At 39.1% G+C, this 142,121-nt stretch overlaps 9 protein-coding genes across 31 annotated transcripts in view; 4 read left to right on the top strand and 5 right to left on the bottom strand.

Annotated features, from left to right (window-relative positions):
• The window catches only part of frmpd4 (FERM and PDZ domain containing 4), a 48,580-nt gene extending 7,929 nt beyond the window's left edge, over positions 1–40,651 (bottom strand). Inside the window, exons 1-9 of one of the 6 annotated variants that reach the window (XM_044217783.1) lie at positions 40,549–40,651; positions 36,709–36,924; positions 13,925–14,041; positions 7,858–8,018; positions 7,460–7,562; positions 3,514–3,559; positions 2,453–2,557; positions 1,208–1,315; positions 686–817 (exon numbers count right to left, since the gene is read on the bottom strand). In XM_044217783.1, coding sequence (XP_044073718.1) covers positions 686–817; positions 1,208–1,315; positions 2,453–2,557; positions 3,514–3,559; positions 7,460–7,562; positions 7,858–8,018; positions 13,925–14,041; positions 36,709–36,749 — 813 coding nt within the window. In that variant the 5' untranslated portion in view covers positions 36,750–36,924; positions 40,549–40,651. Of the gene's footprint in view, positions 1–685; positions 818–1,207; positions 1,316–2,452; positions 2,558–3,513; positions 3,560–7,459; positions 7,563–7,857; positions 8,019–13,519; positions 13,783–13,924; positions 14,042–21,127; positions 21,558–25,629; positions 25,831–29,252; positions 29,380–36,708; positions 36,925–39,958; positions 40,108–40,548 lie in introns of those variants that run through there. The other 5 variants (XM_044217782.1, XM_044217779.1, XM_044217780.1 and 2 more) reach the window with 5 other exon arrangements.
• On the top strand, positions 33,708–54,512 carry LOC122885973 (rho GTPase-activating protein 6-like). Of its 3 annotated transcripts, none has more exons than XM_044217792.1 (13): positions 33,708–34,050; positions 44,926–45,085; positions 45,388–45,459; positions 46,238–46,500; positions 46,699–46,894; positions 47,108–47,163; positions 47,269–47,416; positions 47,543–47,691; positions 49,314–49,493; positions 50,728–50,825; positions 50,955–51,217; positions 51,856–51,930; positions 52,015–54,512. In XM_044217792.1, exons 1-13 carry the CDS (start codon positions 33,904–33,906, stop codon positions 52,578–52,580), a joined length of 2,373 nt encoding a protein of 790 aa, XP_044073727.1. In that variant the 5' UTR covers positions 33,708–33,903; the 3' UTR covers positions 52,581–54,512. The 3 variants fall into 3 exon arrangements, with proteins under 3 accessions (XP_044073727.1, XP_044073725.1, XP_044073726.1); XM_044217790.1 differs by having other exon boundaries at positions 33,770–34,050; positions 50,728–50,819; XM_044217791.1 differs by lacking the exon at positions 33,708–34,050 and adding an exon at positions 40,652–40,779.
• Positions 54,513–61,815: 7,303 nt separating this feature from the next.
• mid1 (midline 1) lies at positions 61,816–89,860 on the top strand. 5 transcript variants are annotated; one of them, XM_044217145.1, is made up of 10 exons: positions 61,816–61,991; positions 76,565–77,286; positions 84,180–84,275; positions 85,014–85,121; positions 86,025–86,173; positions 86,265–86,392; positions 87,034–87,177; positions 87,778–87,939; positions 88,049–88,256; positions 88,855–89,860. In XM_044217145.1, the coding sequence occupies exons 2-10, from the start codon at positions 76,621–76,623 to the stop codon at positions 89,201–89,203; spliced, it is 2,010 nt and encodes a 669-aa protein (XP_044073080.1). In that variant the 5' UTR covers positions 61,816–61,991; positions 76,565–76,620; the 3' UTR covers positions 89,204–89,860. The 5 variants fall into 5 exon arrangements, with proteins under 5 accessions (XP_044073080.1, XP_044073078.1, XP_044073079.1 ...); XM_044217143.1 differs by lacking the exon at positions 61,816–61,991 and adding an exon at positions 65,802–65,937; XM_044217144.1 differs by lacking the exon at positions 61,816–61,991 and adding an exon at positions 68,346–68,513.
• Positions 89,861–91,734: 1,874 nt separating this feature from the next.
• On the top strand, positions 91,735–103,444 carry cog3 (component of oligomeric golgi complex 3). Of its 2 annotated transcripts, none has more exons than XM_044217406.1 (23): positions 91,735–91,967; positions 92,250–92,396; positions 92,498–92,559; positions 93,202–93,367; positions 93,886–93,960; positions 94,380–94,472; positions 94,807–94,932; positions 95,055–95,135; positions 95,230–95,273; positions 95,390–95,516; positions 96,191–96,282; positions 96,518–96,657; positions 97,605–97,765; positions 98,705–98,792; positions 98,912–99,030; positions 99,166–99,255; positions 99,880–100,000; positions 100,288–100,376; positions 100,502–100,636; positions 101,106–101,181; positions 101,321–101,448; positions 102,113–102,211; positions 102,376–103,444. In XM_044217406.1, the coding sequence occupies exons 1-23, from the start codon at positions 91,800–91,802 to the stop codon at positions 102,403–102,405; spliced, it is 2,457 nt and encodes an 818-aa protein (XP_044073341.1). In that variant the 5' UTR covers positions 91,735–91,799; the 3' UTR covers positions 102,406–103,444. The 2 variants fall into 2 exon arrangements, with proteins under 2 accessions (XP_044073341.1, XP_044073340.1); XM_044217405.1 differs by having other exon boundaries at positions 91,736–91,967; positions 98,705–98,813.
• Positions 102,742–108,293, bottom strand: LOC122885784 (glutamate-rich protein 6-like). 6 transcript variants are annotated; one of them, XM_044217415.1, is made up of 12 exons: positions 107,875–108,283; positions 107,545–107,718; positions 107,322–107,452; positions 106,760–106,897; positions 106,355–106,492; positions 105,242–105,354; positions 105,082–105,134; positions 104,825–104,970; positions 104,629–104,708; positions 104,379–104,537; positions 103,916–104,144; positions 102,742–103,786 (listed from the first exon to the last, which is right to left on the bottom strand). In XM_044217415.1, exons 3-12 carry the CDS (start codon positions 107,382–107,384, stop codon positions 103,559–103,561), a joined length of 1,347 nt encoding a protein of 448 aa, XP_044073350.1. In that variant the 5' UTR covers positions 107,385–107,452; positions 107,545–107,718; positions 107,875–108,283; the 3' UTR covers positions 102,742–103,558. The 6 variants fall into 6 exon arrangements, 5 of the variants coding, with proteins under 5 accessions (XP_044073350.1, XP_044073351.1, XP_044073347.1 ...); XM_044217416.1 differs by having other exon boundaries at positions 107,545–107,678; XM_044217412.1 differs by having other exon boundaries at positions 107,545–107,654.
• Positions 108,294–108,936: 643 nt separating this feature from the next.
• LOC122885783 (glutamate-rich protein 6-like) lies at positions 108,937–116,144 on the bottom strand. Of its 5 annotated transcripts, none has more exons than XM_044217410.1 (13): positions 116,125–116,144; positions 115,804–115,993; positions 114,297–114,418; positions 114,096–114,187; positions 113,239–113,343; positions 112,965–113,081; positions 112,642–112,802; positions 112,291–112,343; positions 112,036–112,157; positions 111,827–111,900; positions 111,545–111,700; positions 110,613–110,841; positions 108,937–110,417 (listed from the first exon to the last, which is right to left on the bottom strand). In XM_044217410.1, the coding sequence occupies exons 2-13, from the start codon at positions 115,842–115,844 to the stop codon at positions 110,181–110,183; spliced, it is 1,509 nt and encodes a 502-aa protein (XP_044073345.1). In that variant the 5' UTR covers positions 115,845–115,993; positions 116,125–116,144; the 3' UTR covers positions 108,937–110,180. The 5 variants fall into 5 exon arrangements, with proteins under 5 accessions (XP_044073345.1, XP_044073342.1, XP_044073344.1 ...); XM_044217407.1 differs by lacking the exon at positions 116,125–116,144 and adding an exon at positions 115,659–115,710 and having other exon boundaries at positions 115,804–116,109; XM_044217409.1 differs by lacking the exon at positions 116,125–116,144 and adding an exon at positions 115,659–115,710 and having other exon boundaries at positions 114,144–114,187; positions 115,804–116,109.
• A 482-nt stretch (positions 116,145–116,626) lies between these two features.
• On the top strand, positions 116,627–121,152 carry LOC122885785 (endothelin receptor type B-like). 2 transcript variants are annotated; one of them, XM_044217419.1, is made up of 9 exons: positions 116,627–116,742; positions 116,900–117,371; positions 117,523–117,635; positions 117,824–118,028; positions 118,346–118,486; positions 118,592–118,725; positions 118,828–118,936; positions 119,698–119,898; positions 120,059–121,152. In XM_044217419.1, exons 2-8 carry the CDS (start codon positions 116,937–116,939, stop codon positions 119,866–119,868), a joined length of 1,308 nt encoding a protein of 435 aa, XP_044073354.1. In that variant the 5' UTR covers positions 116,627–116,742; positions 116,900–116,936; the 3' UTR covers positions 119,869–119,898; positions 120,059–121,152. The 2 variants fall into 2 exon arrangements, with proteins under 2 accessions (XP_044073354.1, XP_044073353.1); XM_044217418.1 differs by having other exon boundaries at positions 119,698–121,152.
• Positions 121,153–126,173: 5,021 nt separating this feature from the next.
• Positions 126,174–129,555, bottom strand: LOC122886026 (leukocyte cell-derived chemotaxin 1-like; the record flags this gene model as incomplete). The annotated part of the gene is made up of 6 exons (XM_044217890.1): positions 126,174–126,888; positions 127,428–127,615; positions 128,050–128,203; positions 128,346–128,459; positions 128,577–128,717; positions 129,325–129,555. Coding segments are annotated over 6 exons (1,056 nt in total), but the record flags the coding sequence as incomplete, so codon positions are not given.
• Positions 129,556–130,840: 1,285 nt separating this feature from the next.
• si:ch211-199f5.1 (protocadherin-8) lies at positions 130,841–135,055 on the bottom strand. The gene is made up of 3 exons (XM_044217872.1): positions 132,144–135,055; positions 131,842–132,040; positions 130,841–131,526 (listed from the first exon to the last, which is right to left on the bottom strand). Exons 1-3 carry the CDS (start codon positions 134,604–134,606, stop codon positions 131,213–131,215), a joined length of 2,976 nt encoding a protein of 991 aa, XP_044073807.1. The 5' UTR covers positions 134,607–135,055; the 3' UTR covers positions 130,841–131,212.
• Positions 135,056–142,121: the final 7,066 nt, after the last annotated feature.

Here is a 142,121-nt window from a genome sequence, read left to right as displayed (position 1 = left end):
TAAGTGTTTGCATCTGCAAAATGACAAGTGCTCACACAATTTTTTTTTTTTTGCAGATGAACAGGGAACATTTGATATTAACTAAAATCATTGAGTCTGTCAGGACTAATATACAGTTTTGACAGTGATTCAAGGAATAGTTTGGCATTTTGGGAAATAAGCTTATCACTTTCTTGCAGAGAGTGAGGAAATCAATACCACTCTCATATCTGTCCATAAATATGTGGCTGGAGCCAGGAGACGCTTAGCTTAACTTAGCTTAGCTTAGCATAAAGACTGGAAACAGGGGGAAACAACTGCCTGGCTTTGTCCAAAGGTTAAAAAAAAATCTGCCTACCAGCACTTCTAAAGTTCACTAACACGTTTTCTCTTTTGTTTAATCTATACAAAAAACAAGAAGTAGTGGTTTTCTTGAGGGACTATTTCAGAGATGTACTGATCTCCTCTAACTCTTGGCAAGAAAGTGAATAAGAATATTTCCTAAACTATTCCTTTAACATTTTTCAAGTATAACCAGTCAAACGAATAAAGAGCCTGTAGTTTTGCTCCTGTTGTACTACAGTATGAATACAAAAATACTTTTATTGTATACTGAAGACAAGGCTGGTATCCTCCCTGTGTTTTGCCATCAAGTCCATTTAACTGCCTCTCTCCTGTTTAGTAGCACCCAAGAGAGCTGTCTCACCTGAGTTAGCATCTCCTGCTCATGCAGGAGCATGAGTTTGCTGGCAGATCCCTCAGCTCTTTGTTCCAGCATCAGAGAGAAGTGCTCAATGCTCTTAATGGATAGCTTTTCTTGCAGGGTCAGGATGACATCCTTTCACACAGACAGAGTCATACAATCAATATGAGATTATACAATACAATATGAGAACCATGCAGATACAGCCTGCTTGTTCTCAGCTCAGTGCCATAACCATAAATCATTTTCACGGCTGAACTCACAAAAACGTGACCACTGCTGAACATACAATCTGAATTTCAACTGCAATAGATAGAAAATGAAGGAAATGTGAATTGCTGACCAAGGTCTCCCTGCTCCACTGTTAATTAAGCTCAAAATGTTCAGATGAGGTTCTGAAGGCCATAGTGAATAGAATAGTCATGTACCGTGCAACTGTGAATAACATTCAACATTTAAACTGAACGTCACTTTAGATTAAGCAACTGCATTTCATAGTGAAGCAAGGTTCTGTCAGGCACCTACCTTAATGGATGTGTTGCTGTCAAATTTAAATGATTTAGTCTGCCCGTTCTCCAGGTACACCTTCAGAACATTTGGCATAAAAAGAAGAGAGTTGTCCTTCACTGTTTCCTGAGGATGGAATAAGAATCATTTGATCAACAAATCTCACTTTTTCTGATTGAAAGTTGTTTATATATTGTAGTTTAAGTGCATGGGAGTTGGATTTGAAAATTCTGTAATTAGAAGACCCCTGGGAGACAATTATTGCACATTCAAGAACTCATTATGGAAGTGACTCTGAGGATTAAAGTAATATTAAAGGAATAGTTCCACATTTTAGGAAATACACTTATTTTCTTTCGTGCTGGGATCAGAGGATTGATACCACTCTCATATCTGTATGGTAATTAGGAAGCAGCCAGGAGATGGTTAGCTTAGCTTAGCATAGAGACTTGTAGCAAGGGAAAACAGCTAGCCTGGCTCTTTGGGCAACACAATACGCCTACCAGCACCTCTAAAGCTCACTAATTGACACGTTATCATACCCCCCCCCCCAAGAACCATAACTTTTTACATTTCGGTTTTTCTTTGGACTAAACAAACAACATAGAGCATGATAATTAGTGAGCTTTTAAAAGTTGCTGGTAGGCAGATTTGTTTTTACCTTTGGACAGATCCAGGTAAGCCGTTTTCCCCTGCTTCCAGTGTTTATGCTAAGAAAAGCTCTCCTGACTGTAGCTTCATATTTAACAGATACAGATACTGTATGAGAGTGGTATCAGTTTTCACATCTAACTCTCAGCAAGAAAGCGAATTAGCTTCTTTTTCACATTTAATTTTATTTTCATGACATTTTTGATTGAGCCAAAATAGTAGTGAAAGTAATACAAAGTAACACAATGATGCATCTTCCTTAAAAATCATTTTCTGGTTTTATGTATGATGCTGTCTTTTTGCTCATAGGATATGACTGCCTGATAGTCTCCTTACTTTGTGGTTGCTCTCTAAAAAACCTCTTCTCTGTGTGACTCATCTGACAAACCAGGGAAGCTCTCTGTAAGCTCTCTCCCCCTTTTTCTGTCCATCATACCCACATCCCATTGATGGTAATGTGATGAAAAGAAATAAGAGGAGGTGCATACATTTAGTGATTTCTAATATTTTCACTCTGCTCTATGCCAGCTTTTAGAGTTCAGGTCTGCTGCTGTCGTCTCCTGTTCAAAACCTTGATGTGTAGAGAATGAATCAGTGTCCAGTGTGACTTACGGGGACCTGGCCATTGATGATGACCTCTTCGGCGAAGCGGACTTTAACTGGATTAGTCTTTAACTTGGCCTTTTTGGCTGCGCTGATGAATGCCGATTTGGGTGACTTTTGGAGGGAAAAAAGAAAAACAAGACAGAATCAGTTCCTCTAGAGATGAGTCATGTATTTTTTTCAGCTCCACACAATTCAAGGACATGGTCCCTTCTTGAAACACAACAACCTCCTTTCTGATGCAATTAACGTGGCTCTGTGTAACAGCATAAGAGGGGAGGACACCCTCACTGCCAGTGTGTCATTGAGGCTGCAAAGAAACGCCCGGTAAACGGAAGCAATTACAGGCTGGATTATAAAAGCTGCTCGGTCCTCTGAGTATTGTGGAATACTACACCCATGTTTTTCTGCAAATCAAATCCTTATTCAAGTTTAGTCGCTTGTTAAGCTGTTTTTAAAGACTCAACGCTCGTCATGCTGAGCCTCTATGATACTGAACAAAATGATTTACTGAAATGCACGATGAATGGATGTATTTAGACATTACATTTTTGAGTTTTAGGAAATGTTGTATGGTATAAAACACTATAATTACTGTCACCGCGTATAGAGAATTTCTTGCCACACAAGAAACAGCATATATGTTGTTTTCTGTGAGCATGCAGTGATGATTTGGTCTATTTTTGGAGGCAATTCAAGAATAATTCCATTTCCACTGTCTTATTATGCGAACTGTAAACAAAGGCCAAATATATGCTCCCAGCACTGTGTGTTCACCACCATCTGGTGCTCCGTGACTCTAGTAAATGTTGATGTGGCAGGTTCATCTGAGGTCTTGCGAGGATCTGACACTATAACATGAGAAGACTTGGATAGACTGCAGCAATTTGACTCCCTTTGAGTTAGCAGGGCTCTAACACTTAGCTAAGGCATTACTGATACAGTGCCAGCACAAACATATGGCATGATTAATGACTTGCTTTCATAGTCAACAAAATAATCAGCTCAAAACACACAAGCAGCCTATTGGAATGTATTCGATTTCACTCATAGAGGATGAAGAAACTTACTGGGTATGGCTGAATAACAGTCAACAATATGGACTCCTTGCAGCTCCTGCAAGACACACAAAAAAGAAAAAGATTAATTTGTAATAAAAGATTGAATCGAAACAAAATAAACAAAACACTGGTTAAGAGAAATCTGGAAATATTAAACTTTTCTTGGAACCAGTTATTGTTATTTTTGAGAAATCATGGTGGACAGTAGCAGGAGGAACATTGTGTCCCAGTGATGCTCCTAGCAACTCAATAGTGCAGAGTTTTACTGCAGAGACTGAGCCCATTCAAGGCCACAGGAGCTGTGAAGGAGTGGCCACATCGGCACTTTTCCCTGTACTAATGTACTATTTACAGACTGCCGCACAGGTCATACGAGGACCAAACGCTCACAGCCAGCAACTCAACGGTAATATTAATCTGACGCATGAAAAAACATCAACACCAGAAATACAGCTAAATCACGGTGTATAGAGCAGGCTTCCACAAAAATGTTCATTTCAAAATAAAATTATTACAGTGATGGACTAATTCCAGTGATTTCTTATTCTGGATAGAAAGTTGAGATATTTTTGCAAATCTGTGGCCATCTACAGTATGTCCATAAACAGTAAACTGTGATAACAAGTAGTTTAATTATTTATACAGTGCCTATATAAAGCTTTCAATTCCCTTGGGCGTTTTTATGTTTTATTGTTTTACAACATTGGATTATAGGGGATTTAATGGGCCTTTTTGACACTGAAATGTGCTTGTATCCATCCCCTGACTTGTGCTTTTCAATCACTTTTTTACTGAGTTGCTTGGAGTGGTCGTTTGTTGTCATGGTGTACTTTACAATACTGACTCACCAAAAGTTGGACCTTGCAGATACAGATATATTTATTTATTTATTTTTTTACAAGATATTATTTAGATTTCTCAAAATATACAATCTACATCATACACACTTCCCACAGCAACAAAACAAAGACTCACAATCCTAATGACAAAACACAATAAAACATATGGCGACAACACACACATTTACCCACATATAAAACAAACAAGCTCAACCTCTGTATCTTCATTTCTGATCAACTTAAATGAAGTACGTGAAATATAAATAAACATAAACAAAGTCATATATAACTATTCAAATACAGTTCATCTCTATCGAGTACACACATCTTTTATCCTTCATCAATTGAGACTTCAACAATATGATCAAGGCCTTTAGATTCTGACCACTTTATTATGTCCCAGGTGTCATTATTGTCCACCTATCTTACATTCTCAAACCAAAAAACACACAAAAAAACAAACAAAAAACTAAAACCTCAAACTAGGTTTAAATTTAAAGTCCATGTTTTTATGTACCCATTGCTTGTAATACCTCTACCGATATGATTTCAAATTGATTTAATTTGTTCTTTTCCATAGCTATTGTCTTTTCTATTTTCAAATAATAACACATTTCCTTTTTTCAGTGTAGGGTAGGAGGAGATCTGGATTTCCAGTGTTTGAGTATAAGTTTCTGAAATACAATAATGAAAAAAGAATGACCCAACTCTGCAGATACCTCACTGTATCCTGTAATATATCTTGAAGTATACAAATTGATGGATTAAAATTAAATTTCACACCCAATACCTCTGATTTTGCAACAATCCCAAAAATCATGGATCAATGGATCCGTAAATCCACATTTAAAGGTGCAATATGGCCAAAGATTTGGCCAGAATTTTAGTTTAAAACGTTCAAAAAACAAACTAACATTATCAACAGAAAGTGAATAAGTAACAGTTCTGACGTTATGTCAAAGACGTCTATGTATTGTGTTGTAGAGATATCTATTGAAATGAGCATGCTAACCAGCTAGCTCCGGCCCGTCCTGTGTTGTAATACCACTTGTGCCTCGAGAGGCAATAGTGAGTCACTGTAGCGTCCAATCTGCCCTCAGTCCAACATGAGAAGACAAAGATGTAGAGCTCCCCCGAGGGCTTGTCAATCACGTTGAAGGTACAGCCCTCGGTTAGAACACAAAGATGGCTGAAGCTCCTGGCAAGAAAGCTTTATCACCCTCCCAACCACCCGCTCCCAGCAAGAAACCACGTTCCACAGCAAAGAAAAGAAGCGATATAAAAAGAAGTAAACAAGAGTAAATATTGCCGTGGCTTTCCACCACTGGAGACAGCTCTTGGAGAGTAAAGAGATGCGGTTTGATGCTGAACTTGCAACATTTCTTTTAGAATGGTAAGTAATATCTAACGTTGACTATTACAACATAAACTGTACAGGAAAATATTTCAAATGGTGTCGCTAAATGGTTTTGATGCGGCTGTTTTCTTGCTACAATGTTCTTAGTAAAACTGAGCTAAGCAAGCTATAACGTAATGATAGTAATGTTATCTTGACTGGCTCTCAGAGTTTCAGCAGTTTGTTTGAATTTTGCGTATTCTTGGCAAAATGTTGGCTGAAATGCTGCCCCCTATTTGTTTGGAGCATGTGGCCAGGAATTACACATTCTACCTTTAAGACAGTTCCCTGATATATTTCTATTATATTTATTAACTTTATTTCCTGTACAGTAGATTCTCTACATTATTTTATATTGGATTAAACGCAAATTTTCATTGACTGTGATATCTCTTGTTAAATTCCAGCATTCCCTCCACCTTAAATTTGCATTAGTTCTCTTTATATCTTGGTTCCAAGAATGTATTCAAGATAGCAACAAAGTGTCTACAGAATATCACAGGTTTCTGTAAACTTTACCTGTTAATTTCTGATCTGTTTCTAAATCAAATATAATTTCCTCTAAATGGTGAATGTAAATCAGAAGTTTGGATTAGACTTCTGAGTTGCATATACTTGAACAATTCTGCATTAGACAGACCAAATTTGTATTGCAAATCAGTCCAAGGAATACATTTGTTTACATTCATTAAATCAGTTTCTATCCCTCTATCCCTCCATGTAAAACCAGCTTAATGGTACATTTTGAAGACCTATACAAGGATTGTTCCATAAAGAAGTATTTTTGATTGATATCGGCTCAATCAAAATACTCTATAATTTTTCTCCACGTTGCTGCTAAGTTTTTTACAATGAAGTTGACAAATTGTATGTTTTTATCCTTTGAAAATATATATGAAAAGAGGTTTTTGAACTTGAATCCATTGCTCTTGTGTTTCTACATGGCGTAGGTAAAATGCTTAATGTTGCAAGATGATATAATTCTAGATCTGGCACATTAAATCTCCCCTCCAACTTTGGAAGATGTAAAACCTTCCTTTCAATTCTATGATTTCCCCCTCCATATATAAAGTCTGTAATAATAGACTCTTTTTTTAAAAAGAATGTAAGTAATTGATATTGTAGAAAATAGAAATAAGAACTTTGTCATTTCAAATAGATTTATTCTTTCTGTAAAGTTTATGGGAAGAATCATCCATTTAATTAAGTCAGATATATTATTGAGTAACAAAATAAAATTGTCTTTATATATCTGCTGCTTATTGCCACTTATTACACATCCTAAATTTTTAATACTGGTTGTCCACTTAAATGATTGTTGTAAGTCCAGATACAGATGTATTTATACTACAATCACTTAAACCTCTTGACCAGGTGATCTCTATTTAACTATATATGTGACTATATATGTGACTTCTAAAACTAATTGGCTGCACCATTGGTGATTTATGTGGGCCCTATTAAAGTGGGTGAATACTTATGCAAACACATATTTAGTATTTTATATTTGCAATTAATTAAGATCACTTTGAAGAGTGGACATTAAGTGTTTTTTTTTTCTGTTGATCAGTGTAAAAAAATTTACTTTGATTCAATGTTGTAAGACAATAAAACATGAAAACTTCCAAGAAGGTTGAATACTTTTTATAGGCACTGTAAGATTATCAACAACAGGTTTAACAGCAGGCAAATGGCATCTCACCGTAGTGTGTCATCATACCTGACAAGGTCAATAACCCTCTCCCTGGGTGCTGAACTGACTGGCTCATCATTAATCATGATGATCTCGTCCCCTGGGATCAGCTTGCCTTCTGATGGACCCCCTGCCAACGCATGCCAAACAAGAGTTAAGTGGTAAACACTGTGCACAGTCATGCTATTTTTCTTGATTTTCTTGGTTTCTTGTCTTGCGGCTCAAGACAATAAATGCTTACTCATTGAGCGCTGTTAAAATCAATGAATCATCGACGAAAACTACAGCCTAAGTGGGTTTTCCTCTCTCCTTTCCAGCTACATATTAGGAGGATTTCATCTCCTTCGGGGAATGCGTTCATAATGGCCATGGATCGAATGAGTCACTGTTGTATTAGAGCTCACTGTGCAGCTGGGGCACTTTACCTGGTGTGACTGAGCGGACCACCACAGGTTTCTCACTGCCTGCCACAAATCCAAAGCCTAGCACTGGGTCTCGTCTCATCTCCACCTTCCGGGGCGTTGGTGTCACAAACTTGTCCCCGTCCAGACGAACCTCCTCCAGGGAGCTGCTCTGGGAGACGTGGCTGTGGGAATAATAAAATGTTGTTTTTGTCACTACTTGTTGTTTTTCTTACATTGTGAAGCACTGCTTTTGTATGCAGTGTTGTGAAACCACTGTTGTGTAGCAATGAAAACAGAAATGTCGAATTTTACATATTACTTATGTTTGCTGTATTGAAAATGTATTCAGTCATTGCACCACATGAGCCATAGAATTGATTTAAATATTGGTACAAGTAAACTGTTGGGGACATATAAAGATTTCAATTTGAATTTTGAGTATTCATGACCCTAAATATTCAATAATTTCAACTGGAGCTGAAACGATTGGTTGATTAATCGATAAGTTGACCAACAGAAATGTTTTCAGCAACTGTTTTGATATTTTTTTAAGTAAAGTTTTAAGCAAAAACTCTACTCGGATTTGCTGCTTATCTGTTTTATATATCATTGTAAATTAAATATCTTTAGGTTTTGGACTGTTTGTCGAACAAATCAAGACATTTGAAGACATCAGAATAGGCTCTGGGAACTTGGTGATGGGTATTTTTGGCAATTTTCTGAAATTTCTTTTTAGACCAAATGATTAATCGATTAATAGAGAAAGTAATGGGCAGATTAATTGAAAATTAATTAATTATTACAATTTCAAAATATTCAGGCTGAACTAATATAACCACTAAAAAGAATCGGCTACAGGAAACAATGACAGCTGCAACTCACACTGGAGAAAGCTGTTTACGGGGACAGCAATACACGTAACTACTAACTGTATAGAAAATGGTTGTTTAACTTGTGTCAAAATCCCCAAAATGTTTGTAGACAGGATGCCAGCTATTGTTTTGAAATAAGGAGCTAGTGCAATGCTGCAAAAATAGAACATGTGGGCGATGGTAATCAAGCTCCAATGCAGATATCCACTGTGTGCTTTACCAAGAGGTAGTTACAGTTTTCTGTAGTACTCACACTGTTCTGTGTGTTACAGAATAGGCTTTTGCCTTGCCACACTACTAAAGATGCAGGACAGGTATGATGGAGAGTGTCATGTTGTTGAAACCTTGTGACTGCCTGAGTTTTAGATTTGCTATCTCGATGGTTCTGGAGTCCTGATCAATGCATTTTTCTTTGTCCTTGCAACACAGTTATTATTCATTTGGCTTCTTGAGCTCAAAAGACGTGCACAAACAGAATGTAGCTTTCACATATTCTGTAATCAGAGTTTTTACAGTGTTTCTCCACTCTCTCTGGCTGCAAAAGCAGAAGCAGCAGCTCCGTATGGTGCCAACAATGTTGGTTAATTGAAGCTGTGGGCAGACAGTGTGTAATTCACAGTTATTCTTGACACGTACTATTCACCACTAAACACTAACAATTAATCTTTCATGGCACAAAGTCACAGTGAGATCTGTCAATCGCAATCCCAATACTATGAAAAAACAAGGGCAACAAGTTGTTCAAAGCGAAGTGATTGTCAACTGATATTTTGGAGGAGGATTCAACAATTATTTCCCAGAGCTATAAACTCAAAAAAAAAAAACATGTGATCTGTCACAAGAATGTAAAATGCAGCTGCTAAACAGATAACGAAAGCTGACAGGAGGTGGGAAGGATGTTTATGCCAGTTTTTTCAACCTTTATTTGTTGTGGTAATATCAGTCCTGAACCAGAAGTGAACCTCACATATAGAGAACTAAGACTTAAAATAGAGATTTTATATGTATAGATTCAATCCTAAATAATCCTAATCCCAGGGAAAGAATATAAAACAAAGTAAGATAAATATTACAACCAGTCTATAAATATTGACTTTACTAGCCAATTCTAGTAAAATGGGGCCTTTATTGTTTGGAGTGGGGTTAAAAGGTCTGCAGCACATAGCTACAGTGGGGAGCAGACTTTGCTGAGCCTTAAAATGAACCACCTAAATCTTATTCTACTATTTATGTTAAACAGTACAAAGATGCTCTAAATGAACCATATGGTTTCCTCTTTTAGCTCCAGATAAAATCCATTGCACTGCTTTCTATTCAAGCTGAACAAGAGTCTGACGTTTGATAGGCTGAGCTACAATAATCTATAGAAGATAAAACAACAACATGACTTGCCATATTCTAGGGCTGGTATTCACTTTCATTTGAAGAGCTATTACTGTACCACCTTAAAGGTTTCTCAAAATTAAGACATTTTACATAAATCCGACTGTTTCCCATTACAAGGACGATGTTCTTATCCCTCATCCCACTCCCTTGTTTTGCTCTGCATGCTTTTATTATGCAAAAGGAAGGAAGAATGAGTAAGATAACTTTATAAGAATAACAAATGGTAACTTGTAATAAGACTAAAGTTGTGTATTACATAAAAAGTATAGCAAAAACATCTGATAATATAAGCTAATATAATATGTACTGTGTTAGTATTATGCAGAGGCCATAATGTATACATTTGCAATTAAGATATTAACTTCTTTGTTTCAATTAAAAATCACATAGTCCCAAGTCTTCCAGTGGTGGGTTTGGTAATACATCTGCAGTACAGTGTAATAAAAAGATAAAAACAGCATACAAGTTTTTTGTTAAGTGGGATGGATATATTTGACTTTATGCTGTATGCTTTATACTGTATATACATACTGTTTTTTAGGCAAATGTTTCTTTAGAACCAAATTCTCAGATAAAAAAACTATTTAAAAAATGACACACTTCAGTCAGACAGTTTTTTAAGTCTGCATACATGTAAAGCAGTCTTTATGCTTATTACTGTACACCAATATTGGAAAAGTCAGTAAAGAGGGCTTTTAAAAATGGCTACCCAGAAGCTAGGGGCTATGAGAGGAAGACACATTAGTAAAATAGAGTAACAAAGAGTTACATTTCAAAGCTGTTTAAAAACAATTTTGTACATCCATTTCAAAATGAATAGTTAAAATAAACACAGAAGCCTCTAGTTTCAGCGTGGTGTGGTACAGTAGTATGGGCAGAAAGACTGGCAATGGTATGTGCAAAGCCTGCGGTAACAAGACTTAAAAGGTGGAGGTGGAATTGAAAATAATGAGCTGAGTGGGTTGTCCCTGTACCATATTTACCTGAGGCCATATAGGAGAAACACTCATTCCGTCATCTTAAAAATTAGAAAATATGTTTGTGTCAAATAAGTTCAAATAAGTTTAGTGTCCTTTGGTGACTTATTTAACAAATTCCATTTCCATGTGAAAAAATAATAATTAGCCCTGAAATTTGTTATTGTTATTATTGGAATGAAAGTGGCAGGGGATGTGTTGTATTATTGAACAGGACTGCATAAAAATGTGAGGGTGGGAAATACTATCAACATGTACAGACTCAATAAATAAATAAAAACTAAGCACTAGTTTATTAACTTTATTATTTCAGGCCCTGTATAATATTCCCATAATATTCATGGACTTAGAACACATCTGGTAGGATTTGACTTTAAAGTCTACTGTTTTTGACTTTATTACTCATATGATGTCAGTATAATATTAAAGGGACTGTTAGTCTGTGTGCAAAATATTCACAACACACCCTCAGGATTTTCCATACCCAACCCGACAATGTGTGACGGCATAAACAGGAAAACACACACCGGCCGTTACTGCCAGTTAGAAGCTAGAGGCCAGAATATCAAATGGATTATTAATTGGTGCATTTAGTAACCATTTTTTACACATTGTTTTTAATTGTATCATTTTAATGCAACAAGCATTTGAATCAACCAAAGTGTTTTCTAAATGTATCAGTTAAATATCTGGTTATAATGAACCATTCAAGTCAATAATTATTTCAGCGGCACGCTCAAGCCTCCAAAAAAAAGAGTCAGAAAGTGTTTCTTTTGTTTATTTCCCCCCAGTTTTTTTCTAATGCCTTTTAAAGTGACACATTTTGTCCTCACCCTTGTCACCCCAACAAGGAATTAGTTTCATACTGATTAAATACCATACAAGTATTTTGACAGTCATTATAAGACAACTCATAACAACAATTACTGCAGTGAACTCTATCACTTTACAATTCTGAAGGTCCTTCTAACACACATTTGTTTGGATTTGTGTCAGTTTTATCTCTCAGATGACAAACTCAGCAGATTGTGCACAAATCAAAACCATATGGACCTGTGCATTCAGGAAGAGTACTGTCTCCTCCCCTGCATGGCCACCTGCTAAACATGGCTGGATTCCCATTGTGCAGACAGCCATGCAACTAATAGTCCCTAATCATACTCATTAGCTGCGAGTGCCCACAACACTTTATACAGCAATCAGAAACTGCACTGTGAGCTATACAGTTAACAAGATGAACAGAAATGAGCAGAAAGAAATGCTGGCAAGACTGTCACTGTACAAAGACTATTTTCACTCTTGTTTTCATAAAACATAGTTTGGACTAAGTGGAGTCATTACCAAAAGCAATATCCTGCTACTCTTGCTCTGAAAAGCTGCTTTGACACGGCTCACAACTTGTTGGTTATATTTGTCCTGCGTGGAACACAACCTTTTTTAAATGACTCAATCACAGACGGTTTTTATTTGCATATTTTTTGCTGTGTCACTCCTCCTTTTAGGGGACTGACTCCTGTGAATTTTCTTCTAACCTCCCAAATGGAAATCTAGCTTTGTTTATTAAATGTGGTAAACATTTTTGATGAAGTCAATTTTAGTACTGATGGAACCACAGTTCACTTTACTTTGACATCTTTGTGTATTGTGTAAAGATATTACCATCCTGCCATCTCACGCTTGGCCTTTAACAAAAAGTCTGTAATTTTTCCAGTGATACTGATCCACTCAGTTGAACAATCCTCCAGAATATAGCCACAGCAGTCTCTAAACTACATTACATCTACAGTATGTTAAATACTGTGTGTCACACTGTAAATATTAAATGGCTACTGCTTTATTCATGTGCTCCTGTCACGCAGACTAGACATGTGTTTAATTGAGAAATACAACAATTGAGTATCAGCACCTTGTAGCTTTGACAAACTCAGATGGCCACAGAGGCAGAAACAGACAAAAACAAAAAACAAAAGCTAAAGCTAGATCCAAAACAGCCTCTACGATCTGCCTCATCCAGACACACTCTGCATCCAGCACTTTCACCGCTCCCTACTTCTTACATAACTACTCTGACATCACGCTTCTCATGCTGTAACCCATGTGTGACAAGTGCTCACCTCCTATTCTGTATACAATGCAAATATACAGATTTTTTCACATTAGAGAGATGCATCTAAAACACAGAAATTACTGTGCACATTGTTACATTACAATCAGTATTAAATGAGAAGAAGTAACAAATGAAAGGAGCATACATTTAGCAAAAACAGTCTGAATTTAGTATGCAGCAATATTTTGAGATCTAGTATGAATGCATTTTGCACATCTCGGTTGTGAAAAATTGAGGAAAGCCCAGCCCAACAGAACAGATGAAACAAGCAAACCCTCACTTGTTACGTTAGAACATGTGCACACAAACATGTAAAGAATCAGTGGAGAGTTTCTTTTTACCTGCCTGTACAGATATCCAGAAGTGCCAATTACGAAGGAACAGTTATGCTGATAACACTATAACCCGGCATTCCCCTGAGGAACGTGCAGACTCGCAGATCAAAACAAGTCCCTGCACAGGTGAATGTCTTCATCAGCAGCAAAATACACACATACTCTCAAAAGCCCTCTTCTGCATTTGGGAGACTGCATGAGGAGTATTGAGGGTGTGTGAGATTGTGAGAGAGAGAGTGGGCAGGAGCAGAGTGTGCGCAGCAGTGGAGGGAACAGAGAATCAGTATTCTGAATGCACAGATGGAGACAGTGTGGAGGCAGTGACGTGGCTGGAATAATCACAGGTTGGCAAAGCTGAAACATCTGGGACAGAGAAAGCTCCCCCTGTTTCTTTAAACACAGGGCACTTACTTGATGTAGCAGTCACGCCCCTCTCTAATGGTGCCCATGTCCCATCCATTGGGGGGTCCCTGTGAAGCACTCCAGGTCCCTGAAGGGGGGGGCCAGCCTGAGGATTTGGTCCTGTGGCTGCAGATGAAGAAAGGGAAGAGAAATTAAGCATAGATCATCTTCATATCATATAATGTGTGGGTTCAATGAAACCTACCTGCATAACACCTGTAGTATCAAGCTCTGAGGTTATATGAAAAATCAGTTGATCTAACTCCACAAGAATTTCAATATTTGAGATATTTAAATCATAATAGAAATAAATTAGTCGTGGGCTGAAGTGATTCAGCCCAAGTGATAAGAGATCCTATGTCTGATTCCAGCGTGATAAACAATGTTCCATAGCCACAGTTCACTTTGAATACAAATCAAATTAATTACGTGTGCTAGACACACAGGCGGAGTTGTCATGCTTCACTCTTGTGCTTTGAGAGGCATGAAATTGGTTTTATTTCTAGATGTCAGCACATTCTTTATAAAAGAAGCCCAGAGGAATTTTCTTTCAAAGTAGTAATTTGATTTGCTTAATGCCAAGACGATTTGATAAAGTTAATCAGAGAATACAACCAGCTATAACCACCGTTCACAAAACAATTGATTGTAGTCTATTATGAAAGACAGTGCCTGTCTAATCTAAATTTCAGCTTATTTTCTGATTTTACCAGCAAAACACAATTCTGCATAGCCTTTTTCCTGTGCTACAAGTTGGCAGAGTGCAGGTATTGAGGAGAACTGTAATTGGTTCAAATGTTTTCATCTGTCTTTTTGTCTGCACTCCCCTCCTTGTCTTCCCTTTATCTCTGTCTTTGTGTCTGCACACTGGTGATGCTATGAAAGCAGTGGCAGTAAGTTATGTCACTTCAAAGGCTTGTCTGCCGTGTAACAGGGCTCTTCGCATCCATTATTCAAAGCCCCTCTTTCTTTCCCTCTAAATGTTTCCCCAGTTACTGTACCGACAATAATAAATTGTGTGCAATGTGCTTGTATCTGTATGAGAGTGTGTGTTAGTGGGGATGTGCTGTCTGTCTGTATGGGTGCACGTGCCCATTTCATGACATATGAATAATATATTGTCAACTTAACACAATATATAAGTTGAGAGAAAGGTTAGAAATTTTGTAAAGTGATTCAGTGCAAGAGTTAGGCACTTTGTTACAAAATAATGCAACCTAAGCCGAAGTATATTCTGGGGTCACTTCAAGTCCTACTGGATGCATTAAATAAGAATTCATAAAAGAACATGTCCTGTAGCTGAAAATGGTGTTTTTGTGCACTACATTTGAAGTTGGGCTCTGAACACAGGAAGCAATGTGATTTCTTTCCCAGTACAGTGGTGTGTTTGGAGGATATTAGTGTTTCCACATCGATATGGATTTATTTGACCTACAGTACATTAGCTGGGAGCAGGCCTTGATGGTGTATATTTAGAACACATTTCCTGCAGCTCAAATGATGTGTGTGGACACAACTGGATATTGTCTGACACTGTTGGAGCCATGTTCACCTCATTGATGAGTCCTAGCTGTACCCTCCATCTCAGCTTCTGGGGTAAAGCAGCATGTTAACACAAGCAGTGCTTGATTTTCACATTTTACTCGAGAGATGTAACACATAAAAGGTAAAAAATTGTAGCATAAGAATATTATTTTATAATGATAATAATGATGATTGATTTTGCAGGATTAAACCTTTAGCAATGATATGTTTGACATTTCTCCAAAGGTCTACAACATAATAAAGCATATTGTACTTACAGTTTCAGACGCTGTGCCTTCAAAATGTTTCTGAACTGACAAATTGTTCCACAAAATCCACTTTCTGTCTCTCAGTCACAATATCTCTGTATTAACAGCACACTCATAGATACTGTGATCTTTGATTTCTTTTGTCTGCAGGCAGGAGCTGCATTTTGCCATTGAGTCGCAGCAGTCCAGCTTACAGAGGGGCTGAAAAGGTTCACCCACTGGTGGACAGTGAAACTGATCTTCCTCAGCTAGCATTAATAAATGATGCCTGCACAGTCACATCGGACTAAGTAATCAAGCGCAAAGTGGGCAAGCCATGCTGCACAATTCATGAACAGGTTACCCAAGAGTCAGAGAGAAGACAATTAGAACAAGAAATTAGAAGCAAATGTAGGTTCCCAAAGGATTTCTCTCAGGACAAATTGCACTAAAACTAAAAAATGTATAGTGACTTTTTTGTATATCTCTCTGGATTTTACTTACTTTACTATTTAGTAGCAAGCAAAAGGTAATCTATGAGAGACATTCACAACAAAAGGAAAAATTACTCATAGTTCATAAAAATCAATAAAGTGCATTGCAATTACATGAAAGCCTCAGCCTTTGCTACCACAGCAACTAACATCAGGGTTTTAGCATCTAACTTGGAAGACTACAACACAGTTTTATTTAAAGACTTCATTTTGTGCATCCATCTTGATATCTTTATTAAGATATCAGTGGCAATAGTATGTCATCCAAATTTATCAGTAACTATAATTTGGAAGATATTGTTTTAATTGTCTGAGAGATGGGGAAAAGATCACTTTTCAGCCCTTCATAAAAATTGCATGAACAATGTGATCCTTGCTTTATCACAGTAGTTCACTTTCGCTTTCATCTCACTGAATACCAGCTGGTTGGCAAGAAGCATTCTGGTGTGTTCTGAGGGCTGAAATCCTGTTAATGTAGGGAGTAACTATGCATTATAGACAAGCCACAGCTAAGAAGAGTACATTCCAACACAGACACTCAATTTAGTTTGAATAATTTACATCGACAATCTCCATGAGGGTTGGCTGTATGAAACCACACTCTAGTGTCACATGCCTGCCATTACACATATTGAGAATTAATGAAGTTTCATGAGGTATTAAGAAAGTTATTTCCTCTGAGAAGTGTTTGCATCAATGACTCTCGTTTTTCTTACGGTTCTTACGGCTTTCCCAGCATGCACTGTGCGAGATGGGGAAGTATCCCGGACAGGTCCAGAGAGCAATTTTTCTTTACATATGCCATCATCAATTAAACATCACATGATTCTCTTCCAGTGCAGTTTTAGTGTCTGTGATTGACTATGGCGATCCAGTCTCATAGGATCTACTGTATTAACAATATATTTCCTTATGTTTGAGCAACATTCAGCACAGTCTCTGCTGCATAAATACACACACTTAATACAATCACATTGTCACACCTACATTACCGGTAGTTTTAAAGACAATTAATGATAGAATATATTTGTGGTCGTCACTCCACCATCACTGAACACATATCCAACTCTTTACAAAGTCAAATAAAAATAAAAGGTATTTTTTCACTCCCTTTGTGTGACAGGGTTTCAAGTATGACTTGAGATACATGGTGAAGAGGCAGAGGAGACGTTCCTTTCTCAGTGCTCTTGAATTAAACAGAGACATTTATTCAGAGCTAGACTGCTAATGTGATTCTGTTTGGATATGAAATCTGTGGAGAGACGGCCAATGAGATGACCATCTCCTGGGAGGAGGCCGGGGACTGGAGCAGAGAAGCGGCTCAGACAGCGAGGAACCTCTCTGATTAAAAGCCTTATTCCTCTACTTTTTTTTTAGACTACCTTAATCTCGTTGAGGGCAGAAACGTACTGCCTTTTGTTTCAGAAAACAGCTGCTCTCTGCTTGACTTCTCCAACCACCACATTGGCTATAATCCATGTCGATATGGCAGCATAATAGAACATGGTCCAATCTGCTATTTATTCTTAGCTGTTTAAGTAAAAGCTATCAGTGATTTCAAAAATATTGCTGACCATGTAGTTACACATAATTACTCAATTTCATGCTGCTGTTCTTGTCCATTCTGTGACTTATACATCACAGTTTTTTATCCACTTTACATTGTGTTTATTTGACATCAGAGAAGAAAACACTGTGTTTTCCTGATATTTGCAAGAAACCACTTTCATATGAAGCAAACAATGATGAAATGACATCAACACAGCCAAATCAGACAGCCTGGGGGACTAGAATTTCATACATTATTCGGAAATACTGACATTTTCTACCCAACACTCTCTTCAGAATAAGTGTCTATTACATATATGAGTGTCTATTTTCCCTATTATTCCAACTGAATATTGTATTTCTGTGTTTGTCTTTGGAAGTACTGATATTGTTGCCATGGGCAACCGCACTATCCTGAGCAGCTCTCTGGTGTCTCTATATAGAAAGGTTTTTGGTTAGTTAATCTCTTCTGGGTGGGAATAAAACTGCATCTGGGGAACAGCCCACCCACTATGATCCTCCTGCTATTTCACAGTGAGTAAGTGAGCCTCACAGTCCCCCTGCCTCAAGTTTACCTGTTAAACAGCAGAACACCATAAGCCTTTTAAAGAGCTACTACACAGTAATTATATAGTAAATAACAAATCAGAAACTAATGTGTGTGATTGCATACACACATTACATATACACAATACATTTCTCATTAGACCACATTGACTGAACTGATCATTTTATATCCAGCTGTAAAATAAAATAGATGTAAAACTAAAGAGACATCTGTGTTTTCATTATTATTTCATCATTCCTGTGCATTTTCCCAGGGCCTCCTTTGCTCTGCAGTGCTCTATGTAAAACATTAACCAAATATAGTGATGAACTTACCCTGTGGGCACTGGACTAGACTTGGATTCTACTGCATCTCATTGTGCTACTCACTGCTTTTATGCTAAAAGCTCTAAAGGACAGAACAAAATAAATGGTTGCCTGAGACCTCGTCCACCAGCCAGCTGGCTCCCATTTCTGACCCTGAGCCATTTCTGATCTACTCTTCCCTGAGAGCTTCTGATGTGACCAGCTAAGAATGACAGATCTTTTGGTCTTTGTGTACTCTGATGAACATTCAGGCTAATCAATTTGTGTCCAGACCAGTGATTTCCTGTGTAAAAAAAGTTTGCAGTCAAAACATGTCGAACAATGGCTCACAGAATAGATTTTTTTAAGAAACACAGCCAGGAATTAAGCCACGCAGTCCAAATAAATTTGCTTTAACTGTTCTTCCATATTATTCATGTTGAGGAAAAATCTTGCCAGCGCCATCCAGAAAAAAATTTCCTCTTACACATTTAATGAAAACATCTCTCTTTTACATAAGGATGACTAAAAATAGATGCATCATCATACATTAACAAAATAATCTTTTTTAATGGATGCAATGCAAGCTTGCTCAGCAGTCACCTACACAGACACACATTTTAGCAACCCTATTGAGTCAAGCAATCACTGTGATTGAGCAATGATTGATATTTTCTATAAATATGTGATGTACATGCTCATTATCTCCACAGTGCTGTTGTCGACAAACCACAGGATGTATTAAAAGTGTAACAGCACTTCCAGCTAAGTTAAGCCCAAGTTCTACATGGAAAGATCAAACCAGAGCAGCTTAAACAAATTTGGTCAAATGGCTCAAACTTGCTTTGTTCGATACAAGAAGACAGAGGATGAGAGTAAGTTATCTTTCAGTAAAAGAACATCAACAGGTGGAAATGTTTGCTATATTGAAACACAACAAAGAATGAAGAAAATAAGGCAAGAGCATGCTTTTGTCTCTGACAGCAGACACATCTGGGGGCGTTGCGAGGCAGGAGGAAGAGACAATGAGGGAAATGTTCCCTTTCTTGTAGATCTCTAAATACATGCAGTGGGTTTGTTCTATCAACCTTAGCCAAACAGCACCCTGCTGACTTTAATTCTTGCTAGCAGCTGAGAGGGAGAAAGCAAAAAAAAGCCAGTGTAGCGGTGGTCAACTCATAATCAGGGATAGCATCGTGTGGCATTATTAACAGTGACAGGATGCAGTGACGTTGGTGGTCTACTGGGAGCCGCATAAATGCTGCCATGGAGGGATATTAACTGGAAAACAACGGTCCTCTCATCTGATGGAAAATCCCTGCTACCTGCCTGCTTTCCTGCAGGAATGTTAAAAAAAGAAAAGCAGTGATTTGCTTATAACAAAAAAAAACTAAATACTGAGGTGCAATATTATGCTTCAATGCTACAGTAAATTGCTGTAATTGTTTGCTGTCATTTTTCTGTCTATTTTAAAAAAAAAGTAATGAAAAAAATGCCAGTGCAGTCTGTTGATGACTCATAAGTGGGATGAAATGCAGTGAATGTGCATTCTTGTGACACATACAGTATCTTGATTTAATATTTCCCATTTCTGATCAGCTGTTCCCACCATCAGTTTTTTGTGTTTCTGATGGAGCCAAATCCCCTAGGAGGATTAGTGTCCACTGGGGCAGATCAACTCAATCTAGCAGACCCATGGGTGCATAAGGTGAGGTGTCTACCCTGGCAATAAATAAATTCCTCTGGACTGTCAGTTTAACGTACACTTCACATATCACATACTTGTCCTCACTTCTTGTAAAAAAAACAAACCAAATTTTCAGTTCTCTCTTATACTGAAATTTGCCAAAATGATGAACACAAGAATAAGAATGAAAACTACAATTTGGTGTTTTTCTATTTTATTGTTTTAATTGTAAAACAGCAAGGATTCTACTGCTCTACATCATCTGTAAGTGTTCATCTTCCTGTTGGCCAGGGGTATGTGAACTTGACAAAAGACAGATCACGCTCAATTATTTATGTGAAGAAGATATGTTTATATTATACTACCACAATATGATGTTTGAAAATGACTTACAACTTTACTGTGAATTGGTGGTCATTACCCATGGCCCTGTAACTGAAGTGGTATAAAATCTGAAACAAATGCAGTTAATTTTAGTAGTGTCCAAGAACATTTGTGGTTTCATGATACACATGATCACAAAACATATAAAGCAACAAACCATAACCACTGTCTGCAGTATAAGAAATGTATGAACTTAGATACAGACAGTTTAGATGCATGAACCACATCAGCTTCTGCATCCACCCCCACTCCCATCTACCTCACTTGCTCATTCATTTCACATCATACGTGACTGCACAACTTGCTCTCTTGAGATATCAATAACTCAGCATTTTTAATCATCCCCACATGTGATTCCTGTGTCACTCTCTTCTCTTCTCTCATGCCTATATGAACATACATAATACCACCTACTAGAGAACGAACAGGCACATACACAGACGGGCAAATACACGGCAGCATCCATCGGACTCACCCTGACAGCTTTGGCATCTTCACAAAGCTGAACACATCCATGTGTGCTGCAGACTGCAGTCAAGGCTACCAATTTACCATCTACTTCACTCCGGCTCCATTGTCCCACACTGTCTTTGGCACCGAGGAATAAATAATTCAGAAAAAAAAGTGGAGCTTCCACAAGTCAGGTGGAGAGATTAGTCCTGTTGTCTGGGCTTCTGCATGGTTGAGTGATTGCTGTGTCTTCGCCTCAGCAGCGCAAATCCACAGCCCATGGAAAAGGATCTGGCAGAGCAGCTTCCCCCGGTTACATCCTTCAAAGCATGCCTCTGTTAGCTGCGTTAAGCCACCTTCATTTAATTTCCATCGCGGTGGAATGATGTGCGGGAGCCGCACAGTAACAACAGCTTTGGAGAGAGGCAGAGAGAGCCAGAGCCATGGGCAGAGGGAGGGGGGGGGAGGGAGGGACAGGGGTGGCGGTAGTGGTGGGAGATAAGAGTGGAAGAGAATGTGAGAGGATGTAGTGTATGTATGGTAGTAAGGGCCACAAGAATTACTACTAAAAGGATGCAGCCAGCTTCCAAGAATTCCCCAAAGGCTAGCCTCATCAATCCTCAATCATGTGGTGCGTTTCCAGAAAGCAGGAGAAAGGGTTGAAAAAGATGAGAGATGAAATGACAGAGACACACTGCATGATGTGCACATAATGTGAGAAGCAGTGAGAGCAGCTGGAGAGACAGGAGGACCTGATGTGTCCCCTCCCCAGCTGAGGTCTCTGCCTCACAGCTGCACATTAGGATGCCCATACTGTACACTGCATTTGTTTTGACCTTTCAAAACAGTTCAGCTGCTAAATGCTTACTCTCAATGAGGCCATTCATGAGAGGCCTCCAAACATTTTAGCAGCCCACCCAACACAAACAAACACAGAGCTGATGTAGTGGTCTCAAAAGAAGATCAGGATTGTTAGATCGCCTATGCAGAATGGAATTCCATAGTAGATAATGAGAACTGGGTTTGTGTGATCAATCAATGTCCAGAGGGGAGAAGATGAGGGCTGTTGTGATTAACAGTGCTTCACGTGGTTCGGCTGCACGTTAACAGATGCTTCAAGCATCTCATTTCCTCTGTGATATTTCTTCAGATCAAAATACATCTGAATACATTTTCATATCTTTCTCCATCTAGTTCAAGATGTAGGCCAATTTCAATGTGCTTGGTACGTTCTATTTCATTTAGGGTTTCAAACCCTGATAAACTGATAAAGACATTTTGAAATTTTAAAACCACACAAATCATATTTCAGCCCCATCACCAGATGAAGAATCACCACGTGTCTATTATCCCAAAGAGGAAGAATAACCTATCATAAATCAAACACCACAGATAGGCACTTATGTCGAAAAGCACCAAGAGCCAATTAGCCTCGTCTATGGCTCAGACAGTTTTGATGAAAGGAACTTCTCACAGTAATACAGACAATTTACTCTGTTATCCTGATATGTGATGTGCCTACAGGAAACACCCAGCTAGACAAAGCTAACATCAAATATATTCTATAAAAGGCATCGCTTCCACTCAACTATGTGTTGGAACATAGCTATTTACTATCATCAATAAATATACCTCAAAAAGTCAATAAACTGTGGAAACAAACATAATATTCTACTTGTTCATTTATACCACAGTATTGTCAAAATAATACAACTTATAGGGTTAAAAGAAAATATTCCCGTACCTAGTTACATTCAGTGTGAATCTCTGGTGGGACCTTGACAGAATAATAAACACTGTAATCAATAAAAATGTCAGGTAGTAATGGATAAATAAATACAAATACAAATATTAGTTGAGGAATTTCAAGCTACGATTTGTTACTGCTTCTGCAGTCAAGTAGCAACCATCCTATATTAAAATGCCACAACTTGTAAGGCTCTGCAGGGTGAGTCAATGTGCCTTTGCTGAGAGTGATACATGCAATAAAGAATGTTGTCACTTCCACTCAGGCTCAGATTTGTTTGCTGCCATAGAAAAGATGCAGCTTGATGGGTAAAAGGGTGAGCCTCCCGATTGCCCCCGACAGATTTGAATTTTTACTTAAAATTTCTGAATCTATGAAGAGACTTTATCCAATTGTATCCAGTATAAATATAACAGATAAATCCAAAAACGTGGAGTGAATCATTATGTTAATTACATTCTGAAACACAACAGTTTGCTGATGATACATCTCTGGCAGAGAACAGGCAGTCTTTTTTTGGGGAGTACACACAAGACATCAGCGATGCACTGATGAGCGAGGAGAACATGTCTGACAATTTGCTTCAAATGCAACCACTGTGTCTTGTGGCGGGAGGTTTGAGAGACTCAGCGTATTCTGGACAGTTATATTTGTCCATTTGGGCTTGCGACCCAGAGGCCAACATGAGTGGCAGAGGATATTAAGGTCAGACAGAAGAGTGATCTAAGGAGACTATGGCTGAAGCTTTGACCGATAAAACCCTGCTGCCCTGTTGATCCCTAACTGTCCTCCCTATTAAAACAGCTGATTTCAGTCATTCTGGCACATTTGGCCACTGAAAACCCAGCAGTGCTCAAATTTAGCAAGTCCTGCCTTTGGATCACATTGCTTGCCTTTAAAAGCTAAAATAAGCTGAGCATAACCACTTTGCATAAATTGTTAACCTTGCAAAATAGCAAGGGCATAAATGTATACTCAATGCTCAAAAGCATCACAACACTAGATTTATCAGAAAATGTCTACAGAATGGGACTGTGAGATCATGTTTTCATATAAAGTGTTATACTGCAGATTGAGCAGCATTATAGACTTCAGTGTGCAGTAGAGTGATCTGAATTTGTAGCTTTTACTGCTGTCTGATCCCAACTTAGCATTAGTGGCCCTTGGCCCTCAACCAGATGTTTGACAGTGGCCACAACAGCAAACTGCCCTCAGAAACCACACTTCGGTAACTGTCTCATCCACTGTGTTTTGTTTGTTTGTGTATGTCAACATATATCTGCCTATGACACACCTCAGTACCTTAACTTTTCCAATCTGTTAGTGCGACACTAATTATGACTGTGCCGCGGTTGATTTATTCAGTGAATTAAACCGCTTTTAGGAGGGAGTTTAAAGATCTGAACGCTGTTTTGCCATGAATATTCAGTGGCGTGACTAATTGGGATAAGAAGTGAAGTGTTACCTGGCGGAGTTATGCTACACTTTGAAAAGATTATGGATTTGGTGTGCCAGTTTCACTACACCTGCTGATAAAGTTCAAAGTAATACTGGGAGGCTGTAGCCTATTCTGTGTGGAGTGAATAAAACAACATAATGGGGACACTGCCAAGATGCTCAACACATACAGTTACTGTGTGCCTGGTTAACGTGCAGGTTATCAAACATGCTTATATGGGTCATTGGCAGGTCATGCTTGGTGCATCCATCCATTTCTCTTCTGCATTCGCTTATCTTGTTCAGGGTCATTGCAGGTTGAAGCCTCTCCCAGCATGCACTGGGCAGGAGACTGTATACACCATGGACATTCGGCAGTCTATCACAGCTCTACAAACTGTTCTCATTTTGTTAAAATTCTTATGAACATTATTCTTCTTAATACTAACTTCCTACATGCCCAACTAATCTATAGCTAACTAAATGCAAACTTGGGATTTGTTGCTCTTTCAGAATACGCCCACATAGGCCTTCTTCACAGCAGACATTTTGACTTGTTATAGCAGGTGTTACTATTACTGTTATTGATTGCCCTGTTCCATTTAAGTAACCCAGTGAGCCAAGCCAGTGAGTGGTGCATGCACAATAACTGGACCCTTTACTGACACATCTAAATGGAATGCAGCCATCAACTGATTACAGTTATTAATTCCAGCTGTGCTTTTCCTAATATGACATGTCAAAATGTGGCGGTGAAAAAGGCCTATTAATCTGCTGTAAGCCTACTGTATGCCTCGTTCCATCAAGCATCTATAATCTATAGCCTTACAACACTGATGTTTTAATAGAATATAACCATACATTTGTTTCAGCACACTACTGTCACTCGGGTGCGAAAATATAAAAGGAAAAGTTCTCGTGAAAGTTGTAAACACCAATTATTTTCAAGAAGGTTGTGAATCTTGAAAAACCTTGCCAATCCCACACGGACATACAATACAGCATTACTGCGATGCAGTGGTAAAGAATAAGTTGGGTAACCCACGACCTTGTGTCAGCAATCTGTATCAAAACAACAATCACAATACAAACAAAATCAGTTGTTTTTGTTTAAAAGCATTAACTGAGTCAATCATTAATTCTCATCAAAATGGCCGATGGAAGGCTGAAGTGAAAAGTTTAACTGTCTCTGTTACCCTCTAATGCATAAATGTCTTAACAATCAAAACTCTTGGTACAAAAACCACTATCAGTGCACTCATCCTTAGAGATCTAACAGTTGTGAGTAACCAGCTCTGACTGAATTATAAAGTAAGCACACCAATCCACAGCACACTACTCACTGAATGACAGTGAAGACGCCGAGTTCATTGTCATCTGTGTCCATTGCTGATGACAAGTCTTAAATGCAGTACTTGTTTCTGTTTTTCCTGTCCAGGCCTTTCAAGCCTCTTTCACTGATGTGTGCTCCCGTCCAACCTCCTGACTCCAAAGTTTCTCCCTGCTTGAGTTGGACTTTCCATAGGCAACTGAGCTTGTCTGACTAAGCCACTCAGTTATGATTACATACAGTGCCCCTGTCCAAGTGAGTGGCCAGTGCCCTGGGGGAGGAGACCGAGCTTGTCGCTTCTGCCTCAGTAATGAAATAACATCACATTCCGGGCCAGTGCATCAGAAAACACAGAGGGATCAATGCTGAACAGCTGGACTCCAATGAGTTGTTGTGCTGGTTGTTGGTTGCCACAATGAGCACAGCTCATGAAAAACATGTTCTGTTTGGGTGAAATTCACCTGTGGTGTTTCCATATTTCAACTTGATTCTATTGGTCATAGCAGAAGAGTTAAAACATATCTGACATATTTAACCCTAACCCTTTCCAACAACTGAAACTAACATCAGTGTTTTATCTTGATGGTATTATTTACAACATTTGCAACCAAATTGCAGTATCTGAAATATTAATCTGATTGCTGTACGAGGCATTTGGAAATGGCATGTGTTTTATCATCCATGAGAGCTCAAAAATTAAGCTTCAACCATAATCCAAACTCTATCACTGCCTGCCAACTGTCACCCTTAACAGAGCCAAACCTAAATCCTATATAAACCACAGAATTAGATCTTAACCTAAATGTTATACTGTAGCATCAGGTATTATTTTATTATTCATATTTTCAATGTATTTTGCACACATCTATTGTCAAATAATGCAGCTTGTCACACTCTATTTTAATAAATACAGTATATTTAATAAGTCCACATTTTTTGATTTTTATCTCCCATAAAGCCGTGGCATTTTAACATCATCATAGTTCACGCTGGATTATGCCATGCAGACTCTCTCATGCATGAATGGCATACACAGTCTTCCATTAGTTATGAACTGAGGCACGTGTCTTTGCCTCTGCAAGCAAATAGAACTGCTTGCATAACACATCCCATGCCATGTATACACAGAAGTCTGACAACTGAAAGTCCAGCTCCCTATAGAACAACAAGACAGTGTAACAGAAAGTCTGACAATGTTTTTCATGAAAACATTTCTTGCTATATGTACAGTACCATGCTATTTCAGTAATTTGTGCACTGGGCAAATTGCTCACACACTGTTTCTCTTTATGTATATACAGTAGCTGTGCATGACCAAATGACCACAATGGAGCACTGTGTGAGGTTAAAGCAGACAAAAGCAGACCTTTCTGTGAGATAAATACTGCACATGAATCCATCCAATCATGTGGCCAAACACCAGCCCCTGGGCCACAGCACGCTGCATCAGTGGCCTGTTTTTCCGTGACACACAGGCCGCACCACTTAGAGTGGGAACAAGGGATGTTCAAAGTGCATTAACCCTGCGCAGTGTACAGAATCACATTTAGCACGTTGTCTTGGGGTCACAACAGTGATGATAGGCAGTGTGTGTTCTGAGACTCATCTGATTTAATGTGCTGTTCACTGTGCGTGGGTGGATGGCTCATTTGTTTCCTTAGAACAATGTGAAGCTGCATGCTTCTTTGCAAATTGCTCTGACAGATTATATGACGGCAAAACACAGTTCTGATGAATATCTGATTAATTAGTAAAATACAAAACATCCCAATGCTCTACAATAACTAATAAATAATGGCTAAAACAAACAAGCAAAAGCAAAAAGTGCTTCCACATACAAGAGATACAAGTAAATGTCCAGTCCATCAAAGCAGATTTGTACCTCACATAATAACAGCAAGGAAGGGACGTTTTCATTACTTTATGGAGCAGAACAAACAGTAGATGCAGTCATTTGCATAAAATGATGAGAGTCACTCCATGCAGAACAGGAAAACTCATATTAATATAAGACTACTGCTTAGCCCTCACTAAAGGTTACTGATATTTGTAAAACCGTCAACTGCATTTATTCCAATAATGTGATTTACACTATTTGGCTACAAATCTGAATTGGGATAATTATCTTTTTTGCCATCACAGAAGAATACCAAATAGGTCATTAATAATAATTAATTAAACAAGTTGGAAAGCCATTAACGGAGGTGGACAAACCCGTTGCTCTCATTAAAGTCTGAAAGGTGTTCTTGCTGTTTAAATCAAGCATTAAAGGTCCAGTGTGTAGGACTTAGTGGCATCTAGCGATGAAATTGCAGTTTGCAACCATTTGAGTACCACTCGTCTCACCCTCCCGTTCCAAGCGTGTCCAAGGAGAAACTACGGTGGCCGCGAAACTTGCGAAAAACGCGAAAGGCCCTATCTAGAGCCAGGGACTGGTTTGTCCGTTCTGGGCTACTGTAGAAACATGGTGGTGCAACATGGCAGCAGGAAGAGGACCCGCTCCCTCTGTAGATAAAAATGGCTTATTCTAAGGTAATGAAAACAAAACAATTCTTATTTTCAGGTGATTATACACTAATGAAAACATACCTAAAAATATTATATTCCATTTCTGCCAATAGCTCTTCCTAAATGTTACACACTGGACCTTTAACATTGAAGTACACTACTTAATGAAACTGCAGAATATCATTCATCATTATATTTTGTTGTGCACAATTAACTGTCAGTAACATAGAACACAAAAGCAACCCCAACAGGCAAAAAAAAAAAAGCAATTCTCCTGATAAACTGTTAAATATAATCTTACCATAGACAGGAAGTACACAAAAGTCAATTGCAGTCAATAAGATCCCAGGATATCACATTCCTCAAATCAGATTGCCACTCTCGTGTCAACAAACTACAGAAGCTCCTCCCTGCTGGCCTGGGAGGATAGGATTCACAGCATCCAGCAATTATCTGTAATGTGGGACAAAAATCAATGTGCCCATGGAAAGCTGCTAAGGTCACCAAGCCAGCGTTGTCACTTGAATCAGAAACACTGCGCTGCTGCAGGCTGGGCTCCATGCCTATCAGCCAGCATCTGTGAGAACATGCATCATTTGTAATGCCATGGATTACGATAATTATTAGCTTGACGATATGGAAGATAATTGTTTTTTGCATGTGATAATGGTAGAATGGAAAATCATCACAGATTTTCATCTATTAATACAGATGAAAACTATCATTTTAAATAGGAATCATTTCACAGAACTTTGTTAATTGTATTAGTTTTCATATCTATTTCTTTTAAACTATATTATTTTTTATAGTTATAGTTTACTTTTAGTTTATTTTTTATACCTCAGTCCCAAACAAACTAAATGTCTTTTCAATTGCATTTTTGATAGTTAGTAGGAATGACACATAACTTTTTTGAACTTTAACTTTAAGGCAGAAATCAGGGTCCACAATCTATACTGTTGCAGTTATAGATTAGATTTGTTACACCAATTCCTGTTGGATATAATACAGATGGGTGGGGGACATGTTTCCACCCTAAATATTGTAAATCGCTCATCGTTGAATGTCTCTGTTGTCAATCATTTTTAAATTTGAGAGGGGAAAAAAGTGAAACAGCCTCAGACTCACCTCTGCTGCTCTTGGTTTTTGTCCATACTGCTGCTAACACAAATTTCATTTTTGCCTGTATTGTCAATTTCCATGTCTTCACTCTAAGGTAGATATTCACAACTGGAGCTAATGAAGGGGAAGCTTCGGGTGTGCCCTCTTTGTGTGTGAGAAGATCCCGGCAGTACTGTAAGGGGAGGGGAGGCCTCCTTGAAACATTGATAGTCTGGTGTAAATTGTATTAACGGCAAGTGGATATTGAGAAGAATGAAAAATCAATACCTTGTGGCCAGTAATGTTTGGAGGATCAGGCTGAGTGGAAACATGAGATGGCATGGGCTAGCCTTGACGCAGAGAATGTTTCTGTAAGTGGTTAATCAAGTGCTTGTCTGACATCTAGATTGCATTTTCCTCTCACCATTACTCCCATTTTTCCCCTTCACTGTAAAGAAGATGTGCTATCAAATGTAAGAAATGGTAATCAGAGTAATAATAACATTAACCAATCTGATATAGCTGCACTCTAAGGAGATTGAAAATGATGTTTTGTCTTAACAGCTCAGTTTTCAAAAGACTAATGCACTGTTTTTCACTTCTGCACCAAATGCATCTACACTAGGGTGGTATACACATGTTTGATTCTCAGACAATCTCCTGGAAATGCTGGGGTGTCTGTGATGACTCACTGAGTTAAAATGTTGCATCTCTGCTGTGTTAAGTGAACCCTAGCATTTTGTTGAGACCTTAAATAAAGAAAAGGAGACATAGAACATATTTTCTACAGCTAAATACTGACAAAAGAGAAGTTCTTATTTCTACCCCACACAGCATTGTCCCAAAGGTGATGGAAAGTCTTGGCTCTTTATACTCTTCTGTTAAACCTAATCTCCGTAATCTAGGTGTTTCTTTGGGCCGGGCTTTGAGCCTTGACCAGCATGTAAATAGTTTGGATCGCTTCTGCTTCCACCAAACATTGCTAAACTCAGGCCCGTTGTGCCCATAGCTGATCAGGGTTTATTGGTTGTTCCTCGCTCCAGAAAAGCAGCTAGAGACCCATTTGTTTAGACTTTATTTTGTTTAATTTGTTTATTTTTATTTTACCTTTTGTTTTTAGTTGGTTGTCTGCTTTTAATGTCCGTTGCTCTGTCTCTTATTTGCTTTTGTGTTTCTTTGTTTTTTGTGAAGCATTTTATGACATCTGTTCTTGTTACGGAACAGACCAACCCGGAGACACAGGTAAGGTGATTTCGAGGGTTTATTGATTACAGAGATAATTAGAGAGTTTGTAAGAGCAGAGAAGATACCGTCCCTTGGATCACTGATGGGAGTGAAGTGCAGGAGCTGGATAGCTGCACACGAGGTGACGGGAACTGGAGTCACACACACTGGAGACGGAAGACACTCTGGAACCGGGTGAGCACTGTTACCCACAGGAGACTGGAATCGAGTAGAAGGTTAGTAGCTCTGGATGACTGAGAACCAGGAATAGCGTCGTAGTAGAGTCCGTGGTAAACTGAAGGTAGGAGGCGTAGCTCTGTCCTTCTGGCGAACGAGACCGGACACTGACTGAGGTGAAGAGTGGAGTTTTATAATGGAGAGGAGTGGCTAATTGCCACCAGGTGTGTGTTGAGTCACAGGTGCAGGTGTGCGATGGGTGACAGGTGCTGGGAATTAATAATCAGGTGAGGGAGTGCAGAGTGAAGGGGAGCCTGAAGTGCGAAGTGACAGGACGAGAACAAGACAGACTGTGACAGCTCTTGTAAGGTGCTATATAAATACAATTATTATTATTATTGTTATTATTATTATCTCCTGCCTACATAACAGGCATTTTAAAAATCCTCTGATATAGCTACAAGCCACTCATTTTTTAGCTTCTTAGGGTTGTTTCTCAATATCTGCACACTAATGGAAGAGAAATAGGTGTCATAAACAGAATGGTAAGTGAAACTTTTCCAAAGGTGCCGTTTCATTCTCTTTTGGTGGCCCACTAGGACAGATTCTCTCTTTAATGTGGATCATTAAAGGTTCATAACACTATGATGCCATGGGCTGCTTGCACCAAATCTTTGCTTGACAGCGCACCAGCACAGACAAGTGACATAAATGAGGCACTGCATTTGATCAGGGCTAACTGTGTGGCAATTGGTTTGTGGCAATATGATTAATTGTAATTTTGTTATATGTGGGACTATCATATGCACCACTAAAGCACAATATTCACTCGCATGAGAAGGGACTTAAGGTGGGTCTTGCTTTATTACCTGATTTTGAGGCTCTGTCTTGAAGAGGGGCCCGGTGTCTTACATTGTTGGATACATGTACTTACATGACGCATATTACTAATTTAATTTGTGTTTAATCAAATTACCAAACAGCAAACCTGGGGCTGTAATATTCTGTAATAGAAATACTGTACATGGTGCACAGGAAAGGGGTTGAATGTGGGATTAATAGCCCAGCAACTCATTTTTGCTCCGGGACCCCCAAGCAGCTTAATCTGGTCATGGCAACAGCCCAGGTAAATTAGTCATTAGTACTACACATCCCGCCTTGACTCAGTTGATGCTTCAGAAGCAATGTGGGTGTACTACTGTCACCTAGTGGTCTCTTGTCTAGTGATTGGTTTTACTTTCTCTCAGCTCATACAATGCTGACTCATACAATCATCCACAGCCTGTAAACTACACATAAAATCAGAGTTAGTGCTTCACATTTAATGTCCTTCAGAAATAAGTCCACCTCTCATACCTATAATACCCGATGTGGCCAGTCCCCAGTCAAATTTAGAAATGATTTTAAATATGTAATATTGACAATAGGGTCTCTCTCTATATATTTTCACCTAATGGCACTGCTGTAGACGAACATTGCAGTCATTACATTCTTATCACAGGTCTTAGCCCCACATAGTCATCTAAATGCTACGGTAGAGCCTGTTTTGCTTTCATCTAATATCACCCTCAAAATAATCTAATGGCACAAGAGAACCAACCTAATAAATCACAAGGAAAAATTACCTCCCACATATATCCCCAGAAACCTGTATGGTTGCAGTGAGACAGCAATCTTAACAGCATCCCTGCCAGCAGGCTGCACATTGTACTGCTCATTATATTCCTACTGTATAATTCTGCACTGTACAGTAGAGTGCCCATCGGAAAGCTTTTCAGCTGATCAAGAGAGTAATCATCATTCACGTTCAGAATTTTACAAACTTTAACTTTCCAACTTTCCATGTAAATGTCTGAAACCCAACCAAACTTTATTTCATGAGGTATTGCAAAAGCCCACATGACCTGTGTGGGCCAAACGTTTATTTTGACATAATTTACAAGGTTGGTGGATGTAAGCTCCCAAGGCTGCACTTATCCCACGGAGAAATGACATAACGGGAAGTCTGATGAGAATCTGCTAGGAGTCTTACTCCAAACCTCACCACCACCAAATAAGTGGATCAAACGCAAAGCCGCCCTCTTATCACCACTTCCCCTGTCTGTTTGGTGGACTCTGGTATCTGATTAATCCTTATCGTGGCCATACAGTGCTGGTTCACATGTCATGTTATCACACAGGTCCCTTCCCCAGGGCTCCCACAGGAAGAGTCTGCTACCAAGTATCTCAACTGCCTTACGGTGAGGAACAAAATGCAGTGTGGTCAAGAGATGACTGTGAATATTAGGCAGGTCTGTCCAATGTTTCTGTCACTACGAGGGTCTCATAAGACTCACCACAAGTGAGAGCCAAAGTAGAAGAATTAAAAGATTTGTTTGATGTACTCTGGTTCTGAAAGTCAGATGCTGTGAATCCTTGCACATCAGGAACTGCCACTACTTACAAAAATGTTAATATCAGTTTAACCCGCCCAGTTACCCTAAAACTGATAATGTCATATAATCAGGTTACAGAAAAAACAGCAGCATTAGGCTATATATACTTGGTGTCCTAGAAACAATATGCTTCTTTCTCACAATATTAACTCTTTAGTTTGCATATTGTTTTTAAGTTTGTGTAATAAATAGTTTCATTACAGTGACTGGGATATATATAGGCTAAATATGGAAAATTACATATTATATTTAAATGTCAAAACTAATTTGCAATATCGTGTTTTGAATATAAAAGGATTATTATTATTATTATTTTTGAGTGGCTAGATATCAATAACTGAATAAATACTACTGCTGTAATATTGCCTTTGTTTCTAATAGGTCATTTTTTACACCGTTTTTCACAAACAGCATGAGTCATATTTGAAAGCTTAATTACCTTTGTGTTTACACTGACTGGTGTGCATATAAATTCACCGTTTTAATTTAACAGCAGGAGTAACTTAAACACGCGCACAATACACCCACGCATAAATAAAGGACTTTTTCTCCTGATGGCTCGGTGCATGCTTCATTGTTTGTTTTGGGGAAATGAAAATACGTGTTGTCGTTATTTAAAATCGTTATTAAATTCATGAAAGGAGGAAGTACTGAGTCAGAGTACGTGGGAGGTGGAGGGGGTGACCAGGGACTCCGGGCGCGTATTTCATAATACTCAGCATGGTGACTGGCTGTGGACCTGCTGCTGCTGTGAAACGGTGCTGCTCCTTCGTTCCGTTTGGACTTGTGGCAGAGATATGAACCTTTTTTTTTAAATCACAAATTGACCAGCTAAATGAGATATGTCCGCTCAAGGACTGTTAAGCAGTGTTTTCTCATGCTCGCTAAGCCCAAAAATTATTTCCAAGCGGAGACTGAGGAAGACCAGGAGCTTGGACCCGGCGTTGATGCGAGATTATGATACCGAAGCTGAAGAGACATCGTATAAGGTCAGTGACCTGTTGTTGCCAGATTGCCTGAAATGTCAGACAGCATCCAGAAACCCTGTGTCACCAGAGATGTCTGGATTTGTCGACCTGCATCCTAATGTTTGGTATGGAGATATTAGATCGAGTCTCAGGCAGTGGTGATAAGGATTAGAGACGCTGTTGGCGTTAAATGATGTTAATGATGATGATGACAGTAATGAGGGTAATACGATTTTTCCTAAACTGAGGGGTTCCCGAGTGTCCAAAAACTTGGCTCACGATGTGATTCAGAATGTTTACTTATATTACTTTTTGGTTCTCATTGCATAGCCTACATGAAGTACCACTTACAAGAATTAAAGCTCAAGAGCGAGCAGAACTTCAGCGCGCGGCTCAACGTTGTACAAATACTGTATCCAAGTTCCGGAAGTGGCTGGAATTCCCTAAAGGATGATGTAGGGTTGTCGATATTTTCCTTCTTAAATGAACACATTTTGAAACATTACTGTATATTTGGTACATGCAATTACTATTTTATTTTCCCAAATGGGAAAGAAATCAAAAGGAAATCGTTTTCTCCCATTATTGCAACATCACCAAGTCTATGACTAATAAGACACGTTTTTAGCTTTGTGTAAACCCTTGATGTTCTACAGTTTTGTAGCTGCGTCACTAGACACCAAAAATGATTCAACTCATTCCTTTTGATGAAATGATGTCAGCAAGAAGCCTATATGCTTGTGCCAACTTGCTGATGTTTGTCGAACAAGGTGTGACTGGAAAACTTTTTCACATTTTAGTGTTTCGTTCAGATTCAAAAAGCTTATTCTCTCACATCATGATACAAACTTCGAGGTGGAGCTCTGGAAAAAGTGTGGAAGAAGCTGTGATGGGTGTAGATTTAATCATTTCCTATGCAGAAAAGCTTGACAGCCTGACAATAGTACACATGTGGCAATGAAAGTATCCTAAATTAACAAATGTGTGCATTGCCCTTAGAACAGAACCGTTACTCTTAAATAACTCCTAATGAGCCTATATCCCCAAATTTTCGAGTTCATTCCACCTTGATAAAAACAGTTTTCTCTTTAATTCTGTTTCCATATACTTCCCTTTTGTTGTTACAAAATGCAAAGAGCAAAAAAATAAAATAAAACTCTGGACTTGAAAGTGAGGAAAGCAATTTTCCAGATTTACTGATGCATTTATTCATTAGTAGCCTCAGAGATGAATGTATGACCAACACACTATGTAAAGCAGCAGTAGCAGTGCAGTAAATGCATAATTAAAAGCACTGACATTTCTGTTACAGTAGCCTTTCTATATATAAGGAAAATATATAAGCACACATTTAACGACCAATTGCATCTCTTCTTTTGTTAGAGATAAATCTATTTTAGATTTATAGTAGTAAGCAGTGTCACATGTTCAGAATTTGGGCCAATCTGTTAAATTGGTCCTCGTGGTAACACTGTTTAATATAATGGAAATGTATTACAGATGTGACATTATAATAGGCTTGTAATGAATACCAGGTATCTGGTCTCTCTTACAGTCATCAACAAGAACCCAGATCCTGCAGCCAGAGCCCTTAGAAATGTAATCACAGTAAATCTGAATGAAGCTTATTAATATTGGGGACAGCTCTGTGTCAGCAAGGATATTTAATGTGATTTATGACTTTGGGGCGTGCTTGCGTGCAGACACCATTATGCTCAGAGAGCTGTACTACAGCCTAGTTTTTGCCAAGCATTGTAAAGTTAGAAAATGTTACCTCCACTGCAACACCAACACTAACAACCTAGGACACATTGTGAAAATGTAGTTGTTATAGATTTTCTCATTAATCCCTGATGATTTTTTACCACCCCTTTTGGGGTATTTGTAGACAGTAAAGCTCTACTACTATATTCTTAGTGCTCCAACATGCCACTGAGAAGAACTCCAGCCAGTTGAGCTGAGGTCTGAGATGTGAGATCCTTCCTGGAGACTCACATGACCACGCTGTCAGCTTAAACTGACAGTAAGTAAGTGCCTCAGTCCGTAATGAAGGTCGCATTTTCTCAGTGTGCAAATATCCAACCAGCAGTTCATTCAGGGACAATAGTATCTAAGATACCGTTGCAACATTAGTGAAGTCAGGCTGAAAATGGTTCCCCCTTTGCACAAAACACTGCTGCACCTCTGCCCAACAGCCCCAGCTCTACACGACTCTCCTTTTATGAGATGTATGTGTCTTGTAACTCAGGCTGTCCAGGCCTCTTTTAAAAAAATTAAAAGTTACTGTATTTAGTTTCTTGAACGTCATCCAGTGTATATGTATTGTGCTTAGCAAAGAGTAAATCACATAGGCAACCATAGGCTTTGAACAAGACATACCTGGTGCCATGGCTTGCTAATGCTGAGTCCATAATCAATGGAAATCCATCATTGCAATGTGTTTGGTCATAGTGTATACCAATTAAGGTCTGCTGACTAGCCTAGTGTATGCTCTGTTATATGTCTGTGATTCAAATGATCACCAAGCAGTAACTTATTGTAGCATGATCCTGGCATAAAAACAAATCCGTTCCCTTGTTTAAAAAGGAGTGTCAGAGTGTCATTTTTGATCTATGGTATAAATGACCTTGTATTTTCCATAGGTTGAATATCACTATGCTCTGTTAGAGGTGTACTCACTCAGTCTCAGTAGTCTGAGCTGAGATGGAAAGCAGAGACATCTGGTTTACATGAAGAAAGCCTCAACTCTTATTTCTCACAGTAGAGCAGCATGACCTGATCCTTGGCTACAGTCCCTCAGGCACATATTTCTTCCCACAGGAGAATGTCCGTTTGCATGGCATGGAACTAAACCTGCTGGCTTGAAACTGCAGCACCATAGCATCCAGTTTGTGCCTGATAAGAGGAAAAATAAACAGTGGGTTAGATGTAAACATAGGTGGTTAATCATTGTTTCACATAAATTCAGTCAAACCTCACTTTCAAGTTGTATGGTTACATAACTAGTTTATATGGTCAGCTTCTTGTAAGTCAAAGCGCATTCCCAGCATCAATAGCGAGAGTATGTGTCTCCACTCCAGTCAGAAAGTGTTGGCATAATATGGTGTAAAAATGGGTTAGTTGGGGTTTTCAAGGTGCCAGTTAAGCTGATAGAAAGTCGTATGAACAATCTTGGGTTTAGGTATTATATAGGCAAAGTGTCTGTCTTTACTCTCTCCCACTTCTCCTCAGTGTATCACGGTCAACAGTGTAACTTGCCATGAAATGAGATCAATATGTTTACTGGAGAACATTGTTTTAGGCCCAAAATTCAATGAACATACTGGGCTGTGGGAGAGGTGACAGAACATCGGGCAGTCAAAGTTTTATGAGATTAGATCATTGTGGAGTCTTTTGGTTTTGAGAGGACAGTTACAGAAACAGACATACAAGATTCACACTGACTTTTAAGGCAGCATTAACAACATGTATATTAAAGTTAATTTTAGGTATTTCCCTAGCAACCTGCAATACCTTTGATCGGCACTGATCTCCTCTATACATCTGCCCGACATATTGCACTATAGAACTGATCTTATATATATCTCCTGACAGTAGGCATGACTGCCCCACTGCAAGTCAATTACTGTTTAATATGACTGCTGGATCCTTTCTCTGATCCACATAAGTGTCAAGCATTGGTTACAGTCATGTTTAGGATTCATTTCATTTTAACTGATTTTGCATTTAATTTTGGGCTGTTATTGGAGTAGTTTCTGGATATGAAGACCTTGTGAGATATTGGAAAATATTGCCTTTTGGTTAAATCCTTTATGTACAAATCTAACTTATTAACTGTCATTCAATGTCTTTTTCTTTTTCTACATTCTGTTTAAATAGTGTCCATGTGAAATCTTGTCTGTGGAAGATGGTGATTTTGAAAGGACCCCAGGCAGTGTGTGATATAATCTTCATTCATTTGCTATAATACACAACCCTTTAGAGAAATACCTTTGTAAGTCTCTCTAAACAGCCAGCTCAGATATGCAGCAATAAAATATATCTCCCTTCGCTGAGGTTTCTCTTAGGAAGCTAGTAAATTGCAGGAACTTACAAAGCCTTTAGAGGGAGCCATTCATTATTCTGTTGTAGTAATGTAGTGACCAAATGAGGACATTAATCACTGGGACAAAGATAAGGGTTGACAGTATGTAGTACCCAAAGATGTGTCCACTCATCTTGTATCAAGATAAATTCTTAAATTGTAAGTTATATAAAATATACATGACTATCCTGTTACTGTTGCTGTTATTTATACTAGCACTGCAGTTTTAACATTGTACATATAGCATGTTTCTTCAACATCGTGTTTTGTTTTATGCTAAAGAAGCACTAGCTTTTGGCCACATATTTCAAATGCCATTTTAATCTTATTCTCATTCCCTTTATGTCAGGCTGGAGGAGGCTGAATTTATAGTTCTGTAGTAGATGGAAAGATTGTGGTGTATTGTTTTACATGTACTCTGACAGCGTTTCTCTGGTCATCAGAATAACTCTCAACCCATGCATTTGTTGATTCTTAATGTTTATTCTCACATCATTAAAGAAATGTTGCATTGTACATTCTAATTTCAAATTCTAGTAAGCAAAGCTGCAAGCTTAATTCTGAAATAGAGATATTTACTATCAGTGGATTAATTTGATGATGCAGAGAAAGAAAAGTTTGAGTACTGTGCTGTTGGAGTGTTAAGATGGAACGTAATCTGCATTCCTCAGAGCACCATGGAGGAGAGACGGCCTGAAGGAGAAAGAGCGCGGAGGAAACTGAAAACTTTTCTCTGTTACAAAGCCATTTGAATCTCAATTAAAATCTAGCTTCTTTTCAGAAAATGTTAGATTTGGAGACTCATGAAATCTAGCAGTGTTCCCTCTTTTACTGTCCTATTCTCAATAATAATAAAGCTGGAAAAGTTAAAAAGCAGATACAGTGCTAAAATTAGAGCTCCAGTTAAAGGTTTTAATGGCAGACTCGCCAAAATGTATTCTTCAGTTTGCTCTCAAGCATTGTACTTTCAGTACCACAGAAAAGCACTTATTTTTACACATTTAACATCCTATTGTGACATGTCAACATGTCTTCCATGAAAAAAGCCTATTGATACTTTTTGGTAATGGGCCTTTTTCACAGACATTTTGACATAAAAAAATCAATGACGGCTAAATTCCATCTAGCTGCTTCAGTTTCAGGGTCCTGGTATTGTGCATGCTGGCTCACTGTCATACTGCCAAGGCATACTGGGACACTTGAATAGAATAGAGCCATCATCACTGTTATTAGTAACACCTGTGCTTTTCCTACTATGACAAGTCAAAATGTCTGCTGTGAAAAAGGCATATTTCCTCTGCCCAAAATTTTACTTGTCAGTGCTCTCTGGTGGATTAACTATACAATGGAGACACTGTTTCGAAATTTACTCAAACAAATCTTTGACAGTTCTTTCTTGTTATTTATAGGCCGACATACTGTATATGCAGTTATATGCAGATGGTAGATTTAGCGGTCTAGCAAAAGCTCTCTCAATAGTTATCTGAGTAAAAACAGCAGTTATTGTTTTAAATTAAATTTGTAAAAGAGTTAGCCTATTTGCCATCAATTTGTTCTTAGTACAGTCAATAGTCTACCAAGAGGTTTGACACCTGACCAGCTGTTATTAGTGAGCCAGTTCCCACAAATTACACAAACCAAACAATATGTTCTCTACTGGTGTCTACTAATGCCGATAGTTATGGTTTTATTTACCAGGTTTTGAGATATGTCTCCGAGATTTCTGCCACCACCCCAAAATAATGATAATGGAGGTGATCTTAGCCTGTGTGCAGAAGCCAACTAATGTTAGCTAATGTTACAAGCCCCAAGAGGCATTTATCTAGATAAGAAACATCCACTCACCAAGTTTGTGTTGCGTTAGCTAGCTAAACATTACGCTCAACAGCTCAAATACATTCAACATCTTAAATCTGTTCACTTCTAGTTTCTTGACCAATTATGGATGAATTTCACAACTGTGTTGCAGTGTAGTTCAGTAGAGTATGTTTTTGACGTTACTGCTGTAATTCGCGCCTTTGACTTGTTCTCCATAGCAACGGTGGCTGAGGCTCATGGGTATTGTAGTATTTACCCTTCCAAAAGGGTGTTTTTTTTGTTTTTTTTAGTAAACTCGATGGAGCGATCCTTCAAAACAGTCTATGCAAAATACTTACTGTACACACTAATCAGTAATTAAACACTCAGATAGGGACCATTGTTATAGCTCTACCAGCTCACTGTGCTACTCGCAGTCAAAACGTTTATTTTTGCATGACTGAACCCTACGTGTATGTAACTTAGAGTCACAGGTAAGGAGGTCCCTCTCTTTCCCTCCTCAGCTGTGTTTCTTCCGTTAACTTGTGACCTGACACGGAGAGCACTAACCCCTACCGTCAACCCCTCCCAATCCATTTATCAGTGGAAATGTTGCTCAGAGGGATTTTGTCTCTCACCGTGATGTAAATCAGTCGCTGAACTTGTTCCACTTTTAACTAACTGAACGTTGTGCGAGACCTGGATTAAGCTGCGAGCATGACTGCATTTTTGTGGGGCGTTTCGTCTGGAGTCAAATGGCGTCGGTTTATTTGGCTTTAAGTGGTGGTTTGAGGGCGGACTACTCATGCATGGCGACCCGAGTATTTGTAACGGGGGAACCCCTTCTCGAGCGAGGCATCACCTGTCTTGTGAGTAGCTGCTGTTGTTGGTTTGTCGTAGCAGCGTCAACAATACATTTGTTGGCTTTGTGAAGGCGTCCCAGAATCACAAATAGTTCACAGAAGTGGAGGAAACAATTACAGGAAGATAAAAACATAATGTCGTTTTTTTATTATTAGCAAAAGGATAACATACAAACAAGTTCCATAATGTTTTAAAAGCATAGTACTTTTTTGTGTACTAAATTGAGTGATTTAAGTAGAGAATTTAGTTCTAGGAGAAAAGGTGAGATCTTAGGTAATGATTTAGAAACTTTCTGTTTGTGAATAAAAAAACATTGCATATAAAATAATGAAATTAATTGGATATTCTAGAGCACAATCATCTGGAGCAGTATAGTAACAAATAATTAAGATGAAAAGAGTAGACAGTTAGCAGCTTCAAAAAAGTGAGACTCTAGATTTGTCCAGAAATCTTGCGTTATTTCACAACCACAAAATAGATGAAAAATTGTTTCTATATTATTATTTTTTCAAAAGGTACAAGAAAAATCAATGTCTGTAAACTTAGCAACAAGACAATTAGCAGGGCATATTTTATGTAGAATTTTGAAATGCACTTCCTTAGCCTTGTTTGAAATACACTACTTACAAGGTAAAATCCAAGCCCTTCTCCAGTCTATGTTCTCAATTTGAGACTTCCAGAAAAACTTGCCTCTAGGTACAGTGTTATTCTTTCTTTGAAAAGTTTGGCGAATATGTTTATTCTTACACTTTATATCTGTTAGTTTAATTCCATCCAACATCAGACTTTGAAAAGTATTGAAACATCCTAAGGCGTGGAAGAAGCGTTTAACCCCGTACATTTAAGTGGTGTGTTTATAATGCATATCTCTCTTTTTTCCTGTGATGCTCGTCATTTTATTGAAACCGGACTACAGTGACTGAGCTATTCTGTGTTTCTGCACACTACTGAGATTCACAATCATGCATTTCCACTTCTTCCCACTCATGCATATTATGTATCATCACCAATTGGTCAACATAAGTAGTTTATTATTAGTCCAGCCCTCCAAGTCATTTTGTTAATAATAGAGATTTGCTAATTGTTGTATGACATTACCTTGAAAACAAAGGAAAAAGTATTAGATCTTTACAATTGAATTTCAAACTGTCTGAAGTGTACTCTCTATAGCACATTTATGTATTCATTTATTTTAAGAATAACGGGATGTGAGTAATCAAAGGACTTTTTGTGTTGCTGCTGGTCATTTTCAAGTAATAAAGGACACCACAATGTTATTTTGGTTACTGTATACTGTTACATGTATACTTGTAAAAAATGACAACACTTAGAGTCAAATGTCTGCAATCGAATGCAGTTTTTAAACATCTAATGCAGAATTTAGTGTAGAACTCTAATAAAAAAAACCCAAAACAAGTGGACAGAGTGTAGAAGCTCTTGTGAAAATCTCTTCCCACAATGCCCCATTGAATGGCTTCCTGAGCACTGAGGAATATTCATCACCTCCCTGGATCTAGTTCAAGTGTGGTTGATTGGTCTAATCTGAGCTTTCAATCTCGCTATTTTGTATGAACTACCTTGCAAGTTTCCTCTCATTGTATTCCAGGGAGCACTAACAAAAGCTTTGCGTTTCAACAAGGTTCTGAATTAGAGTTAGGGACTGGACTGTCAAGGAAAGTGCACCTTGCTGTGTATTCACTGAAACAGGAGAGGGTTCAATGGGTATGCTTGCTTTATTACTGGCTTTGAAAAAAAAGAACATTTTTAAAGTCTAATCAATGAATTGATTGATCATTTATATTGGTATTAAAATTGACAAAATTTCTTTTTTATTAGCGTGTAGTTCAAATGTCAAAAGACAAACAACAACAAAAAGGCTTAAAGCACTGTTAGGCTTCTCTCTGTAAAGTCAGATGGCTCGTGGTGTTGTAGAGAGGCAGCTGGGACAAATCTAGTATTATCATTTTAAGATTATAAGTACTGGCTTCATCAGTGACCGTTGCAATCATGAGCTCAGTGTGATAAGAAACAGTAACTTCAACCAACTTTGATAATGACTGCTTCTTTAACAGCTGGGAGCAGCTGTTTGAGTCTGACTTTCTTTCTTTGTCATGTCTGGACATGATACACTCAAGCCTATGATTGTGGAATAGCTAAAGGGGTATTGTATCAAAATGCTGTACACACTTGAAATTCCACGAGCAAAGTCATTCGCTTTAATTTGAGGACATCACTTCACTGACGAAGAGAAACTGTGGGAACCTAGATGACGCTCACATCACATAGGGTGAAAGTTTCCACTCCCATATAGTCACACTAGAGGAATGTCTGAACAAAATGGTTAGATAACAGCAAACATGACTGTGTTTTGATGTTGCAATTTTTTATCTAATGATAAACTATTTTGAATATGTAATGCACCTAAAAAAGTTAAGTTAATGTAAGACTGTTTCTGCTGCCCAAGCAGAGAGGAGAGGAAAGAGGAGAAGAAATGTAGTTAATGCCTGATAAAGTTTATCTGACCGAAATGTAGCATTTATAATCATGGGAGATAATTAACAATTTTTAGTGAATTGTTTTTCTAATAAAGGACAACAGAGGGTATAGTTTTTATCTCTTGTTATTCTGAGCTGCAGTGATAGAATAAGACACTGTCAGAAATCCATTCGGAAATTAAAGAATCATTGCGCAATTAAAATGCAGCTTTAATCATCATGCATTTAATGTGGTAAACTATCCCCCCATTTGTTAGAAGCTCTGTTTTAAAACCAGAGTGGAAATATATCAAATATCTATTGCTCTTTATTACTTGTCACTTTATTATATAGTCAGTACTGTAGTCCCTGTCAGGATCGGATTGGTCAGTGGTCAGGCTGTATACAGGTTTTGATCTAATCCTCTGAAGTTAACCTGCTCTGGAGCAGGTTAGCCGTGCAGCATAGGTTACCATGGTGATCTACCCTGGATAAATGTGAGCCAGCTTCATGATGCAGGAAAACTCAAGTTAAACCCAAAGATAGCTGGCTAACCCACTAATCTCGCTTCGTGGTACAGGCATAGAAACCCATAGTTTCTTGCTTATAATGCATCATGTCTGCCTCTAAATCATTTTTTGTGCACTTAAGACATTATTCTCTTGCTAACAATACTTGCTGATTATTCCCCACTTGGTTCCCAAATACAAACTGGGTACAGGCTAGTGACCACTGCCTTTTGTACAGTAAATATATGACCAAAGAAAATATACTTGTCATATCACGTTCTCTGTACATGTTTATACTGTACTTTGTCATTCTGCATGTGTACTAGAAAATAGTATGCTACTGTAGCACAGTCCTAATTCTCATTTAATGGGAGTGAGCCACTAGTGTAAGCCTTATCCTGATAACGAGTTACTAAGCCTCTTTGGAACATGGCTCATATGATTGGCTTGACTGTACTGGATCAAAGCACTGTAATCTCCAGCACGGAGATGCTCAAAGGTTGAGGATTTCAGATCCGATTATTTGCCCCGTCATTAGTATAGTACTAAACCTTCAGAATGGCTTATCTGTAGCAGTGTCTACTATTGCAGAATTGTTTATGAAATGCTTTTGATTTATATTGATAATAGATTATTCAGAAATCAGTGGAATATGTACCCAAATTATTGAGTGGCGTAGGGACAAAATTATGATGAGGTATTTCACATTTAAGATCTTATGGTAAAGTGTGTTTGCATTATTTATAAGCATATATTTGCTAGTTGTAAAATAGGATGATCTACATAATTAGTATTCTTGCTGCTTTTTTGGTAAGAAAACTGAAACAGCTTTTTGGTTTTGCAAACTACTTTAAAAAATCCCCTACTGGGACACAGAAGTCCTACCAGACAGTGTTACTTTGTGTTAGATTACATAAAAAGTACAAATGTTGCATGCTAACATCAAGAAGTGAATACCATTTAGACATCTGACAGTGTAGCTGTCAGTTTTTGTCATGGGAAACATCAGATTAATGTTGTCAGCTCTCAAGTGAAGTAAAGGTATCAGCCAGTTCATGCAAACTGAGGGTCTGTAGAGGGTGTGATTGGTCATGAACTTTGAAAGTGACAGCAATCATGATTGTATCTGATGTGTTGTGTGAATACCTGTATGCGTGTGTGTCCTCAGGGTGACTTCACCTGGAACAGCGAGTCAGGACATAGCGTTGGCCTGAAGCCCGTTCCTCTGCAAAGCCTCTCAGAGTTGGAGAGGATTCGTCTCCAGGATGTGGCCTTCAGGCGATTGCTTCGGGATCGCGACCTGGGCTGCTACATCACCATCCCTAAATGTATTAAAACACACACGCGCTAATAGTCCCCTCCCTACCAAGTTGCTATTCTGTCCCAAGCAAATGCTTGTCACAACGTGTCGTCTGTAACACACATACACACACAAGCAAAATGTCAAAATATTTCGTATATTTTATTTTACATGCAAAGAATTATTTTCCTTTTTGTGTAGGGGTAATGAATTAAGATTCAAACTCCACATCTTTGTTTTGACTCTAAGAATATCAAGTGGAGCAAGCAATAGCAGGAGCATATTAACTAGGGTTCTTTATTTAACTGTGAAACCTCTGCCTCTTTTCAGATGGCCACAAGCACAAGAAGTCACTTAGGCGGAAGTTGGATTCATTATCTAAAGAGAAGAGTAAAGACAAAGGTAATGTGGGATATACTGAATATACTCCATACTGTAGGGGGAATGTTAGTGATCTCCCTTGCAAATTGACTTTAGATAAGAAGAAAACACACAAGTTCTTTTTTAGGTCTGTGGGAGAGCCACTGAGTCCTGTCAGACTTTTATTCCCTTCCAATTTCTAGTCTAGTCAGACACTTGAACAGATACTCTGATCCTTTTGGCTGAAGCTGTATAGACTCACTGAAGCAGACATTCTCAGCTGTTTATACCCGTGGAGCACTGAGTGATCAGAATCTACAGTACAGTAAAGAAGTCTCAGAGGGAGCTGTGATCTTCAACTGCCGCACCCGCTGCAGTAATCTGGCAGGAAAGTGATGTTCTCTGTCAGACAAGCAGTCGAGGGAAATAACAAAAACAATCTTAAGTGGTGGCTCATTCATTACATTCTATCCTCCGGCACGGCCAGCCCCCTCTTTCCTCTTTTCCCCTTTTGTTTACAAAGGCACTTCAGAAAGTATGTCCTCCCTGACTCTGAATATTGAGTGTGCACTGCAGAATACTGTTCTTGGCATTTCTCTTGTCATATTTATTTTGAGCAGCATTTATTTCAAAGTTCAAGTTTGAATATAACGAATGAATTCAAACACAACACAATTTTAGACGTTTTTAGAAGATCAAAATGTTAAAATATACAATATGCTGACATGACTGACACATCTTAAGAGTAATTAATTTCCCAGTTGACTTGTAGCCAACATGAACTTTAATACTTCCTGTCTTGCCCTTCCCCCTTACACAGAGACTATGCCCCAGGCGTTTGGCATACCGCTGTCGCAGGTCATATCCAACGACCACACACACAAGCAGCGGCATGATCCCCCACGGGGGGAGCACAGTGACCCCACTGAATTGATGCTATCCTTCCTCCACTTCACCTCCAACTTCAAAAGGGCGAACAAGGAGCTCTCCAGCAGCAACTCCTCCCTTAGCTCCACTTCTGAGACCCCTAATGAATCACCTCTGCCCAGCACACCAGATTCAGCCCCACGGGCACGCAGGAGGGTAGGCTTTTCTGTCAATAAACCTGTCCCGCTGTTGAAGAGCAACAGGAAATCTGTCTGATTACACTTGCACACTAGATCTCTCTGGGAATTTGTGACCTTTTTTGGATATTTACTCAGTGGGTGGATGATTCAGCCGTTAAATGACTACACCGCATTTTAACAGTCACTGTCTGGTTGTCACCCATCTACTTGACAGGGTGGAGTATCCGTGGATTGCATCACTGACCTTGATGATAACCAGTCTCGTCTCTTGGAGGCCCTCCAGCTGTCTCTGCCAGTAGAGGCAGCTGGCAATAGGAAGAAGCGCCATGACAAAAAGCTCAGCCTTAACCCTATTTACAGACAGGTGCCCAGGGTAGTGGATCTCTGCTGCCAGCACCTGGAAAAATATGGTACACATTATCAAACTTGAAAAGTAACACTATATAAGAATAGTGCATGTAGTGTATAGTATATGCTATAGAAATGTCCAGCATATCTCTGTGGAAACTTGTGATTCAGTAACAAATGCAGTTTGGTCATAACCTTGTGAATCACACAATGTCTTTGAGCATGAATATCAGACACAATATTGGCTCTAAGAGAGTATCTTCATCTTTGCTTAGGCCTACAGACGGTTGGAATTTTCCGTGTTGGGAGTTCCAAGAAGAGAGTACGACAGGTACAATTTCAGCTGGTTAGCGTTAACACACCTCTGCACTTAAATAAATTGTATCAACTACGAGCAACATTTTTGCTGTAATAATTGTCACAATATCTCATACAGCTTCGTGAGGAGTTTGACCAGGGATGGGAGGTACATTTGGAGGAGCACAGTGTCCATGATGTAGCTGCGCTCCTAAAAGAATTCCTCAGAGACATGCCTGACCCACTGCTGCCAAGAGAACTCTACACGGCCTTCATCAACACAATGTGTGAGGAGCACACGCACATACACACAAGCAAAAAACAACAAGTCACCATTCTCTGGTAAAATTTTCAGTTGTTTGGTGTTGATTTTTTTTTTATTGACCTCAATGTGGTGGTCTTTTTTTCTGCAGTGCTGGACTATTCAGACCAAGAGAGCGCCATCCAGCTCCTGACATTTTTGCTTCCTCCCTGTAACAGCGACACGCTGCAGCGCCTCCTCTGCTTGTTGTCCACAGTGGCTGCACATGCTGACGACAGCCTGGACAATGAGGGACAGGAGGTAAAGAAACTGTACATTCCCTGTTTTTATGGCCTGTGACTAGATGAGATTTACATACACATGAGGTAGCACAAGACAAGGCGTCGATATTTTGGTCAGAATTGGGTTTGACATTGTATTGGGATAAAACGTATGTGGACTAGCTCTGTTGGGAGTACGTCACACATTTTGACAATTTTCTTGTTGATTCCACCAGCAGGTATGAAAATATATGATAAGGAAATACAACTATCTAACAACTATCTAATAATATAATAATAATAATAATGCTGAATAACATAAATAAACAGTTTCCACACTAATGTGATTGTAATGAATCTCAACAGCCATTGGAAGGCAGTAAGACAGATGTTTGGTACATCTGCAGCCTCTAATTTGAAGAACATACTGTGCCAAAGCGCAGCGCATTATGCATGATGACCCATTGTGGGTATCTTGATTAAATGATGCACAACCAACACTAACCACCCTGCTGCACAATAACCACACAAAAACTGTGCTTCTACATTCATCATACGGTTCAGTCATAATTTATTTCTCCACTTTGTGTTTTAAACAATAAGAAGAGTAAGGAAATTGTGACATAGTGGGATAGTTGGGCCTATAGAAAACAGTATTCTTTTCTACTCCATGAAGCCAATCTGAACTCGTCTCTCCATTTGCTGAGGCATTTTTGTCATTCATCACTGGGATTGACATGCCTGATATGATATGAAAGATATGACATTAGATATGTGTTTGGCTGAAAAGATAATGATTGATCATCACACCCTCCTTTCTTAAATTCCCCCAATGCTTTTACGAATAGCGAAGTGTCTATAAGCGCACGCTTTATGAACTCATTGTCCTTATGAACATGACCTTGCACTTTGCCCTAGTCTTTGCAATTTTGTTGTTTAACATGGGCCCAAAGTCCCTTGTTGTATGATCATCCTTTTTTGTTAATCTTACTTTTTGACTACTAATCGTCACAATGGAGATTAATCGTTTCCCACAGATATAAAACCAGTTTATTCTTGGCCTCGGTCCTAGAGCATACATGCTGTAACAGTGAACAAGAGGTCTGCTTGGTCTCTTTGAACATAAGAAGGGAAAGCCAGCCTTATTGATTGTGGCAGGGCACATTCCCAACATTTCCTGGGTGCCAAGGAGTGTCTGTCTACAGCAAAAGAGTCAGACTCTTAATACAAAATGCATGTAAGAGTAGTCATTCCTGTGTGTGAGGATATGGGCAGATGAAAGGAAAATCTAGGGTCATTTAGCTCCATTGTTAACTTTCATATAAATCATTTCAGTCTAGAAAACATTTCTTGTAATTGCATGGATCAAATCTGGGTAATCGCAGATAATAATTTGGCAGTGGAGTGGGAGGTTTACTAGCAAAGCTGCTGAACAAGATTATTTTTATTATTTTAACCTAAAGATAAATAAATAAAAAATACAACACATTTTAATTAATCAAATTTTACTCATATTCTAGCATGTAGAAGGGTTGCTGGAATTCTTACATTACTGTAGCTGAAGAGCTGTCGACCATCATATCCAAATATCCAGTGAAAGTGAAAGTGTGTATGTTCAGTAGACTGTCCAAACAAATAAGTTCTGTCTTCTGTTTTGTTTAGATCACAGGAAACAAGATGACATCACTCAATTTAGCTACCATCTTTGGACCCAACCTCTTACACAAGCAAAAAAACTCAGACAAAGAGTTTGCAGTCCAAAGTTTTGCCCGTGCAGAGGAGAGCACAGCCATCATCGGCGTGGTCCAAAGAATGATCAATACATATGATACACTATTTATGGTAAGCCATCCTTACTGCAAACCAAAAGGCATTTAAACAGTTAAAGACAGCCCCAGACAATCTCAAAGTCTTGGTCAGGTCTTCTGTTGGCAAAAAAGTGTTTATGGGGAATTCTTAGGCTTAAAAGAGTGGAGCTACCTAATAAAATGTAAATATTAGCTTTATAGGTTTTGAAAAGGACTAAGGTTTTACAGTCACTTATAAAACAAAGCAGTATCACAGTAAAACACAGAAATTCATGCAGTTTGTTTTTCTCTCCTGAACCAAATGCAAAGCCTCACTGGAGAGGTTAATAAGTCATTCCAGCGTCTGTTTTGTTCAGTCGTAGTCATCTGAACACTGTTTTCAGAATCAAGACGTTTCGGCTCCCATCTGGAAGTCATTCTCAATTGTGAAAATGGTCTGAGAATTCAGAAATTCCTGAAACTGACCTTCTTTTGAGATGCAATATGACCTTCAAACTGAAAGGTCAGTTTCAGGTGAAACTAGGCAGGGTAAGCAGCAGACACTCAGGAAGACTCCTCCCTGAGGGCAGGGCCTAAGCAACACAGAGTAGCTTAAATTTCTGAGTTCTCTGACCATTTTTCACAATTGAGAATGACTTCCGGATGGGAGCCGAAACGTCTTGATTCTGAAAACAGTGTCCAGATGACTACGACTGAAACCTTTTCTACGATGGAACACTCCTGGACGAATGAGGGACTACACCGTCTTTTGTTTATAGACAATGATTGGGAACAAGGGCAAGATCCTCATCTACGTTGTTTTCTGCTTTTCACCAGAAACGTAAGAGCAGATGCACTTAATTGGAGTATCTGAAAATGATCTGTTAAGGAAGCCAGAGGGCAAAAAAAAGCCCATCAGACATTTGCTCTGCATCGTTAGTTCTGCTTTTTTAAACTGATGGTAATTATGTTTGCCTACAAACCATACACACAACATGCTGTTTTTGTTGCATATTGCATCACAGACACTATGTAAATACTGGCAACATAAAATTGTTAGTGTAAATGAGTAATTTACCAAATGTGGTAAACTTTCAAGTATTTGTATACAGAACAGAAACATTAACTAATAAATATGGAGAAGTGTATACTTTATGTCAGTTGTTTGGTTCAGTTCAAGTGTGTTTAATTATTAAGGCACAGTGAAATTAAGGTAACAAAGAATACAATTTTACAATTGTTAGCCCTTTTTATGATCTTCAGTGAAACTTGAGTTTTCATTCTCCCAGGTTCCTGCTGACCTGCAGAATGAGGTGCTGATGAGTTTGCTAGAAACTGATCCTGATGTTGTGGATTACTTACTGCGGAGGAAGGCCTCTCGGTACTCGTGAGTTTCCACCTTTTGTCTAATTTTCTGTGTGTGTGTGTGTGTGTCCCTCTGCCCAAGCCTCCAAATGATCAAAATGATCATTGTATTTATGATATACTGTATATCGTGTCTTCTTTGTTTCTGCAGAGAGCCAGGCCTTCTTAAAGCAGAAGAGTCCTTCCCGCTGACTGAAAGATGTTTATCCAATGACTCCATCAAAGCATCTAGTGGAGAGGTGTCTCCCTATGACAACAACTCCCCTGTCCTGACAGATCGACTGCTGTGTAAATACCCAGAGGACAGCAGTCCACTCTCAGACACGATCCCCAGACTTTCTGGGCATTACAAATTTAGTAGCAATTCTAAAGATGAATCTGGCAGCACCTCTCCTACACTTTCTACGGACAAAGGTGACTGAAATTCAATGCAACATATACTTAGTATTATAAAGGAATAGTTTGACATTTTGGGAAATACGCTTATTCACTTTCTTGCTGACGTTTAGATGAGAAAATTAATACCACTCTCACGTCTGTGAGTATCTAGCTAGAGCCAGCAGCTGGTTAGCTGGTTAACAAGGGGAACATTTTTTACAATAAATATGTATTATAAGCATATGTTTTATAAACATTTGCGTATATATGTACATACAACACATGCATTTATAAACATTTCCAGAGTTTGGATGCAGCCAAACTAGCTGTTTTACCCTGTTTCCAGTCTTTGTGCTAAGCTAAACTACCCAACTGCTGGCTATAGCTTCGTATTTACTGTACAGACATGAGAAAAAAGATAGATAGATAGTTGTTAGCTTTCAAAAACAGCAGCTCCTCTGTGGCTGAGACTTATTGTTGAATGCTAACAATAATAATGCTTTGTATGTATCATGTTTTAGCTTTTTAAAACAGATGTAAGAGACCTGACTGCATTGTCTAGCCAAGGGTAGGGGAACAGAAGCTATCTTAAAAATTGAGCATGACTTTTATATTAATATAATGGTTTTTTAAACCAAAGTAAGTAATCTTCTTGACGCTTTTGTTCCTGTTAGAGACCTCAATTGATCATCTTTGGGACACCTGGCATGAACTGTTCAGCAAGGATTTTACTGCCCATCATATCACTGGTAATGGAATCCTCTGTACATGTTACTGCAGATGGTCTTGATATATGTAAAGAATGCTGGATGTTAATGAATGGTTTCTCCCAGGTTCCCTTGGAGACGTGTCGGAATGTGAGTCGTATGGATCATCAGAGGGGCTGAGCAGTCACCAAGGTAACAACAAGCTGCCCGTCAGACCAACACAAACCTCATTGGGCGGGCTGGAAATCAGGCCACACCTCCCGGTGACTCGCAGCAGCAGTGGTCCTCATGACCAGAGAGGACAAAGACAACCGCAGTCATCGTTATATCAGGTATTGAGTGGCCAATCAGGAGCCCTTAGCTCGGACAACTTGGCAGAAAGGACAGGAGACCCTGCATGTCCTTTACTTAAGGTCAGGATGAATAGTTTGTCTCCCCTTCACTACTCTGGACAGCTGAGGGAGACCCACATTTCTCACTCCACACCCTCCCTCTTCACATATCAGCCTGACCCCCAAACCCGACAGCAGTCCCAGCAAAGCCCTGCCCCCCAGACTGTAGATACTGCAGATGCCTCTGGGCCTGGACAAGAAAAAGGCCCTGATACACCAAACTGGCAGTCTGAGAGGTGGCATATATGGCAGATACTGTCAAAAGAAAATGCAGACACCCTGCCTGAAACCTTGGTGTGATGCACCCTTTGACTATGTTGAACTATACAAATAACTTTAAGAGAAAGGGGTCATCCATCATCAGTTGCTGAAATGCTACCGTCCGTCTGTATTTGCAGTACTAGTTAATATGGAACTCTATACCAACAGTTTGTTAGATGTGTTGTTATTTTGCAGGGGTGTTCAACTGTATATATATATATATACATTTTGTTGCGTGTATATAAACATTACATAAAATGATTGCCTTATGGAATTTTTAATGTTTTAATGTTGAATGTAAAATATAGATCCTGTTTGTGTTGTAATATTGCTTGATAGTACCCTGATATATACTGTAGCTATGTTAACATTGAATTTTGTTACAGGTGCCAATTACAATCTACTTAGTTGTAGAAATGCTGCAGAATATGTCAATATTACCACCCATGTCTTGATTTTGTTTTCTCCAGAAAACAAAACTGGAGGATATGTTTTGAGAATGGGCTATTACACTATATTAAGTGTAGCTAGATTTTAATGAACTTTTCAGCACAAATTTTCTGCTCATACACACCCCTACTTTATGTGTTTGAGATGCAGGAATAAAAGTTAAGCAGCATTACTTACAAGGATATATATTATTTGTAAATTGACTCTTCTGTTTGCCACTTAATAAACTGACTTTGATTATTTTGAGGGAGGAAAATGATAATACATATCTCAACCTGTCATGTCTGATACATTTAATTTCAATAGAAACCAAATTGCACTCAAAGTAATATATTGTTTTCTTTCGTCATTGGCCTCAGTCTCTGACTGTTGATTGGTTAGACTGGTTAGACACAGCTGTAAATGTGTGAATTTGAGAATTAGTACTATCTTCTGTAGACAAATCATAAGTGTAGGAAAATGGCAAGCTAAAAATGTTAAGAAAAGTAAAATAAGAGAGGGTATAGTGACATAGGTCAGGACATGCAGTTATTGTTATCTTTTGTTCAAGTTATACTTTGTTCAGTATACGTTTGGTATTTATATACCATTGGTGTTTATATATTCAGTAAGACCCCTCTGTACCTCCAGGCTAAAACAGGGACTATGGACAAAACTTTCCATAGCCATGGGTGCCATGTGTTTATGGCAGGATGTGGCACTTGCCAAACCTTACTGAATCTGACAATGATATACAGTAATATTGCAAAAACATATATAGTATATGCCCATCTAAATTACAGCGAAAACTTTTAGTTTTAAGTTAATTGTATATTTCCAAGAAACATGGAACCCATGAGCGTTAATGGGATCTTTGTGTGTCTCTACTGGTTCTGTCTATGCTTTTATTTCCATTGCATGGGTATTCATCTTAGCACCTTTAGCGGTGCTAATGCATAAAAGGCTTTAAGTACATCAAGATTTTTTTGCCCATTTTTAGCATTACGTAATGACCTACCTTAACTTGACCTAATCTAACTTGACCCTTTCCCCTAGGAGTTCCTTTAGGAATCAGCACGAAGTTAAAAGCATATGGTTACTTAATGATGGTGGGCAGTACAGATTCTGCTCTCTAGTATGGGTTAAACTGTAGTTCAGAAGACAATGAAACAATTGCCTGAACTGGCCACACGAGGGAAGCATAATACCAGGAAATAGTTTTATGTTTCCTTGCCTCCTCATATTCAAATCCTTGTGCATTGTGGACATACGGTGGGTTTTAATGACTCATTACACATTGAACAGCTATTAGTTAAGTTGCATTCCTATTAGACTCCTTTTCCCACCATGATAGGGATGCTGGTGATTTCATGTGTTATGGATGATGGCTTTTTTTATATTTCTAAAGATCTAATTTTACACTCTATCTTGTAGCTACCCTTGAAGAGTACATTTTCTTTTTTGCTGGGAATGAAAATAAGAGATCTGAGCTGAGACAATAACAATAACATTACCATTAAATAAACTTTTTATGTACTGGAATTACAAGAAGTACTCACAATAAGTATGCAATTATGCAGAAAATGGCTACCGTTGAAATCTGGTACAGATTACAGATAGTTCATAAAAATCTGGGAATGCATATTTGAGGATAATGCAGTGTGGTTAGTTGCCTTAAAGTGATGGAAATTATTGATTAGTGAAATTGTGTAATTTAATTGATTGCATTATAAATTTGTGTTTTAAAGTAAGTCATCTGATTATGTTTTGACAATAAACTTGTCAAAAAACCCTGTTAAACTAACCCAAGGGATTTCCTCAACACAAATATTTGTGGTTAATCTTTCTAGGCCGTATCTGTCTCCACAGCTGTGTGAGCCGAGCTGTATTTGGCCACCACACAGTCTCATTCTGATGAGACCAAAGAGACAGAACAGGATGTCTGGATGTGTTTTACAGAGAATCACTGCAGTTTGCCTACACTTTTGCATCTGCACCGCAAATGTAGCAGACAGCCTTAACACTATCCCACTCAATGTCCTACCCACTAACAGGCCAAGCAATGGAAAAAAACAGCTTTTCTTTTCTTGATTTGTAACCTGCCTCACGAGTAGCAAACAATCGAGATCAAATATTTCATTTCACATCTTATCTTTGCAGCACTGATGGATGTAAATTGATCCTTTGGCAGAGAGCTGCGACTGTTCCCAACAGGGGGTCCATCCTGTCTGAGTCCGCTCACTGGCATCAGGAGCAGCTGCAGGGAGGACAGAAGAAGGTCACAACCAAAATGAGGCTGAATGTCCAGAAACAAGAGAGCCCTGGCCCTGGTGTTTCAAGGTCGAGATTGATATACAAATCTCCACAGAGGAAAAATAGGGCTCAGTGGAGCTAATTAAGGTGTTGGTTACTGCACAAAACACTTTGAAATCAAATGCTACAGAGCCTCAGTCCATTTTCTGTCATTTTAGATGCCAACTCTGGACTACTTAATATGCTGCTGTATACTCACAGCTTTTCAATAATTTGCCATACATCTTAAGTGCTTACTTACCTTAAGGATTTACTCCCCGAACTTGTTGTTAATTTCTTTTTATTTAAGTTTATAACAAAATCAGGGAGTGTACCTAAAAGTCAAATACCATTCCTGCCATCAGTCACTGATGCATCAATGTTAAGTTAATGTGCTGCATTTACAGTTTCAAAAGTCAAGACAAGAAGCTATTTTGTGCTGATTTATGATTCCACTTGTCCTCCATTGTATCATAAAATGTATTTCCGAAGCCTTTGGTAGGGAGGGACAGTATATGGCAATAACAGTATATGACAGTAATGAATGAACACAATGGCCATCATTTCACTAATGGAACAATGTGCAATACAATAGCCAGCAGACTATTAATGAATGCAAGAGTGACACAGGAACCAAATGTCAATAACAGTGGCTTATAGGAGTCATGGTCATGACTGGATAATAAAGTTCAAGATTAAAGGATTAGCAGTGATTGCATTAAGCATCTCAATTTAGTCCATTTCAACACTTTATGAACAAAATGTGAAGTTTTAGATAGCAAGTGTTTCACTGATAAGACAAGTTTAAGCAATTTGCTGCAATTTTTGACCGGATTTAGATTCTGAGGAGCACTCCCCTCTCTTCTTTGGAGGGGGGTGTTTGAAGTTGTGCTTTCTAGTTAGATTTCTTTCATTTTTAATTTAATTTCAAGGTTTTTCCGAATCGATTTATATATATATCTGTTTGGAAATTATCCGTCCAGTATACTGAGAAACATTTTCTCCTCTCTCCTGTTTTATACAATCTCAGTGAAGCAACGCCAGAGCTGTATGTTCATGCAGCCCACTAAATCTCATTTGATTCACCCCATCTGCACTGCCTCATGCTCCATTTGGGATACATTTGATAAATATTTCTCATTTTGAAGCAAGGCCCACATTGTACCCAGAAAAATGGTAGAAAACATGTTGAATTTATTAATTTTGATGTTTGTGTTCAAATGATAAGTGTACACATAGGCTATGAAATGTAGTATGTTAGTGGGCGCACATGTGGTTGTGTTGTCCAAAATGAACCATGGCTTTTAGTGTGCATATTTCCAGCAATGTTTTCCTCTTCTCTCCTTGAGTCCACATGATACAGCACAGCAGTTCAGTTGGGATGCAGGCTGTGTATCAGGTGGGACAGGGGATCAAGTTGGGTCATCCTTAATATGTCAGGTTCTTTGGCAGGCTGGGCAGTGAATGATTCGCTGTTTAAATTGTGTTAACAGCACACTTCAGGACAGCCACCAAAAGGCAATTTTCAACAGGCTGTTTTGTTCAGTCTTCAAACTTGCGCAACAAACAAAGAATTATGTGGCAGAAATAACGACTCCCATGCAACATCAGGAATTAGAGCATCCAGATGTTTGCCTCCAAAGCTCATTGTTATCAAGCTTGCAGCTTGCTTTATGGGACAACTATGAGCACATACTGATTCTATCTCATTTCATATTATTAGTAACTTTTTTATGTTTTTTTTTTTGCTGACAGTCTAGTTGAGACTATCAGCAAGTCATTTGGCACTAGAATATGAGTTGAAATATGTGTTTTCTGTAGTGTAGAGGCATAAAGCTGTCAAGTTAAATAAGTCCATTTTGCAACTGATAGGAGACAGTGCTATCATGTGAAATGAGTTCCATATTCAGGACATATCAGGGTGGGGGCTAATAATGTAAACATCAGCGCCTGTGCAACTCTCTGTTGTATTCTGTTGCTGTATTTTGTAGCAAAATACGAGTGATCATTACCAGAAAATATTCAAGTTGTTTGGTTCTTGGAGAGAAGCTGACAGTTCTCAGCACACTGTAGGCTAGGTTTGTTAAAATTCCATGTAATTCCCCTATGTACTGTACACTGATTGCAAGAGAAGCCGCTGCTTAAAGACTGTAGAAGACACATAGCATTAAATCAAGCCTCAAACATATAATCACGCTTTTTATGCATCAAAGAAAGCGCTGGCAGTTAATAATTAAGCAGAGGATCGACCTAGGTAATTATCATAGAGTGACTTCAAAAAAGAAACAGTTCTAAGAGTTACAATGCAAACACACAAACACTTCGGTAATACGGCTGTGCTTCTCATGAAAGAAGAAAGGCTTTAATCAGCACCTTTAAGATTTCACACTATTGTCATGAAGAAGACAGTGAGCAGCAGTAGAAGTTCTCTCTGAAACTTTCTCCCCACTGCATCCTCTTAATTCCCTTTGGTTTAATATTCAGATATGTTTTCAGAAACATGCTGATTTAGCAGATTCCGATAATGTGCTGTCTCATACTTGTCATTCTTTCTCCTCCTAGGTTTTTTTATCCTGCTACTTACCTCACAGTTCCCACACTGCAAACACATATGATACAGACACACAGTGCACTGATATGCAGGTCATTGAGAAATATGTTATTAATTTGGTAGTGAACACTGTAGCAACCACGATGAGCACCCTAACAACAACAAATAAAGCCACAGTAACCACTGAGCAAAGCTACCAACCACTTAGAACCACACTAGAAACCATCTAGTCCAAATGATTTTAACCTTGTCAGCATGCTGTAATTACTGTAATTAAACTGTAGTTTAACAGTTTGAAAGGGAAAACAAAGACAGTCAAACCAAGTGTTAGAAAATGTCCCGCCTAATAATACCGTCCAATCTCTTTAGAAGTTCATTCCAGGTTTAAGGGGCACAGAATTTCAAAGCTGTGTTTGCTTGGTCTGAGTGAACCCAAGTTTTATCAAGAGTAAGCTGTTAGTGAGCTGTTAATGAGGACTGACTTTCCAGTGTGACAGAGAGTTCAAGTACAAAGGCAACTTATTAATACAAACAGGTCTGGCCTCTTTTTACCAAAGAAGGGCAAACCATAGAGCAAAATGGTGGACACAGCATTAATGGCTCTGTATAAATAACCAAAAATCACCAAGTATTGATTTAAAACCAAAAGTATGAAATTAGTTTTATCAGAATTGAGCGCATGCTTCAGATTTATAAGTGACTCTTGAATGGTACTGTGTCCATCTGGGATCTTTCTGAATCTCTCTTTCTGCATTTTTGTTCCCAGAAAGCCAAAGTGCCAGCAATCTTCTTTGTAGTCCCAGCAGCACATTTGTTGTGACCTTCAAAGCAAATGATCTGTAAATGTTCCATTGTTTCGTCAATCTCAGCAGCGATGGCCTCAATTTTGAATAATAGCTGGATAAAACAAAATAGCATGCACAAAGTAGAGATGCACACTATTGTTTGTATCAGCCTACAGCATTCCTATCTATATCAGTCTAATATGGTTTTTACTAGGGAAACTAATAATAATAGCCTAATAATTCTCTTGAACACATACTTTTGAGACATGACTTGATGCTGCAGATCTACAGCAAACGTGTCAAATCTCTGCACACCCAAACATTTCAGTTAATCTGGCTGATCAGACTTCTGCTGAGGATGATGTTCGGGGTTGGCATTGCTGGAAATTTGCTGAAGTCATCAAACTCCATATACTCAAATGAATCATACTGTAAAGGTGTAGTCATCCCACTTTAACAGGTGTGTAAAAAGTCCCTCTATTCCCCCCCTGTTTTTTCCTACCTGGCCTCCTGATATGTAGGCAGAGCCCGGCATCTTGAAATCTGTGGCAAACTCTCTCTGAACAAAAAAAGCAGGCAGGCTGCATGTGGCCACCTTTTCCCTTGAACAATTTAGACTGCATGAAGGCTCAAAATATAATCCAAACTTCTCCTAAATTAGAATAATGGAACTGAACCCTTCAATCCATGCTGATCTGTCTTAATACACAAGTTGATTGTTATTCCTGGGGCCGGTAACCAGCGAGGATGGCAGCCTATCCAGAATTCCATCAGTCTTTCAAACCAAGACCAGATCAATTCAATGAATAGACTCAATTCAATTTAAAATGTTTTGTTATGAAGCTCCAATTACTTCTCCTCAACTTTCAGACCTTTGGACCTTCAGAAAGATGGAGCACGATTCAGACTTGTTTGTCTCCAGCCAAAAAGAGTTTGAACTCCAGGAGTTTGAATTCCAGCCCAGCAACCTCTTATAACTTCTACTTTCTTACAGGAAGGAAAATACTAAAGTGCCATTCAGGAGATGACAGCATTGAAAGAAGAAATAAATCCAATTTAATGGCTAGATTTAAAGTTTGGAGGCTCTCAGTGAATATATAAAACAGTAAATATATACTTCATCCATCACTCATCAGCTTTGTTAAATCCTGACTGTCTTGATCCTTCAGATTAAAAGTCACCTTTATGACTATTCAAAATCAGCTTTATTTTTATTAGTATAAAAAACAACAGTAATATTTGTAAACAGTAAGACAGTTAGTGTAGTGGTTCAGAATGCAAATGGTGCTGAAACAAATATGATTAATTTAACAGATTGCTTTGTATACATGAGGTAGGTGGATATGACAGTACATACAGTATGTACAGCGTTCGTAAGTTCGTAAGTTTAAGAACTGACCAGTTCCTGTCCATGAGTCATCATCATCAACTTTAACCTTTCATTACCATCTGTGCCCAGTCATATCTGCTTATGCACTCCCTACCTAGTTCCCTCCCTCTGCCTACACAACACTCTCAAAGACCCAAAATCAGCAGTGGTGCTTTGAACTAATTGGCAAAGTACAGCCTAACAGAGCCGCTAGCATGGCTGTAGACTCTTTTGGGGGGCATTTTTGCCTTTATTTGATAGTGAGCAGTACAGATCAAAAAGGGGATATTGCAGTTATGTGGTGTACGCCTTAACGATTCGGCTATCAGGATGCCCCCAAAACTGAGGTAATGTTAAACGAGACTACTATTCAGAGGTTTGGTTTCTAGATGAACAGTCTTTGGCCTGGAATTTAGCTGCCCCATATAGTGCATAACATTGGTCATAATTGCTACCAGCATGGTTCACTCTGCTCTGCCATCTGTTATCCAATAATGTATAAGTTTTGAGGTTTCTGCCACAGTAGAAACACAGCAAAACATTGACCACATTTAAAAGGATTCCTGTGCTGCAACGGGGGCGAATAAGGTGAGAAGTAGCTAAATGTCTCTGTGATTGGTTCGTCTCGTGAAGTACCTTTGTATTTGTATTGTATTTCCTTTAAGCTCACATTGTTGGGCTCTGAGCTCACCTGCACACCTTCAGCAGCCTTCTCCTGGATCCATGCATTACTCCGTAAATGGCATAAATCCAGACAAACACTCAAATGATGGTCAGGGACATCACAAAATGAACATATGAGACTACATTGTGTTGCAATATATATTAAATGTGGGCCAGGGTATAGAGGACGTCAGATTGTGCAGAGCAGGTGTTTATTCAGTGTAATTGGCAACATCCCTTGTAGGGAGTTTTCCCAAGAGTTTTTGCACATGATGCACTAGCTAATTGTGTACCTCCTTCACTATTTTATTATTTTTGTAATAAAGTGGCTTGAACTTAATTTGAGCTCCTGTGTGGTTTGTAGCTCTGCATTCTCTGATTCAAAAGAACCTGCACAGTCCTCTCGAGTCTGAGGCTTCTGATTTCTCCCCAAGTGGACCTGACCTTTGTTTTAATCCACGTAATTATTCTGATGTGGTGACCATTACAGCCTTACAGCACATTTTTTGACATGTATGCACTATGAATGTTAATATTCAGTCATTTTATTTTATGAGGAGTTGAAAAGGAGAAATTCCTCAAGGTAGGTTTAGATCTCACTGAAATTCTTGGTAACCTTGACTTTTTTCCACTTGTGGGATGTACACCCAATTCCTCAAATATGATCTCATTACTGCAAGTATGGAATTGTGTTTTCAGACTGACTCATCTATCTCACAGGATGAATTCTCATTAGGGTGGAGAAAACCAATTCTCTCTTGCTTAATAGCAAGTATTTCTTTTTCTTTGCTGCTTTCTGCCTGGAATCCTTAAGCGTGAGCCTTATTTTACTCTGCTTGGTATTTCAATGGAGCTGCCTGTGGTGATGAAGAAAAGCCCTTCATCCCTATTATCTGATGCTGACTTACAAGATATCAGTACCAGGTCCAGCCTTAGACACACATTTTCACCCATTTTTTTTTTCTCTTTACCTGCACAAAACGTGGAAAGCTGCTTATTAACAGTACTAGTGCCAGTGACACTGGTAAAAGAAAAGTGAGATTCCACAATTTTTTGGCTGATTTTTATGATAATGCATGTTGATAATGAATTTCTTCCTCTATTATTCCACTCAATGCCAGCTTGCGCAATGGTTTCCATGCTCCTGTGTGAACCTGTAGAACAGATGAGAAGCAGAGTGTATGTCAGTGAGGTATGTGTGTGAAGGGGAGTGTACATGCAGACAGAAACACCTTCAACCTCCTGTCTCCTGTCTGTTTTACCTCAGGGGTAGTACCAGCTGCCTAACAATCACACTCTGTATTAGCCTAGTATTTATTCACCAGGCAGAGACACATACCACCGCAGCCATGGGGAAGCAGGTAAGATCTGATAAAGAAACGTTTAGTGGCATCGGGTTAAGGGAGTTTAATTAGCGCTAGGTCTTCAATCTTGATTCTATTGCACAGAGTAGCAATGCTAATCGTCTCAGTCTCAGACTGAGCAGTGGAACAACTGAGGGAACTACAAGCACTTTTGTGTTGAGTCAGAAAAAGTGACAGTGAGGGCCTAAATTCTTATGCATAAAGTTTCAGCTGTTGAAATAGATTTGAATGCTTTTATAGTATTACACATCAATCACTGCATGTTATCTATAATAATTGGGTGCTGATTTCTCCTACATGTGAATCAGTGTACTGCAGTTTGCACAGAGACACACATGCACGGATGCACAGGACTGAACAACCCGGTTTGTACAAAAAGAAGCACTGCACTTTATGTGTATCCCATGTTAAATGTGTTTCTCTGTGAGAATTCTAATTTAGAGCATAGCCAGATATGTTGTCTTAACAACAAGTTCAGTCTTGCTTGCACATGCATCACATCTGCTGACAGTTGAATATACTGATATCAACTTCCTTGCAAAAGAACTGTTGGCAAATTAGTGAACTGGCAAAAATGTAACATTTCCTGTGCACAGGGAACAATTACTTGTCATACTTTTGTTGTCCAAGATTTTCAGTTTTGTGTATTTTTACAAGAAAGCTTATGATTTTCAATGAGCGGCATTATTCTCCTCCTAACTTTTGTTTTGGTGAGAGCTAAAGCAATGTCATGTTGTTCTAAGAGAGAACAGAATGCGTAATTGTTCCAAATAACTGTGGATAGGGAAATCTGGTGAATTCATTTTGGTTTTCAGTATTTTCCTTCTTGCGAGCATCTGGTTCTGCTCTTGCTCTGAAACGCCCTGCTTCCCTCAGTTTCAAGAGATCGATCTTTTGTGCCTTTTTTTATTGAATTATATTCATTCAACCATCCTTTTTCATATTATAAACTGGACGGGGAAGACGGTTCATTTGAATGTATTATCAGTGCTTTGAAAGTGTGCTGATTTTTCAATCTATTTTTTTTAAATCTCACTCTTGCTCTCATTGCATAGCTCTGTTTCTTCAATCTTCGCTCCAAATGATAAACAAAGCTGTCTCCATCGGGTCAGCAGTGCCAGCTCCATCAGCAGCTGTGAGTTCTCCGGGCCTGCTTGTTGTGACAGGGCGAGAGACGCTGCTGGTTCAGTCTCATTGTCAGAGCCAATAACTGTGGCTGGAAATGGGGTTCTTGCATGAGTGTGTGTGTATGTGAACTTACCACACTGTGTAGCTGAAGAATATCTTTTATCAGCAATACCTCTGCGGGAAAAGCAAATGTTTAATCCATTTTAAACAGAGAATGCACTTCACAGGCCAAGATTGAGGAATGTGTCCTACACTGTCTTGAAGGAATGGTTTGTTGACATAAAGATGAAGTGAGGATATTTTGAAAGGCCACACTGAGCCAAGGTTCACAGCAAAAGCAGAAAAGTGATCGGTTTGACTGCCTCTTAACCTTTGGAACATCACCAGAGACAGGCCTCTTGTATCTATGCTTTATACACAGGTGGTTATCAGTGATAGCGCTAACTCCACAACACTGTCAGAAGTGTTTCATCCTGAGCAGATAGTGTTTTGAAAACATCCCTCAGCCCAGAGGCAGCCGACCCAGATCCCAACAGCTGGGCTTCTGCCTTTGGCTCCTGACAGTCTCCTTGGACACATGAACACAGCGCACCACAACAGATGTTCAGACCTCCTCCAGCATTTCTTGGTGTAGGAGGTCTGAGTGTTGTGACTCAGTGACTCAGAATAGGTGTTGAAATAAAGCTTTATACGTCCTATATGTAAGATTAGTAGTGTCTTTAAATGCTAGTGCTCCTTTATAAAAAAAATTAAAAGATGATATATTTAGGGGCTGGGTTTTAGGTGGAGTTAGCAGATGGGAGAATGGATGAGTGCTTCACCAGCACCATCTCTGATAAGATAAGTTTAGTGTTGCTGAAGGGAGATTCTTGATAAAGACGTGACACTAGTTTTCTACAGTAGATCCATCAGAAGCTGGAAGCAATTACACTGACTTCTCCGAGCACCAAAGAATGTAGCAGGCGTTCACCGCACCCTTTCAGAAGGAGACATTTTTTTCAGGAAAAAATAAAAGCCAAGACTTTCAGGCTGTGGGGCTGTGGTGTGGACTAAACATAACACATGGTCTTACTTTCCCAAAACTCCTTCATTGTTTCATTTCAACGAGAAAATGCCAGACAGTTCAGTATTTCACTGTGTTGCTTTCAGCCACAAAGTGTGACTGGTCTTCTTGGTGAATGATGTTTGAATGTTTCCTTTGGCCTTCATTTATTTCTTTTGATCTTTTGTCAAAATGTTTATACTGTAACTCCATGTATATCATCCCATGAAAGCAAATAGTAAACCATTACTGTAACTTCAGATGTATAGTGTAATGCTATATCAATTTAAAAGTTAACCAAGTGTCTTTGAGGCACTGCTCCTTAAGATGACTTCAACTAAGCTGTTTTCTTTCACCCATGACATCCCTGAACTATCAAATTTTACATCTACATTTTGAAAAACGTTAAGGTAAAATAGTATGCCTGTTTATATGAGTCTTTTATACTAAATTCAATCACACCGGTTAAGATCACAGCTTTTATTTGTTTGCTACACTATATTAGAGAGGAGAAGTAGGTTGACAATTGATTCCGTTGTTGGCAAAACCATGAACACAGCACCGATAAAGCTGCAACATACTCAGAGGAAAACACTCAATTCCAGGTCAATGCTCACAACAGTCCTATATGTTCTGCCAGCTAATCATAAACCACACTAAATGCATGTAGACATTGACTGATGTGACGTGTACAGCAGATATTTTATACACCTCTGTTTCTACCCAGCATGCCTGTGTGATAAATAGCTTAACAATTAAAGGGGGGGGGGGGGGGCGACTTTCTCTGGGATACTACCTTAAATTGCACCAAATAACACCTATGTTGAAAGTTAGAAAGAAAGATAAAATGGCAGTGAGTGTTAATTGGCTTGGCACAAACATGTTCATCTATTTTGTTGATGTTTGGATTGATTGTGTGTTGCTTAGTTATGGGTAGTATGCCTTGGGGATGTAAGCAATTAAAATCTTGAACCTTTGCCATGCTGAGGGCTGGACTATGCTTTCATCTTATTGTTTATTAGCAAAATGAGAAGTGGCTGTTTTGGACTGTCCTAGTTAGGAAAACAATCATTGTCGCTTAGATCAGTGTTTGCACTCAAAAAGACAATCATGATGCCAAAGCATGTGCTAACTCAATTAGGCATGTGCACTCAGACTTTAATTACAGTTTCTGAGCGTTTAATGGCAAACAGAACATAATAAAGATATTCTGTTTTCTGTTGCCTTGCACTTGTATGTGGTCTCTGAGCAGCAGAATACAACATTTATTGTGAGGATGTATAGAGCTGTATATTAAATGCAACGATGCAGCAGAGCCCTGGAGACTGATCCCATCTGTTCGGGGCCTGGTTGTGTAGTCAGAAACTCATCAAAATACGGTCCCCAAGGTTTATGCACACCCCTTTGTCTCTCCTTTTGCCACATCTTTGTCTTATTGCTGAGAGGGTGGGGAGCCAGGGGCAAGAGCTCAACCCCAGAGAGGGGGGGGCTGTTGATGGGCCAGAGCATTAATGGAGACAGTATCCATGAAATGACCCAGTGGAAGTGACGCTTCCTGGGCATGATTTACGCTCGCATGAGCATATGACTGGGGCTGGGGCAGGGTGGGGAGCTCTAGCAATGAGGGAGGGAGTGTGCAAAGAGACTAGCCAGGATGCTACTGTATGTTTTGTTTAGTCTCTCATCCATGTGCTACTGAAATAGAATGCTGAGCCGTCAATGGGAGTGGCATCTTCTTGCTGTGTTTTAGAGGATCACCCTGGACAATAGCACGTAAGTCTGATAAACTGCCTTTCCTTTTGGCTACTGAATTTTATGGAAAAGTTGTAATGATTTGCTTTAGTGAGCAATTCTTGTGAAGTTGTTTTGACCATATCCAGTCTGTCCTCCTGATGATCAAACTGACTCTCGTCCAGTATGACAGGGTTTCCTTATACTTTCTTTTCTGCATAATGTAGATTTGGACACCTCAGATTACATGCAGATTTCAGGATTTCTTTGTTCAGTGCAAAATGAGTTTGCACTTGCTAGTGGCTGAGCACCAAGATGAAGCTTAACCTTGTAACATGATGCTATAGCTTACAAATGTCTGCAAGCCTGGTCCCTGAGAGAAATTCTGTTTCTTTTTTACCCATCCAAAGTTTATGTAACATCAGATTTCACAGCCTATTATGTTCCAACTTCTTATCTGCTCCTTCAGGAGAGCTTTTCTGGCCCTTTTCAGGTCTTTTTCAAATTAATACAGCTTGATGTGCCAACCTCCACCAAGAGAACTGCCTCAGGCAGCAAATGGCCTTATTTGCTACTTATTGATAAGGGAATACATGTACAGTATAATGCAACATATTTAAATAAGTAATTTTACTGGGATTACACCAAGAACATCAACATCTTGATTGACACAAAAAATAGAATTGTTATTGTCAGCTTCCCAACCTCTGGACTGGATTGAATTGTGGCTTTGAGTCCTATTGTATCAATGGCTGTGATGGAACAGTCACTTTCTCTTTTGTCAAAGTTGATACATTCTGACATAGTAGATGTCAAATATTTGGATTGAAAAACAATTTAGCATATTTGTTTTGATTTGTGGAGATAAAGATAAATTGCTACTGAGGCACAGGAATACACAAAAATAAATGTTTTTCGTACATTTTTCGGACTGAAAGCCACAGAAAGTTTGTCTGTTAGCCTGGAACAAGGATCAGGTTGGGTTTCCAATGGGTGAGGTGGGAACAGTCGCTGAAACCGCAGCCCAGACAAGTTTTCTTATTTGGAATGGTTAAAGCAGAAACAGACATTTTTCCACTTAATGTTTATTGCAGTTCAGAAAAGGGGAGTGACTTTGGATTGACCCTGGAATGGCAAACCATTTTCACCTTTAAAAAGCACTGGCCTTGAATGTCAGTGTGACTCCACAATCTATGTAAATGTCACGAGTTTTATGGCATTTTATTGCACTGAAATGAATCTTAGTGCGAGAGCATGATGTAGTGAAGTCATTATTTCACAAGTAATTTATGGATATATAGCAGTGTGTGGCCTTGGGCAGTGGCAGTAACACTGTTTGTAGATTTTCTTGCCGTTGTAAATGACTGGAGAGGCGGCATACATCTGAGGAATAATTTAGCATTGCTGGGTGTGTATCTGTGTGTTTTACATAGGAAATGGATGTGTGCTGTGCTGTTTACAAATCTATTAGTGTGTGGGTAATGTGTGCAGAATGACCCAGCCAGAGGAATCACTGTGGAAGTCATGCTTAATTTGTCTATTGTCCCTCCTTACTTGTCAGCCTAAGAGTTGTGGTCACTGGGAGCAGAGTGACCCATCAGGTATTGTTTTCCTGCTAACAGTGTCTTTACACATTTCTTTGCCTTACAAAATGCAGCAGGCTTCAGACTGGCATGGGATGTTGGAAGGAACTGGAGAGTGACAGACAGCAGTAGGCTTGACTGAGAAACAAACAAGCTGTGAAGAGAGAGCTGAAGGTTTGCCAGTGAAAAGATTAGAGTGGCATTTGGCTCAAGCGCCAAGATGCATCGTTGCTCTTGCCACGCCGCCATGGCAACGGAAGCTTTATGCCTTCCTCCCAGTCCCCCCACTGAGTGTCCAGACTGTACCAAAGAGTCATTTAAAGATCTTGTGATTCTTCACGTTGACCCTAACATTTAACTAGTTAGTCATGTACAACATAAATGGCATTTTCATGAATTCAGCGTTAAATAGAAATTTGCTATGTCAACTTTAATTACTCACTCATTTCCATGGCTTTATTTTCTTTTGAATGACATGTAAATGAGTGAGCTGCATAAAAGTCTATTATAAATGTGCACGTAACCTCAGCTGAGCGTCTCTGCAGGCCCATCCATCCCAGTGCTCCCATTTGTCATGCAGGGCACCTCTGTTCCCCGGTGACCAATCAGGAGAGCCTCCTTGGCAACTAAAAGCACCCCCTCACCACCTCATCATCAGTTGTGATTGACAGCCTCCCACAGGAAGGAGGGGGCTTATTTACCTCCTTATGTTCTCATGGGACTAAGTTAATGATCCCAGCCAACAAAATAATACAAAGAGGGAAAAGCCTGAGAAGTCGGCGCCCAGTTGAACCATTTGGAGCAGTTTTCGGCTTCCTTTAGAGAGGATTAGAGAAGAAGAGGCTGTGTGAGGAGAATTTCAGAGATAGCGGTGAGACAGACGAAGCAGCAGAGCCCAGACACAAAGTAAGAGCTAAAGAGAGGCATCTGAGGAAAGCTGGTGTTTTTAGAAAAATCTCTTCCCGGGCTTTATTTATGTATTCATCTGTCACCCGGACTATGGACTGTCAGGTTGACTGACTAACAGACCGTGAGGTAAGAGATCATCTGTATGTCCAATGGGTGACACTTTAAAAGTCCCCTCTAAGTCTCTTTTAGACCTTGAAGTTAGGTGTTGAGAAAGTTTTGGTGAGCTAAAATAAACATGCTTTGCAGTATTCTGCATGCTTTTTTGTCTATATGTTTGAAATTTAGCAAATTATTCTTGGATTCACAGACAAAGAAGATCACAATAAAAACAAATATCAATGTAGCTATTGGCTACCTTTTTTTAATGAATTTTCTCTGCAGCTGAATGAAATTATTATATAGGCTCCATTGCATGTGTTTCCACACTGCACATTATGCACATACTGCCGTAAGCTTTGCATTTGCATTAGGTCTCATGCAATTACCAAGATGTTAATGTGTTTATGTTACTTCAAGTCATTATCTGCCTTAACATACCTTCAAATCTAAGTTGTTTTCATTACTCTTACATTTCTTTTCATACTTTATTGAACCCTGCAGGCTAAACTGAAACACAAGGAGTCCTGGCAGGGGCTTTGGGTTACTAATCCAAATCGATCCATGCCTTATGTGCTGTGGTTTTACCACATAACATAAACATTTGCTTTACACAGAGATACCGTATCAAAAACACTGTCTTGATGTCGCTGACAGGGTTGTGTGAGGTAATGACCTCTAACTAATGGCTCCTTCATAGTTAAACAGTGAACGTGGGCTCAAATCCAGAGCTGAGAAACTGATCAAACTTCATGTGATCAGCATTGGATGCCAATCGTGTCAGCCAGCACATGTTTGAGTTGGGAACACGTAGCTTCCATGTAGCCAAAGAGTGGTGAACAGATGCCAACAATCTGACACAACTTTCAACACTATCTAAGTCAACTGTGGCAACCACAATACATTCCTGTGTGTTTCCATTTCAGTGGATGTGTTCACATGGAAAAACAAAAGGGTTTAATTGCTTTCAGAAATAAGGTTGCTGAATGTACGTTCCCACCTAAATGTGGTTTCCTTCATCAACATCTGTGCTAATGAACATGTCAACTGCCAGCAGAATTGTGGCAAAAACATTGGATTGTCAGTTAATATATCTGTTCATCCATGTTAGCATTGGGCCATTGACTTGGACACAAAGCGTCACTATGTCACTGTCCTTTCTGCAGAGTATAACCATCATTGATTACTGTGTTTACTTCTGCTCTATTTCATTTGGCTGTATTGGCTCTCGCCTTAAGCGTGAAACACATTTCCAGCTGCACTAATCCAGACTAAGTTTGTTGAGGATAAATATGTAGTAGTTCAGATTTTGCTTGAATACGGTTAATATTACTTGTAAATGTCATCATACCAATTATGCAAAAATCAAGAAAGAATCTGTTATTAATGCACCAAATGTTGTTTTTGTGGGTGTGCCACTCTACTATTTGGATGATGTTTATTTGAGGATGACAAAAAAAAACTTTGTTGGGAGTTATGGCAACTCTCCATGCTCTGATAGCCCTGAGTGATAGACCAAACCAGCAGAAGTCCTGCCCCTTCCATGTGATTGGCCAGTGCAACACTTTGCAGCCCACTGGGTCTAGATGGGATAGGTACAGTTCTCAGTGAGAGGAGAGACAAGGGTGGAAAGTTTCGATCCTCCTACTTGTTTTCAGTAGGTTTAGAGAACAGGGTTAGAGGGTCAGAAACTCACAGAGAGCAGGAGAGACGAGTCACTCCTCTCAAAGTTCAGACCACTGCACTGGATCAGCTTGGCAGAGCCCAAATATCAGCACTGACTGACTTTGAAGGTGGCTCTCTCCTCTCTTGCCTGTATATGGATGTAATCATGTGGCAGGTAAGTCACAGGGTCATTCTGAACTCTTAAGTCTGTATTTTATGTTACTCCGTCTCTATGTTTTGCTACCAAAACACTGAGTCATCATATGTTTCCAAGCCTCCAGGCAGGGCTCTGTGCAAGCGCTGAGGTTGGTTGGCCTTGTTGTGTTCACATATTCCTTCATGTTTTGAACTGTGGATAATACTTGAGGGATAAGATGACTAAGTGAGAAGGCCGAGGGGAATTTTGTGATTTAAAAACGTCAAAGAGAGTGGGAGTAGCCAAAGTAGGTTTCACGTGTCAAAGCAGCTCTTTGGTGTATGCTTTGTAGAATTTTCTAAAATATATGCATCTACACAGGCTCTATCTAAAATAATATGATATAATTTGTAAGACCAGTCACTAGAGTCTGCCTTGCAACATTATTTCTGAGGGTACAATTACAGTAGGTTATTCTTTTCCTTTTCTCAGTGTCATCATGAAAGTTTTATTTATTACCTTTACTCAAACAGAGAGATCCACTGCAGCACTGAGGGAGATAAAAAAAAACAGCCTTTCCTCCTTAATCTGGCAGCCTCATGACCTACAAAATACCATTTACTCCACTGATAAGATACAAGATACAGACTTTTCTCCCCTGCTACATCCACATAAGCTCTGGCGATACATCTGGACACAGTTTGTGACAGGCCTCCATACATAACATATAGGAGTCATTTTACACGAAGCTAATGAAGAGTAAAACTGGGACATTGCAGTCGGGTCTGTGGCTTCCCTTATTAATTAGTAACTTATTTTGTTCCTGTGAGGAGGAATGTTAGACATCTTCCCGCCAGAGTGTGCAGCCTTTGATCACTAGTGTGACAAATAGATATCAAGCTGTCACCATGGCAACACATGTGGAGATCTTTATAAAGAACCATTACATTGGTTTTAAGTGAAGGGGAAGGTGAGATTCATTGGAGGACATGGTTATTATTATTATTATTATTATTATTATTGCTGTTGTTGCGATTAGTTTTCTTGTAGAATTGGGAAAAATACAAAAATAGTATAAATAGACTAAATTACATTTGTAACATTCTTTGAATTTAGTTATTTTTTTCAGTTATAAGTGTAAAACGTCACCATGTAATTTTGGCATTTTTATGGTAAGAAAGATCTTTTCTGAAGACTAGGATTTGCTGCATTCTATAAAACAGCCACACGATGGCGATCTTTGACTGATTTCTCCGCCAATAAAATATAAATCTTGTTTGACGTTAACAAATTGTCCGCACATGAGGTGCGACGGATGGTTCGAAGAACTGGTTTGTGCATTTTGATGTTAACGAGATGCGTACTTCTTCACGATAGTTTTGAGCTCAGTGAGTCATTTCTTCTATGCGGACTTGTGAGCAGCAGGCAGCAGGCTGCAGCTCGGAAAGTCACATTCTGTGAAGTTCCTGTGGTTGTGGAAAGGATACAGTGTTTCCACGCTGATGCCACCTGCCAAGCCGCGGAGAGGAAATGAGAGTTTGGTGCAACTTGTGATGCTGACCAGGATGACCCGTACTGCACAGACAATAAGCGTACAGAGAAATGAAATAAAGGGGGAAAAGGACCTTGTTCAGCTGAGTTACAGACATTATCGATTTTTAGTGCCATTTCCTCACCTGGAGCTTCATTATAAAACATGCTGTTCACTCATGAAGGAAGCCTCTTAATTGAAAGTCATCTTTTACTTTCATAACAGTTTCAGGTCTGTTAACATCAGCTTGTCAGATGAGTGCACAACAAAAACTTACAGTCATACTTTTCAAGGTAATCCTGTTTGACAGATGGGTTTTAAATTCAGTAGCCTAAATGTTTAGATTTGTAATGAACTTGCCCTCCACAATCATTTCAATAACAGTAATAATGGATGTTGGTCAGGGCCATGCTCCATGCAGCTAATCTCAGTAATGTGTGCAGCTGCAGATCAGGTAGATTTGTCAGTCTGATCAGCTGGCTTGTGCTGCTAGAGCTGTAAATCACATTAGGTCTGAGTGGGTCTCTGCTGAGCTGGCTGCTTTAGGGAGCAGCAACAGGCCACACATTGGTCACAGCCACGCTGGGAAGACAGGATTACGGATAAATATGTTAGGTGTCTGCCCCAGGAAAGAAGACAAAGAGCAATCACACTCTTTCAATGGCTGAAAACATGGTTAAGAGCCATCATTAAAAGTGATAAATGACCATAACCAAAAAGATTAGAAAGTGCTTGAGCAGGTAATTGTCTTCCTATCTGAGACATTGTAATTGTTTCATCTCCAAATGACCCATTACTTCCTAATCAAATAAAACTCCAAGTTGGTGCTCAAGTTCATCCTCTAACAATGAGCCACACAGTTAAGTGCATAATGTCTCACACCTGTCATACTGCTTAATGCTAATGCTAATACTCAGCATTAAGCACCTTGCTCTGCAACACATCAGCTACAATCGACAATTAAATGTCAATGCAATTTGTACTCCAAAAGGAGGAAATTTATGCTGATTTTTCCTCAAACTATTTGCCCATAGCAAACATGGCTGTAATATATAGATATAATATTGTTATATTATTATTATATTGGGTTTTTTTTTAAGGGGGTTGATTTTCTAAATGATTCTGGTTATTTTAGCTTTGTGATTTGTTTGTCTTAAAGGCTGCATTACACTTCTGAGCTTATCTGTGAATCTCTTTGGTCATCATCATATATAATGCTTTTTGATCTCAACATTTTCTCTGTCATATTGCAACAGCATATCAATACACCGTCTATCAGTATTGAGGTATGCTCAAATTGGTTTGGAGACGTGATATGGCCCAATATGGCCCGCCCCTAACACAAAGCCTTGCACGTACATTTTTGCATTGCATAGACATGTGTACCATTCACGAGGAGAGCAGCCTTCCTAATACACTGATTTTGTGAGTACATTGTGTTTAAATGTGAATACTCTTAAGTTTGATGTTTTAAAAAAAAACTAACTATAGTTTTTATATAATGTTTTTTTTCCTGGTTCTCTTCTAACGTGTGTACTCACTTCAAAAAGTCCTTTTGCTGATCTCATGATGCTAAATTCCATCCCAGTTGGAGACTATGTTGAAGAAACCTGGGGAATGCCATTCCCATGTCCATCTCCCAAGCAATGGGCTGTCTGAACTTTAGCTTGTCTTTAATATTTACAGTGTGTTTGTGTCTCTCAGAGAGGAGAGTAACTCTGGGGACTCCTTTGAATGACAGGAGAATTCAAATGGAGCACAGTGGGGGTGTGTCTGGAAATAGAGGCACATGGAAAGCAGATGGTACCTCGGTGATCCCCACATAAGGGCCAACTGGGACTAACTTGTATGTCGCAGATGATGTTACATAGTGTCTGTCTTTATTTGTAGTCTTGTCTGTCAGAGATGATGCTTAGCATCTTTCAATTTTTGCTGTCAGGAAGTTGAAGGGGGATGTTTTACTTTATTACTGTTATTTTACCGTTTATAGAGCTATATGGTTATTTTAATTGTGGCACTCATGGGGCGTATTACACATCACAAGCCTCTGGAGACACAGATAACAGACTGTGATGTAATTCGCTTATTCCAGGTCACCTTGTTTTTTGGATGCTGAGGAAATCGCAGACCTCGGTCCCACGTTACAGATGAGTCAGAATCAGAAATACTTTATTGTACTGCGCCTATGCCACAGTATTGTTTTACAAGCTTTTTGTCCTACTGCCTCTCATGCTGCCTCTCAGTCGTGTTTGTGTCTTCAGCTTTTCTCTTTGAAAAAGTTCCAATCCACAGCATTGTGTTGCTACAGGCAGAGGGATGGTCACAGAAGGAAACCTTATCCTGATGCTTTGAATTTCTGAATGGGCAGGCCTGAGAGGACACTAACCTGCCTGTGAGGACATGGGCTGGGGCTCTCGACAATCCTGCGTCTATGCTTATTTGCTGATATTGACTCTCTCTCTCTCACATACACACACACACTCTCTCTCTCTCTCTCTCTCTCTCTCTCTCTCTCTCTCTCTCTCTCTCTCTGTTGTCTGCTCTCTCTCTTCTTCCAGTACTGGCCAGCGCTCCAGCTGTAGGTGGAGCTGGCTTTCCTGGAATTGTCGGGCAACTTTTCCTGTTGTGCTTGCTACCTCTTGCACAATCTCTTGCTTAATGACAGCTCTGCTACAGGATTTACTTGCGCTGTGAAGACTTGTGCCATCTGGATGCCCATCTCTACAGCATGCTGGGTTTTATGGCTGGTGCATTTGTTGTCAAACATGTTTTCATGATTTAGGTCCGAAGTTTTCCTTCAGCAGAAATGTCTCGGCAGTACAAAGTGGGGCGAAATCCATCGGTGGGTAAACTGTGTATGAATGGGAGAGCTTTCAGGAGTAATGTACTTGGGGCTGTAATGCAGTTTGCAGTGGCTCTTTGCCACAGCGTTGTTTTACAAGATTTTTGTAACTTCAGGGTATTTTATACCATAGGCGATGACATCAGAGGATTAGCGTCTTTGCATTGTGTTTGTCATACAAAGGTCTTTGTTCATTTTGTATTTAGGACAGCCTGGTTGAAGTAACAACTTAACCTGTTTGACGAGACCTGTGCAAGTACAGTAACTACTATACTGTAGCTGATAGCTTTGCTAAAAATGATGTGATGTTGTCTCATGTGTTAAAGTAAAAACATGTCAAACAAATGGATAAAATGTTGGACTAACCCTAATTTAGTAGTTTCAGGAGCACAGTTTGGTTGCTTTGTGGAGATTAGTTTGGTTTTAGGCTACCTATATATGCATGAATTAGTTAAAAATTATACACTGCAAACATACAGTAGTGTAGTTGAAATTGAAATAAAGCGTGTAAAATTAAGAGTATCTGAAATTTTAAAGATTGCATAGTGAAGAGGTTGTCTTTGATCCTCTGTAATAACTTCTAGACACCTGCATTTGCCACTTTGTCTGTAAAGAACAAAATAGCAAAGAAACAAAGGCCTACAGATGCATCACAGTCACTAGAGACGAGTGCAACAATCGTCTCTTGTCTTGTACAGTACAGTGGGATAGCTGAATGTCTGTGAAGATTTGAATAGAATGGAAAGAACAAACCCAGGTCTGTAGCTCAGATGTAATTGCTGTATCCTCACAACTTCAAAAGGCTACTTGTGCCCGACTGTCCTGATAATGAGCTTTTGCCTTCTTCACACATAATGAGTGGAGGTAGAGAGTTCACATAGAGAGACGCTGTGAGCACAGTGTGTCCACTCGCAGCTGGGGTGTCTGACTGGCCGGGAACAAAGGCTTAGTGTCTGTGATAGCGTGGAGCCCCAGCCATCAGCAAGCAGGCCAATAGACTTCTGCTTGGCTGAGCTGTCAGTCCTCACTGGCCTGCTGGCCTAAGGAGTACAGTATAGGGAGGAATACATGGGGACAAGCTAGACTATTCCTGTGCCAAATTAAAATTCTCGACATTTGAGTTCAGCCAAATAGACACTTATAGAAATAAGTTTGATATATGTATGATATACAGACACACATTTTGTATTTATTCTTCTGCTTCCTTGTTTTATTTTCACAATTTGCTTGATTTCCATAATGAGATAAAAAAAATACTTACATGCAGTAATATTTATATTTATGTTTTCATATTCAGCTTGCAATGGAAATCAAATTAAACTCAGGATAGAGATGAATAATTTAGTTTTTATTATAAGAAGTACTTGATAATAAAGACAGAATATGCACGATGTCTGTTTAATTCACTTAATTCACATTCTAAACCTGGACATCAGGGCTGCAACAAATGATTATTTTCATTATCAATTAATCTGTTTATTATTTTCTTGATTAATCGTTTGGTCTATAGAATCTCAGAAAATAGTTAAAAATGCTTGATACATTTTCTTAAAGCCAAAGATGATATCTTCAAATAGCTTGTTTTGTCCAACCAACAGTCCAAAATCAAAAGACATTCAATGTGCTGTCACAAGATAAAGTAAAGATGAAAATCCTCACAGTTGACAATGAAACAAAGGAATGTTTGGTATTTTTGCTTGAAAAATAACCTAAGAGTATTCAATCATTATGACAGTTGCAGATTAATTTTCTGTCAGCTGATCCATCAATTAATCAAATAAGCATTTCATACATGATGCAAGGCAGCTCATTAACTCCTATTCAAGGAGTGTTTACAACCTCCCCACAGTTTAACTCTTTTCATAGCTATCCCCATTTTCTAATTAATTTCTGTGTCATCTTTACAGATAGCTGATCAGCTTCCCTGGATTTCGCTTGCAACCCCACTTTGTTTTGCCTGAAGATGGAAACACTGGAGTCGGAGCTGACCTGCCCAATTTGTCTGGAGCTCTTTGAGGACCCGCTGCTCTTACCCTGCGCTCACAGCCTTTGTTTCAACTGTGCCCATCGAATCCTGATCTCACACTGCACGCCCAGTGAGCCAATTCAGTCCATCAGCGCCTTTCAGTGCCCAACCTGTCGCTATGTCATCACCCTCAACCAGAGGGGCCTAGAGGGACTCAAACGCAACGTTACATTACAGAACATCATTGACCGTTACCAGAAGGCTTCTCTCAGCGGACCCAACTCTCCTAACGAGACTCGACGTGAGCGAGCCATCCCCGACAGCAAAGCCATGACATCTCCCGGTGACCGGGTGCAGTGTCAGTTCTGTGAGCAGGACCCTCCGCAGGATGCTGTAAAGACCTGCGTCACCTGCGAGGTGTCATACTGCGAAGAGTGTCTCAAGGCCACCCACCCCAACAAGAAGCCTTTCACTGGCCACCGTCTAATCGAGCCCTTGCTGGACTCCCATCTGCGAGGGCTCATGTGTCTGGAGCATGAGGATGAGAAGGTCAACATGTACTGTGTGACAGATGAACAGTTGATTTGTGCATTGTGCAAGCTGGTTGGCCGACACCGGGACCATCAAGTAGCAGCCCTTGGTGACCGATATGATAAACTCAAGGTAAGAAATGATCTGTAGTTGGAGGGATACTTGAAGATTAATAATGCACTGAAGAAGCCCCATGAAATTCAAAACCTCTTTACAGCGTATACAGTATCACGGTATGACAGGTACACAAGCTATTAATACATTTGCTGAATTTTATAAAAACATAAGTGAGATTTTGAGCTGCTTGTTTTTAGTGATGCAGAAATGTGCGCAGACCCTGAGATAAACCACAGTTCATCAGCAAATTGTAAAAAGTTGTGGTGATTATGTTTTTGGTCTTAACTTGTAACAACATAAACTTTATAATACAGAAATTTCAATTTATTGGAAACCAGTGTCTTGCACTGTAACACTGGTGCCTAAAATAAAATCTCATAAGTTGCTTTTCACTTTGCAACTCAGCTGACCCAGTTGTTTTACAAGAAACAAAAAACTTTTGACATTATTTTGTAGGGTTGGGTTCTGATAGCCGGTTCCATTTTCAGAGCAAAATACCTGGCTTTTTTAAGCTCCGACACTAATGAATCTCTTATCGAACCTTTTATCTCTCCTCGTTATTTTTTATTAGCAAAGACCAATGTTAAAAACATGCAGGTAACGTTAGCAGGCTTCTCATTTATAGCCGATGCTGCTGACCGTTGTTTTTGCCAGTTAAAATGACCAATATCACTGACGGTAGATTATAGATTATATAGACAGTAGATTATATCAGATGCAGCTAATTAATGTTAATTCCGTAACAGCTTCACTGAAACTTCTGTCTGTTGGTTAATGTGCTCTCTCCAAGCCGCTGACTGTGCTCCGCTAAAAATTGTTTGTGAGCGAAAAGACCACTCTGTAACATCACTACACGACCGCGAGTGAACTGTGTTAACGTTGATTAATTTAGAAGATACTACTAAAAACTGTAGTATTTCTGGCTTCTCGCCCAACAACAGGTGATCACAGATCTAAATTAAATCTCTGAGTTGTAGTTTATTATTTAATTATAATTTAATTTAATATTATTTTATGTTTTGCTGATGATGAAAGCTAAACTTAAAGGTCCAGTGTGTAACATTTAGAAGGAGCTATTGACAGAAATGACATATTTAATATTAAATATATTTATAAGCATGTTTTCATTAGTGTATAATCACCTGGAAATAAGAATCATTGTATTTTCATTACCTTAGAATAGGCCGTTTTTATCTACAGAGAGAGCGGGTCCACCTCCAGGGAGGCTGCCATGTTGCACCGCCATGTTTCTACAGTAGCCCAGAAGGGACAAACCAATCACTGGCTGTAGATAGGGCCTTTTTGTTTTTCACAAGTTGCGCGGCCACCATAGTTTCTCCTACACGAAAGGGGAGAGTGAGGCGAGCGATATTCAAATGGTTGGAAACTGCAGTTTCACTGCTAGATGCCACTAAATCTTACACATTGCTCCTTTAATTAGATGATAAGGGATTTGAAAGGATTCGGATTTGATATAATGCTATCGAACCCCAACCCTATTATTTTGTTTAAATGTATTAAATTAGACCCCTCTGTGAAGAACAACTTATGCAAATAATGCAGATGATCTGCCACTTGATAAATACAATGTAATGTTCCTTGCAAGTACAAATATGTTGATACTGCATAATGTTATGGCAAGTGAGATGCATCTGTGTTTGTTGTTTGAAATCAAATGTGAAGCAAGCAGTAGCTTTAAACAAATCTACAGCAGCACTTCACACACACTTCCTATGATAAACAATATGGAACAACTAACCCTACAAAATGACTCCTCACTCCATTAAATTCACAATAATGTGTGTGTGTTTGGTGATATTCTATATTTTTCAATATGAAATGACCAAAACCTACTGTTAATTGATCCTTGTAACAAGACTGTGTAGCCAAAGCCTGATTTAGTTTTATTCCTCTGTGCCATAGACCTCCATTGGTTGGGAGGTCCATGGGATTTGTTTACTATAAAAAATATAGCATATTGCCAGCCTTATCATTTGAAACCAAATTTATCATAAGCCTTAGACAAATAGCATAAATGAAGTGAGTTGGAGGCTGTCTCTTTCTTGGCCAGTGTTAGATGTAATGACACCCAAGGCAAGAGACTGCTTTCACAGTTTTAGGTTAAGTGGAACTGCTCACTTTTAGCAGATGGGCGATATCAATAAGGCATGAGAAGATGCTGTTAGCTGGAGCATATAAAAAAGTGGCTCTGCATTCCATCCATTATAAACGTGAATCAGCTTCTAGCATAAGAGTGAGATTTTAGCTTAGCGAGTCAGTGTTTTGCCAGCACAGTGTGGGTCTCTATCATGTCTACAGCAACATCATGGGATTTTAATTTGATTGATTTTATAGTCCACATCAAGGCAGTCATGCAGTGGAGCTTTATTGTGAAGCTTTTGACATGGAAATAGCAAGTTAGCGTTGATATATAGTAAATTCTCTCCAATAATCAAAATATTTACTATTTTAGTTTAGAATTTGTCTTTAGCTCAATTGTATTGAGCTTTTCAGTTCTGCCAAAGTTCATCCTAAGGTGTTGCCTGAGAATTGCATGGCATCCACTGCATGGAATAAAAATGAGGGTCTGCCTTGTTCTCAAAAACACTCACAGTGTCCATGCATGACTCACAAAAGGGGGGTTTACTGCGTCACAAGTAACACTCGAAACCCTTTTGTGCCCATTCCACTCACTCTTTCACAATGCTTGGTCACAGTGGAACTGGGATGCAAACAATCTTTTGCAACATTTTGGCAAGATAGGTCAGAGGACCAGTCTTAACCTGTCTTCTTTGTTTAATCATGCTGTCATTGTGCAGAAATCTCCTGGCCACTTTCTCTGTGTAGGGCGTGATCGTTCACACCAGGAGGCAGACCAGGTGATCAGCATCATTTATCTTAATTCCATATTCAGGGACAGATTTATTCTATGGAAAAACCTAAGCCTGAATGTTGCTTTTCAAGGGCTTTGTCCTTTGAAAACCAACAGAGTGAGAGTGAAATACATTCTGCGCTCATTGCAACTGGTCAGCCACATATAAGTGAAACATAGTAATGTAGCCTTGGTGGTTATTATTATTATTATAGTACTCTGTTTGTGTTTTCATTATTCAGTGTTGTAGTCAATGCATTGTTCTTTCTCTTTTAATAAGCACATTCTGCAAGTGGTTAAAGACAGTAGGGTGTTGGACTCGAGATGAAAGACTTACCAGCTATGATCTATTTTCTCTGCTGTATAATATCTTCTGTTGCTTGATGTAATTTTACAGCGGGATATATTCTACCAATTCATATTTTTATTTGTCTTTGTATCTTGTTGACCTCATATTACATGCACTTAGCTGCATTGTTAGAAGCCTCAAGTGACAGAGGAAACAGCAATTCCCATCTTAGAGAGAAATTGTTTTTTTCTCATGGCACGCAGGACAGGACCCAGGTGGCATGCAGCTGAGCTTGTTCATAGTTGCCGGTTTTTCCAAACACATGTTTACAACCACAGTGCCTCAAATTTCTCAGAAATTCCCACACAAAGGGATATTGTGACATTGTAAAGGTGTGTGTGTGTGTGTGTGTGTGTTTGTGTGTGTGTAGTCATGAATAATGCCATAATTCCTTCAGTCTGGTTTTGGCAGTATGTAACATGATCTTAGTCTGGTATTATATATATTATTATCTATCCATTGTCCATTATTTATGTCAGTTTATTCCTATTTAGGGTCAGAGGAGTGGCCGGAACATATCCCAACATGCAATGGGTGAAAGGGAGAAAGAACCTTTTGCTCACTGCATGTTCAGGAAAAACCCCAGGTTTCCAGTCCGTCACAGAGCTTATATATAAACAGACAAATGACTCATATTCACAGACAATTTAAAGTTTGAACTGAATTTGAGTTGAATGTCTTTGAGCTGTGGGAAGAAACTCATGTAAACACAGGGAGAACATGCACACTTAACAAAGAAAGCACCAGGAATGGAATTCAGACCCAGGATCAGACCTTCCTATAGCGAGGTGACAGTGCTAATCACTAAACCACAGAGCTGACATATCTAATATCAGTTGCAGTGAAAAATAGATAGTTATAGTCATGTCAAATAAAAATTTTACATACACTATACTTTCATATGACTTTGTACTTTAATTATCCCATGATAAATGTTCCCTAAAAAAATCCTACAGAATGTAGGAAAGAATTGCTACAGTATATAATTTTAAATGCAGCAAAGACCCTCAGACCTGCACCTTTGTCCTCCAGAATCAGCATATCAGATTGCACTTTAGGACCTTCCTGAACTATGAAGATTCATCTTTATTTGCTCTAATTTCATTCTAAGGTGACATATTATGAAAACGTATTGTACAGTACATGAAACACTTTTGTCTGCTAACCTGTTTCACAGAAGGCTGAATGCGTCATTGCATCCAGACCCTCCATTGTTTTCTGTTGAAAGGCAGATTATTATTATTATGTAAAAGATTACATTATACATTTTATAGCATATTGTGTATTCCACTTTTTAAAGAGGCATTTAAAAACATACAGTAGGAAACACACTAGGATGGTTATTTAGGCACCTAAATTCGCTTTCACTCCTGCCTTGACTGATAAAGTGTTACTAATATCATTAACGATGGCTCTGTTCTATTTAAGTGTCCCAGTAAATCATGACAGTATGACAGTGAGCCAGCATGCACAAAACCAGGACCCTGAAACTGAAGCAGCTAAATGGAATAAGCCGTCGTTAATTTTATTATTTACACCTGTGCTTTTCCTACTGTGACATGTCAAAATGTTTTCCATAACACTAGACAATATACAGTATAAATCTAAGTTATTCATCTTTTCTGAAGGTTTGTATACCTATATTTATTATTATTATACCTATAATAAGCTGTACATAAAAAAAATACTAATGGGCCTTTAATGAAGTGCATTTAGAGTGTTGAGTTAACGGATACTAGATAATAGTGTATATTTGTACACTAGAATACCACACTATGATATGTGTTTCTGATTCAATGAAAGCTCAAACAGCCCTCCAACAAAGTAAAAATCACAGATGTGTAACAGGGCCTGTGGTGTTCGCAGGATGAAGTGACAAACTCTGACAATGGATAAAATGTCTAATGTTGACACAGGATAAAACTCCAAGTCCTGACAGTGACCTGTGAGAGGAAGGAAGGGAGACTGGCCAAAGTAAAGGTGTGGGACCAGAAGCATTCATATACAAAAGGAAGCTGCTATTCTTTCCTCTCATCAGCTTTAAATGATTCTAGGAAAGAGACCTCCATTAGAGAGAGCTGTCTAAACACGTGAAGAGTATTAATGTTGCAGGAGAAGCCATATTTTAGGCACACTGGGAAATACAGTACACCAAAAATGTTAGCTAAGATGAACTCACTTTGTCTCTCACGCTTTCTCTCTTTTCCATTTGCTCTCCCTCTCTCTGTTTGGCCTCATGTGATGACTTGTCATATTCAAACAATCCAAATTGTGGGAAGAGTTTTAAGCTTATACATTTGGCTATATTCAACATCAGCTTGATTAATATGTTACGTTTCATGCGTCCATTTTAAAAGTTTTGACTCACCTCACCTGTACCTGCGACTCGGCATCTGAAATGGCTTTCATCACCTTCTCTTCCATATAAATAAATCATATTTGTTAGAGTGGTCAAATAAAGCTTTTCCTATTTTAGTACACAGTGACACACCCACCTTATGAAATCACAATGTGAAACATCTAACCCGAAAGAGGTCTACTCACTATTTGCTTTCTTTACAGGCCTCTCTTAACATTCTCTTCTTTTTACTATTTTCAGTATTTGATTATGTTAACAATTATATATTTGGTATTTGTGAAACATTTTTTAAAGGGGAAAGTTTTATAATGTTTCTGCTTTTAACATATGGAGATGAATTGAATATCAAATCCATCTTGGATTATATACCCTTTACCATGTGAACCTGTCAGACATCAATTCATTGCTATCTATTTTTCTTCAACCAAGTGTGTTGTGTTGCCCGAGTTAGTACAGTCATAGGCTGTGGCATACATTTTTTGACCATAGAAAATTACACATCCATTCATATATATTATTAAGTCTTTGAATAATATATGCTTGTCTTGTTTTCCAGTATGAATGATCTGAAATCAGTCTGGAAACATAGACTATAATGGTCAAAATGTGAAAGGGGGAGGGATGACTGACCTGGAGTCAACCATCCTGAAAATTGCTACGTGTACTATGAATCTGCCAGCAGAGAGCTAACTAGTTTGGGACTGAAGAAAAATAACTCATCTCAAGAAGAATATAACTAAATACAGAGTTCCTACACCTTTTCCTCAAGCACTTTTCAAGCATTTTCAAGGTGCATTTACAAGCTTTCAATCGGTTTTGTTGGAACTACGCTTTTCATTGAAATCATTGGTAGCACGCTTAAATGGAATTACGCATTAATCTTTTATTTAAGAAGAATAATACTTTATGTCTGAAGATATTTTCTACTACCACAGTACACAGTCATCATGCTACACCCAATTACAGTAGGAGATTACATTTGAAACATAAGCCTTTGATCTGAGTCAGTGATTAACACAGTCGGGGTTTAGTTGTCCAAATCACTGGCAGATGCTCTGCTAAGCTCTGTGGCCTCAATAGGCAGTATGATTTGATCTCTGGCACACAGGGAGGATTGGGGGCTCTACCCTGATCAGAGCCCAAATGTGACCAGTCATATCCAGAGGCAGCCTTGTGTGTCCTCTCCTGTGCCCATTACACTCGAGCCAGATATGGTCCTTATGTTCCCATTCACCTAAGCCTCCTCCAAGACTTTTTTTTAGATATTTACAGTTTATGGGGGGGGGGATGTGTATAATGAAATACTCTTTTTCAATTTTGTTTTGCAGCAAGCCTTGGATTCCAACCTCAGCAGTCTAATCAAGAGGACCAGTGAGCTGGAAACTCTGATGGGCAAACTTATCCAAACCTGCCAACATGTGGAGGTGAGTTTGTTTATCTGTTCCCTTTCAGGTGCAGGCTTCTTGCTTCTGTGACATTTCATGGGCAGCAACTCATTAAATTATTAACACAGTGATGAATTAGTGTATCCGAGTAGGGATTTTCATCATGTCAACAAGATTAAGTGCTCATTAGTCTATAGATCAATCATGTATATGAAATGCATGCAGTTTGCTGAAAATTTAGTATTGTCAGAGCGAATGTAGGCCACATATGTATGCATGAATTTGTAAATAAATATATAAAGTATTATGTGAGTCCTGAAAAGGCATATCAAATAAAGCATGGTCATGGTGTGTTGTTGTATTATAGTATATTGTATTTGGTTCATTGTCTCACCTCACCAAGCATTTGTAACTGACCCATGCTTAACATAGATTTAAAAAAAGTCAGCAAGCAATCTTGTTTCGGTAAATTTGAGTGTCACAACTCATCGCTGGGTGCCACATGTTCATTACAATGGATGTGATCATGCATGTGTTTGGGATAAAAAGACAGACAACTGATTGCTGCCCAACACAAGAAGGCAGATTTATCGTCTAATGTAGTTTTCCTGTCACATGGGTTTTGCATAAAATGAATTGTGCTGTCAACAATGTGTTTCAAAATGATTTAATCAAATGAACCTGCAGTTGTGCAGCAAAACATTTTTGTCAAAGTAAATTAATTGCAAGATGCTTCCGTTATTGACTGTCTCTTATCTATACTTCTGTGCTGTCTAGGTAAATGCATCGCGACAAGAAAACAAGCTGCTTGAGGAGTGTGACCTGCTGATTAATATCATACAGCAGCGAAGACAAATCATAGCTACCAAGATAAAGGAGGGAAAGGTACTGTTTATCACCTTTTGTGTCTTGATAACCTTTGTTTGTTTGTTTATCACCTTGTGCGTGTTGATAACCTTTCCTCTCCACACAGCTGACAAGCTAACTCAACACCCGAGCATGCTGTTCTTATTACAATACAGCAGTAACAATGCATGAAAAAACATGGACTGCTCAGCTTCTCAGCTTATTTTTCTCTGTCCCTAAAGCTCAGACAGGTGGCTGGTGGCAACATGTCCTCAGATCTGTTTGTATAAATTCTTTTATGTGGTATTGTATACTTGCTACCTACTGGCACCGAAATACTCACCAGACTACAGAGTTTATTGCTGTGTTTTGTCATCAGTATCAGTCCTCAGCTCTGGAGTAATTCTGGCACAGTGTCTATACATTTAATGTGCATATGCTGTGCCTCTTGAATCGCTTCCCTTCCTTTTCCCCTGTTAGATGCCATTAGAGAGGCAATGGCATGCTGTGCCATGCTCCGTGTCAGAGTAAGATCAGCCCTACTTCCTGTGATGGCCCTCTCTGGAGGAGGACTTTCCTTCCTCACCCTGTGCCTCGTGTCAGGTTCTGAAGTTGCTTTCAGCCACTAAGCCAATGAGGCACAGATGTGGGATAGGAAGGTCTGGTTACTATGGCGGTGTTATGAGGGATGTTTCATAAATACACCTCTCATGCCAGTATAGCTTATAGAACAGGTTGAAGCTCGCAGTCTTGTGGGTATTACACAACTGAAAAATCTAATTGTCAAAGGTGTAAATCAGATTTTCCCCAGTAGGATTTTCTAATTGGCGAGGTAAAATCTAATCTAGCATCTGGCAGGTTGGTGCCTCATATAGTAGGTAGTACATTGGTTGGTTATTTACCAAGCTTTTCATCTATCAACATGTCTTTTTTTCTGCCCAGTCTATGCGGCTGAGAAAACTAGCCCAGCAGATAGCTGGCTGCAAGCAGTGCATTGAGAGGTCCTCGTCCCTCATCACTCAGGCCGACCAAACTCTCAAAGAGTCAGACCACACTCGCTTCCTCCAAACGGCTAAAAGCGTCTGTGACAGGTGAGTGAACAAAGGAAGCCAACACTATCAGTAAACAATAAATATGATGTATACAACTGTCACTATCTAATAATGTACTTCTTTATTACAGAGTTTGTATGGCAACGGCATCTTCTCAAATCCTGTTACCAGAGATTAACCTGAATGACACCTTTGATACTTTTGCTTTGGACTTCACAAGGGAGAAGAAAATGCTAGAAAGCTTGGATTACCTCACAGGTGAGTGGGGTCTTGCAAGTTAAGCGCACAATAGTATTTATTGTTTGGCACAAAGCATATCTGTGAATTAACATAATCTATTGCCCGCTCAGCGTATACTGCCAGATGAGTTTAGTTACACCACAACTTTTGGGCAGTTTTTCACTCACACCCTATAATTCTTGAAGCTGGTAATTTTAGATGATTTATTGGGTTCCTTTATCCAAAGTGCATTTAAAATCATCCTCACATTATCCTTTAATTATAGATTCATACAATTTAAAGGCTTTGGCATGGATAGAAGCAGGGACTTTATATTTCAACTATGTGCCTGTTAGCGAGAAAACTAAAAAGCTCACAAATGTTAGGCTACATGAAACAGGTTTAATTGTTTATGAACAGTGCCCATTGTGCAGCGTGAATTTAACTGCATGGGGGCTGTAGCTTTAATAGCTGGAGGAACTGCAATCTAGCTTAATCACACTAAAACATAAATGAATGGTGCTATTTACCACCACTGGTCTCTGCAACATATTGTGAGGGTTTTTTTTTTTTGTTTTGTTTGTTATTTTTATGTGGCTGTGTGCAGAATAGAATCCACTCAGCTTTTATTACTGTCTTAGAACAACATTTGTCTTCTTTTTTTTTTTCTCTGATTGCAGCACCAAATCCACCAGTAATCCGTGAGGAATTATGTACAGCTTCATATGACACGATCACAGTTCACTGGACATCAGATGATGAATTCTCTGTTGTATCGTATGAACTTCAGTACGCCATCTTCACCAGCCAATCTAATGTTGTCAGTAAGTCTATATGCAGCTCTCTGGTGGAAGTACGGTATATATGTTTGTGGTGGGAAACATGACAGTGATGGAGGGATTTTAAAGGGATTTCACTGAAGGACTTTAAATTGTTTGGGGGCTATGTTACAATATCCAAACATAATATTATATTGTAGCAGCGGGAGAGGAGAGCTCTGTCCTGGCTCTTATGGGTAATGAGATGTTACCAAAATACACTGCAATTTTTGCAGTGTCTAGGAAGGGATTTGGGAAAAAACAGCTCAGTCAGACTGTATTTACATCTAGATGCACATCATAAGCTCGATATTATCTTGGGGTTGAAATGAGCAGCAGACTGTTTGAATTGATTGCTCTAACAAGGTCACAACATGCTCGATCAAGCAATTTATTCTCATCTGCCTCAATGCTCAAACACACTTGGATGAGTGGCAATGCATCTATGTTTTATGAGTCAAAAGTAGAAGCTATAGATTGAAACACTGCATGCAATTACACTGCATTGTCCCACTTCTTGATTTCAAACATCGAATGAGGCCTTAACTCAACATGAGTTTTCAAGATTGTTCTTTGTCAGTGACTCTCTGTCTGTCTGGGCTCCAGGTTTGTGTAACTCTGCTGATAGCTGGATGATTGTGCCAAACATCAAGCAAAATCACTACACTGTGCATGGGCTCCAGTGTGGCACCAAGTATGTTTTCATAGTGAAGGCCATAAACCAGGCTGGAAACCGCAGCAGTGAACCGGGGAAACTCAAGACCAACAGTATGTCATGTTTAGCAACTGTACAGCATTTATTCTGTAATTCATTATCCGTGAGAATTGTAATGCATTTTAGAAACCAGCATTATTTTTTGTTTGCCCTTTCTTTAAGGTCAACCATTCAAGTTGGACGCCAAGTCAGCTCACCGGAAGCTGCGGGTGTCCCATGACAACCTGACAGTGGAGAGGGACGAGACATCATCCAAGAAGAGCCACAGTCAGGACCGCTTCTCCAGCCACAGCAGCTACGGTGTCACAGGAAACGTCTACATCGACAGCGGCCGCCATTACTGGGAAGCTCTGATAGGAGGAAGCACATGGTAAAAACATTTACCGGTTTTCAGCCATGCTGCGCCGTGGCTCTTGGGATGGCAATGTATGTCGTTATTCGGTCCACCACTTTGGTCCAGACTGACATATTTCAATGAATATTGTATTATTATTGTATTGTTGGAGTATTAGATGGATTGCCATGAAATGTTGTACATGGTAAAAGGTAGAATCCACACTTTTTGAACTAAAGAAGAAACATGAAATTTGGTACAGACATTCATATTCCCCACAGAATGAATTGTAATAGTTTAGGTGAACCCTTAACTTCAGGTCAAAATATTAATTTGTCCAATATTTGCGGTTTATGATCAAATACCTGCAAAATAATGACATTCCCATCAGTCTCAGATGTACTTTGTGTTTAGTGGTAAACATTATATCTGCTAAACATCAGCATGTTAACATTGACATTGTGAGCATTTTGACATGCTAACTTTAGCATTTATCTCAAAGCACCGCTGTGCCTAAGTACAGACAAGTTGTGGTCTTGTTTATTTCTGTATCAGTAAAGTTTCAGGTTTACAATGCTAGACATGTAATGGTGTTTATGAAATCTCATTGGGTTTTTTTCCATTGGGCATGCAGGTTTGCAGTGGGAATTGCATACAAGTCAGCACCAAAACATGAGTGGGTTGGCAAAAACTCCGCCTCCTGGGTACTGTCTCGATGCAACAACTCGTGGGTGGTGCGTCACAACAGTAAGGAGATGCCCATTGAGCCTTCACCCCACCTGCGGCGCCTCGGAGTACTGTTGGACTATGACTCTGGATCTCTGTCTTTCTACGATGCTGTTGGCTCTCAGCACTTGTATACATTTGACATTGCCTTTGCTCAGCCCGTTTGCCCTGTGTTCAACGTGTGGAACAGGTGTTTAACAGTCCTCACTGGACTGCCCATCCCAGATCACTTAGAGGGGACAGACTACACCAACTGACAAAACCTGTCCTGCTAGATTTTCTTTGTGTACCCAAAAAGAGACCAGACTGCCTGCACCTCATTGTTTACAAGCATAAGTAGATGTATTTCTTTGCTTTGCACATGTATATACATTACACTGCTGGATGGTTTAAAGGGTTTGCTTACAGTTTGAAATTCATGGAGATATTTTCAAATAGGCTTTTTTTATTTCCAAATTTATATTACATGCGTTCATGTGTTGTTAAGTATGATTATAAACCTTTAAGTGCAAGTGACATGTGGATTCTCTGACTCTAATGTTTCTGGAAGGTTGTATTATAGGCTATTTTAAATGTAATGTTTTTTTGAAAGATTTTTTTAAGTCATAGCACTTTGAGAGGACAAAGCTGTCCCTATAAAATGTATTTCTAAGCCACTTGTACCATAATGCAAACGTGTCCTTGTCATTGTTTTGTAAGGAAAAAACACTTAAATAGATAACAACAGTTAACAACAGTTTCACTTAGAAATTTTTATGTGAAATCAATTTAGCGATTTTCAAATATTTATTGTCTGTAAATGCTTGAGTACAGTTCAGCATTATAAGATCATTCACCTTCAAAAGAGCTCTTCATCACAATTTTTACATTTAAGTTTCTCTCTGACAAGATGTAATAAAAGTGACTTCATTTGATTATCTGTGTGACTTGTCCTCCTCATTTTAAGACATACTGAATGCCAGTGATCTCAGTGAGATGATAATTTAATACACTGTACACTTGTTGTTTATACTCATTTATACTTGATCTCATTAAAGCTCGAACAAGCTCTCACAACACCACAGTGAAAAGAAAACACCACCACCATAGAGAGAAGTGTCAGTCGTGCTTTACAGGACTCACTCTGACCCACACTGAGCCAAAATACAACTTCTGACAAGATTTGCTCTGACATCTCTTTTTGTTCTGGAGTAACGTGGCTTGAATTCTGCAGCATCTCCTTTCAACTAAAGTAGACAAGAGCAAAAAGAAAAAAAAATCTGAACTCTGTGTGACCTCTCTGTGAGACACCCTGCAGACATAGCTGTTAAAGGTGAACACGACCTCCTCCTTGTAATGCCACCAGGATTTTGTCGGATTTTGAGATGTGTACATTTTTGTGTGTAAAGAAATACTGGAAGCCATTTGTGTAATCATAATTAATCTCTACATAGTTCTGGTTTTGCTATAATTTTAGCTCTTTAAGTGAAAAATAAAAATTATAACCTATTTTTAAAAAGTTTTAATAAACTTTTTTAAAAATGTGTCATTAACAGTTTCATATAGAAACGATTTTGTAAAAAGATTAAACCTAAAAAGTATTTTTAATTATCTAATTTTTAATTAGGTAATAAAATGTTTTCCTAATGTAGGGATCAGTTGGTGTGCATAAGTTAATATATAATTTGGTTAATAAAAAATGCCCTAAGACCATAGAAGCATAATGCAAAAGATTACAATTCTGTTTAGTATCATTTTATCACATACATGTTGTAGAAAAGATGTAAAATATAAATGTTTTTCTCAAGACAATGAACCATTGATTGTGAGGTCTTGCAAAGATTTAATCACTTACAGTATATTGAAACAAAAAAAACTGTAAACATATTTGTCCAGTGTCTGCTTTCCATTATGAGATTAAAAATAAGACCTTGTGGCAAAGAACACAAATAGACAAAGACACTATTTTCTTCTGTGCTTTTGTCTTCTACATGCCTAAAAAAAAGACAGACATAGTCTGGCAGACATTAAAGGCTCTGTATGTGGGGGAATAAGACACATTATATTTACATATGTGACTTACACAGAGTCTGATCAAATGCTTTACTCTGAGTGAGTACTATAAAATAAACAAAATTGCAGACACAATGAAAAAGTGTTAAGTTGAAGTATTAAAGATGTGCCCCAGGGCTCCACCTGCTGGTTTTGTATTTTCTGTGATAAATTATTATGCTGCCAGAGGCCATATCTGTCCCACCCAGAAATCCCATCTATCATGTTGGTCTATTTGTCTTGGGGTGATAGTTTATAGTTATATTATGGGCTTCAGCTGTCATCCAGGTGATATCTGAGGCAAATTTAGTTCAAGGCAAATACAGAATAGCACTTGATCGGGAACAGTCAAAATAAGACTAATGTGAAGTGAGTAACTTATCATGATATACTACTATATGAATTATAAATAAAGATTATACAACTTTTAAAACAAATTTGTTCCAGCACTTATCTATCTTTTAATTGTTTATTTATTTATTTATGTGTTACAATTGAAACCTGCTAAATCTATTTATGCATGGACAGTTAATTATGAAGTGACTGATCTGATTTGATTTGAATGAGTTATAACCAACATACACATAAGTATTTTTTTCTTTGTGGTATTGGTATTTTTACTTAAGTAAAAGATCTGAGTACTTCCGCCACCACTGATGAAAAGTAGTCATTAAAATATCCTTGTGTAAATGTAACTGTTTTCGAGATGTGATTAAACACAGCATTGTAGCTGGATCAGCCACTTCACCAGGCCCCGCCCACACTCCCGGAACAGGAAGTACCTGCGCGTTGCTGCTGACGTTGGTGCTATACAAAGTGACGATGGCGTTCACAGATCAGTCTCTCCTGGAGCTAACAGATAAAGAAACTCGAGAGAAACTGTCATTATGGGATCGTCGCACCGATGCCATGGCTCCCCTCACGGAGAAACAAATGGACTCTGTCCTGGAGATCCGAGCCGCAGCTGAAACGCTCTCTATCCCGTCAGAGGTGAGATGTGACTCCAGAGCCAGCTAGCTAGCTAACAAGGTTGCTAAGTTACTTTTTAAACGTCAGTGAGGTTAACCAAACCCTGAAGCTTCCTATGTATGAACTTAGTTTATCTCTCTGCCATGTAAACAGGATATTAAAGTTAATATGTCACGGAATGTTAGCTTGTAGGCTAACTACGGGCTTCCACTTGCACTCACGCCACGTCAAGTCGTCCAGCTAGCTTCGTATGAAGGCTTGTTGGGTATGTTTAGAAACAGAGAGTCCTGCTTTCTTTTGCAGTTGCCCATTGAGGACTTGTGCAGCCTTTCGTCGCGGTCCTTGCAGCCCGCCTTCACAGCGACTGTGCCCGCTTCAACAGAGGACGTCCTGCTCAAGGGTTTCCAGACGCTTGATATGGAGAATGACAGGATAGAAACTGCACAACAGGTGACTTGTCTTTGCTAGCAGTAAACAGTGCTGTAGCCAGTCAGTCATACTGTACCATAATAAGATGCATGGTTTTAATAAAATGGCAATTTGTGTTGCAGTTTTTTTCCTGGTTTGCCAAGTTACAGTCAAACATGGACCAGGATGACAGCATAAAATACAGGTACATAAATGTTAAAGTGCTTTACATGCCTACACTGTGGTGTCATACTGAATGTATTGGCCATATGCTTGTTTCGAGGAGGGCAGGCATAGAGTATAGTTTCTTGAAAGGATTAATCAGAAACAAACCCCTTAGACAATGCAAAACTGTGTTATTTACAGTTGATAGCAGCATTTCATGACAAGTAAACTCAATGTGCTTTACATTCAAATGTTTGTTCATCTCATACACCCACATCCACTCCACACATCATAATCTAGCCTGGTTTCAGACCTCTGAATCGCTGCTCATATCTCTGATTTGTTCTGCGATTCAAATGAATTAAGTTGAATGAAATGGCAGTTCAGTCTGATTATCAGGCTAGACATAAACCACAGACACAGACATACGGTAACTAATCATAAGCAGAGCCAACAAGTTTGCTTTGAAAAGTGGCCATAGTTGTGACAGATCTCTGGTCATCAGGCTGTGTGTTGCACAGAAGTCCAGCATGCTTGAAAGTTTCAACCCATAAAGAACAGTGCATCCAGTTTTCTGCTCAGTGTTAAAATATTGTCAAATTGCCATGCAAACCAATAGGTAGCTTTACTGCATTGTCTTGTCTTTCAGTAAGCAAACAGATAATGTTTACCTTCCTTTCAGGAAAACTAGAGATGATCTAAACTGCTACCAGGAACAATGCGATGCTATTCTGAAAGATGTCAGTGCTGCTCTGGAGCATTTGGACTCCCTTCAGAAACAGTATCTGTTTGTGTCCAATAAGACTGGCACCTTGCATGAGGCCTGTGAACAGCTCCTAAAGGAGCAGGTAAGTTGTTCTATCCATCTATTAACCCATTAACCCAAGCTACATGATAAGTGGATTGCTGAGACTTGAGTAGAGAATGTTTAAATTGTAATATATGTATTTTTCTTATATTGTCTAGGACAGGCTGAGTATTTAGCATTTGCAAACTTGAACATCACTCCCAAACCATAAACTGCATTAGCTGTAATGTCTGTATGGTCTAAACTCTGGAGCTGTTCTAAATTAGGAAATTGGGGAAATACCGTACACTACCTAGTTCAGAACAGCATGTCATAGATAAAAGCTTGTCTGCATATAAACTTGCAAGCAAGCATTCTGCAGGTCAAAACAAATCAGTCTGCTGCTCATTCTTTCTGTGGCATATTTAATATCTTATTGACGCTGCAGTTTCGCAGATAGCTGCTTATGTTCACAAATATATGTAGATTGGACCATTCGAGTTGAACTGAACTTGAACTGAAATTAAACTGTCATGCCGTATTGTGTCAACTGGAGTTTGTTGTTTTCTCTCTTTGCAGTCAGAGCTTGTTGACCTGGCAGAGAGCATACAGCAGAAACTGTCATATTTTAATGAGTTAGAAAACATAAACACGGTAGGCTGGGTTTTTTGTTGTCTACATCTTGAAACATTTGATAACTACATGTATGCATTTTGAATTGTGTGTTTGTTAATTGCTCATTAGATTAGATTTAATTATTGTTAAAGATCAGCAGTTATGTCCCAGATTAACAGCATTATTCTGAAGAACTTGGATGTCAGCTACATTTCCTACGTAATTATTTATTTCTTAAAATGTGATTTTTGTTTCACCTTCTAAACATTTGAAATATTAAAGTAAAATCTGTAGAACTGGTTTAATAGATTTTACTGTGGCCTGGTTTCATAGTAAAAACAAAACATTTCTGGCAGTGGTGACAGTAGTGTTTTGATTATGAAGACCAAGAGCTGGAAGATTATAATTGTTTAAGTTTGGAATTACTTCAAAACCTAGCTTTTTCTTTGTCTTTACAGAAACTGAACTCACCAACCTTGTCTGTAAATAGCGAAGGCTTTATACCGATGCTGTCGAAATTGGATGACTGCATTGAATATGTTTCTTCACATGTAAGTAGCTTGCACTCTCGACAATTTTTCTGTTCTGTCTGTGCAGATCTCATTTTATTACCAGTAATAGAATAATTGAACACTAGATCATGTTTTTGAGCAGTAAATGTGTTTGAAAGCCTTCTATGTAATTAGTGCATATTTATGGCCTCTGTGCTACAGAGAGTATTCTGGGTTTTTTCCAGTGGGAAATTTAAACCAAGGCCTTGACAATATACTGTTGACTTGTTATAAATGCAGAACTGTGCTACCTTTGTAGTATGACATATGCATTGCAGTAAATGGTGATCACAATTAAAGCTGTCTAACACTTGCTTATCTCTATTGGTTGCAGCCCAATTTCAAGGACTATCCAGTTTATTTGGCCAAGTTTAAACAATGTCTTTCTAAAGCTATGCACTTCATGAAGATCCACATTGTAAACACTATGCAGAATCTCACAAGCCAGTTAACGAAAAGGGTAAGAAAAAGTTATATTTCCTCCTCCTACACAATCAACAACAGTGTATAGATGCATTGATACTGTATGTGCCTAGTCCAATATCAATGGATCATGATATCATGATTTTTTGTCTCCCCCAGGATCCAATGGGCTTGACCAACGCAGACAATGCCTTTACTCTTTACTATGTTAAGTTCAGAGCAGTTGCACCTAAAGTTAGAGTGAGTATAATGTTTTTATTACCGACTGAAATTATGCATGGATAATTATTCTAAAATAAAATAAAAATTTTCATTTACATTTCTTTTCTTCCAGTCACTGATTGAACAGATAGAACAGCGAGCAGAGAAGATTCCAGAGTGAGTATTAGCATTTCTCCAGAATAAAGTAGCAGCATTAGCATTCCTGTTATATATTTTTTTTCTATAGTTCATGTGCTAAATTAACTCATCCCTCCTTATATTGATGTGAGCAGATATCACCAGCTCCTAGATGAAATCCATCAGTGCTACCATGACCAGAGAGAGCAGCTCCTCAGTCCCAGCATTAGATCCACCATTACTGACCTGACCAACCAAAACAGCAAAGACCACTGTGCTCTGGTAAGGCATGACTAGTTCACAGCGGAAATGCCCTTTAGATATAGTAAGGTGACATTTGAGTTTGCAAAGAATGCACAGTATGACCCCTCTGGGATATTTTCTGGAGTGTTTGGTACAGACACAAAGCTGTGCACATGATAAATGAGTATAACCTGAGATTGTGTGCAGCGGGCATCCAAAGCTCACTCCTGTTTTGTTCACTGTGCAGTGTTGTTTGTATAATCTGTAATACCTCCTCTATAAAGCAGTGACTATTATGCTGTGTTCCTCTAGTGTTAAAAAATTTAACTGACCTAAAGGTTGGCACATTAATTCATGCTTAAATATTTTTATTCTAATTTGATACCTCAGACATAACTGATGAGATTTTGGCACCTGGACAGACTATGTATTTTGACGCTGTTGTGGCATTTTAAAAGCACTTCACTAATTGGCTTGATGGGGATGCTATAATTAAAGGTCAGAATTTCACGCAGCAAACGTCATAACAGCCGCACCACCTGTCCGAGATTTTTCTTTTAATGAAACTCGAAAGGTTATGCGTCTTGTTAATTATTGCTGTAATGGGTGTCTGCATCATTTATGTGGGAGGATGTGTTTGCTTGTTTGAAGTGGAGCCAAAGCAAAGTATTGGTAGGCACTGCAGCAGGTGATCATTATGTGTATTTGTACAGGTTCGCAGTGGCTGTGCTTTTATGGTTCACGTGTGCCAGGATGAACACCAACTGTACAATGAGTTCTTCTCTAAACCTACACCTAAACTAGAGTGAGTAGCAGCCGCCTCACTGCTAACACGATCACTGAACACACAGAGAGTGATTTAAAGTTTTGCTTTATGTTTAGTATTTGATGTGTTTTAAAAAAAAATTGCATAATTATTTTTAGTCATTACTTTATTCCTTAACTTGAAGGAAAACTCGAAGCTTGAAATGAACAGAAAGTGTAATTTTAGACTTCTCTCAGTTGTATAAAGCAATTAAATGATGTTTAATCTCTGACAGCGAGCTGCTAGAGAAGTTATGTGTGTCCCTGTATGATGTCCTCCGGCCTCTAATCATCCACATCGTACACCTGGAAACCCTGTCCGAGCTCTGCAGTATCCTCAAGAATGAGATGCTGGAAGACCACGTTCATAACAATGGTAGGTTAGAACTTTTGTTCTCCTCAGAGCTTCTCACTTGTCACATGGGGTCACAAGTATTGAGTTATAGGAAAGTTTGCACACCTCTGGACTTTGGGCACAGTTTGTTGTGCTACAAAATTATCTTTCGAATAAAATCATTTGAACTTTTTGCCTGGAATCGCTAAATATGTATGAAGCGTGCAAAAACAAACTTCAAATTGCCTTTTTACGTGGGGTTATGTACCGGACTACTTCTTGGTCGCGACCAGTTGCCCCGCAACCAATGGAGACTCCAGGAAGTTACTACTCCCGACCAAGAAATAGTCTGGCGCATAATCCCCCGGATAATGGCAGTTATAGTTTATAGTTATAGTTTCTACACTTTTTGTGTGGATTAAACAAACAAGATACACCGTGTTAATTAATGAGCTTTAGATGTGCTGGTAGGCTGATTTTGTTGCCTTGGACAGAGCCAGGCTAGCCTTTTCCCCCTGTTTCTAGTCTTTGTACTAACCTAAGTTAGCCGGCTGCTGGCAGTAGCCACATATTTAGCGGACAGACTTGAGAGTGGTATCCATCTTCTCATCTAACTCTCGGCAAGAAAGCTTATTTCCAAAATGTCGAACCTTTCCTTTAAGTTTATCAAAAATTACACAGGGGTTTTGTGAAGTTGACAGTTCATTTAAGTGGGTTGGTATCTGAGAACACAAACTATAGTGAAAGCATACAATTTTGGGGGAAAAAACGAGGGAAAATGATTTTTTTTTCCTTTGAAACATACCTTGCTTTTTGGTTCTTATTCACTTCTCATTCACCCATTCCCAGCACTATACATGAACTTTATACTCAAGACCCTATATGTCTTGTATCTGATGTATCTATTCACAGCAAAGTGTTGGACTAGAGTTTGTTGTGATTTTGATAATGGTTCGACTGTAAACTGACCTCTGTGTGCTTTTATGTAGCTGCTCAGTTGGGGGCCTTTGATGCAGTAGTGAAGCAGATGCTGGAGGATGTCCAGGAGAGGCTGGTCTACAGGACTCACATTTACATTCAGACTGATATCACAGGCTACAACCCAGCTCCAGGGGATCTGGCCTATCCTGAGAAACTGGAGATGATGGAGGTAAGTCTTGTGTGCTGAAAAGAATGTATTTTTTCCTTTTTGTAACATCTTCAGAAACAAACCTCCACTGATTGTAATCAGTTCTACCCAACCAGCTTTACACAACATGGATGTAATTACAGCAACTAATGAATATTTTCATTAGTTGTTATTGTATCGATGTTAATGTATGTTTTTTGATGAATAGTTTGTCTATAAAATGTCAAAAACATCAGAAGTTCCCAGAGCCTAAGATAATGGTTTTCAAAATGCTTGTTATGTCTGATATAACAAGAATAACTGTTTGCAGGTCCTTGAAAAGTCTTAATGTTTTAAGAATTGTATGTAAATGTAAGCCTTGTAAGGTCTTTGGGCTTGTGAATGTCGGCACATGCAGTTAAATATGCCTTTAAGTCTTGACTAATGTTTTAAAGCTCTTAAATTTGTTCACATCTGTAGTGCAGGCATATGCTCTGGTATTTCTTTAGATATTTATCTGTCTGTTGTCTGTCTTTAAAGTTTTTTTTTAAATTTTTTTAAGCAAGTTTAATTTTATTTTATGTTAAACTTTTAAAAACCTGTAGACTTTCCAACATGTAACACTCTATCTAGAGGTCCTTGAAAAATCATAATGCTTTAAGTTGAATTATGCAAATTTAAAGCCATGGAAGGTCTTTGGACATATGAATATCTGCACCTTGTTAAATATGCCTTTGAGACCTAACTTAAATTTAACAACTCTTTAATGTGTTGCATCTACACTATTTCAAACTATGAAATCTGACATTTCTAACAGATATTTTCTGTCTGTCTTACGACTTGTTTTGCAAGTTGAATTTTATCTTATGTTCATTTAGCCTTAAAAAAACCTGTTGTTGAAGCAAATGGAAAAACGTGACTTTCCAGAATCTAACACTGTCTATCTACTAACTCTATCCTTTCCTTTTCTATCATCAATAGAGAATTGCTCAGAGCTTGAAGGAAGAGCAGATGAAGCAGATGTCACAAGAGTCCATGTTTTCTGATGTTCAGCTTGAGGATCCTGATGGTAGAAGAAATAGCAATGCTGGTTTGTGTGTCCAGATTGTGACACTTGCTTTTTTCCAACTTTTGGTTTTATTGTCATTTGCCTGATGGCTCTTCCGCCTTTTTTTACAATGAATCCAGGGAGTGTAGAAGCATCAAGCCTACAGACATCTATCTCTCCTGCTGATCTGCACGGCATGTGGTACCCGACTGTCAGACGAACACTGGTTTGTCTGTCCAAGCTCTACAGATGTATAGATGTGAGTCTTCAATTTTGTTTTGTCGCTAATTTCTAATCTCCTATCCCAAAATATGGTAGGATGTGTGGTATATAGTTTTTCCACTTCTGCATTTCTTATTCCTGTGTTTCTTGCTGTGACTTGGTCTTTTTCCAGAGAGCAGTCTTCCAGGGTTTATCTCAAGAAGCCTTATCTGCCTGCATTCAATCCCTGCTTAAAGCTTCAGATATCATCCTTAAAAACAAGGTTGGCACACATGGAATGGAGTATGGTTTTGTATTTTTACTAAACTTTTAAGATTTTTATTATTCTCAAAATAGCTGGAAATGTGCCTTTCTTTTGACATAGTAAATAAGATCAGTTCCCTCTTAGATAATGTGCTCTGTTATTCAAATTCCTTCCGGCTGCAGTATCCTTAACTAAAGCAGCTGGGATGTCATTTAAAGTTTATTAATGGGTGGGTTTATTATGCTCTACAGAGTGTTCAGCAGACCATCCTTTATTTATGGGCTTCTCTCACCTTCAAATTTGCTGTCTGTCTGTTGCTAACTGGCCCGTTTCAACCTAACACTTCAAATTAAAGCAGTGGCATCAATCTCAGAGTACGTGTTCCCACCCAATGTTGATGATGTCTTTTTCCAATGTTTTAGTTGCTAGATGAGCAATAAATGGTTTCAGCTGCCTTTTTTTTGTCACAGTAATATGTCCCTTTCCAGCTATGGCTAATCAACAGTTATTAATTAGACACATTCTCTTATCGTCTCTGAGCCTGTGCTTTTTATGTTCTCTGTAGCTTGGCTAGTCAGCAGATGCCCTTTTGTGTTGGCAGCCTGCAGTGTGGATTTAACAGTGTGCTATCACTTTCTGTAGACACAAATAGATGGGCAACTTTTCCTGATCAAGCACCTGCTGATAATGCGTGAACAGATTGCCCCATTTCACACCGATTTTGCCATCAAGGAAATCTCACTGGACCTGAAGAAAACACGAGGTAAGATAATTAAAGGTGGAGGGAACATTGGTGTTCAGCTCCATAAAGCCAGTCATTACATTCTTATGCTCATTAAGCAACTTGTGCCTATCACATGCACCAGTGGCAACAATTAATGTGGAAATTACAGTGTAATCCAACATCATAATGTACATTAACTGATGGCTCACAGGGCAGATTCACTCCTCCTATCACCCTTATCTCAGTCAAGGTCATATTAACTTTGTAGCACTAGAGGGCACTCTAATTCTACACCAGCCCAGATTTAATCTCTGCTTTGTGTTAAGATGCTGCCTTCAAAATCCTGAACCCTAAGGCTGTTCCCAAATTCTTCCGACTAAACAGTCACAACGCCATACTTGAATTCCTGTTGGAGGTAGTGTTTTTATTTTATTTTTTGCCTATTCTATGAAACGTACCATACACTTGTACTTTGATAGCACCCTGCCTTAGGGAAACACCACTTGATAGTGCTAAACCCTTTGTCTCTGTGGTTCCCAGGGAACACCAGAGATAAAGGAGCACTACATTGACTCTAAGAAGGAAGTGGACCGACACCTGAAGTTCAGCTGTGAGCAGTTCATCCAGCAGCAGACTCAGATCTTTGTGGGGAACCCTGAGGAGTTTCTCACCAAGGTAATTGTTAGAGCGAAGACAGACTTAGCTTCAGGCAGCGACGGCTCATCCTGACCTTCATTTTTTCAAAAAAATGATTTGCTTATTCACTGATGACTGAAGGTCTTGACACTTTACTGAAATATATTGTCACTGAAGATAAAATGTCTTTCTTTTTTTTTTTAACATCTAGGATATTTAATTCTGTTTACTAGGTATTAGTGTGTTTATATGCACATGTTTTGATATTTTATTGTGTTCTGAAATCTTTCGATGCAGTAATTGTGCTGCAATAATTTGTTGCTGTTTTTTTCTATTCACCACTCAGTTTTCTATTGTCATTTAAGTAAATACCACTCTTTTGTCTAAGTTGAATTGGCCCAATTGGCAGCACAGCTTCTTGTTCTTGTTTGCATGGCTTACTGTAATACCGGTGCAAATTAAGTCTTTTCAAATTGTAATGTTTTGTTTTGACTGTGTCTGCGCTCAGGTTGCGGCTCTTAAAACTATGGCTATCCAAGGTGGTCCCACATACAGTCTGTCTCGGCAACCTTGGGCACAGCCAGGTAAGATTTGTCTCAGGAAACGCCACTGGCATCACACTGTAATTCATCAAAACTTTTATAGTGAATGCTAGAGGGCATGTCAATGTTTTTTTTTTGTCTTTTTTTTTTCCTCAGTACTTTATTTTTTTTCTCTTTTCAGCTAAGATCAACGATATAGTGATGGCTACCTACCGGGTGATGAAGAGCAAGCTGCCAAGCACTTTACAGAGCATGTCCTTGTACTTAGCCAATAGAGACACAGAGTTCATCCTTTTCAAGCCTGTCCGGGTGGGTGGCAGGAATGCTAGGGTGTAGCATGTACTGCATGAGTCAATTCCTTTTCAAGTCATTGTTAAATCTCAAAAAATCCTTTACTAAAGTATTTACAAAGCAGGAATACCATTTGCTTGCACTCAAAAGTCCAATCAGTAATGTTTTGAAATAATATAAATTAGAGATTATGCACATGTATCACTGAAGAGTTCAACTCATAGATAGAAAGGCATTTTTGTTTCTCTCCTCATAGATATTGAAATTATAGGTATATTGTGCAGCGGTGTGTGCAGACATTACCATGTGAACAAACCTCTCACAGCATCAGAAATCATTCATGAATTACATTTATTCATTAGCGAGGGTTAGTCACTGTAGTAAAAGGCCTGTCAATCAATTTTGGAGAGACACAGATAACAATCCTGTGTTTGAATTCTAGTCATGAGCCTTTTTTTAAAATTTGGCTTGGAGACTGTGCCTTTAGCTGTGATTGAACTCTAATAGAGAAATCTTTGTGCTGCCTGTGTACTGTTCATCAAGGTGCCAGGTGAAGCTGAATGAGAGAGAAACAAAATTCTGCGGTTGACATGGAAACAAGATAGTGAGGAGACGTAGGCCAGATGGAAATGTAATATTAATTTCCCTCCAGCACTCAGTAATAGGATGGCTTTTCCCACAGAATAACATCCAGCAAGTATTCCAAAGGCTGCACGCCTTGCTCCAGGAGGAATACAGCGGAGAAGACCTTCAAATCATTGCATGTCCATCTATGGAGCAGGTACAGTACAGTGGGATTAACACAACCCAAAGGCACCTAACATAGTTTTAATAATAACGCTGCAACATCCAAAACTGCTGAGAGCAACTTCAGTGGAGAAACGTTTGATAACGTGTGCCAGCTAAGTCACGGTGAGCACTCATCATTTTTTACGGCTCTTTCAGATTAACCTGCTGCTGTCTGTGAATAAGTAATGTCCAAGTTCGGTGTGGAGATGCTGGTGAACACCCTCTGGATATATAGGATGTTGCAACTCCAGCCATGACCAGGAGCTGTGAGGCTGAGTAGGCGAGATGACCAGAGAACTGCACCTGAGCTGCAAGCTGGACCGGGAGCACTGAACTGATGGCAAAAACAAAATCCTGCACAAGGCCAAAGAGGCTCAAGTAGCTACAAGTATGTCGAGGTTCAGGTATTCATCTTGCAGTCCATAACAAACGGGAAGTGGAAGGTATTATTTTGGGTACAGAGTTAATAATTTAGTTTGACAAAAATTGAAGGTGGTGTTGTGTTTAGCGTTGTTTTCATGTAGGAGAAATCCATTTTGACATGGGTGGATTTGTTATCACAGTCACAGCATCTCTCTTAACACCAAATACACCAAATTGTTTTGAATACAAATAATTTTTCACTATCTGAGGGTGGGGGTGAATTGTATTAAGAGTGTTCAGACAAGGACACTTGGGGTGTGCAAATAGAGGCACTAAAGGGTTGTTCATCAGCCAGGTAGCTAATGGCCAGTAAAGGGGGCTTGCATTCTGATGCCTGGATTCCCTCAATGGGTTTGGAAGGATAATGAGAAAAATGCTGAAAAATATTTTATTCCTCTATTTTAAAATGTAACAGTCTTTGTAACATTTAGTAGAACTCTATGGTGGCCTGATGTGCTACAGGACACTCAGGTCCAACAGGTTTTCCCCTCAGAGCAAAATCACATTTTTGTTATTCTGGTGCAAATATGTACAAATACAATTAAATCTTATGTTTTATACTTTTTTCTTTTTATACATAAGTTGATTGAAACTAATATACTTTTACTCTGACAAAATAATGGACCGTTGACCTTGACAGTTTTACTGTATGATTTATGGGTATGTTTCCTAGTGGTCCTCACAGAGTAACAAAAGCAACAGGACAACGTCAATATAACATTTGCTTTGGTGTGTCCCATGTAAAATGATATGTACAGTTATACTATTTATGAACATTCTGATTAAAAAAAGGTTAATGATGTTCTTTGGTTTTATTTCTAGAAAGCACTTTGTCATTGAAATCATATGCTCGGAACGCTACAGTACGAGTCACTTCACACAAATGAGAAACTGCCATTCAAGGACATCATCAGCTTTAGGGGGTCTTCTTGGCAGACTGTTGCTGTTTCATTGGCAGCCGCCGTCTTTCCATCTGTGAGAGGAGGCTTTGCTTGGGCTTGACCTTCCGTGGACTGACAGTCTTTTGATAGGTGATGAGGGACTGGATGTTCTGGAGCAGGACATTGATCTCTGCACTCTTCTGCTGCAGATAACTCTGAAGCGTGTCAGGCCCCGGCAGTGTTAGACCTTTGCCTTGCTTCAGCTACGACAGCAAGGAAATATATATAGTAAAGCAATCATTTGGCCTAAAATTGGATCTACTCTTCACATCCCTTTTTATTTCTACTATTGCTACAAATGAATATTAATACCACAAGCCACACTAACTTACTTTCACTTTTGTCCCTACATTAAGCCGTACGCTGTGTTCGCCAGAGGTAAAAGCGATGCAGATGTGCTCTTGGGATTGGATGCGGATGTTGAGGTGAGGGCTCAGTGTCAGGTAGAGGGGCTGCCAGGGTGGAACATGATCATGATGCTTATTGTCCAGCCACCTCCAGTGTTTCTTCAAATCTCCTGTGTCACTGCAGTAGGTGCCTCCCAATGGAGTCAGATTCACCCTAATAAAGAAAAGCAGCTTGTGAACAATAAGCCCCACAGGGGTTTTATTGTCTCACCCAGACAGGTCGTTATTTCTGTCTCTGCCAGTTTTATCAATAATTAAAATAAACTAAACTTGAAATGCTTCTACAGAGAGCGGATGATAATGAAATAGATTTTAATTACAAAATAATGTGCTGTTATATTTACACTATGAAATAAAACATTAGGAATGATTAAACAACCAATCATACCAAATACAGCCATTGTTGTGATAACAGGTACCCTGTCCTCTGGTGGTGAAAACTGCCTGTATGCGAGGCTGCATATGTTTGTCTTCCAGGACCACCACACACGACCAGTCAGCTGATTGTGCAGCAGATACAAGAATAGCGAGCCTTCCAGAAGGATAGCTTTTAAATATGGTTAAGGTGAGCAATCAAACATGAAGTATTTATGATATCATGGCAGTAAATTGTCATTTAGATTCACTTTAAAAGATACCACACCTGCCCGGTTCCATCTGGTGAAATCACACTGAATGTTTGACCATTGTTGTAGTGTTTGACAAGCGTTGTCGTCCTCTGTTGAACCAAAGAGATTTCTTCATTAATGTAAGCTTCTATACTCTCAGCAATAGTCATGATAGGGCCTCACCTCAATTGTGAAAAACAATTGTGATTTCAACATATGCTAATACCTTCTGTCCAGCATGTCCTACTTTGAAAGAGAAAGTGTTTTCAGAATCCATGATTTCTACTTCAGGGAATGAAATGTCCTTCTCTGCAGTCCAAGCATCATCTGAGAGTTGATTGTGTAGGGTGGCAGATACTTGTTGTGTGTGTCCTGTAATGTAGTTAAAGGTGTCATGGCATGGATGAACAAAAGGGAAAGATAAGTAAATTTAATCTGCACAAGATAACTGACTGTGGTGGATGGTGTGTGTGTAAGTGTAACCTGCTTTAGGTGTCTGATGATCTGAGCTCCTTTCAAATTCCAAACCTTTCAACCTGTGGTGTATCATGGAAAATGTAGCACCAAGGATTCAATGGCATGGAAATTTAATTTGAAAACCATTTAATGGTGGAAGCCAATAATGGACAAGAGCAATCCTGACCTTTGATCTGTCTGCATCGCTGGGTCCATATCAGTCACGGTTTCTTCAGTGATAACCGCTGCACCCTTCTGCAAAATCTCTGATAATTTCCATGCCTTCTCACAGCAGAAAAACTGAAACAAAGAGAGAAAAAATACTAGTAAATCTAGAAATGCTACAAAAATCATACACTCTGGTTGCAAATTTGCAATTATTGTTTATTAACATTTATTATTACTCATCTCCTATTGAAGCAAAGCAAATTGTAAAATCCAACCATTCATGAATACATAATGTTAACAATCAAATACCATATCATAATTAATAGCATTGAAATAGTTCACTTTGAAATGTATCTTAATTCATGTGGTTTGAATTCCCCTTTGAAAGGTGTTTTTAAGTGGTTCTTGAAAACTTTATTTTACAAAGAGTTCATGAATGCAGACAGGAAATTCAAGTGCCCAAAAGATAAATATTCAAATTGCTCAATGAGTCAAATTCTGATTTAAGAATCTAAGTGAAGTCAAATAATCAGAAAATCAGACACCATTTGTGCTACCAAGGATACTTAAACAAAAATATTGGACAAATTAGAAAGGACTTAGAAAGTCAGAAGATCACCAAAGTAATTAGGATTTATCTTTTGTGCACTAAATTTCACAGCAGTCCGTCCAGTTGTATCAAGATATTTCACTCTAAACCACGAATGTCAACCTCATTATGGCAATAAAGAGAAAGTCAGTAAGCTTCGTTCTCTGGGGACCATGAATATGTATACAAAATGTCCTGGCAACCACCCAGTAGTTGTTGAGGCATTGCTGTTAGCATGACCAAAAATACTTAATCAAGTTTTTGAAATTGCGCTACTTGAAATTACAACCTGGAAATATCACCTCTTAAATTCAGATGGTCTGTGTTGTAAGTAAGGTGTTAGGTTGCTTATAGGATTCAGATTGTTATGGCTATTATTTGTTTCCATAATAATCTCAACTCCAAGCTGCACACATTAACACTGAATACAGCAAACGTCAAAATGAGCAAAATCACTCTTTTTTTTCAGTTCAGTCAGTGTTTATTTAACGTGAGTATGTCACCATATTGACAGCAGTGTTAGCTGCACACTCACTCTCTCACCTCTTTTGGGTCAATGCTGTTAGCTATCTGATCACTGGTCAGTGGCGGTTTCTTCAGCTGCTGGCAGTGCACACAGTAAATGTTCGACACAGTCTGCAGCGACTCCTCTGATGATTCTGATCCACTTGAGGTTGGTATCTGAAAACGTTTTTGGAGTAGACACTTATTTCTTAGTTTTTTTAATTCATATTTTCTTTCTCAAAAAGTGTCACAAATACATAGTGTCCAAATATTCCAGGTAATGAGGTACTCAAAAAGCATGTTACAGTCTGGCATATTTTAAAACAAGGACAGGTAAGTTTTGATACGAGACAAACGTAGACTAATTGCATGTCCCGTAAATGAAGTCATTTATATGAGAAGAGGGGAAGGAGCGGTTTAAAAGTGGCATTTCCCCCCCCATACCTTGTCCAGATTAGTTAAAGACTCCTCAGTTTCACCTTGACAGGCTGCAGGAGTTTGGGGAGTTTCCTTGCTGAGTGAATCCAACACTTCATTATCTGGGGATATCTCCAACTCAGACTTCATGTTTTTAGGGAAGCTCTGAGAAGAAAAAACAGACACTTCATAATTTATTAAATTCTTTGAGGTCTTAAACTTGTGCTTCATGAATAAATCAAAACCGTGAAACTCCATGTCTCTGGATACCATGTCATATCATCTTTCACAAGATAAAACTGACACTGTGACAAGGATAGACAAGGCTATGAAAACTCAAATTCAGTATTTCTTTGCCAATTGTAAATATATCTCTAAAACACACAAAAAGACCTTATATATGCTAATTTCAGCTATTCACTATTTGTCTAAGGTCCCCTCACAAAGTGCATTTCAAATGTTAGTTTAATGACATGAAAATACTCAATCAAGTTCAGAGAAACCTCTCTCTGAGTGTCCTAGCAAAGCTTTCATTTTGTCAAGGACATCATCTGCAGTTGAGAGTGGGGGGGTTTACAAGCTAGAATACCTCATTGTGAGTTTGTCGTCGTAAACCATCTTCTGGGTATTTACCCCACCGTAACACGCTCATCTGCTCAGATGTCAACCCCACATTCTTTTGAGGAGCTTTCGATGTTTCTTGGTTTGGGTATTTATAGTCTGAAAATGCAAAATTATCTTAAGACATTCACAGCCATTTATCAACCGAGGTCAGAGATTCATAATTAGCATGAAATGTGAAGAAACCGTACCTTGACTGCACTCTTCCTCTTGTCTCCAGTCAGTCTGTGTACCAACGCTGATTCTGGTGACAACTCTCCCGTCAAACGTGTGGATCGTCAGATATTCACATGAGCTTACACTGGAACCAGTTCTTCATTATCAGCTTAATTAGCCCAAACATGTACAGGGGGTAACTCAAGCACCTGTACAATATAATACAATCCAATACCACTGCCCTGCAATAAGTAATACCTACTGTACTGTATGGGAAGCATGATGTTCATATTTAGAGACTGAATCAGATAGGTGCTGTTTCAACTTTGTTTGAAGTTGAATTTTTGACTAAAGTCTTTCCTAACCTCTGTTTATTTGCAAGTCCAGGATTTGTTGTTGAATCCATCTCAGCTGAATTGCCCAGTGGGTTAAGTGTTTGCATCTTCACCTTTGTGATATTCTTGATTAATTGTGAAACAGGTGAGCAGAGAAACCACAAATAAAAAAAACCCCAAACATTTTGAATCAAATACAGATTTGCCAAATAAAAACAGCATGTTTTGCTCCTATAGTGTACCATAGCAACCATAGAACAAAAAGCAACTGTTTCTATGGTAGACACATACACACAGAAATGGGAGAAAAAGAGAGAAAAAACTACTGAGGTTCTTCGAAATCTACCACTTCTTTAATTTGATCTCTTCTGTAGTTCTCACCATTGCCATTACATTCGGTGGTGCAAGTCATAACATTACATTGTTAAATTACATCTCATCTTTTATATATACAGTATATTTTTTAGTGTTTTCAATGATTTGTTTTGCTTCTATCATATACTAGGTAGTATAGTATTTTTTCTTAAAAATTTCAAATTGCAAACCTTGTGTTTGGGCAGTACTGTACATAATTAGACAATGGAAATAAATCATTACAGTAGTCTGCAATTGACTGTAAGATTAGGCTAGTTATAGTATAGATTAAAATAATGTTGCTGATGTAATGTCATCAGCTAGTAAACTGAAAATGCATTGAAATGAAGATCAGACCTAGATGTGTTCTTTTCAATTTACACAAACTGTAGGTACCTTTTGACACAGCATGAATATGTTGATTGGAGAGCCTATGTGATATCCACCATCATATATGTTTTATTTTCATAAGGGATGCTACTAACGTGGGTATTTTTCATTTTGACATGGTGTGTACCACGAAACTGCACCGTAGAGTTTGTCATACTTTCTGTCTCTCACAGCCTTTACTTCTTCTTGAATGTTTACTAAAATCAGGTGTTTGAGTTGTTGAGGAAATTGATTGTGCTAAATGCTAACTAAAATGCTCACAATGACTGTAAGGTCATAATGAAAATGCAAACATAGTGATGTTTAGCTGGTATAATGTTTACCACATTCGCCCTCTATAGTTCAGCACGTTAGTTTACTTTGACTAAAACTTATGTCTGCAATATGAAAATAAGCTGCAATAGACAGAGAAGAGTAGCACTCATTAATATTGGCTTCAGACTCTACTATGTCTGTATATTGGTAAGCTTTACACCACAAAGCATTGTTCTCTAATGCATGCAATTTAGCATTTGCAAATACATTATGTTTACTTCCTAAATAAATCAGAAATAATATACAGAATCTGAACATCCAATTAAAAACTTAATCTCATGCCATTTTACTCAATGGAACCGAAGGAAGCCTTGCTTTTTGCCTGTAAAAACCTTAGTAACACAATACCAGGATCGCATTAGGTTTTGTATTGGAGACATGTCTGACTGAATGGTTATTTATGTTACAATACAGTAACATAACATGCATGTTCATGGGCAGATGAACAGTTATTATTACTACTGTTTGGTGTTTGCCAGTAGTTGGTTTTCATAAAAATGCCTAGTAATCACTAGTTTGGAAAAGTAGTGTTTTAACTGGGAAAATGGGCATGTGATGATTTTCGGAAACGAGAGGTGGGATTAGATGGATGATGAAGAGAGGGATGAGGGGGATTTATGTTAAACTCTGTGTGTTTATGGATTACTGCCTGTTTATTGTCCCTGCTGGCCTGTTTGTGCTCTTATAAAGTAGAAGACATGTATGTACAACTTGTGTTTTTCTATTTAGGAAAGGACAAGAACTAGCTTCAATAACAAGTCAGGTGTTGGAAATATTACTCTGGTCTCCAAACAATGTTGAAGGTCTTGGTCACGCTGTTAGGAGAGGTATTTAACTGGAGGTTTTCAGTCTCATTCATCATTCAATTATGTGGTGTAGCTGTTCTCTTTCATAAAAGCAATCAGTTTAGCTCTGAATCCATCACAGCAGATCTTATGGAAGGTATAAACTAATTTGCTCCCAGTGGTCTTTTTAAATACTGTAAATATGGCTCAAACACAGACAACCTGGGCTTCTTTCCTAAGATTTTTTTTAATTTTCACCTTTAGTTCATTTTAACTATGAACAGCTTTGTTTACAGAAATTTCTGAATTGCCAAACCAATTGACCCAATCTTCCATAAATCGTTTTCTATAAAGCTCCAGCCCTTTGCAGTCTAAATGTAACCGTGAATGACTATAAGCACCAGATACTCCAGAGGTTTAAAATAACACAAGGCTGTAAACTGTAACACAGCCACAAATTATATCAGCATTTGCCAATTCTGTATTTCTCTCTTAATTTACATGCTCCTTTATCTTTTCGGGTGACTTCTCCTTTTCCATTTGTCTGCTAAGCCGCTGCGTCTGGGCAATGAAACTGTAATGTGGCTTAATGTTGCTCAGATTTGCAGAGTGGTGGGACATGCAGGTCTGCATCTGGCCAAGCAGAGAGTAAATCTCTGAGCTCTTCATTTGGATATATCTCTCCAGAACGTCTTGCCACAGCTTGTCATGGCTCTCTGGATAAATGAGCTGCATTGAAAGAAAAATAAAATTGTCCCTTTTCAAATGTATTCTTTTTTTCTGTGCACATATTGCAAATCATTAATGGCTGCTGTACTTTGCTGCATGCAGTTGACATGGAGGCTCCTATATTTTTCATGTATAAGACAAAGAGAAACAGTAAATCACCACATGTGCATTTATGGTGCATTTATCATTACCTACCTTAACCTTTGACCCCACACTGAAGCGCACGCTGTTTTGCCGATGTGCGAAGGTGATGTACATGCGTTCTTGTGAGTGTATACGCACACTGATGTGTGGACCCAGGGCAAAGGTTAGAGGCTGGAAGGGAAGGTTACGTACATGCGGGTCAAAATACAACCAATTCCAGCGCCTCTTCATAGCTCCTGTCTCACTGAGGCAGAGACCTCCAACAGGGGTCAGATTCAACCTTTAGACACACCACAGAAATTAGCAACACGCACATCCTGACCTGTAGCATGAGAGCAGCAGGTTAATCACAAAGCTATTTCGGGTCAAAAAGAACACTAAAACACATAAAACATTAATATTTGATTACTGATTAACTAATTGAATTTAAGGAATAGTTTGGCATTTTTGGAAATAGGCTATGCTTATTTGCTTTCGGGCGAAGAGCTAGATGAGAACATTGAAACACTCTCATATTTATCTGTTAAATACACTATGCAGCCAGTAGCCGGTTAGCTTATCTAGCATAAAGACTGGAAACAGGGGGAAATAGCTAGCCTGTGTCTGAAGATAACAAAATACACCTACCAGCATCTCTAAAACTCACTAATTAACATGTTAAAGACTACTTTTGTCTGGGACCAGTAACTTCCTGGAGTCTCTGCTGGTTAATTTGGCAGCAAATTGGTGTTTTTAACGGTTTTGGTACCTTCAGACACAGTTCCCTAGTTTCCAGTCTTTATGCTAAGCTAAGCTAAGCAGCGGCTGGTTGTAGCTTCATTTACTGATAAGATATGAGAGTGGTATCAATCAACTTCATTTAACTCTCCACCAGAAAGTGAATAAGCATATTTCCCAAAATGTGGAACTATTCCTTTAAGGCCTTATTTTGGTAAGAACTTTGTTTCAATTATTATAATAACAGTTATTATGGTAACAATTACCATATCATTCCATTGGGATGGTAGCATGTGGAGTGGCCTTTATTTGTGAAAATGCCTTTGATGCTGGGTGCTATGTCCCTGTCCTCCAAGATTATGTAAGTGAAGTCATCAGCTTCTGCAGAGGATATTATAATGGCTGCTTTCCCAGAAGGATAACTTTGTCTATTAAGGATCATTAACACTGTACAAACCTTTTATCAAAGGGAACAAATGTGTACCCTCTCATTAAGTACTCTGACCTTGTCCTTGATCTTCCACTTTATGCACTGCTTAAAAGGATACAAAACATTACCTGTTCCGTCTGGATATAAGGTGAGAAAACATTTCCCACTTTTGTAGAACTTCTTAATTGCTTCCTTGAGTTGTGACACAAAATAGTCAAGTTATTTATAACTTTTCTGGTAAATACACTGACGATAAAGCAATTATTCTTATATAAGAGAGGCCATGGCAACAACAAAGCCATTTTGAAAACATATCTTCAAACATACCTTTGGCTCACCATCTGTCTCCTCTTGTAGTGTAGATCTGATATTATTCCGAGGAATGTGAGGCTCATCATTGATGTAGGGAATCTGTTTTGACTGCCTGACGGAGGTTTTATTTTTGAGGCCTGAGCAGACGAAGGAGAATATCCATTTATTGATGTTTTGTCAATGAGAAGCATGAAAGACTGCATACTTATACTACTATCTTTGTCATTTGTACTAATTTGTGTAGACTAGGGCCTCGGGTTGGATACTTACTTAATTCTTTATTCAAGTTCTCATTTTTAGTTTTTCTCTGCAAATGTCTCAACCTACATTAAAAATTGACAAAGTTATTTTCTGCAGAAGTGCAAGGGAAAAATGTACAATACAACGCCAAAACTTGAAGGGCATGTTGAGAACCAAATTCAGAAGCCACGTCATATTTCCTGCTACAGTCAACACTAAGAGAAATTGAGTTGTTTTATGGCATGCAATATAGTACAATCAGTATCAATATATATGCCATACAGTATAGTTACTGTTCATGTATGTCCTCAACAGCCCTCCACACGCTCCTCGCAACATATAAAATAAATGCAGAAGGGACAGGGCATGCACGTTACTAACCTCTTCCTTGCCTGCAATTGAGTAGTTTCCCTCTCCCTCTCACTCATGACGGGTGCATGAAGGTTCACATCAATCTTTCTACCTGACTCCTTCTGTGCCAATTTTTCTTTCTCTTCCAGGATAACCTCTCTCATTTGTTTAGCTTGCTCACAACAAAAGAGCTGAATAAAAGAAAAAAAACAAGCAGTGCTCCTCCTCTATGATGCTTTTCCCACCACAGATTGAGATGGTTTTGTCATTCTGGAAAGGTTATCTGAACAGTCATTATGACTGTAATGAATTTATTTTCAATTTCTTGTTGGAGGTAAACAAGCTACACTCACCCTCTCAAAGTCTGTTTCGTTTTCCAGCAGTTCACTCTGTATGAAGGGCTGACAGAGCTGCTGGCAATAGTCACACTGAGCAAGATGCACATCCTGTTTAGATTCAACCTCTGGAACCTGCAGTGCAGCAAAAAACAGATTCACAATCACCTCGCCACCTCTGATATTATAGCCTCCACATGCTGCTATTACTGTTGGGAAATGAAAAACGGCCATCACTGTCATTTCCAGGCACTACGGGCAATATAGAGATACAGGACTAAGTCGACGGTACCTTTCCAGCATGATGAGTTTGTTTTGGCTCTGGCTTGTATGCTATGAGACGAGGTGGACCCACACAAGGTATGTCATACTCCTTTGGCATCTCTTCATCCTCTGTCTCATGATGTGAATATAAGAAGACTTTTTTAGATTGTTGGATGTAAGATATATATATATATATATATATATATATATATATATTATCCTTGCAAAGTCTGTATGTTGCACAGATGGTAAAGCCTTTGTAGAGATTGTGATTTTGGCAGTGGTGGCAGACGTACTCCAATCTTTTACTTAAGTAAAAGTAACAATACCACAATGTAGAAAGACTCTGGTACAAGTAAAAGTCATGCATTCAACATTTTACTTAAGCATCAAAATATATTTAAAGTACCAAAACTACTAAAGTACTCATTATGCAGATTGACCTGTTTCAGAATAATTAATACAATATTATTGGATTATGATTGTTGATGCATTAATTTATATATATCACTTAAATGTTACAGCTGGTAAAGGTGGGTAATTTTAACTAATTTAGCTTGCTGCCTAATTTTATATACTGCTGGGTACCTTAATCTATAATAGTACATAATTTCTTATATTTTGTAATAATAATATGAATCTGCAAAGTAACTAGTAACTAAAGCTGTAAAATAAATGTAGTGGAGTAAAAAGTACATTATTTTCCTCTGGAATGTAGTGGAGTAGCAATATAAAGTAGCATAAAATTCACTTACTCAAGTAAAGTACAAATACCTCAAAATTGTACTTAAACACAGTACTTTAGTAAATGTACTTATTTTCTACTACCAAATTTTGTGCAGAGTAAACAAAATTGACATCACTTGACTAATCCATAAAACACACTTTTTCCCATGAGCAGGCTACCTCTGAAGAATCAGTGTCCATGCTCACCACCTCTGCCTGCAACACCTGGGGATCTTCAATTTCCTTTTGAACTGCACAAGAGAGAAATAATTGGGAATTTGACAGATGTCTAAGTCATGAGAGGCAAGAGGGGGCAGGAAGAGGTGACCCCTTCGCACCCAAACTGATGACATGGCTTACCTTGACAGCTGAAAGAGAGGCTCTGCTCCACCCACTCCCAATCTGTCTGGGTGTGAGTGTTCACCAAAGTAATGAATCTTCCATCCAGCGTGCGTACCTCTATGAACTCTGGTGAGACCGGACTGCTCAGAAGAACAGAGACAGGAGACAAAGAATTGCAGCAATGCTTTACCTGAACAACTCAACCCGAACTAATCTTACAGCTATAATAATTGTTTTTTGGCCTCTTGGGGGCAGAGGAATCCCTCAACAAGCGAAAAAAAGGCGCACATCTGACAAATTACCATCTCATAAAGTTGTTTTGGCTAACATGTTAGCAAACAGTCACGTCTTTACACATTCATCAGACATGGAGCAACATTAGCAATAATTTGGAGTCATTTGAAGTAATATTTCTGTTCACCTGAGGAATGCCGGTCCAGTGCTCACTCTCCTTTCAGCTCTGTTTTGCTCTTCAACTCTTAATTTAATATCTTGGTGTTTAGCTAGTATTTGTTGACTTTCTTCACCAGCTACTCGCTAACTTTATCAGTCTTCCATTTGGTGCTGGGTAGGTAGCGTTCAGTGGTTTTATCAGAGCTTTTAAAACAGCTGCCTACTGAGCTAAAAGTAGCTAACAAGGTAAGAGGCTAAAGTTGAAGGGGATACATTTCACATAGTGGGGACCGTACCATTCACCCAGTGCATGCTGGGATATAAATTATGGATTGCAAGTTTGCTGATTGATAATGTTGATTACATTACTATTTTTTTTTTTGCAGGCCGAAAAGCTTTTTAACTGCTTTGACCAGCTTGACCAGGAAAATGTCATAATATGACCATCGAAGAACAGCGTAGACCAAAGGCCAGGCATCACAAATTGGTTTCAGATCAATTTTACAGCATACTAAAAAAGACTTCTTAAAGGGACAGTTCACCCCAAAATCAAAGATACATATTTTTCCTCTTAACCTTGTTGTGGGCAGTTTCATGTAGGAACTATTTTCTTTCTACCGATAGTTCCTACATGAAACTGCTCACAACAAGGTCTGTGGATTATCCTGAGTAACCGGGTCATGATTTCTGGAAAGAGACAGAGAGAGTTTGTCAAATGTATTTGTTTGGTGCTTTGAGCACCACAAGCCAAGTGCCATATAGTCCCATTATATAAAAAAAAATGCAGACATCTCTACCGCTGATATCTCCAAAACTCGGCAACTCACATCAAAATAATCTAGATGGATGAATAGCACTACAGGTAAGAGGAAAAATCAGCATTTTTGATTTTAGAGCGAACTCTCCCTTTAAGGGAATGTTATGAATATTATTGTCATGTTTATAGGTCTTTCATTCATGCTACTGTAAATTAAAAATGTTCCTCACAGCTTCTTTTTTATAGGCGATGTACTGAAGCATCTTGGTTCTCTCCAATGGCCTATATGGGGAAAAAAGTAATAATGTAGAGTATATAGACAGCCTGGCTGTGAACAGTTGTCGTACTTTTTCATATCCAACTCAACCAACTCACTTTTCGTAATCGGTTGTTCTTGTGGAAGCATGGCAGCACATAGTTTCCCAAGGTCATTTGTCGCAAGCGGAGCACAGATTTGAGTGTTCAAAAGAGAGCTGAAGTAGTTGTCGGGTATAATATCAACAATGGGATCTTTCTGGTCTTCACATGTCTCGTGCTCCTCCAGGCTCTTTGGGTTGTCATAAAGCTGTCGAGGAGAGAAGTCACCTTCTTTAGGACTCTCAGGAGAGGAAGTATCTCTCTGGTAGGATGGAGACTGACTCATTTTTAAAAAAACGTGATATGTCAACTGAAGCAAAATCTCTAGAGGACACTCACTGAATATTGCACGGTTCCATTTGTATCATTTTTGTTATTGTTCAAGTTCAGTTGCCTGGCAGTAGTTTTGCATCAGGCTCATGTACATCCAAAATGTCATATATTCACAGAAGACATTTTTCCTGTTCCCATTACATTCACTAATGATGACTTCTAAGTTTAGTGATAGATGCTCTGTGGCTGTAAGCAAAAAAACATTGTCTTTTAACTAAAATAGACATTTTGCTACATTTAGATTTTGTGTGGAACTTTTATGTCAAACAAGATAACCACTACATTTTTAGTAAAAGAGGGGGAAACAACTGTAACATAATATCCCTACTGAAGCCTATAAAATGATCTCACTCTGCGATAACAGATAATACACTTCAACACTATCCTTTCATTGAGGATGATGCATCAAAGGAAGTAATTACAGTCACTACTGACAGATCGATGACTAACGCTGACAACAATACCTTAGTCTATAAAACCCTGATTTCCCTCTGCTGGGTTCTAACATTTATAATAGGCACAGCAACAAAATAGTAGCAGAGCAGTCCTTTATGTACAATACAGCTTATTTTTAGGTATTACAGAGATTATTTTCTTGCAGAGTTTGTATGTGCTCATCTAAAGGTAAGCTGGCATAATTCAGCGTATCATATTGTATCAGTGCTGTTTATTTATTGTTGTGCCTTTTGATCAGCAAATTAAATTAATCCTTTACCTCACCTAAATGCTTTTGCTGTAAATCCCAAGGCTAAGATGCTGTGCTAATTATTTTCACTCTCAGTTTCAGTCCAGTGCTGGCAAAAACCTTTCAGGACCTTATGAGGAAATCATCAACAATGTGGACCGTGGCTCTCGTTCTTTGCTTGGGAAATATTCTCATCAGAGGCGAGGCCAGTGATCAGCATTCAGGATCATTCCCTGTAATTGAACTCTCTGAAACAGCCTCTCCTGGTCTTTTAATACTGGAAAAACAGAAATCCAACAGCTCAATTCATCCACCCCGAGTAGCAGGACCACAAACACCACAACCTCCTATGTGCTTGGAGTCAGCTGGAATCAGAGACGCCTTCAAATATGTCAATACTATAGTCTCTCTTGTTGTGTTTGTTGTTGGAATTGTGGGAAATTCAGCCTTACTGAAAATCATATATGTAAACAAATGCATGAGAAGTGGACCAAACATTCTCATTGCGAGTCTTGCTTTGGGGGATCTAATCCACATTGTGATAGACATTCCAATCAACGCATACAGAGTAAGTTATTCACCTCGCAAAACAATGTTGCACCTTATCCTGTTCTCTACTTTTTTTTATCCATTTAAACTTCAATCTCACCTTGAATTAATTGTGGGTGTTTGTTTGGTTTTTTTTTTACCAAAAATGTTCTTTGTTTTTTTTGCTTCAGCTCATGGCAGAAGATTGGCCATTCGGATTGGTGCTGTGCAAACTTGTCCCCTTCATACAGAAAACCACTGTTGGAATTACTGTGTTGAGCTTATGTGCTTTAAGTGTTGACAGGTAAGAAGATAAGCAGCACTGTCCTGTGCCCTACAAGAAAATAGTATATGCTGGCTACTATCTGTATTTCATCAAGCAGACAGAGTTGTTTAGCATTAGCCCTTGAAATTTTTCTTTAACTGAAAAATGTATCATTGTTACAGACAAAAAGTCCCCCAAGCCATAACAGTTTCCCATTGATTTAGCAGATACCGAGCTGTAGTATCCTGGAATCGAATCAAAGGCATCGGGGTTTCACTGTGGACAGCAATCGAAATAACTCTGATATGGGTTATTTCTATCCTGCTGGCTGTGCCTGAAGTTGTCGGCTTTGATATGATAACAATGGACTATAAAGACATGCATCTGAGAATATGTCTGCTTCATCCCATGCAAACCACACAGATCATGCAGGTAATGTAATAATCTCCAGCCAATGCAACAGGATAAAACAAACAGATCAACATGTGTTTGATTTGATTTTCTTTTCATATCCAACATACCAGTGATATTTATAAGCGCTGATAGGACTTGAAACAAATGATGGCTTTAATATTATTTCTCCTATCTTCATCCAACAGATGCCACACACATTCTTATATATGTCCTCGTAAACCTATACATGTGTGTCTCAAATATTGCTTTATGCATGGTGTAACTTAGCAACTACCGAACATCATGTCTTCTGCAGCACCGACTGACTGTGGGCCTCTGTCATGTTTAATCAACAGTTTTATAAATCAGTAAAGGACTGGTGGCTCTTTGGTTTCTACTTTTGCATGCCACTGGCTTGGACTGCCGTCTTCTACACGCTCATGACCAGGAAAATGCTGAGGAATACTGAGAATACATTAAGCGACCACACCAAGCAGGTTGTTAGTTAACAATTTGAAGCACGTTGTGCAACTTTCTTTGCACATTTCTCATATTCTGGTGTAACATCAACTCTAACATTGATCTTATCTTTTCTTTTTAAGAGACGAGAAGTCGCAAAAACTGTCTTCTGCCTGGTGATCGTGTTTGCACTTTGTTGGTTGCCTCTATACCTAAGCAGAATCTTGAAATTAACCATATATGATGAGAAAGATCCTAATAGGTGTCAGCTACTGAGGTGAGCATGAAGAATTCAGTACCTTTTTTTTTTTTCATTTTTCATTACTTGGTCTGTGCTCTTTTGTCTGATTAATACCTAGTGTTTATCCTCCTTTTTCAGTGTCTTTCTTGTCCTGGACTATTTTGGCATTAATACGGCATCACTCAACTCATGCATCAACCCTATTGCATTGTACATAGTCAGCAAAAAATTTAAAAGATGTTTCAAGGTAAGACATACTGTCATGCACTTTTTGTTTTTCCATATGTAGAGCACTACTCAATTGTAGACAAATTTGGTGGGGTTGATAACATTGTGATCCATATTGGATGAGCTATTAAATGTGTCATCAAGGGCAGAGTATGTTTGTAAAATGGCCAGACTGGGGCACGCAATGACCTGAGGGGATAATAAGTGAAAATGGTCTGGAAAAACATTGTCGGGGGAAAAAAACAGACACTTGGCAATCTACCAGACAGTTCATCACTGAATCAGAGTGATGTGTTATGAGGAAGAAGAAAACATAGCTTCAAGGCAATTTTCAAAAGAATTTTTTTAAAGCCTTTATTGTATTACTAGCTCAGAAAGGCATATCTAAAACATACTTTGATTTGTTTTGGCTGTCATTGCGTTTTTGCACACCACAGTGCATGAAGAACTACTCTTCCTCGGCAGTAATGGTTTTTATATCACATCTATTTTTTACATTTTATGTATATGTCTTTTTCCTTTCAATATATCCCTTTTATTTAATTAAAAGACAACCCAAACTTAAGATTGCGTTCAACAAATGTCTCTACACACAGAAATAAAACAGAACTGCTTTCTCTTATGTCCTCTCTGAATTAGCAGTTCTGTGTTAAAGCAACAAGGCTGTTACTGTAGATCATTATTCAAAGACATACAAATAGACAAAACTGCATGACTACATACTGACGGTAAATGTGTGTTGTCCTCTGACCAAATGTCTTTGTGTGTGTGGTCCTTCAGGCATGTCTGTGCAGTTGGCGTCTACCTGTTCAAGCTGTTACCCATGACGAGGTGCAGTCTGTTTTGAAGTCCAGAATGCAGGATCAAGCCTCAGAGCAGAGCTGCAACATCAAAGGTCACAAGCAGACTTCCACACCTCTACCTGAGCAGGAGAACACCTTACTGTGTTAACAAACCCATATGGAACTGTGAAAATACTTTGTAAGTTCTTTAATGTTTCTCTATTAAATATATATATGGCTATCAAAGCAGCTACCAAAGCTGCTCTATCGGTAGCTCAGCAACCTTGACATGTCATCCTAATATTATAAAATACCTTGTGAATAACATGCCACATTGTCTTTTGTACTGCTGTCGTCAGTTGAACATCTGCTTTGGCATGAGCAACCTGGAGTCAGACTGTTCAGACTATTTGCCCCCTGGGCTTGACTCACTCCCAACCATTACATCAGATTTTACCTAGTACCTATCCTGTATCATGCATCACAGTTCTCAAATCACTGTTTTGGGCACGATGTTAACCTGGCACCCATCAACAGAAATCTTGTCACGGCTTACTGCCTGCATATATATTATTTTGATTCTGTTTCTGGATTCTGGAAAGACACTGTGCCGTAGGAAATCAAGCAAATGGGAATTCAAAATGATTACGGTGGGTTTTATGGGGTACTGTGTATTATTAGCACATAAATGTGTGTTTTCATCTCTGTTAAGTTTCCCATACACAGGAGCCTAAGAGTTTATAGCGTTCCTTTCATTCTTGAACCTTGAGAAACATATCAAATTGGTGCCACAAGTAGATTCTGTCTCTGCCACTGAATGACTGATTGATGGTGGCCTATTTTTAATGCATTGTTAAATGTGTAATGCATGGAGACACTTTATAAAAGACCTGAGAGTGGGGAAGAAGAAAAACGAAGATGACAGAATGAGGTCAGGAGGAGAGAGGGAAGGGGGAGGGGGGGTAGAGATGAGCACCTGATAGGTCTTCCTGTCACAGGACAAGGCAAGCACAAATAGAGTGCTGTTCTTCCAGCTAATGCTGTATTAGTCTGCAAAACTGTCTTGATGCTGTGTGCTGGAATGTCTATTAAAAGTTTTCTAAGTAAAGAGCATGACTCTCAGCTGTTTGTAAAGATTCAGTAGTTTGTTTGAATAGCGTGTGAAAGTTTGTGATGCTTATATAGAAGAGATATGTAATAAGGACATGGCTTTATGATATGATATGATGATATGATATAAGCTAATTCAATGTTCCAGTGTATTTTGCTCAAATTAAACTTTCATCTTATATTACTTTACATTATATCACATTTGGAAAATGCCTTATTTAGATAATTGAAGCCCTACTTTTTTGACACTCCTTACTTTATTTTTCAATTAAGGAATCTGATAAACATACAGTTCAACTATGTAATTTGAAATGAAACCATGTATATGAAAATGCCCACTTTGTTTTATGTCATGACTTTTTCATATCAGTGCAACTGTACAAAGTGTCTGTCGCTCTAATGGCTCTTGGCACATCAAATAGAAAGTACAAGGAAATGCTGGTTCCACATCACATCACATCACATCAAACCAGCAGGCTGCCATCTTTATGTACCCAATTGATTATCCTTGCTTTCCTTGTCACATAAACACTAGATTGAGCAAACGAAAGTTAGTCAGGTTTAGGTTTGTTATTATGACGGATTAGCAAGAATCAATGTAATCCTTTCAAATTTTAGTGTGTAGATACATCGTAGTCCTCAAAATTGTATATTTATACATCATTTAAATGTCATCTTACTGTAAAGACAAATTTGAGCCATCTGACTCAAAAGTGTGTTTGTGATTAGAGGTGCCAAAAATATGTTTCAAGAGAACAGAGAAAGTAACATGTGTGCTTTCCAGCCCACACAGTCATATTGCCTGCTGTGCCACACACCCGTGCACCTCTCGCTGTTCTGACATAAGAGAGAAAGTGTCTCTGTGTCTCCGACGCTTTGACTGTTGGATACAACAGTGTGGCACAGGATACGGGAGTTCAATATGCTCATTTACGCTCAAGCCAATTTGTACTGTTTTTGATCTACAGTAGAACAACATGGTCCATGTATTTTATGTGTTTATGTATATGTATGTACATATTTTGAAATCTGTACTCTTGGATTCTCCTTTTTCTTCATATTTTATGTTTTTTAGACTTTTTTAAATTTCATATTGCATTTTTATGGCACTTTGGATGGCTTTCATTTCTATTCGTACAGTTAACTGGAAATCGAAGGTTTACATGCTGCAGCAGCACACTTCATCAGACGCTCTGTCAAACACTAATTTGTGTCAAATGCTGTCAAACGCTCCACTCTCTGTAAATGCCAGCAGATAATCAACAAATAGTGCAGTGCTATCATGTCCCTAGCAGTAAAAGCTCATAACCGCCAGATGACACTGACACAATCATGCTCTGGTATCTTGAGAAGGGTGACGTCAGTGTCAACATCAGCGAGAGAGCGGGTGTCTGAGACCTTCTTTAGTAATCTCTGTACACACAAGGCTCAGATAGGGCTCCCCATGGTGCTGCCCAGACTCCCCAGACTGTGGATTTAATTAAACAGTGTGAAATTAATTAATCAGTGGGGTGGCAGGTAAAAGGACTTCTCACTGGAACTGCTCACACAAGCAAGACAAGCATTTCATGTTCGCTGACAGTTATTAATTTGCTGTATGTTTTATTATAGTGTTTCTATATGGAGTTGCCGAAATTCTGGGAGATTAAAAAGCTTGGCATGGGAAAAAAGTCATGCAAATTATCAAAATAACAGCTCCCGAAAATCAAAGTGTAAACCTGTGTTTGATCTGTTCTATCAATTAATTAAAAATTTCAGTTCTGTATAATAATGTGGTGCAAATTAGATGGAAATTAGATAAAATATTCATTTAGTTATCTGGGGAATCTGCCTGGAGGACTTTTTAGTCTTCAGTCTGGCTCAAAATGCTGTCCATATGGCAATTATGTACAGTAGTGTTGCAGGAGGACTGGTCTGATGCCTACTGGCAGAGAAGAGCCTGCCTGTGACAAACTGCTGCTAGGATCTGATGTGAGCTGAGGGAGATAATGAGGCTGTTGTAAGCCTTAAGTATAGATCCTGCCCCCGGGGTGGCATATCTAAGCGCTCAGGCTCCCTCATTGTTGCACGTGCTGCTGAGGATTAAAAACACATTTACTTTTTTCTCATAAACTTTGTCAGTACTTCCCACAACTCTTTGGACAACTTCTGCTTTCATGTGGCAAGCCTCTTGACATTGCTTTGTGGAGGAGCTGTTTTTTTTTTTTTTTTTTTTTTTTACAGTTTGTAGATGTGAAGTCTTGATTTGTTCCTGCTTTGAGCTATCTATAGCTCTTTTTAAGCACCCACCAGAGGATGTGTGCGTTCTGGGGTACCTCCTACAGTGACTGAAGTTTTGACAAATGCCATATTTTGATAGAGAATCTTTTAATATTGATGCCATAGGCATGTCTTTTCAAATCATGTTTCACTGACAGGGTAAAAAATGATATGAGTGAGGTAATTAATAATTACATTGTTGGTTATACAGCGACCTCTGAGAGAGCCCATGTCTGTTGTGTTATAAAGATAACTGCCCAGCTCTTGTGAGGAACTCTTGACATCCACTGCAGGTTGGGTGCCTCCACCACATATACAGTGTGTCCCAAGGAAAACAATGGTGCAAATTTCAGCACTGTGTCCAATTTAGACCTACATCACACTACTTTCTATTTGAGTGTAACAAGGACACCATGCAACCAAGTGCAATACACAGAAAAAAAATCCCTGCAGTGTGTGCAGAGTAATTGAGTCACCCAGGACAATTGCTGTAATGTTTCATGACATAGAAAGTGTAGTGCAGGTAGGTCTATAGACAATATTTACAGTTTTAACAAACAGTGAAATAAACAAGACAGGCTTCCTTATACAATACCAGCAGGCATTAAATTAATGGCCATTTGGGGCTTGCATACTAAATAGGAGAGAGAAAGTGAGAGAGAGAGAGAGAGAGAGAGAGAAGCAGACACTCTAGCCAATGGCAAGGAAACTTCAGAGAGACCTGCAAATGGCAGGCAGAGTCAGACTACTGGGCAGAGCTGCAAGTGGTCACTCAACCATGGGATTAAAAAGCATTTAAGCCTTGTACCAAACCCCCCTCCTCGTCCAGCCATGTTATTTCTGACCATTCAGGAGAAAAGAAAAGGCAAATGTTTTGTGCCTGGCTTGTTATTGCCAGCACAAAACCGCAGGTTACAGGTTTTTCACGACTCCAGCATCTATAAACGTATTGCAGTGCTTTCTTGCAGAAAAACATAATGAACTAGCCTAAAAGGGTTTCTGTGTTCTGGTTAAGGTGCAAAATGGACTGTCACTGTTTATTTCATTCATGTCTGGATGATGATGGAAAACATGCAATCAAATGTAGGACACGTTTGCTAGAGTGGTTCACTTCACACTTCTATTCACACTTCTAATGCCTCTTGGGCAACAACAGGCAAATTTATGACAGGCTATTGACATATTTATAGGGAGCTCTAGTGAGTGCATGGGCTTGATTATCACAAATCCATGCCACAGAATAAATCACCAGCTAAGATATCCAAAATGCATTGTGTTGAGTGTTGGTGCCAAGAGGATGTTGGTGAAAAAGCTTTTGATTCGGTGGCCACCAGAGTACCACAGCACCCTGCCTGACTGTGCTTGTTTTGATGGGCAATGATGAAAGCACAGGTGGATGCGAGAAAGCTCCCCTCCCTCGGCTACTGCAGACTCCTTTTCTGTGGTTTCCTATTAGCACAGGAGTGGAGGTTTGCAGTCTGGCTGCTGGGCACAGTGGGTCAGTGCTCACAAAGCTCTGTTTGTTCCCTGGCCTGCAGGGCTCCCAGGGTAAGCTTGGCTCCAGAGGGGAGACAAACAAAAAGGCACCACTGTCTCACACACTGAAGCTGCTCTCCAACACATTCGTCTTTTCTACTCAATGGGGGTACATTTCTCTTCTTAGGAGAGGAATGGCAAAAGGAAACACGTTTTTTAGAAACAGGGCCTCAGGATAACAAAACTTCTGTTGTTCTGAGCTATGTATTTTTTCTCAGTTTAAATGCCATTTTGAGTTGTTGCTTGTGGTGATATGTTTTTTTCTTTTTGCTTTGTGTTTTTCATCTCCCTTTGTCTAGCTTAGACTCAGAGCCCTTTGTCTTGTGCTGCTGTATCAACATATTCTGAGTGAAACCCAAGAAAACCGCAGACAGCAACAGGCACATAACACATCATATTCAGCTGCAGCTACTAACTTTAGAGATTCTATATATAGTCCTGTTGAACTGCAGCTTGTGCAACTAAGATACAAAAAGGACTCTCAATTAATGAATCATTTCAAGGTATCCCTTATGTCCATATACACTGTCTACCTGTGATTTCTAAAGGTGAAATAATGCGCTGGATACTCTTACAGCTGCTGTCAGGTCAGACATTCACTGTTGTGCTGCAATCTGCAGTCCAAGTATAACTCCATTATTGAGGGGACTTTAAAATGGGAGCTGTGTGACACACAGCGGGATGATTTAGTTTAATGACCATGGCAGTGACAGTGCTGTGATGGAAATTGGACTCCCCCTGCAAATTTACATCACTTGAGGGTACTTGGGGCTCTTTTAGCGGCTGCACTCCAGAGCACGAGCCATCAGGAGGTCCTGGATATGTCATGCTTGTCACCTTCCTTTAACTGCATCTGCAGACGTGGGAGAGGGATTAATATTATATAGCCTACGGAAGCACACAGGCCGTCTTATCAGCACTGCAGATGTGATAAACACCTCTGCCCCCATGAAAACCAGGAAAGATCTCCAAGCAAAGAGACAAGCATCTCTTTGTGTTGTTTCCTCACACTGCTTCAGAGTTTCAATGCAGCTTTAGTGGCAGATATGGTGCAATTTCACATCTGTTGTAATTTGATGTGCCTGGATCACCCTCTGTGAAATCGTCTTGATCGCAACATGGCTCCTTTCAATTATTTAGAAAGTTGGCATATGGCTTTAGAGATAGTAATCTGATTTCTTTTGATTTTGAGGTATTCAGAATAGCCTACACCACAAGCCCCAATAACAGCTGTGCAAAAAAAAAAAGCCTGTCTCTGTGATCATGTTATTTGGTAGCTTAGCATCCACACTTCTCTCTTTTCATAGAAAAAATATCGATTTATTTATTTATAAAAAATGTCGCTTTTATGGAAATATTTTCCATCATTGCCATGACACTCATCTCACATTAGTTCACATCAATGCAGATGTCAGTGTGCACAAATTGCAATGCCCTCAAACTAATTCTGAGCTGTGAATGGAAGTTATGACAACCATTGCTGTCACTTCAGTTTTATCAGAAAAGCACCCAGTGGAACCATGGAAACAAGATGTGACACAAAAAAACATGTACATCAAAGCCAGCAAATACTGTAATTAGAATTTATTGAAGCCTACTCAGTCAGAAAAGGTACATGATCTGCTGAGCCTTTGGATTCAGTCCCATACCTTCCATTAAACACAGTACAGTGCATTAACCTTGGCATTACAAAAATGAGTGTGTTCATTTGTGAGTCTGTTGCTACAAACAGGGATATAGCATTTATGTGTTCCAGTTTTACTGTATGTAAAGAAGTAGTATATCCCTACAAAGAGAAAGCCCTGTTTATATGTACAATTTGTCATAGATAATATTGATAATACTGATATACTGAATATTTGTCATCTAGTATAGATAATCATACATCGGGATCTGCATTTCATACTAACAGGTGTAACTTTCTGCTGGTACTTAACAGTCAAACTCAGAAAATGCACATCTGCATGCATAACTGCATGAAAGCTGAAAATTTAGAGACCTTGGAGGTCTTTGAAAAAAAAAAAGCTATGTTCTCTCACAAGTGTAGCGTGTTTTCTTACACAACACCTAAAATGCGTGCCACCCACCAGCGACAGGGCATAATGACTCGGCAAGCAACCTGGCATCCTCTGTAGTTGTAAGGCCAGGGCCAGTAGCCACGCAGAGGCTCGCATATTCTCTGACAGTGAGTGTAGCTGCGTTGGCATTCTGAGCAGCAGATCCCCTGGTGGTCTAACATAGTGTCAAAGGTCATGGCGCTGTCTGCTCCGGCCCCGCCGCTGCGCTGCAATTTGGAAGCAATGTTAATTTTTAAGAGCAATCTTTTTCTAAATTTATACTCATTTGCAATTCAAATGTTTTCAAAAACTTCTCATCCTCCCAAACACGTGACTACAGTTCTCTTAGGCAACATGAATTTTTATAACCAATGGGAATTTTCACTTCAGTTCATGAGTTCATCAACTTGGAATGGCAGCTGTTACCCCATTGCCCTGTAATTATGGCCACTAATATAACTCCCACTCAACAGCAGCAGCAGAATGTACCCACAGCTGACAGAAGGACTTAATCCAGGTTAATACATTTCCACACCATGCACTTCTATTTCTGTGAGACTACATTTTTAACAAGGCTGGCATCTTAAGGATGGTGTTATGAAGTCATCTGTAAAAGTGTTGACAAAACAGTGAAACTTCAATTCATAATGTTACTTTAAGGGTTGCCTCAGGGCTCACTACACGCCTCTTGATAGTTAATCAAACATTCACCAGCTCTGGAGCCTTGTTTATCGTAAACAGTGTTGTTGATGAAGTTGGTACTCACATGATAAGGGTTTTCAGGATTGTACGCTGACCCTGCAGTTGATTGTGCTCCCTCCTCTTCCTCCATGACTCTGGAGGTGTCATCCTCTGCGTGACTCACTGGGTCCCTCTCCTCAGCAGCTGCCTCAAACTCCTCCATGTTAAACTGTCGTTTGGCTCGCTGTGTGTCTCTCTTTCCCCTCTCCCCATCTGTTACAGCGGCCACAAGAGGCAAGAGTATTGGGTCAACATCCGCAAGACGCCATACATGTCCTCAGAGCTCAATCCTACATAGCTGGGGCTGTCTCAGATGTCCTGAATAATTAAATTAGCAGCAGTGATTTCAAGTAGTCCTGCATATTTCAAGATCATTCTTTTTTGATACAAGACCGGAGCATTTTTTGGTGTACGACTCTAAATGTAGTGTATGCTCAAGATGTTCTCAGTGTTCTCAGACGAGACTGTAAATTTTACAAAGTGTGTCAGCAGATAATCAGGACAACCAAGATTTGAATAATCTATGAAAGAATGTACAATAATTCAAATGAAATAGACTATGCTCTATGATAGCAGGCCAGTTTTATAGACTCTGTGGGATGGAGTGAATCAATACATAATAGCTGGAAAGAAGAGAAGAAGGCAACCTTTAGGATGGATTGGTTGGAGCCAGTAAATGGGAAGTTCCCCGCAAAGACCCAGAATTTTACTGCTCAGAAAGCTGGTGTCCTTCAGCGGCTGCTCTGCAGCAACCCATATGAGGAACTCCTCATCAAACCTCACTGGCATGATTTCATCTGTCTGGCAAGAAGAAAAAGATAATGTCCTTGAATTACTAAAGTAGAAAAAGAAATGGCACTGTTAAAAGCAAGCAGAAGATCCTCTGTAATTTTTTTGTCTTTTTCCAATTTGCAACGTTCTGTATGAAGTAGTGTGCATATACCAGGTCAAACATCAGCGAGTCTTTGTTGTGAGCTCCCATGTGTGGAAGGTTCGCTTTGATTTGGGATTTTATGTAGCACTTGTCTCCTCCAAAAAAGCGGATTCCAGTTATTCCCTGCACCAAATCACAGAGATGCCATGTTTACACTCACAGCTTTGCTACTTTGCTAAGCACACAGAAAGTCTCAGCTGAACCACCTCAGCAAGAGAGAACAAGGACAAACTCACTCACAATTTGAAAGTCATGAATCTCCACGGCTTCCTCAGCTCCACTCCCAGTTTTAAATCGTTCCAGGTTGTTGTCAGAATCAATTTCCACGGAACCCTCCCTCACCTCCCCATTGATGTTCATATTGTAACGAACATTGTAAACCTGGCAGCATTCAAAGTGGGACATTAAAATGACTGATTAGTCAAGTTATGTAAATCACACTGTAGCAAACACAATAGAAGTGGAGATACAGAAAAACAAGCTTTGTATTGTTCATGCTATTCTCCTGCACAGTAATAGTTGGTGTTGCTTCTCTAACAGAAATCCTGTGTAGTATAAGCACACTGAGAATTGAGCACAGCACCGCAGGAAATGCTTTTGCAGACCTTGATGGGAATGTTTTTCCTACAGGTGAGCTCAATAGGACACAAAACATTACATTCTTTCATATAAGATGGAGTAGAGTAACAGGAGCAATTTAATGCTGTTTGTTTCCATTGTAGACAGAATTAAAGATCCAATTTCACAGTCTGAATTGTGATGATGAATATGATTATTGATAGGGCATCTCAGTTATTAACATAAATATCTCTAGTGACGGTCTCAAAAAAATACAATTATGCTTCTAATAAAAAGTTTTTATTATCAGAGGATTTTGTAATCTACTTTGGATCCATTTTCCACCAAAAGCATCCTCCTTGCATTCACTTTAGATATCTGTTGAAGGGACAATGTAATAACTACAGCATAATCCTCAGTTGACACTTACATTTTTATCGCTGACTTTCCACAGGTAGAGAGCAGCCATGGATGCACACAACATTAACACTGCACCAACAATAAGAGCCACAGCACCAAATCTTAGGAGGCGACTGACTGCGGCAGAGGTCGGTGTGCTTTGTTCCTTCAAGTTCAGAGGATGCAAAGTAAGGAATGATGCACACTCAACAATAACCAGGATAACTGATAACTTCCAGGAAACCTTAAGAGTTTGCACAGTTTTATTTACATGTCATGGATGTCAATTATATTTCTAATCAAAAACGTATTAACCCAGTCTTACCGGAGGCATGCAGTGTTCAAAACAGCCAGATCCATGAGTGGTATTTTGGACTTTTTCCATAGTCTCTTTCGTGATGTCCTCAATAATTCCTCCACTAATACTGTTGCTTCTCTTTGGAGAATCAGGTTATCCACCAGGAGGCTTTTTGACGTTTGAGTGTGAATGACGTGCAGTTGATATAAATTCTTTGAGCTAAATTCTTCATCTGAATGTTACCTGTAGGTCCAGGTTGCCTAAAGCAAGGTGGTCATCCTGTGGTACCAAACTAAAACAAGACTTTTGAAGCAGTTCTGAGCTCATCAGAGATTGGCTGATGACATCTGTTACAAGCAGCGATGTAATGATTGGTAAAAAGGTTGTTAACTGACCTTTCAGTCAGCGTTAGGAGGAAAACAAGTACTTACAAATAAGCTTTCAGAGAATATTTTTATGCCTTTCATTTAATCACCCACCTCTTATAGTTGGATGTCAATTATGAAATAAATGTATATGAATACTGCAGATTTCCTCCAGTTCTTTGCTGGTTACAGGTGTCCGTGAGAATGACCAGATTGCACCAGATACCTGTAGTCAAACTCTCATGCAGAAGCGAGTCTTCTTCGGTCTTTATTTTGCTATAAGACGGCACTAACTTGCAATACCTCACAATCATAGACACACAGACATAACCTTTGCTTAATTACGAATTTTCTGATTTGACAATGGGAGAAAGGCAGATTTGTGGCCAAGGTTACTCGGTCCTTATCATAACTTAAAAAGAAGAAACATAGTAAGAAAAGAGATTCAAATGTGCAGTGCTGCTGTTGCTAGGAAACAGATTGAACCGCATTTTTTGGATAATTGTTAAGCTGGGAGGCAATCAGAAAAGGTGAAGGGATTCTTTGGCCTTTGGAAAAATATGTAATTGTACGAGCATTTGATCAGCAATGCAGTATTTGCATGCAAATTGAGGCAGCAGAGTAACTACATTGTGTAACATGAAAAGAATATGACATTTTGCTATCAATTTAGCTGTGATTGGTGGAGGACCGCATTTTATTTATTGCGGCTTATAAGCCTTTAAGACAAATGAAGTGCATTCAGTTGGCTGCATGAGGTTATTCTGTGGGCTTTATGAATATTCCCTCAGGACAATAGGTTGTACTCTTCCTATAAGATTACATTTGAGTCCTGTTAGCCCAGACAGTCCCATTTTTAAACTGTCGTTGAACAGCAAAAACAATTTTGCTTTTAACTGTTTATTTGTGCAACAATGTGACAAAATCTACCACAAACATGGTAATCTTTCATATTGATTGTTTTCCACAGCAGAAAGGCCCCATTAGCCTAAATGTCCATAGGTCATGCCCCTTAAATAGTAACACATGCTCTTCAAAATTGATAATAAAATTCTTCTTTACATTGAATCATTATGAAAAATATATTATTAATGTACAAAATCTTGCATATTACACTTGATACAATGAACAGTCTTATATGAGCCAAAAGACACATGACATACTACAAAACACTGCAACAATCCAACATAGAGTCAATTAAGATAAAAGTACTATACAGTATAAAGACAAATTCCCTTTTGATGACTTTTTGATCTTTATGAGTTTGTGTACTCTGGAATGGATATCTCATCTGCTTCCTGTATTCTGGCTGGTGTCGGTGGACCAACAAGAATATAATCAAATTCCTGGTGTTGAACTTTTTCGTACACGCTTTGCAAACCATTGGTTTTGGGTATGTGAGCTGGGTAGTAGTTTTCCCTTCTGGTGTCCCGGGGCAGTGAAGCTGTCTTGGAGAAAGTTGACAGATGCGGTCCACAGGCCATGCTCGTGTTGGGCCTTGTAGCTGAAGGGCTCCAGCATCGGTCTGAGTGTCCCAACACTTTGCACTCGCTTGTACATGCCCAGAGACCTGTGGAAAACAGCAGTGCTATCAGGATGTAATATGAATACATTTGCCGGCTCACCTGGTTGAGGGTGTTTGATGTTGATAGACCCCAGTGAGCCCAGGTAAGATCAATCATAATGTGTCCAGTGTATTAGAAAATGTATTGTTGTAACTGGGTACAATCTGTATGGTGCATGGCGCTTAGATTAAAATATAAACCATATAAGAAGCAAAAGGAATGCATGTCACATCACTGGATGGGTTTCACCTTTACATCCTCTCATTTGGCTCATTTTCTATTTTATTATTATTTCTGATTATGTTTTTTGTGACACTCACTGTTTGTTGGCGGCGACTCTTTTTTGTGCACATCTCCACTTATGTCAGAATCACTGTCATTGAAGTCACTGTCCCCTTTTCCACTGTCCTTGCCACTGATGTGGGGGTCTCTTGCTGAGATTGTTGTGAATGAATTACCCTTCCATATTGTTATTGGCCTGACTGTTTCTTTCCCATAACCCGGTAGTGTAGAATAACCCTGTAGAGATACAAACACATTCAACACAAATCTTGAGTCAAGATGCAAAAGACAAACAAAGTTAGTGTGAAACAAACTTTAAATATCTCCAAAATATAATTACCTTTAGTTTTCCCTCCATCACCCTACTGTTTGACTCGAAGATGCCTGCTGTCTGCCTGCCATCCTCACAGCCTGTCTCTGTTGTGTTGCTGCTGGCCAATGGAGGTTTCTCTGGAAATGGATGGGCATCAAACACTTTGCCTTTGTGGTTGGCAATCAAAGAATCAATATGACCACTTTCCACTTTCTCCACATTTGGTATGTCTTCTTTTTCATCACACCCCCCCTCCCTTGTCTCTTTTTTCCGGCGGCTGCAAATGGTTGTGATGAGAATGATAGCCAACAGGAGGAGAGAGCAGCTCCCTGCCAGGACAATGATTATGGCAATGGACATGTCCCATTCAAAGAGCTCATCGCTGCCATTTTGAGCCAAGGAAGGCATACTGGGAAGAGTTTCTTCTATAAAGCTGAAGTGTATAATGGCTGTGGAGGTAAGCGCGGGGGATCCATTGTCACTGACCGACACTGTGACTTTGACATTGTCTGTGAGATCATACATCAGCTGTCGACTCACGTGCACCTTCCCTGTGTCTTTGTTGATAGAGAAACCCAGGTGTCCCCCCTCTGTGATTTTATAGGACAGCTGTGCATTTATGCCTTCATCAGCATCTGTGGCCTTTATCTGGGTTACCACATAACCTGCAGGCGCATCTTTGGGCAGAAAAACCTCAGCAGATCCTTTGTAAAGGGGTGGTTGTATGATAGAAGGTTGGTTGTCATTCTGATCAACTATTTTTAGTCTGATGACAGCTGTGCTCTGCAGCTGTGGTGACCCCCCATCACTTGCTTGGATGTGTATGTCTAGCTGTTTCATTACTTCATAATTAAAACTCCTCAGGGCATATATAGAGCCAGACACTGAATTAAGAGACACAAAGGTGTTCACTGGGGACCCCATGATAACACTGGCCACAAGTCTGTAGGTGATTTTGCCATTATTGCCCAGATCAGCGTCGCTGGCCTCAACTGTGGTGATATAAGCACCCGGGGCATTGTTTTCCACCACTAAAACTTCATAGACACCTTTAGTAAAGTGAGGGGCGTTGTCATTCTCGTCGCTGAGTCTAATGGTGTACTGAGTGATCTTTCTCAGTGGAGGTGACCCAAAATCCTCAGCCATGACCGTCAAGTTATACTCACTAATCCTCTCCCTGTCTAGGGCTGCTGCTGTAACTATCATGTAGCTGTCCTCGTAAGCCTGCCGGAGTTTGAAATGGTCGTGGCCGTATAATGTGCAGTGGACCTGGCTGTTAACACCCGAGTCTCTGTCCAAGGTGCTGATCAGCGCCACCAGACTGTCCTTGTCTGCCGCCTCGCTGATGTATGCAGTGCCTGTCGTGATGGAGGTCATCGGGGTGATGCTGATTTCTGGGGCATTGTCATTAACGTCCGTGACGTGAATTATGATTTTGCACACGGAGGGGGTCGGGTTGGGTCCCAGATCAGTCGCCTGCACGTCTAGCTCGTAGGTGCTTTTGTCCTCAAAATCCACCGGGCTCCTGAGCGTCAGTCGACCTGATTTATTATCCACTTGGAAAAGTTCTCGGATCTCATGAGAAACCTGTTTTCCGAACCCGTAGACGACCTCTCCGTTTAAACCCTCATCAGCATCAATTGCGTTTAAGTCCAGTATAACTGTGCCAACCGGTGCGTCCTCTGGCAAACTGACTGAGAAACTATTCTGGTCAAAAACGGGACTATTGTCATTAAAGTCAGTCACTTTGATAGTTATCTTTGTTGACCCCGATCTGAAAGGGTTCCCTCCGTCTGTGGCGACCAGCTCCACAGTGTATGATGACTGAGTCTCCCTGTCTAGCTCTTTCATTAGCACCAATTCCGCATATTTAACCCCATCCGCTCTCAGGAGCACATCAATGGTAAAATGACTGTTGACAGAAATTTGATAGCTTTGGATGTAGTTTGATCCGACATCAGCGTCCACAGCTGGGTCTAAAGGGATGCGGGACCCCGCTGCTGCATTCTCTGAGATCTCAACTATAGATTCCTTGTTTGGAAACTCCGGAGAGTTGTCATTGATGTCCTTTATTTCCACCTCTACGTGAATCAATTTGTAGCGATCTTTGGAGAAATTTACCACGTCAAAAGTAATGAGACACTGTAGAGTGTGTCTGCAGATTCTTTCCCTGTCAATTCGTTCCCCGACAGTGAGTTCCCCGTCGCTTTCTCTTACCCCGATGAATGAATCATTGAATTGTTTCATCATCCTGAAATTGGTCTTGGAGGAATGAGACAGACTCAAGGACATGTCCTTGGCAAGGTTTCCGATGACTGTACCTGGTGCGTCCTCCTCATTGGTCTGGTATCGAATAGTATTTCCCTCAGACTGAGCCAGTGAGGCAAATAAAAATTGATGGATTGCGAATATAAAAATCCACTGGTGGCAATAAGTTATAGGCCTAAATTTGCCCTGTATCATCTTCTTTCCCTCGGTAAGCAGTCTCATTGTGTGCTGAAGAGACGAGAGCAGTTCACCTCTGGAGTGAGCTCTCCATACAGCTCCCGCTTTTATGAACTGAACTGTGCTGCGAGTGAAAGTTACTTGCTTCTTGCGCGCAGCCAGTCAGATACGCTTGTTGCCTCGCCGTCAAAACAGCTCAAAATCCTGCAGTGGCGGGGTTTATACAGCTCCTCATGCTAATGAGACGAAGTGTGACCAATCCCTCGCTTTAGAATTAAAAATACCCCCTTATGAAAAAAAGAAGAAGAAGCTCTGAGAGTGTACACTGAAGGAAGCTGCAAAATAGAAAAAAAGGGCAGAAAGATGTGCCGCTGCTTGAAGATAGTCGCTGCACTGTTTATCGTTTCATTACAGCCATTACCGAGTGATGGTTTTTATTTAGCAGAAGCCTATTTCTTCTTCTTTTGATGATGACTTTATTGTCTATTGAGCGTGTATGAGCGCGAGTAGGCGTGTAAATATGTGTGCACGCAGTCACACGACCAGCTCAGTTGTTTTTGGTGAGCGGTGCGAGGTTTTGTTCAGGGTGCAGCTCATTTGAGAACAGATTCATTATCTGGAGACACATTCGCATTGAAAGTATCCCACAGCCCTTCTGAGGGAGGAGTGATGCTAGATCGATCACTTCATATAGCAATAGCTGATTTTCTTTTCTGGTTATCTGTTATGTACTAAAAACAGATGATCAGTATTATACCATCTCACTTTGCAACCTGTATAACAGCAAATGAATAAAGGGATATTTTGGAGAGTCTCCCTGAAATGTTGTCATATTTGAGATCGAGAGATCTTCTTTATCTTTCCAAATCATGCTTTCGACCTTCCATCTTGCCTCTCTCCTGGTTTATGGGAAACATATATTTGTTTGTTACAGCAGTGATGTACAGCCCACCCCCACCCCCTGACAGCCTTGTCCACATACTTTTGGCTTTCTGTTTGACAATGTCCCAGTGCAAAGCAAAGTCCATAAAGAAATGGTTTTCAAACTTTGGTGTGGAAGAACTGACCACCTAAATAGATATAAATATATAGATATTCAAATATAATGCAATGTAATGTTGGGTTTTTCACATACTTTGTTCAGGTGTCCACATACTTCTGGCCATGTAGTGAACTCTGTACATGTTCTTAAGTGCCAAAGTTGGACACAAGACAACACCATCTCAATCTACAGCCTCAAAATTCAACCACAGACTTCTTACACTTCTCTGGCACATTGTACTGTACTGTATTGGATTTCAACACTCCTGTTTTGTTGTTTGTGAGGCTTTGGCACAGGTATATGTAAACCCTTGTTAAGCTAATTTCCCAAATTTTTTAAACGTGATAGCTGGAATTGTCAGTGTAAACTACATTTAAGTAGTAATATCGAAAAGAAATCTGTAAATCTTCACCAAGGATCTGATTTAGTTTCCACCAAATATGTGTGCATGCCCATTCATTCTTTTTAGATGTTCTGTCCAACCTCTGGTTTTGTTCTCCAGTATAATTATGTTTTTTGCACTTGTTTGTTCTGCTGCTGTGGAGACTACGTAGGATTAGTGAGGAACCCAGAGTATAACTGTTCTGCCCCTCAGCATCTGGATAGAAGTGACTTGTTTGGGGCCTCAGCTCACAATTTATCTCTGACTATTTACTTCTCCATCTACTGTATATCTTAATGGGGCGTGGAGCAAAATGACAGCTTGTGTATGTTTTGTTCAGAATGATTCATTAGTCAGCCATAGAGTCCACAGCGTGCTGCGGTTGAAGCGCTAACAATAATCTGAAACAGTAACGCTAACAATAGCAATAATGATCTGAAACATTGTGAAAAGCCCACAGAGACACGTTGAAAGTGAAAAGGCCGCAGTAAACAACAAATATAGGTGGGCAATTTTACAGTCTAAGCTTTCCAACTAACAGAGAGAACAACTGTGACAGACTGTTTCTTAAAACAGAGGTTATCACATTTGGGAATGAACTGTGTTTAGAAAATATTTTGGAGAAAATATTTATTGTCTGTCTAAGTACAGACAATAATTGATTTTTCTAATCATCCACTTAAATTCCCACCAAGGCTGCCAACATTTCTTGAAGTACAATGTTAACATGTAGTTTGTCGAAATTATCCACTCAAATAAAAGTATACAAATGGACTTTAAACCCAGGACCTGATCAAGTTTCCTGACTTTAAAATGTGTATTTCGCATATACTTACTTCATTATCAGTGAGGTACAGTGTATTTAGTGTGCAGAGGTTAAGATATGTTGACAAGGAATGTGAATTCCTACAAGCTGGAGTTCAGCAACTTCATATTTGAGTATGACACCCTAGGCATGGGGAATGTACAGTACATTCATTCAGGCTTCCTACTGAAATGCATGAAATTCGTTGTCATCTGCCTCATCCTCAAATGAATTTATTCAAATGCTGAATAACGGTAGTTATATTTTTATTTTATATTTGATGTCCAGCGTATAATACAATCAGTCTAAGGTAAAAATATTCATTTTTTTCAGTCACTGGGTTTGGGTCCATGTGCATGTTTAATGTTTTCTTTAACTTGTGCTGTCATTAGAGGCTAAATTTGGAGGTGCTCCACTGAGGATGAAATTGATGGTGGAGTTAACAGCACACTCAGGGGGATTTTGTAAGGAGCCCCCTAAAGGTCACAGAGACAATTTTTTTGAGGACTACTTTTGCATTCTCTTGCAATACATTTTGCGTTCTCTCGCATTTCTTTTCTTCTTCCATTCCTTCTGAGCCATATGTCTATTTCCGCTCAGCTGCTCCCAGCGCAGCACAACAGAATATCAGCTCATTGAACTTTACTTTGAACTGGGCATTAAGTATGCTGATATAGTACTAATGTTCAATAGGCATGCATGGTTATGTAATTAGTGAAAGGAAAATTAAATGCATTCTTAGATCAAGAGGTCTCTCCAGAAGAAAGCAGAATGGTAATCTGCAGGATGCTGTCGGTTTTATTCGTTTCTGTACTCTGTACTCTACTGTACCCAGAGGGGTTTCACTGAGGAAAAAGAGACGTCTTCAGAGGCAGAATTACAGATGTGCAGTTAAATCTACCTCATAAAGCTAATGTGCTGTATTTGTATGAGTAAAAAAAAGCAACAAACAAGAAGGCGACTGAAATGCTGCAAACAGAATCTGTGGTTCAGTCACAGAAAGAGCAGACAACACTGAACCACTTGCAGAGATACATCAGGAATGCGGACCAATGCAAGTTGGAAAGCTTTTTGCATTTTTGCACAGGATCCTCTCTTCTTTGCACAAAACAAATTAAAGTAACCTTTAATGCTGAAACAGGTTTTGGTAGAAGGTTTGTGGAGCAATAACTGATCTTCTTTATACATACAGCTGTTCAATCTGATAACTTCTTTGCAATGGACATCATATAAGGTGAGGTGTCCATAAACAATGCTTAATGCATTAACTTGAGAATCTCCGCATACCTTCCATTACAAATAGACATATGGCTCAGAAGGAATGGAAGAGGAAAAGTTTTGCGAGAGAATGCAGAAAGTATTGCGAGGTAACGCAAAAGTACTGCGGGGTAATGCAAAACATATTGCAAGGGAATGCAAAAATTCTCGCTATGACCGTTAGGGGGCCCCGCAGATTTTGTGAGAACACTGGTTACAATAAAAGCTGCACTAATCACTATTTTCATAGTAACAATGGATCAAATGACCACATGCAATGTAAAAGGTGTTGCTAGCAGTGACAAACCTACAGAGAATTATCTCCTGACTCTCCAGTTCCATCAGCTCTACAGAGCGTTTTAGCATTTTTAGCTCACTGTTTCAGTGTTGTTTCCAGCAACAGCAGGCAACTGTTTAGAGCAAAAAACACCAAACAGCAGACAGACTAGTTAGCAACTAGCTGGTGAACATAGTGGAGCATTTTGCAGCCTAAGAGCCAGAAATATATTTTTTAGGAGTTGGTGGAGACCAAAAACAGAGCTAAAAGGAAAGGGAATATTGGATATTCATATTCATCAGGTGGACACAAACACGACTCCAAATTAAGGTAGGTGCTGCTCCATATCATATCATACAACTGGTGGTGTCATAGTCAATGCTGAAGTGGCAAAATAACAGTATAATGTACTTTCAATGCAGCAAAGGAATGAGTGGAAACCATTGAGGATGGTTCATTAAACAGTTTGATAAACATTTTTTTTCCTTTCAGCTCAATTTAGAGCCACATGTTATGTAGGCTGATTTTTACTTTAATGAGAACAGAAGTAATCATAGATTCAGTGTGGGCGATTCTCTTTGGATTACATTAAACCAGGTCGAATGGCTGTGGTGATAGATGGATATTATACTACAATACAGCATTAGTTCGAACTGGGAAGCGGAGGAGTTTAAGTGAATTTATGATGAGTAAATGGTTGTTTATGGTTGAGAAAGGTTATTTAGCAGATGGTAGTTTTCATTGTGGTGTGCAAATTCCACAGTTTGTTGTAGCTTACATTTAATTGTATTGTGTGGTGATCGAAAATATATTCAATGTTTTTGCAGTGATAGATTTTCTGCTCATTATGACCTGTCAGAGATTCAAGCTGCATGGATGTCTGAGTTTCAGATAAGCAGTGCTGTACAGATAAAATTATAATAACACAGAGAGCAGAATTTGATTCCTTATAAAAAAAACTATATTCGAATACATGAGCTCAAGGTCACTTCCACAGGAAGACTTTATACTGCACCCAAGGCTCAGAATTCAAGCTACGTTTTATATTAATATTTTATATCTTTGTAGCGATTTCTATAATTGTTTTTTATTCACGGTGAAAGCAACTGTCAGAATCATCCGTCATAAAAAGTGTCTGCATGATGCTGATGGAAAATCATGATAGCATTTTTATGATTAACGTTATATAATTGTGTCCAGTGTAGCTATTTCCATGAAAGTTACTGGCAGTAAGTGTTCACAGCCTCAAACAGATTCAGCAAGAGAGTGAAGGAAGCAAGCGGCAAAAGGAAAATGTATGAGAAAAAAAAAACTGTTGCAAATTTACTGTTGGCCCACAGACACAATTCCATATTTAATGGGATTGTAAATGCATTCAGTTTCAAGGGATGCCTTTGCATTTTAAGTTCTCTAATCACTCTGGTCCATAATGTGCCTGAAGAAATGCCATGATAGTCTGCATTTGTGGAAGGCACTTAGCTTCGCATTCTTTTACAAAGATTAGAAATCAGAGGCAAATTATACTGTGGTGGAGCTCAGCTCAACGGAATATTGCTCTAGTGGGAGATCGTTTGCCTTAAAGAACTCAATAATCCATGTCTTTGAGATGCCAGACTCTCCTCTTTCTCTCTGTATGTCTGTCTCTCTCTCTCTCCAACTCTTTGTGTTTCATGTCAGTTATTCTGCCCATATTCAACTTGACATTAATATATGACATTTGAGTTACATTTGAGTTTATGTGGGCCTTCTGAAACATCAGCAAAGGCTAATAACACATACTTATAGCTGTGTGAAATGTGTACTTAATTGTTATGTTACAGCTCAGTCAATTGCACTCTCTGCTCAGGAGGAATTGTTGAACGAATAGTTCGATATTTTGGGAAATGCTTAGCTTAGCACACAGTCTGGAAACGGGAGAAAACAGCTTCCCTGGCTCTGTCCAAAGGTAACAAAATCTGCCTAACAGCACCACTAAAGCTAAATAATGAACACGTTATATCTCTTTTGTTTTATCCACACAAAAATGACAAGTTGGGGTTTTGTGGGAAGTTATGTGCCCGAGTATTTCCAGGCAACATTTTCTTACACTTTGGTTTTTGTACGAATTAAACAAACAAGGTATAAAATGTTCATTTGTGAACTTTAGAGGTGCTGGTAGGTGGATTTTGTTACCTTTGGACAGACCCAGGCTAGCTGTGTCCCCCTCCAGTTTTCAGTCTTTGAGCTAAGCTAAGCTAAACGACTGCTGGCTGTAGCTTCATATTTACCGTACAGATATGAGAGAGGTATTTATATTTTCATCTAAGAAAAGTAAGTGCAAGTGTATTTTGCAAAATCTCAAACAATTCCTTCTACATAAAGTAGTCAAGACATTTCACAGTAAAAACAGCTATTTCTGCAGTTCATGTATATGTGAACAAAACCAGTATTTCATATACCAGAGTATTTTTGGCATCTGTCTTTGTTAAACTGTTATAGAGTTGGGGCTGAAGGGATTTCTTTTACCTCTGAGATAACATGGTAATGGGGTCACAGTCCCCTCCTATTTAGCATTGCCCTTTGTCTTCCATTGGTATCTACATGTTGACCTGGTCCACATAATTGCCCCATTGTATTGCCATAAGTGACACACTTCACACAGATTTAACCTTCACACGAAAGTTGTGTTTAAACATACTATGCAGTGAGGTTATTTTCAACACATTTTCAAGTCTTTGAAGTAAATTTTACTCACCAGGGGGGATAGATCAGGTCTGATCTGTGGTATATGAGGAAAAAAAGATTGGCAGAGTTTCGTAGACCAGATATGAGAGGCACTATGGATCGTCTTAGCTTATTATGGGCTGTTGAAATGCATTCTTCAAAACATGCTTTTAAAGACAGGCTGTGAAATCTCAGATGGCCACAGATCCCACAGGCAACATCAGATCTTTTTGTTCTGAAGATGCTCTCCGTTGATTAATTCAAACATCAAAATAAAACTCTGGTGTTTTCATATGCGAGAGTAAAGCCTCCGAGGTCACATGGGGGCTTCAAACCCCATCGGAAGTCTTAAACTCAGAAAGAAGCCAATGTTATGTTTTATTGATTCTTCTGCTGGAGTTTGGAGACAATCAGGCCGGTGAATATTTAATTTCGCTCTTTATGTTTGGACTGAGACCTATATCCCAGTGTTCAAGGTGTCTCTCCAGACATGTCCCATAGCAGATATAAACAAAGTTATTTGATGAGCAAGACAAGATTCAGAGGGAAATTCAATGCTGGGAGCTTTGGAGGAGCCCTCTGACAGTACGTTCTGGCAATTCAGACTGTCATGCTTCATTGTTCTTAGGGGGAAGATGGGTGGTGTTTGACTTTGAATGTTACCATAAAGCTCATAGACTCACCGGTGGTGAATCTCGTTTTGCAATATTGTGCATGTAAATGAGAATTTATGTTTTGGAATGAGGTGGTGCACAATGGGCTTTGCATATTGAAGGCAGATCAACTTAAATATGTACAGTAAGTGCAAAGCATTGTAGAAATTTAGGTCATCTTTCTCAGGCAGTGAGATATTCTCTCTTTGTGTGTATATTTTAAGAGGAGGCGGTGTTATGTGTGTGTGTGTGCACATATGGAGGGTTGGGGGTCATTTCTGTAATGCAGCGAGACCACCATGTCTCACACAATGCAGATGGAGGAGGCGGCTTCAACATTTAGTGTTTTCTTGCCATAAGCGTTAATATGGCTGTTTCTCCTCGTGCTGTTTTGCTGTGAGCAACATAGTGTTTGAGGCATGTGCTTCACAGGACTGAGTG

The sequence above is a fragment of the Siniperca chuatsi genome, linkage group LG12, assembly GCF_020085105.1.
Source record: "Siniperca chuatsi isolate FFG_IHB_CAS linkage group LG12, ASM2008510v1, whole genome shotgun sequence".
NCBI lineage: Eukaryota > Metazoa > Chordata > Actinopteri > Centrarchiformes > Sinipercidae > Siniperca > Siniperca chuatsi.
The sequence above is the reverse complement of the archived record's forward strand: the minus strand, read 5'-3'. Positions and strand labels throughout refer to the sequence as shown.

Excerpts from the sequence above, each read along its gene's own strand:
- LOC122885783 (XM_044217407.1), bottom strand. The coding sequence starts at position 116,071 with ATGAGTCAGTCTCCATCCTACCAGAGAGATACTTCCTCTCCTGAGAGT. Across the intron at positions 111,901-112,035 it reads AGACAGATGGTGAGCCAAAG|GAAGCAATTAAGAAGTTCTA; the intron begins GTATGTTTGAAG and ends TCACAACTCAAG. Across the intron at positions 110,418-110,612 it reads GTGTGGGGTCAAAGGTTAAG|CTCATTTATCCAGAGAGCCA; the intron begins GTAGGTAATGAT and ends CTTTCAATGCAG.
- cog3 (XM_044217405.1), top strand. The coding sequence starts at position 91,800 with ATGGCGTTCACAGATCAGTCTCTCCTGGAGCTAACAGATAAAGAAACT. Across the intron at positions 99,031-99,165 it reads AGCTCTACAGATGTATAGAT|AGAGCAGTCTTCCAGGGTTT; the intron begins GTGAGTCTTCAA and ends GTCTTTTTCCAG. Across the intron at positions 99,256-99,879 it reads ATATCATCCTTAAAAACAAG|ACACAAATAGATGGGCAACT; the intron begins GTTGGCACACAT and ends CACTTTCTGTAG.
- LOC122885785 (XM_044217419.1), top strand. The coding sequence starts at position 116,937 with ATGAGGAAATCATCAACAATGTGGACCGTGGCTCTCGTTCTTTGCTTG. Across the intron at positions 118,726-118,827 it reads AATAGGTGTCAGCTACTGAG|TGTCTTTCTTGTCCTGGACT; the intron begins GTGAGCATGAAG and ends CTCCTTTTTCAG. Across the intron at positions 118,937-119,697 it reads AATTTAAAAGATGTTTCAAG|GCATGTCTGTGCAGTTGGCG; the intron begins GTAAGACATACT and ends GTGGTCCTTCAG.
- LOC122885973 (XM_044217792.1), top strand. The coding sequence starts at position 33,904 with ATGTCCGCTCAAGGACTGTTAAGCAGTGTTTTCTCATGCTCGCTAAGC. Across the intron at positions 46,501-46,698 it reads CCCCACGGGCACGCAGGAGG|GGTGGAGTATCCGTGGATTG; the intron begins GTAGGCTTTTCT and ends TCTACTTGACAG. Across the intron at positions 47,417-47,542 it reads GGCCTTCATCAACACAATGT|TGCTGGACTATTCAGACCAA; the intron begins GTGAGGAGCACA and ends TTTTTTCTGCAG.
- mid1 (XM_044217145.1), top strand. The coding sequence starts at position 76,621 with ATGGAAACACTGGAGTCGGAGCTGACCTGCCCAATTTGTCTGGAGCTC. Across the intron at positions 77,287-84,179 it reads ACCGATATGATAAACTCAAG|CAAGCCTTGGATTCCAACCT; the intron begins GTAAGAAATGAT and ends TTTGTTTTGCAG. Across the intron at positions 86,393-87,033 it reads AAGCTTGGATTACCTCACAG|CACCAAATCCACCAGTAATC; the intron begins GTGAGTGGGGTC and ends CTCTGATTGCAG.
- LOC122885784 (XM_044217412.1), bottom strand. The coding sequence starts at position 108,098 with ATGGTTGCTATGGTACACTATAGGAGCAAAACATGCTGTTTTTATTTG. Across the intron at positions 107,453-107,544 it reads AGAGGAAGAGTGCAGTCAAG|ACTATAAATACCCAAACCAA; the intron begins GTACGGTTTCTT and ends TTGCATTTTCAG. Across the intron at positions 105,135-105,241 it reads GCGATGCAGACAGATCAAAG|GTTGAAAGGTTTGGAATTTG; the intron begins GTCAGGATTGCT and ends GATACACCACAG.
- si:ch211-199f5.1 (XM_044217872.1), bottom strand. The coding sequence starts at position 134,606 with ATGAGACTGCTTACCGAGGGAAAGAAGATGATACAGGGCAAATTTAGG. Across the intron at positions 132,041-132,143 it reads TGATGGAGGGAAAACTAAAG|GGTTATTCTACACTACCGGG; the intron begins GTAATTATATTT and ends GTATCTCTACAG. Across the intron at positions 131,527-131,841 it reads AGAGTCGCCGCCAACAAACA|GTCTCTGGGCATGTACAAGC; the intron begins GTGAGTGTCACA and ends TGTTTTCCACAG.